The 138,737-nt window shown below is 39.1% G+C and overlaps 1 protein-coding gene across 1 annotated transcript; it reads right to left on the bottom strand.

Annotated features, from left to right (window-relative positions):
- Positions 1–18,798: 18,798 nt before the first annotated feature.
- C6 (complement C6) lies at positions 18,799–94,295 on the bottom strand. Its single transcript, XM_027401376.2, has 18 exons — positions 94,086–94,295; positions 89,186–89,348; positions 87,869–88,025; positions 86,451–86,595; positions 81,094–81,235; positions 71,032–71,170; positions 68,703–68,903; positions 63,671–63,911; positions 59,352–59,477; positions 46,077–46,243; positions 44,637–44,862; positions 42,112–42,283; positions 41,743–41,854; positions 36,779–36,911; positions 35,460–35,648; positions 29,367–29,460; positions 26,181–26,422; positions 18,799–19,209 (listed from the first exon to the last, which is right to left on the bottom strand). Exons 2-18 carry the CDS (start codon positions 89,326–89,328, stop codon positions 19,028–19,030), a joined length of 2,811 nt encoding a protein of 936 aa, XP_027257177.1. The 5' UTR covers positions 89,329–89,348; positions 94,086–94,295; the 3' UTR covers positions 18,799–19,027.
- Positions 94,296–138,737: the final 44,442 nt, after the last annotated feature.

The raw sequence follows: 138,737 nt of genomic DNA, 5'->3' as shown, positions 1-138,737 counted from the left end.
TCTTGTTATCTTCTATTCTTCGCCTTATGCAACCTTTCTGCTCTCTCATGTCCTCTGCATCCCTCCTCTTCTCCCCTTCTAATTTTCCTAGCTCTCTCCCCCCTCTTCCCATGCTCCCAATTTGCTCAGGGGATCTTGACCCTTTCCCCTTCGCCAGGGGACCATGTATGTCTCTCTTATGGTCCTCCTTGTTTACTAGCTTCTCTGGCAGTGTGGATTGAAGGCTGGTAATCCTTTACTCTATATCTAAATTCTGATTATGAGTGAGTGCATACCATGTTTGTCTTTTTGTGATTGGGTTACCTCGCTCAGAATGATTTCTTCTAGTTCCATCCATTTGCCTGCAAATTTCAATATTCCATTGGTTTTTTTTTCTGCTGAGTAGTACTTCATTGTGTAAATGTACCACATTTTCTCTACCCATTCTTCGGTAGAGGGCATCTAGGTTGCTTCCAGTTTCTGACTATTACAAATAGTGCTGCTATGAACATCGTTGAACAGATGTCTTTGTTGTATAAATGTCATTCTTTTGGATATATTACTAAGAGTGGAATTGCTGGATCTTGTGGTAGACTGATTCCCACTTTCTTGAGGAGTCGTCATACTGAATTCCAAAGTGGCTGTATGAGTTAGCACTCCCACAAGCAGTGGAGGAGTGTTCCCCTTTCTCTTTGTTGTGTATGTTTGGTGTTTTGATTATTATGTGGCAAGGATACCTTTTATTTTGGTTCAGTCTATTTGGTGTTCTGTAGGCTTTTTGTATTTTTGTTGGCATGTCTTTCTTCAGGTTGGGAAAGTTTTCTTCTACGATTTTGTTGAATATGTTTTCTGTGCCTTTGATTTGGATTTCTTCAGCTTCTTCTAAACCTATTATTCTTAGGTTTGGTCTTCTCACGATATCCCATAATTCCTGGATGTTTTATGTTAGGAATTTATTGGACTTAATATTTTCTTTGGTTGATGAGTCTATTTTTCCTAGTGTATCTTCAACTCCTGAGATTCTCTTTTCCATCTCTTTTATTCTGTTGGTTATGCTTGCGCCTGTAGTTCTTGATCATTTACCCAGCTTTTCTATTTCCAGCATTCCCTCAGATTGTGCTTTCTTTATTGTCTCTATTTCAGTTTTTAGGTCTTGAACTGTTTCCTTGAGAGATTTGTTGATACCTTGTGTTTTTTGGTTTGTTTTTTCTTCCATTTCTTTAAGGGATTTTTCTCATGTCCTCTTTGAGGTCCTCTATCATTTTCATTGGCATTGTGATGTTCAAGTCTTGCTGGTGTATGGTTCCTAGTCTCTGGTGGTGTCATATTGGGTTTTCTGTTGTTGAATGTGCTTTTACATTGACCTTTTCTCATCCTTTCTTCTGGTGGGTGTAGCAGGAGTCTCTTCCTCTCCTGGGAGGTATGGGACCAAAGTTCCCTTCTGGTAGATGCAAACAGTTCCAATACTCTGATGTCTGTCCTCTTGTCGTGGATGGAGGTGGGACTGTTTCTGGGGCCTTGGCAGTGTCCAGGTGTGTTGGATCTGGATGAACCTGAATTGGAGACAGCCCCTTGCCTACCTGGGCCGGTGGATGGAGGCAGAACTGCCACCAGGGCCTCGGCAGTGCCCGGGTGTGTCAGATCCTGCGGCCGATCTCAGATCCGGTGAGCAAACCCTTGGCGTCAGATGCCTCCGAGGCTAGTCTTTTTTTTTTTTTTTAATGATTGCTTCTGAAGTATTAATATAACTTGTCACGTGTAACTTGTATAATAGTTTAAGAACAAGGTATTGCTGTTAAGAACACGGTTACTTCTGAATTAAGATATCTTTGTGTATAAGTAGCAAGAAGGGGAATTTAATCAATAAAAACAATGAGAAAATTCCTCATGGATTATTTCTCTTCATCTGAGTCAGGGACCTGCATCCCACACACTTGTCTAAGCCATATGGACAGGGAGATGGGACCTTGTTGAAGGACTTGAACTGATTGAGACTAACTTATTGAGCCTAAGGCAGAGGTTAGGAATACTCTTTCCTAAAATTTTGGCTTCAGATGGGAGAATAAATGGGGACACAGGGAACTAGATACTGCCTGCTACTGCATATATATTAGATTTTAAGCTCTGCCATGCTTGTTAAAAATTGGAATAAAGACTCCATTTCTACATTATAGTAAAGGAGTTTCAGAGTTCTTTAGAATTCAGTTTGATGAGCAATCAGTAAAAATATGCATAGGGAATATTTTGGAAATCAAAAATATAAAATAGATCTAATTAACTCTGCAGTGCTTGCAAAAATAGTATTTCCAAGATTCTATAATAATGTTCAAATCTAATAATTTACAAAAAGTGTTTGACATTTTGGCATTTCTGTTTTTGTAGTCCTATTAGGTAAATTATTTATACAAGGATTTATTTAATAATTGCATCTTAATTATTCTAATCAATTTCTCTATGGATTGATGGATCCAATTCAACACGTGCTTAAAATGAGAAATCATCATTTCTTTATTCTACTTTGATTTCATTTTCCTATTTTCCCTCATGTATGCTAGTGCTTATAGGTTGTGTTAAAGAGTATTGGTACCCATTTTCAGCAAGGCCCAGAGAAGATAGGTATTCTGGAACACGATATAGGAAAGTGAAAGAGATTGTCTTTTCATGGCATCAGGCTATTTGATAAACTCGTCCTAAAGTCACATAGGTAGGCTGGGTGAAGATGTAACAAACCATCCTGTTGTTGGTTATTTTTTTCCTTTTTTTTCTTTCTTTTTGGTTTTTCGAGACAGGGTTTCTCTGTGGCTTTGGAGGCCATTCTGGAACTAGCTCTTGTAGACCAGGCTGGTCTCGAACTCACATAGATCCACCTGCCTCTGCCTCCTGAGTGCTGGGATTAAAGGCGTGTGCCACCATTGCCCGGCTGTTGTTGGTTATTGTAACTGTTTTTTGTTGTTGTTGTTGTTGTTTTGGGTTCTTTTCTTCTACTTATTCCACATACCCACAGAAATACATCAGAGGGCTGGAGCTTGGTTTACGTTAGTGGCCTAGGGACATAGAATGATGGAACATTTGTCATCTCAATGTGATATAGGGTTGGGGAACTATGGGTGAATCTTCTTGTAAACTCTGTCCAGAAGCTACATTACAAAACAGCAGCAGCAGCAGCAACAACAACACCAAAACACACACACACACACACACACACACACACACACACACACACACACACACACACACAACCACATTTCGGAAGAAATAGAGTGAGCTGCTCTTTTATGTTACTATTATTATTTTGTCTGTGGAAACTAGACTTCAGGAAGCTTTTATTAAGCTTAAATAGACACTCAGGAGTTGCTATCAACGTTGGGGTTCAGAATTGAGTTTTGTGTGTACATTTGTATGTGTGTATCTATGTATGTTTGGGGGCATGTGCATCTGTGTGAAAGCTGGAGGTGGACAGTAGATGTCTTCTTGTATTGCTCTCCATCAGGACATATCACCGAATTTGGAGCTCACTGATTCAGCCAGACTGTTTAGCTACCAAGCTCCAAAAAAAGAGTCCTTATGTCTGGATTACAAATGTGACTTCCACCACAATTGGCTGTTTTAAAAATTTTATTCTTTATTATTACTTTTTACATTCTAACTGCAGTTTCCCCTCCCTCCTCTCCACCTAGGCCCTCTCCCACACTGCCCCCTGCACCTCCCCTCATCGACTCCTCCTGTGTTTCTACTTAGAAAAGGCAGACCTCCCATGGATTGCAATCAAACATGGCATGTCAAGTTATAGTAAGACTAGGCACCTCCCCTTGTAGTAAGGCCGAGAAAGGCAGCCTAGTATGAGAAAAGGGTTCCAAGAGCCAGCAAAAGAGTCAGAAATGGCCCCTGCTCCCACTGTTAGGAGTTTCACAAGAAGATCAAGATATGCAACTGTAACATATATATAGAAGGCCTAGGTTGGTCCCATGCAGACTTCCTGGTTGTTGGTTCAGACTCTGTGAGCCCCTATGAACCCAGATTAGTTGATTCTGTGGGTATTTTTTTGTGATGTCCTTGACCCCTCTGGCTCCTACAATCCTTCCTCCCCCTCTTCTGCAGGACCCCCAAGCTCACCATAATGTTTGGCTGTGGGTTTCTGTATCTGTTTCTATCAGTTTCTGCATGAAACCTTTCTGATGACAGTTGGGGTAGGTACCAATCTATGAATATAGAAGAATATCCTTAGGCATTATTACATTGACTTTTTAAAAAATCCAATTGTGTTTAATTCTATCCTAAGTCTCTGGGCCATCTAGGCTCTGGGTCCTGGCACTCCAGGCAGTGTCAGGGGTGGGTTCACTCACTCTCGTGGCATGGGTCTCAGGCCGGACTAGTGGTTAGTTGGGCACTCCCACAATCTCTGGGCCACCCTTACCCTAGCACATCCCATAGGCATGACACACTATAGGTCAATGGTTATATGGCTGGGTTGCTGTCCCAATCCCTCCACTGGAATTCTTGTCTGGTCTCAGGAGATGACCAGTTCATGCTGTTAGACCCCCGGATAACTCAGGCCTCCGGGATCCCAGCCCAGGATTCGAAAACTTGCTGCAAACTGCATGCAGCTTTATTGTTTTTTTCACGAGCTAACCCCATGTTAGTTCGGGTCTTTCACCCACCTGCCATGGTGGATGGCTAGCCAAGACAGCAGGAACCGCTTGAGAGATCTTGTAGGGCAGCGTAAGGGGAGTGTCTAGGGATATGCACAGGCTCAGGATTGGTGTGCCTCCAGGCTTGGAGGACTTGCCCTGTGTTGATTGGCCAACTGGTTGTTATGGCCCATAGGCCCTCCCAGGGCGATTGCTATGCTCTGCGCATCATTGCTGTGTGCTTGTCCATAAAGCACACTCAGAGTCGTAAAGCATAGCGCCACCAGCTAACTTCTGATTGGTTCCTTGCCACGAGGCAGGCATCTGACCTTAGTGACTAGGACAAGGTCAGACAAGCACATGTTCAGCTGTTATGGCTGCCTAAATGTGGAGCTGGTCCCTTCAGTGGTATGTATCTATTAATGCTATGACTCTTAGCTGGGGTTATTTTTGTAGATTCCTGGGAGATTGCCTTGCACAAGGTGTCTACCTGTTCCCGAAATGTTTAAGAATACCATCTCTACATTAGCCTTAAGTTCATCCATAATATCTGCATGATTATAAACCTAACTCTTGTGACCTAGCAAGAGTTTAGGATATGCTTAGAAATGAATGAATGATATAAGTGAAGCTCACGAGTTTGGTTAAAAACTGCCAAACATCCCTCCTATTAGTAAGCCCAGAACAGTTAGGTCTGTACTATTCAAGCTATCAATATGTATACACAATAGAATTAACTATTTCTTTTCACAAGAAGAAGGCAAAAATGAGTTTTCATGTCCAGTTAAAAATGCATGAAGTTTGGATAAAATATAGAAAAAAATCTAGACCACAAAAAAAGAGGAAAATAAAATTTACTCCACATTTTTTCAATATATGTTTTTCCAGTCATTATTCTTCCTGGCATTATTTTATTTTATTTTTGCTTTGTTTGAGAAGAGGTCTTATGGGGTCTAGGTTGGTCTCAAAGTGACTATATAACTGAGGCTGACCTTGAACCTTCAATCCTCCCGTGTCCATCTCTCTTTTTTTTTTTCCTTTTTTTTTATTATTAATTCAAGTTAGGGAACAGGCTTGTTTCACATGTAAGTCCCCTCTCCCTCTCCCTCCTCTCATCCCCATCCCTCCTCCCCCACCTCCAACCTATCCCCCAGCCACCCACCACTCTCCAGGCAGGGTAGGGCCCCCAACAGGGGCTCCACAAAGTCCACCAAATCTTCCTGTGCTGGGCCTAGGCCCCTCCCCATGTGTCCAGAGACAGAGCGGATCCCTTCACATGGGATGGGCTCTCAAAGTCCCCACACACACACCAGGGAAAAACGCCAGTCCACCTCCGGAGGCTCCCCGAAGTGCAGGGGCCTCCCCATTGGCATCCCTGATCGGGGGCTGGATCAGTCCCCCCACTAGTCTCCCAGACAGCGTCTGGGGTCGATATGCTTTCCCTTTTTCAGGTCAACTATTTCTGTGGGTTTCTCCAACCTGGTACAGACCCCTTCAATCTTCATTCCTCCCTTTCTTCAACTAGGTTCCAGATTTCAGCTCAGTGTATTTGTGGATGTCTGTCTCTGCTTCCATCAGCCACTGGACGAGGGCTTTAGGATAGCATAGAGAGTAGTCACCAATCTCATTCTAGGGGAAGGGCTTCTAGGCCATCCTCTCCTCCTCCGGACTGTCAGATCAAGTCATCCTTGTAGGTCTCTGGAGATCTCCCTAGTTCCAGATCTCTTCTCGGACCTATAGTGGCTCCCTCTCTCATCCTGCCCTCTCTCTTCTATTCTTTCCCCTACTCAATATCTCTGCTCCTCTATTTCCTCTCCTCTACTCTTCTTCTTGTGCTCTTATTGTGGCAGCACCCTCTCCCCTACCCTCATGCTCTCAATTAGCTCGGGAGTTCATGCCACTTCCCATTCCTGGGGTCTATTTATCCCTTAGAGTCCTTCATGATTCCTAGTTTCTTTGGTGAAGAGGATTATAGGCTGGTAAACCTTTGCTCTATGTCTAAAAATCATATATGAGTGAGTACATACCATGTTTGTCTTTTTGTGATTGGGTTACCTCACTCAGGATGGTTTCTTCTAGTTCCATCCATTTGCCTGTGAATTTCAAGATTCCATTGCTTTTTTCTGCTGAGTAGTACTCCATTGTATAAATGTACCACATTTTCTCTTTCCATTCTTCAGTTGAGGGGCATCTAGGTTGCTTCCAGGTTCTGGCTATTACAAACAATGCTGCTATGAACATGGTTGAACATATGTCCTTGTTGTATGAACATGCACTATTTGGGTATATACCCAAGAGAGGAATGGCTGGATCTTGAGGTAGATTGATTCCCATTTTTCTGAGCAACCGCCATACTGATTTCCAGAATGGTCTTACAAGTTCACACTCCCACCAGCAATGGAGGAGTGTTCCTTCTTCTCCGCATCCTCTCCAACATGGATTGTCAGCCCTCTGTCAGATGTGGGGTTGGTGAAGATCTTTTCCCATTCTGTGGGTGGTCATTTTGTCTTACTGACTGTGTCCTTTGCCTTACAGAAGCTTCTCAGTTTCAGGAGGTCCCTTTTATTGATTGCAGACCTCAGTGTCTGTGCTCCTGGCATGATGTTCAGGAATCGGTCTCCTGTGCCAATTTGTTCAAGGGTAATTCCCACTTTCTCTTCTAGAAGGTTCAGTGTGGCTGGATTTATGGAGAGATCTTTGATCCATTTGCACTTAAGTTTCGTGCATGGCTACAGGTATGGATCAATCTGCAATCTTCTGCATGTCCAAATCCAATTGTGCCAGCACCATTTGTTGAAGATGCTATCTTTTTTCCATTGTATAGATTTAGCACCTTTGTCAAAAATAAGGTGTTCGTAGGTGCGTGGGTTAATATCTGGGTCTTCAATTCGATTCCATTGGTCTATCTGTCTATTCTTGTGCCAATACCAAGCTGTTTTCAGAACTATGGCTCTATAGTAGAGCTTGAAGTCAGGGATGGTGATGCCTCCAGAAGATCTTTTATTGTAAAGAGTTGTTTTGGCTATCCTGGGTTTTTTACTTTTCCATATAAAGTTGAATATTGTCCTTTCAATGTCTGTGAAAAACTGTGTTGGGATTTTGATGGGGATTGGGTTGAATCTGTAGATTGCTTTGGGTAGGATTGCCATTTTACTATGTTAATTCTACCTATCCAAGAGCATGGGAGATCTTTCCATTTTCTGGTATCTTCTTTAATTTCTTTCTTTAAAGTCTTGAAGTTCTTATTGTACAGGTCTTTCACTTTTTTGGTTAGTGTTACCCCCAGATATTTTATGTTGCTTGTGGATATTGTGAAAGGTGATGTTTCCATGATTTCTTTCTCATTGAGTTTATCATCTGTATACAGTAGGGCTACAGATTTTTTTGAGTTAATTTTGTATCCTGCTACCTTGCTGAAGGTGTTTATCAGCTGTAGGAGTTTCCTGGTAGAGTTTTTCGGGTCACTTATGTAGACTATCATGTCATCTGCAAATAGTGAAAGTTTGACTTCTTCCTTTCCAATTTGTATCCCTTTGATCCCCTGTTCTTGTCTTATTGCTCTAGCTAGAACTTCAAGTACAATATTGAAGAGGTATGGAGAGAGTGGACAGCCTTGTCTTGTTCCTGATTTTAGAGGAAATGCTTTGAGTTTCTCTCCATTTACTTTGATGTTGGCTATTGGTTTGGTGTATATTGCGTTTATCATGTTTAGATATGTTCCTGTTATTCCTGTTCTCTCCAAGATCTTTATCATGAAGGGATGTTGGATTTTGTCAAAGGCTTTTTCAGCATCTAGTGAGATGATCATGTGTTTTTTCATTTTCAGTTTGTTTATATGGTGGATTGCATTGATGGTTTTTCGTATGTTGAACCATCCTTGCAACCCTGGGATGAAGCCTACTTGATTGTGGTGGATGATTTTTCTGATATGTTCTTGGATTCGATTTGCCAATATTTTATTGAGTATTTTAGCATCGATGTTCATCAGGGATATTGGTCTGTAGTTCTCTTTCTTAGTCTTATCTTTGTGTGGCTTGGGTATCAAAGTGATTGTAGCCTCGTAGAAAGAGTTTGGCAATATCCCATCTGCTTCTATTGTGCGGAACTGTTTGAGGAGTACTGGTATCAGCTCTTGTTTGAATTTCTGGTAGAATTCTGCAGTGAAGCCATCTGGCCCTGGGCTTTTTTTGGTTGGGAGGCTTTTGATGACTGCTTCTATTTCATTAGGGGTTATGGGTCGATTTAAACTGTTTATCTGATCTTGGTTTAATTTTGGTAAGTGATATTTATCCAGAAAACTGTCCATTTCCATTAGATTTTCGAATTTTGTGGAGTACAGGTTTTCAAAATATGACCTGATGATTCTCTGGATTTCCATAGTGTCCGTTGTTATATCCCCCTTTTCATTTCTGATTTTTGTTAATTAGCATGCTCTCTCTCTGCCTTTTGGTTAGTTTGGCTAGAGGTTTGTCTATCTTGTTGATCTTCTCAAAGAACCAACTCTTTGTTTCATTGATTCTTTGTAATGTTTTCCTAGTTTCTACTTTATTGATTTCAGCTCTCAGGTTGATTATTTCCTGGCATCTACTCCTCCTTGGTGAGTTTGCTTCTTTTTGCTCTAAAGCTTTCAGTTGTTCTGTCAATTCTCTAATGTGACTTTTCTTCAGTTTCTTCATGTGGGCACTTAGTGCTATGAACTTCCCTCTTAGCACTGCTTTCAGAGTGTCCCATAAGTTTGGGTATGTTGTGTCTGCATTCTCATTAGATTCTAGGAAGTCTTTAATTTGTTTTTCTATTTCTTCCTCAACCCAGGAATGGTGCAATTGGGTGTTATTCATTTTCCAAGAGTTTACAGGTTTTCTGCCATTTGAATTGTTGCTGAATTCTAGCTTTAGTGCATGGTGGTCTGATAAGATACAGGCGGTTATTTCAATTCTTTTGTAACTATGGAGGTTTGCTTTGTTGCCTACTATGTGGTCAATTTTAGAGAAGGTGCCATGTGGTGCTGAGAAGAAGGTATATTCTTTTGAGTTTGGATGGAATGCTCTATAGATATCCGGTAACCCCAGTTGGGTCATAACTTCTTTCAGATCCTTCGTTTCTTTGTTCAGTTTCTGTCTGGTGGTCCTGTCTAGTGGTGTAAGGTGGGTGTTGAAGTCTCCTACTATAAGTGTGTGTGGTTTTATGTGTGGTTTGTGCTTTAGTAATGTTTCTTTCACAAATGTGGGTGCCTTCGTATTTGGGGCATAGATGTTCAGGATTGAGATTTCATCTTGATGGACTTTTCCTGTGATGAATATGAAATGCCCTTCTTCATCTCTTTTGGTTGATTTTAGTTTAAAGTCCAATTTGTTAGATATTAGGATTGCTACACCAGCTTGTTTCTTGAGCCCATTTGATTGGAAAATCTTTTCCCATCCTTTTACTCTGAGGTATCGCCTGTCTTTGAAGTTGAGGTGTGTTTCTTGTAAATAGCAGAAGGATGGATTCTGTCTTCGTATCCATTCTGTTAGCCTATATCTTTTTATGGGTAAGTTAAGACCATTGACATTTAGGGATGTTAATGTCCATTGTTCGTTGGTTCTTGTTTGTTTTGGATTTATTGTTGGTGGTGTCATTGTGTGTGGATTTAGCCCTCCTGCTTCTTTTTGTGTTTGGTAAAATTAGATTATCTATTGCCTGTGTTTTTGTGCATGTAGTTATGTTCCTTGGGTTGGAGTTTTCCTTCCAGAACCTTCTGTAGTGCTGGATTTGTGGATATGTATTGTTTAAATCTGTTTTTGTCATGGAATATCTTGTTTTCTCCATCTATAGTGATTGAAAGTTTTGCTGGGTACAGTAGTCTGGGTTGACATCCATGCTCCCTTAGTGCTTGTAAGGTATCTATCCAAGACCTTCTGGCTTTCAGAGTTTCCATTGAGAAGTCGGGTGTGATTCTAATTGGTTTGCCTTTGTATGTTACTTGGCCTTTTTCCTTTGCTGCTCTTAGTATTTTCTCTTTATTCTGTAGATTTGGAGTTTTGATTATTATGTGTTGGGGGGACTTCTTTTTGTGGTCCAGTCTGTTTGGCGTCCTGTACTTTCATAGGCATATCCTTCTGTAGGTTGGGGAAGTTTTCTTCTATGATTTTGTTGAATATGTTTTCTGTACCTTTGAGCAGTGTTTCTTCACCTTCTTCTACACCTATTATTCTTAGGTTTGGTCTTTTCACAGTGTCCCATATTTCCTGGATATTTTGTGTCAGGGATTTGTTGGACTTGAGGTTTTCTTTGGTTGATGAATGTATATCCTTTAGCGAGTCTTCAATAGCTCAGATTCTCTCTTCTGTCTCTTGGATTCTAGTTATACTCATGTCTTTAGTTCCTGATCGTTTATCCAGTCTTTCCATTTCCAGTACTGCATCATTCTGTGTTTTCGTTATTGTGTCTAATTCAGCTTTCATGCTTTGAACTGTTTCAAGAGCTTCCTTCACTTGTTTGGTTGTTTTATCTTGGGTTTCTTTAGATTATTTAAGAGATTTGTTTATTTCTTGATTTTTTTGGTTTGTCTTTTCCTCCATTTCGTGTAATTTTTTGCTTGCTTTTTCTTCTATTTCTTTAAGGGATTTTCTTGTTTTCTCTTTGAAGGTCTCTATTATCTTGCTGAGATAATTTTTGAGGTCCATCTTTTCTTCATGCACTGTGTTGGGATTTTCAGATCTTGCTGGAGTGGAGTCCCTAGATTATGGTGGTGTCATGTTGGTCTTTCTGTTGTTGAGCGAGTTCTTATTCTGTTTTCTTCCCATATCTTTTTCCAGTGAGTGCAGGTGGGGTCTCTCTATCTCCTCTTGTTATGCAGTAGTGTGTGTGGGCCAGGAATTCAATGTCTGAAGCTCTGGATGGTCTTGTCTCTCCTGGTAGTCTCCTCACTCTGAAGGAGTTAGGCCTCCATAAGGATTGGGTGTGTGAGGACGGGACAGGAAGTAAGAGTGGGGTGTTTCCAGGCTCTGGGCGTTCCTCACTGCCTGGGCAGGTCTACCCCAAGCAGGAGCAGGCCCGGGGAGATCAGGGTGGATGGGGCTTTGAAAGGGAGTTGGGTAAGAGCGGTGGATCACTCACCTCCTTACGGATCGGTCGGCAGGAAGGGAAGGAAGAGTGGCCTGTACCCAGATTCAGGGAGCTCCTCCCTGCCTGGGCGTGTCTACTCCAAGCATGCACAAGCCTGGGGAGATCTGGGTGAATGGTGCTTTGGACAGGAGTTGGGTAAAAGCAGGGGGTCACTCACCTAGTTGCTGATGGGTCGGGGGAAAGGGAAGGAAGCCCGTGTCCATCTCTTAAGTGATGGGATTACAGGTATGTAGCACAATGCCTGGCTGAGAGCCATTTATATACTTCCAGAAATTTTACAGTCTGGTTTTAAAGTTTTTACCATGCTCATTAAAGTCGTTAAAAAGGGTATCAGTGACCTCATACTTTGCTGTCATTTGCTGTGACCATAATTTATTATTGGATATTTAAGATGTGTCATTGTTTGATATTATAAACAGTGTTGTGATAAACAGCCTTCTATATAAATCTCTGTAAGTATGACTTTCAGTGTGCCATCTGTCCCCTGGAGCCCTTTGATTGGTGACATCTACCTTCGCTAACTGACAGTGGACATGTGGAACTAAAACTCTGCAGCCAGCCAGAACTTGTCAAGAAGACAAATAGGGAAGCAGTAGCCTGTCTCACATGCATAAACAGACTGGGCACAACTGTGATTTTGCAGGGCATTTGTTTGCTTAGAAGTAGGATGCCTCATTGATTCCACTGGCAATGTACTCCAAAAGAACAAAGGTGACCTTAGGGGACACCAGCCATTTGGAATCCAATTAATAGAGTTGTGGGGCAGTTTGGCACCCAAGGCCAATTAGAATCATCACACTCCATCAGCATCTCATTGAGGATTAGGATTTGTACAAGAATAGGGATGGAGTGTAGCTTGTGACTGACCTCTTGGAACCAACAGAGAAGGTCAGCCTTCAAAGGTAAGCAGCTCTGAGTATTGTGGAAGTCTTTTGTAGAAAGGGGGAAAACCCACCTAAGAATTTGAGATCTCTACTAAAGAGTGAAAGAGAAACCTTTCAGTTACACTGAAAGATCATGTCATTAGAGTACTGGAGTTTTAAGATCACATTCCTATAACATCTCAGGACCTTGGCAAATTCATACAATCCTTTAAATGGAAGAATTCAGTTATTTTGTCAGCATATTGCAGAATCAACAAAATCAAAATCTGTATAAAAAAAGACCTGTTTTAATTGTCAGCCACCCAGGCAATACACAGAGAGATGCTCACCACTCATCTCCATTAGCCTTGGAGGATAAACCTCTTACTTTGATATAGAATTTATTGAATCTTCTAGGACAGAGTTGGAGATTTCGAATCTAAATTCCAGGTATTTAATATGCTCTGGTGCTGCTCTCAGCTTCGTGATGATAATTTTATTACCAGCTCTTAACACCTATTGTACTAAATTGCTGTATTAATATTAATATCAGAGTGTGAAAAATTCAACTGGTAAATGGTATGCAAATTAGCTTAATGCAGACTTTAATGGGTTAGTGCACCAAAAAGTTCTTTGATACGAAAGTAACTGAAGAGGTAAAAGATCAACTAATCATCATTAAAAGGGAAGATTGTTATGAGGAAAAGAAAATAATTTCAAGCAAGTGACTTGTTTTCAGTTAAAAGAATGTTATTGCTGGTGTGACCTTTGATTATCCTATGAACAACAAACAGGAAACTTTGAAAAGATTTACCCTATTTTTTTTACTCTAATTTTTTAAGTAATTTTTAAATTTAAATTAGAAACAAGCTTGTTTTTACATGTCAATCCAAGTTCCCTCTCCCTCCCCTCTTCCCCTGCGCCCCGCCCACCCTCTTTCTGCTCCCCACGGAGGGTGAGGCCTTCCATGGGGGAATCTTCAAAGTTATTTTGAGCAGGGCCTAGACCCTTCCCTATGTATCTAGGCTGAGAGAGTATCCCTCTAGGTGGAATGGGCTCCAAAATTCCATTCCTGTACTAGGCATAAATACTGATCCACTACAGAGGCCCCATAGATTAATCTGACCTCCAAACTGATATCCTCGTTCAGGGGGTCTGGAACAGTCCTGTGCTGGTTTCCCAGCTATCAGTCTGGGGTCCATGAGCAACCCCTTGTTCAGGTCATCTGTTTCTATGGGTTTCTCCAGCCTGGTCTTCTGTATGCATGTGTGTTTGTATATGTGAATGAAGGTGCTCTAAGGAGTCTTAGGAGAGTAGGTTGGAGCCATGCATTTACCAGAAGAGATGGATAGGGTTATGTGGTGATGGAAGCAGTCATGCATTCTTAAACTCAAGAATGTCAAGGCCTGCCAGCAATTGTTGGTAGCTAGGAGGGCAAGCAAGGAAGGATATCAGGTTTTCAGAGTGAACTGTTTGTTCCTTAAGACGTTGCACTTCAGATTGCTAGCCTGTAGAACTGTCAGAGAATAGTTGCTTGTTGGTTCTGCCAACCAGTTTGCAGCCCTTGGTTATGACAGCTCCTGCTTTCACTATGTTCTGTCAAACTTATTTCTGCTCCCACTAATTAAGTCTGGAAAAGATCACATAGATTTCTAGTCAGTTTCTGTTTTTAAAAGTTGGTTTGGGTTTAATCTTCTGTCTCATAGCTGTTGTTCTTCATAACCTACCTTCATTTGTGGCCACAGCCTGTCTGTCCTCTTCTCCATGTTTCTTTTATCAGAGTCATGACATGTGCAGATTTTCCAGTTCTTCTCTGTGCCTTGGGACTGAGGTACAGAAGGGTGGTTTCTATCTTACCCCTAGACACATGACTTCACTATTCTCTTCCTCATTCTCTGAATGCTTGGACATTGTTTGTTTTTTCAGATTTTTAAAATTTAAATTAGAAACAAGCCTGTTTTACATGTCAATCCCAGTTCCCTCTTCTTCCCCTCCTTCCCCTGTCTTCCATTAACCCCCATCCCATGCCCTTTCTGCTCCCCAGGGAGGGTGAGGCCTTCAATGGGGATCTTTAAAGTCTGTCATATCTTTTGGAGCAGGGCCTAGGTCCTCCCCCATGTGTCTAGGCTGAGAGAATATCCCTCCTTGTGGAATGGGCTCCCAAAGTCCATTTGTAAACTAGGGATAAGTACTAATCCACTACTAGAGCCTCATAGATTACTGAGGCCTCCTGACTGACACCAACATTCAGGGGGGTCTGGATCAGTCCTATGCTGGTTTCCCAGGTATCAGTCTGTGGTCCATGAGCTCTCCCTTGTTCAGGTCAGCTGTTACTGGTTTTAACCCCTTTGCTCATCAATCCTCCCTCTCTGAAACTGGATTCTAGGAGTTTGGTTCAGTGTTTGGCTGTAGGTGTCTGCTTCTGCTTCCATCAGCTACTAGATGAAGGCTCTAGGGTGGCATATAAGGTAATCATCAATCTCATTATTGGGGAAGGGCATTTAAGGTAGCCTCTCCACTATTGCTTAGATTGTTAGTTGGTGTCATCCTTATAGATCTCTGGACATTTCCCTAATGACAGATTTCTCTTTAAACCTATAATGGCTCCCTCTATTATGTTATCACTTATCTTGCTCTCCTCTATTCTTCCCATGACTTAACCTTCCTGCTCCCCCATGTCCTCCTCTCCCCTCCTCTTCTTCCCTTCTCTTTCTCCTAACTCCCTCTCCCCTCCTCCATGCTCCCAATTTGCTCAGGAGATTTTGTCCCTTTCCCCTTCTCCTGGGATCATGTATGTCTCTCTTAGGGTCCTCCTAGCTTAAATCGGACCTCCTGAAATTGAGAAGCTTCTGTAATGCAAAGGACACAGTCAACAAGACAAAATGGCAGCCCAGAGAATGGGAAAAGATATTCACTAGTCCCACATCTGACAGAGGGCTGATCTCCAAAATTTACAAAGAACTCAAGAAGCTAGTTACCAAAACATTAAATAATCCAATTAATAAGTAGGGTGTACTTGAATGAAATGTTATTATGAGACCTATGATTAGATACAGAGTGTGCATTCATGAAATATTTAAGATAAAATGTTTTTCAAAGGGTAGAATAAACAGGAGAAACTAATATGGGGTCATTTCTCTCCAGTTGACTTGACACTGTCTTTTATCCAACTACATGAAAATGGTTCTGTTGCTGGTGTCCCACATAGCCACATATCTTCTCTGGGAGATCCAAGTTCTTGCTATTTTAGTCTGTGTTGTCACATTACCTATGTGCCTAGCAGAAGGTCACAGTATTGTCATGTGAATAGTTCTTATCATCTGTACCTGTCACTGTTCATGGTCCTACGGAAGGGTCCTTTACAATGCTCTCCAGTGCTATGTGCCATTACATATCCTTCTCCTCTGACATCACAGGTATCAACCCCACTTGAAAATTCTTAGTCTAGAATTAAGACTTTTAAAACATGTTTTGTTTCCTTGCCACCATATTGCATGCCAATATTTCTTTATTTAATTTCTTCCAATACAATAAGAAGCACATTTTCATTTGAAAACTTGAATCTTCTGATTTCTAGACATATTACAGTTTGAATGACTGTTGGAAAACTATGCACATTTCTTAGGATTTTGTGTTTTTACGGGATTCCTCTGTGTGCAAATGTGTGTGTCTCTGCATCTGTATGTGTTTCTTGTGCTTTTGAATTGACTCTTTTTTTTCCTTTTTGTTGGTTTTGTCCTACTCTGTTTTTTGTTTACTAATTTAGTTGACTGCTTTCTAGAAAGAGATAGAAATAGAAAAAGAAAGGGTGTGTTAAGAATGTGGGTGAAGACCTTGAAAGGGTTGGGGGATGTGAAACCACGATCAGAAAATATTATATGAAAAAAAACTATTTTCAATAAAAAGACAAAAAATTAAAAAGAGTGGGGTACATAAACAAATAGAGAATTCTCAATAGAGGAGTCTAAAATGGCTGATAGACACATAAGAAAGTGCTCAACAACCTTAGCAATCAGAGAAATGCAAATCAAAACAACTCTGATATACCATCTTACTCCTCTCAGAATGGTTAAAATCAAAAACACCAATGACAGTTTATGCTGGAGAGGATGTGGAGAAAGGGGATCACTCCTACAGTGTTGGTGGGAGTGCCATCTTGTACATCCACTTTGGAAATCAGTATGGCAGTTCCTCAGGAAAATGGAAATCAGTCTATCACAAGATCCAGCAATTCCACTCTTAGGAATATATATATACCCAAAAGATGCATCTTCATACAACAAGGTCATCTGTTCAACAATGTTCATAGCAACATTATTTGTAATAGCCAGAAACTGGAAGCGGCCTGTATGCCCCTCAACTGAAGAATGGATAGAGAACATGTGGTACATTTACACAATGGAGTACTACTCAGCAGAAAAAAACAATGGAATCTTGAAATTTGCAGGCACATAGATGGCACTAGAAGAAACCATCCTGAGTGAGGTAACCCAGTCACAAAAAGACAAACATGCTATATACTCAGCCATTCTTGTAAGCATCTTTCAACACTAGACAGGGAGTGCTCTCAGCTCATGGAAGGGGGAAGTGGTTCAGCATGGACCAGCACCTTTAGGACCCTCTTAGAAACCTCATCACCATTGGCAGTGCTGACATTCCATGGCAGGCAGCAGGTCCTTACTGTTAGGACACAGAGAAGTGGCATCCCAAAGTGGCAGTGCAGATGGCAATGACTCCACCCTACCTGAGCTTGGTTTTTCAAGGAACCAGAAACCCAAGTCTTTTTCAGAAGCTTTGGCTGAATGCTCCTGACCACAAAGCCTGTCAGTCAGCACTTGAATGCCTCTGATCACAAGGGCAGCATCTTGGCTGTCTGTGAATATAAGTCCCCTCCCACATAGAGTGTGCTCCTATATAACCCAATGCGAGTTTGCACCTGGCTGCTGTTTTCTACCTTCTAAGGCAGCTGGGCAGTTTTCTTTTTTATTAAAACTGTTCTATCCATGGAGAATGGCTGTGTTTGGTGTATTCTTACTGTACCTGGTCACACTTAACTGTAGATGGAGATGGTCCCTGCCTCACTAGTGACTCCATGGTGGCTTTGGTCATGTGGCTGGTGGTGGTGGTGGTATTTTTTAGCATCTTTTTCACTCAGGAGGGAGGAGAAAACTAGAACTCCCACTTTGCACACTTTGCACACATATGTCTGCAGGACCATTCCCTTCCCATGCTGGGTACCTTTTCCTTCTGAGGTCTGTTTCTTAGGGAACGGTTATGGGACTCACAGGAAAGCTGGGTGGAGCAAAGCTAGGTTGGCTTTGAAGAAAGTTTTTTGATTCTTGCTGGTGGCTTCTCTTTGGCATGCGGGCCTATTTAAGGCATCTTACTCTTCAGTTGTCCCAGGAATGCTGAAGGCAGGAGGTGCATACAGCCTTCACCACTGTCACTGCCAGAATCTGGTGGGTGGCTTGAGCAGAGGAGGGTAGGGAAGAGACCCGATCAACTCTAATGACACTAGAAATATATATTTTCTCAGGGCTTTTCCTTCCTCATTTATCTCATTTTATATCACAAGGTTTTTAGATGTTGTCAACATTTTATGATTCAAGAAAGGAGGAAGGTCTGAATTTAACATGCAAATCATGGGACAATTTCTACCAGATGCTTGCATCTTGTTGCCTCCATCCCTGAAGCAGGAGCCCCACTGAGTAGTGAAGCAGTGTCTACACATCCACTTGCAGTGTATGTAAGAAGTAAGAGACTAGGGTTTTGATGTCAACTATCAAATAAGGGTCAGCTGTGGGGTGATTCGCCTTAAAACTAGGTGTTCTTAAAATGTGATCCCCTGATGGTTGCCAGCAGTACCACCAAGGACATGGAACAGTACTTTCTACATTGTGGAAACTGAGAAATTTGGGAACTGAGTACATGAAGGTTGGGTGTTTATAATGTGTATTGTGGACTCCGAAGCTTTCTGTTTATTGGTCCATTGAAAAATGCTACAGGTTTCATTGTTTTTAATTTTGAGGATGATGTTTATCACAGGCTTCAAAGGCTCTCAGAAATCCCAGTGTATTTTGTGCTGTGTAAGATGATTTAGCAGATTGATATGGACATTTCAATTCAGAAATAAGACACAGAATAACACATACTAGAATTAGATAGGGGTGATCAAATGGCGAGTTGGTAGGAGGGTAATGATATAAAGACCACACAAAAGATCTTTTTCCAGTAATTTATGGTCATGCCAGTTTTCTCTTCATATAATGCTTTAAAAATTATTATTTAAGGTTATCATACAAAGTAATGGGTCTTATCATGGCAGCCCTGGACATATGTGTCATTGTACTATGTTTACATTCGTTCACTTTCCCCATTTCCTCTCCTTGTGCCCATCCTGCTTTTGGAGGCATTGTTTTTGAACAGTAAATTCATTTATCACTAACTATGCTAATCTAAGCACCTCCCGGGGTTCAGTATTTCCACCTTCCTGTTTGCACACCTCACGGCTCCCACTGTACAGATGTTTACTGTTTTTCCACGTGCTGAGGATCCCATTTTGACACAGTAGAGTTGGTTTCCATCCTTGGAGCACTGTGGGGGCAACAGGCAGACACATTTGGAAGTGTGGGCTGCAATGGAAGAGACAGTGTGAGTCATCTCAGTCCACTGTGGCTTGGTTTTACTCAGTACCATAGTACTGAGTTCCTTTCTGGCAATGAAGAGAAAGCTGAAACGAGGGTGATATTTCTAAGGACCCAACAGTGGCTGGATGGTGAGATGAGAATTTGAGACAGCAGAGTGCCCTCCTGCTAGTAAGATTCCAGAACTGGGCCCTTGCTGACCCCTTTTGTGCCTCATAGCCTATATCCAGTCATGTTGTTTCTCTTACTCACTCTATTAAGCCATTTATACAAGGTCTGTGATGTGTTCTGTCCTTTTCTCTGGGCACTTCTTATATTAACATTATGGTTATTACTTGTTGGACATGAACTCTGAAACAATACATTGTGCCAAACACTTTACACACTTTATTGAATCCTTACAACTCTATGACCATCCTGTACCACTTCTACAGATGAACAACCTGAACTCAGAGTTTGCCTCGGATCAAACAGTTAGTAAATGGGAGGGGCAGGTATTTTGATGAATGACCCCCATGCTCATCTTATATAACTCAATGTCATATTGCCTCATTTCATACTAGAACACTACTTGGTTATACCTGTATTTTTAATAAGCAGTTAATTTTGGTAATTCTCCTATGAAAGCCAGTTTTGGAGGTACCTAATCACTGCATAGTTCATACAAATTTTGTGTTCATGAAATTATCTTCCTTTATAATGTGCTTGAACGTGTGTGTGTGTGTGTGTGTGTGTGTGTGTGTGTGTGTGTGTGTGTGTGCGCGTGTGTGATAGCAATGACAGAGGTTGCTATCAGGTATCTTTCTGGATTGCTCTCTACCTTATCTTACAGAGGCAGAGTGTCTTGTTGAACTTGGAACTTGCCTAGTTTAGCTAGACTGCAGCCAACTGGAGAAGGTAAGGTTAGTGGGAAAATCGCCTTCATTGTTAGAAGGATGGAGTTGGAGAAAGCCAAGGGATTGTTCCACCTTGCCTAAGAAAACCAGTTCTCTCAGGTCTCAGAAAGGTGCCATCACCACTCTTTTTTTGTGTGTCATTGTGATTTGCATGCACCAAACCTATTTATTTTCAGCACCTAAGGGCCATTTTCATCACATCTAGCAAGGAATCTGTCAGCACTCAGTTCTCACACTTATGAAATCCAGGTCGGAAGACTTGTCTCTCTCCTACAGTTCTTATCACACTGCTTTGCGTTAAAATAAGTCAGACCAGAACTGTTTAATGTAAGTTCTCCAGGGATTGTGAATAGTTTGAGGAGAACAAAGAGTCCCTTATGTTCAGCCCCCTCACCAGACTGTTCAGGATCTTCCATAGGTGGGGTGCTAAATGGGTTTTGCTGAATGAATTTCCCCTTCCTGTTGGCTGGTTTGTTGGTAGTGGGTATTTTTGTAATTCAGAAAGAACATTTAATATCCATAAAAATAGGTCCCCTAAGGGAGCCATTTCTCTTCTAAGTTCTGAAAAGAGAACATCTTGCTTCTTTGATATTCCACTTTAAACTTTTTTTTTTATAATTTCATTTTAAATAGGGAAGGAAATGAGTAGCAAAGAGCCCAGTGCAAACATGAACATAGTTTAAGCAAGATGGACTTCAATTCAACTTAACAATACTAGAATTACAACTTTCAGTGAGTGGGTTGGGTATAAAACACATCTCTAAATTCTCTTTCTTTGTAAATGTATTAGCTCATACTATTTGATTGTGCTTCTCCCAATATTATTTATTCACTGTGATGCAGACATTGGATCATGAGTTAAAGACTGGCTGAGACAGAATCGGCTACTTTCTGATTGCATTTGAGGCCTAATCCATAGGAGGCATTTTATGCCTGGTACTCTAAGACTGGCTAAAAGTCCATAGCTAAGAAGGTCATAGGATCTAGGAGCAGTGTGTGTGTGTGTGTGTGTGTGTGTGTGCGCGCGCGCGCGCGCGTGCGTGTGCTCGTGCATGTGTGGGATGTCCCTGCTGTTGTTTTGTTAAGTGGATATATTGCCAAACTGCCTTCTAAATATTTACGTTTATATCCATAGATTAATGCTGCTCTCAGTCTTTCCCAGAAGCATCTTTTGCCATGGCCAGTCAGTTAATGTGGAGACTAGTAGCTGGTTAAAGTGCTGAGAATAAGAAACTGTTGTATTCTCAGCCTTAAATAGGGCATTTATATTGTCCCACCCCACCCAGAAGGCTCAGGGAACATCAAAGGAGAGAGGATGGAAAGGATGAGCTGGAGGATGGGAGGACTGCTGTGAAACGCTGCCTTCTGAAAACATTGTGGCCACTGTATTCATGAACCCAGGGCTGCTGTGGGTAACTGCATAAGACCTGTATGAAACAAGCCAGTGAAAAGGGAGAGGGGATCATGAGATAAGGAGCTATTGGTAATTGACGCCTGCTGGGGGAAAGGGAATAATTTTTCTTCTTGGGTGTGGTTGTTGCTGGGCTGCCATGCACAGGTGGATGGTCCCACAGTCATGCAGAGCCAGTAACTGTACTCAGGGGCTTTGGAGGGTGATGATGATGAGGAGAAGGAGATATGGAGGCAGGAGGGGGAAATACCCTGAGTTCGGCTAAGGGGAGTAAAAGAGGGAAGTTTGACTTGGATATAGTGAAGAGACATTGTACTCATGTACAAAGTTATCAAAAAATAAATAAAATTATAAAATAAAACTTTCTGAGGCTGATCATTTCTTGAGAAAAAGGTGCTTTTAGCTGGCTATGTAAGAACCTATTTTTTACCAATGACAACCTATGCTGGAGAGGTTGTGGAGAAGAAGGAACACTCCTCCATTGCTGGTGGGAGTGTGAACTTGTAAGACCACTTTGGAAATCAGTATGGCGGTTGCTCAGAAAAATGGGAATCAATCTACCTCAAGATCCAGCCATTCCTCTCTTGGGTATATACCCAAATACTGCTTGTCCATACAACAAGGACATATGTTCAACCATGTTCATAGCAGCATTGTTTGTAATAGCCAGAACCTGGAAACAACCTAGATGCCCCTCAACTGAAGAATGGAAAGAGAAAATGTGGTACATTTATACAATGGAGTACTACTCAGCAGAAAAAAGCAATGGAATCTTGAAATTCGCAGGCAAATGGATGGAACTAGAAGAAACCATCCTGAGTGAGGTAACCCAATCACAAAAAGACAAACATGGTATGTACTCACTCATATATGATTTTTAGACATAGAGCAAAGGTTTACCAGCCTATAATCCTCTACCCCAAGGAAACTAGAAATCATGAATGACTCTAAGGGATAAATGGACCCCAGGAATGGGAAATGGCATGAACTCCCGAGCTAATTGAGAGCATGAGGGTAGGGAAGTGGGTGCTGCCACAATAAGAGCACAAGATGAAGAGTAGAGGAGAAGAAATGGAGGAGCAGATATATTGAGTTGGGGGAAGAATAGAGGAGAGAGAGCAGGATGAGAGATACCATATCAGAGGGAGTCACTATAGGTCCGAGAAGAGATCTGGAACTAGGAAGATCTCCAGAGACCTATAAGGATGACATGATCTGACAGTCTGGGCAGTGGAGGAGAAGTTGGCCTAGAAACCCTTCCCCTAGAATGAGATTGATGAATACTCTCTATGCTATTCTAGAGTCCTCATCCAGTGGCTGATGAGAGCAGAGACAGACATCCACAGAAATACACTGAGCTGAAATCTGGAACTCAGTTGAAGAGAGGGAGGAATGAAGAACGAAGGGGTCTGTACCTGGTTGGAGAAACCCACAGAAACAGTTGGCCTGAAAAAGGGAAAGCATATCGACCCCAGATGCTCTTTGGGAGGACAGTACAGGACTAATCCAGCCCCCTGATCATGGATGCCAATGGGGAGGCCCCTGCACTCCTTGGAGCCTCTGGAGGTGGACTGGCGTTTTGTCCTGGTGGGTGGGAGGGACTTCGAGAGCCCATCCCACTTGAAGGGATTCGCTCTGTCTCTGAACACATGGGGAGGGGCCTAGGCCCAGCACAGGAAGATTTGGTGGACTTGGTGGAGCCCTGGTTGGGGGCCCTACCCTGCCTGGGGAGTGGCGGGTGGATGGGGTGGGGGGTAGGTTGGAGGTGGGGGAGAAGGAATGGGGGTGGGGGGAGGGAGAGGGAGAGGGAAAGTACATGTGAAAATATTAATAATTTAATAAAAAAAGAACCTATTTTTATTTTAATTGTATAAGCAAACCTTTTTTATTAAGAAATGCTTATATATTAGCTTTATTACCCCAAAAATATTCTATTAATTTGAATAATACTAATACACTAATCAAGGTTTTTGGTATTTCTTTTTAAAAATGAACTTGTGTTAGTAGAGTTGATAGGTAATATATAAAGCAGATATTTCGAAGGACATTAGTAAAGCTGATACTTCAAGGAAGTTGTATTGCAGCTATTATTTTCAAGTCACACAGATTTGAAAATAATGATTGATGGAAAAGTAGCAAAAAAATCTTTCTAAATGAAGAATTCTGCAAAGAATTTCCTCATTACAAGGAAGAAAGCAAGATAATGCTAAACATCTCCCCAAATCTCACCTTATCCAGTAAAGTCAGAGGCCATCTTAAAAATCATCATCCAGCTGTATGAATCCCTTTTATTTTTTTGTAGAAGGGATTTTGAGACAGAATTTCACACTTTAACCCAGTCTGGCCTGGAAATCACCTTGTAGCCCTACCTAGTCTTGAACTCATCAAATTCTCCTGCATCAGACTTTCAAGTCCTAGGATTTCAGGTTTGAGCTCCTATGCCTGGCTCTCTATATTTCTGATAATAATATCCATGTACTACAATACTCAGTGAAAATGGCTATATTTAAATATAGAAAGGATTCTGCATAATATTTGAAGTTCTTTTTACAACAAAATACTGTTTCTGAGGGCGATGTCAGATGGTTAACGTTGTTGGCCAAACAACTAAAACAGGGATCCTAGAGAGTTTATAGTGACTAGTGCTGGTAATGTGTGAAGCAGGCCCCTGTTTTCTCTCTCTTATGTGGAATTGCCCTGTGGCATGGAGGTTAAAGACTTGGGTATTTTATTCTCCTGAGTGAGGCCTAAACCAGATGGCCTGTGCTGTGTGAAGCCATGCCTTCCCTCTTTTATGGGCACATCTTGTGGCCTGCCAAAGAAGATGATTTTTATTAGTTTTAAACTGATCAGAAGGAGTGTGGACTTGAGTAGGACACTTTCTTCTTCTCTCAAATGAAGACCCTTCGTCTGGGACTGGAAACAGATGCTTAGGAACATGAGGTGGCTTTAGATGGAACAACTCCACAGGTTTCAACTGTGCACTTTATTTCCAAGTTTCAGAGACATTTCCTGAAAATGTGTCATAAGGGGAATCTAGATGCCCATTTGAGTTCTGTTAAATCCTATCTCTAACCATTTCTGTAAATTATATGAAACTGTCCATTTCAGGGGCAGGTGTTATCTTGGAAGTCTCTGCTTCCTCTCAGCTTACACAGTGATGCCAACAGCAATCTACTTAAGGGGAACAGGAAGGAAATGCCACACCTTAAGCATAAATTGGCAGGTTATAATGGATTAACAACCTCAAGTCTTGATGAGGGTATCAGCAGCTGAGTAGCATATGTGGTAAAATGGAACATATTATCATAAGAATATTTCCAGAAAGTAGGTTAATGCCTTGTATCAGTTAACATTTTATACTTTAAAATAATATTTAGGAAAATAATTTGGGAGGATTTTGGGGGAAGAATATGATAAAAGTATATTGTAAAGAATTGTCAATGTTTAAATAAAACCATTATTAAATATTATTTCCCCATAAGTTTCACTTTCTAAGGTACATCTTAGAGAAATAATTTTAGATTAACAGAACACTTTGTGATAAATTTATCTACCATAGCACTGTTTATAATGCCAACATATCAGGGAAAAGTTGAACTAATTAAACATTGGATAAATAAATCATAGTTAATATTTGCACAGACTTTTGTGGACATTAAAAATTATGTGACAATAATATTAGGGCATGGAAAAAGTTATATTTATATCATGTTATATTAAATGAACACATCAATTTATAAAATATCCTATATAATATATTCCCATTTTATCTTTTATGCATGTGTATTTATTGCATGTAGGGAAATACCTGGGATGTGTGAGGCACCAGGGACAATTTTTTAATGGATTTGGCTGTCTTTATAAATAGTGATCCAAATGAGAATGTCAGTACAATATTGGTAGTTCAATTTCAAGCAATTTTGAGCAAATAGTCCTTTCTGAATTATTTACTCCCTAGGCTGTGCTCTGAGAATTAGAAGGAACCGAAATGACACTGTACACATGGGTCATGGAGCTTTTTGTGGAGATCTGGTTGACCTTATAGGTCAGGTGAAGAAAAGAAGCAGCAGAAGATCAAAGATTGTTCCATGGGGGAAAAACAGTGTGGGAGTCCAGTGGGACTCTGTTGGGCTCAGAATGTCTGAACAACACTGCCTGTCCTGCACAGTCCCAGTCACTAGTAGAGGAATTAAAGAAATTTAAGGAAAAAGTTTCATCAACAGGTATCTATGTTGAAACACAATCTTATCTAGATAACACAGTTGGCTCAACTGAGTCTAAATCAACAAGGAAAAATTAGATAATTCTCATGAAGACTCTTCAACTGGGATATGGCAGGGGCTGCCTGAAGCTAGACAGCAGAAACGTATTCCTCTTGTTGGAATCTAAGGATAACACTGACTACCTGATCACAGGAAGACTGGAAAGATACACACCTAAATTAATAAGGTAGCTAATTTTAAATTGTGGTTAGTTACCTTTTGCCTTTCTGTTTAGATCACTAAAATTTCAATAAAAATAAATAAATTTTGATTAAAGTCAAGTTATTCTAGAAATACGATGCATAAGTGCGGAGGAAATAAACCATGCCATCTGAGTAGAAGTCTGAATAATCACATTTCTAGTAAATATTTACCACAGTAGCTTACCTGAACATTTTTCCCAGTCATAGCAGGTGTCATAGCCACAGGACACTCTCGTTGTGCTATTCAATGCGAGTTGTAGCCTCTCAAGACCCCATTCTAACTGTGGACCTTCTTGGCAAGAACCAGCATGTACAAAATGAAACTGGTTGTTGTTTAAACACTTTTCAGCCAAAAATTTGCAAGCAGATGAAGTGAAGTGTTGTCCGGATCCCACATCAAATATACAGAGATCTTCTGAATAACTTCTGTTCAAGGAAGGACACATAGCCAATTTAATGACTTGTCACTCAAGTTTTTGTCACTAGGTTTTTTTTTTATTTAACTGCCAACTTATTTCCTTCTAGCTTTGCTCCTCCCAATTTCATTTTTTATTATTTCTGAAACTCATCTCTTTGAATTTCTATCTTAATTTTGGCATTGCTTGCAACTGAATTCATGTTTAACTGAACAATTCAGTAACCAAGATTTCTTATGATTAACCCCAACCAACTGTCCTGTTTTATTTTTCCAACCCCAAGTCCCTCTTTAATATCTGGCAATTATATCAATCAAATCTCTAAGCGCTTAAGATTTTTTTTGTTTGTTTCTTTTGCTACTACCCATCAGCACTGCATTCTTTCTCTTTGTTGATATCAAATGTAGTTTTGCCTTACCCTGATCAATGTGTCCCAGGGTCTGTACCTCCTTGGAACTTTAAATAGCTAATCTACTGCTGCTGCACAGTCTCTCCATCACTATATAATGCTTTAAATGTGTTTGTTTTGTACTTCAGATCAGGAGGCTTTAAGTCATTCCTTGGCTCACTCACTTCATCTCCACAGATAAGAAAAAGGCACCCTGCTACTAGAATGGAATACGAGATCAGCTTTTCTCTTGGCTGAGAGCACAGATCTGTTTGATTATTTCAAATCTGAGTTCTTTTGGTGATGTCTGCTTCAGAGTTAACAGTCCTGCACCAGTATCCAAAGTTATTTCCAGAAAGGAGGCCTTATGCCCTAGAAGAAAAGGCTGCTTTCTCTGTTCAGAAGAACTAAGCCATGGGCTAGGCACTCTCAACACCTTCCCTCCTTACGAGGAGAAATGCTGGGTAGAGGGAGGACTGAAGGTGTAGCACAGGTGTGATGGGCTCTCCAGGGGCAGCATATATGCTTAAGATTTGCTGCCACACAGACACATCAAGAAACCTCCTCTGTAAAAGGACAATGTGGATGCTTCTGGTAGTTTCCAGAAGTTTTCATCTTTTGGTGACAGGACTCCAAAAGGAGGAAACCATTTGTGCAAAAAGCTGAGGTGAACAAGGCAAGCCACCTTTGGACTCAAGTACATTGGTGGGATTTAGAGAAAAAGGCCCACTGTGCTCTCCTAAATAAAGGGACTGAGAATTTACAAATGCATGTCCACATTTGTACAGGGGAATCTCGGAGCTAATGAGTGTTAAAGATATCACACCCACACTGGTGCCTAGTCTGTTGACTTCCTCTGTAACATGTGCTCTGTCGCTTTCTCAGGAACTGAATCTAATTTGACTCTGAGAAAGTAAGTAAGATGAAGCAAGAGACCATTCTTCAGAAAAAGAGAACCAAACAAAACAAGAATGTTTCCACTTGTATTCTTCCTTCTTGTTCTAACAGAGTAATCTCAGACCATGAAAGAATCTTAAAGGAGGAAAAAACATCAAAAGGGAGGAGCTTCTGTCTTCCCTGAAAAAACAGACCCATGCCTTAGTTACTTTTCTACTGCAATGATAAAACACCATGAGTAACAGTTTATAAATGAAGTGCTTAATTTGGGACTAACTCGTCCAGAGAGTTAGAGGCCATGACCACTGTGGTGAGGAGCACGACATCAGACAGGTAGACACGGTGCTGGAGCAGTAGGGGAGAGCTTACCCCTTGATCTACAAGCATGAAGCAGAGAGACAGCTAACTGGGAATGGTATGGGCTTTTGACTCCTCAAAGCCCAAAGGCAGTGACAAACCTCCTTCAGTAAGACCATATTGTTGCCAGACATTTGTTTGTGTTGTTTCTCCCAGACTGGCAAAGGAGTCAGACACTGGTTGGGAGGGTGGAGATCTGGAGGGTGAAGTCCACATTTAGCCGGTTCTAGTGGACCATAGAGTTTTCCGGCCGACTCAGAGACAGATAGAGGGACACACAGGAGGAATAAGGAGGGGCCTAAAGAGATGCACAGCCTGGTCTATCTGGGAAGGTGGAGAGAGGGTCAGGATGATTTCTCTGTCATTCAGTTTATCTCTCAGGTTTATTCCCTAATATTTAGCTCCTGAATTTTATTTTATAAAACCATAAAAGAAGTTGCACACCTCCTAACCTTTCCCAAACATTTCCAAAACCTGGGACCAAGTATTCAAATATATGAGCCATTCTCATTCAAACCACAACCCACCATGCTTTCCTCACCTTTTTTTTTTGTGAAATAGAGAAATAAAGCCTTATTAAGAAATTGATACTTGGGATTTCTCTTGCATTCAGCTGAGAGAGGTCCTTAAAAGTAATAAACATTGTTGACACCCTTGGATTTGTTCAGTAAAGAAAAGGCAGTTATAGCAACAAAGAGAAGACAGTAATCACCTGAGAACATCTAGTATTTCTTTCTTGCCAACATGAAAGAAATAACCAGCAAGTGTGTAGTGTGTGGTGTCTATGATGTGTGTGTGTGTGGTGTGTGATGTGTGGTATTGTATGGTGTGTATGGTGTGTGTGTGTGTGTGAGTGGTATAGTGTGTAGTTCATACTCAACACTTTCTTTACTCTAACTTAGTAGAGTTACTACCTTAAACTGTATTCAATAGAGAAGGGAAGGCTATGATGTAGTTGAGCTTGAGAGTTTTAAATGGACAAGAGTAATTTTTAACACAAAAATTAGACTGCTTAAATATATAAAAGCAACACAAACTTCAGTAGCCAGGCTGAGACATAATTTAAAAACCTTGCTCCCAGGAGGGGTATTGGAGTATGAAAATGAAGGGGGAAATGGTATAATTATATTTTAACCTCAAAAATAGAAGAACTAATTAAATAGATCTTGCTCCCCAATAGGAAAAATGAATTCAGCTGGACATAGGAGTTTCAGTTATGTGAAAATTAATGCTTTGTATTTGTGTGTCACAGTCGACTTCTTCATCAGACTGACTGGTCTCCTCTGCAGACACACCTCAGAGAGCTTCATACCTGCAGTCTTCTTCTGGAGACATACAAATACACTTGGATCCTGATTGTTTTTGTCCTGGCTGACAAAGGCCCTTTGATTTTGTCAGAGTGTTATCTGAAACAGAAGAGAAGAGAGAGAAGGGTGTCCTCAGGGTTTCAAGTGAGAAGCTTACATTCAGGAGAGCTGGCGGGGGTGAAGGGTTCTCATTTATCTCCTGGATTAGATCACTCATCAGTGGCTACTCTAAATAACTCATGAAATATTCCACCTGAAATGTGCTTTCCATCTCACCTCCTTTGTTATTTTCCAACCTAAAATTGCTGTTGAGCTCAGAAAAATAAAACAAAAAAAATAAGGAAAGGATGAGAGTTTTGCTCATCTGTCTTTCAGATACTTGTGGATCATTCATGATGCTCTCAGCACTCTGCTAGGGTCTGAGAATGGACTGAGCAAACTGTGCCTCACATCCTGTACCTTGTGGGGACTGACAGATGGTCATCAAACAAGCAGCGTTATGCATAGAGAATGGCTAACAATGTCAGTGATATTAAAGAGAAAGCATGCACTCAGAAATATTGATGTTACCAGAAAGGTTAAGAACAGAGAAGTGTGTGTGTGTGTGTGTAGGGGGGCGGTGGTGGTGTGGCAAGGATGTGGAGACTCTCAGAAGCAGAGGGAACATCATGCATGAAAATGTTCAGAACGAGACAGCATGTGACTTTCCTAGAACTGAGAGAAGGCCCGTGTGGCTGGGTGCAGGAAAACAAAAACACGAAATAATATGTAGCCCTCAAAGTGGTACGTGATGGAAATTAAGGTGTCTAATTAGGCTATTCCCCCTTTATTTTCTAAGCAGTACAACTTTGATGGCTTTTAAGCAAGGAAGCATGTGACAGCAGCAGGTTTGGATATTGAAAAAGAGATAGGCTCTGACTTTAGAGGAAAAATGGTTTTGGAGAGGTATAGGCCAAGAGAAGAGGGCTATGGTACAAAAATCTATGGTATTATTATAGTGATTCAGGTACAAAAAGGATGGCAATTTAGAACAAGGGTCTGGATGTGATAAAAGAGAGAAGTAGATGAATTATATGTGTGTATCCAGGCCCAGCTCTGGGAGTCCAGTCAAAGAGAGGGATTATATGAGGGGTGGGGGTGTCAAGACCGTGATGGGGAAATCTATAGAGACAGCTGAACCAAGCTCATGCGGACTCAAGAACTCTATCTAGACAACAGTTGTAGAGCTTGCATGGGACCAAGCTGGGCTCTCTGCATGTGGGCAACAGTAGTATGGCTTTGTCTGTTTGGAGGAGGGTCCTGGCAATGGGACCAGGATCTGTCCCTAGTGCATGAGCTGGCTTTTTGGAGCCCATTCCCTATAGTAGGATGCGATGCTCAGCCTTTATACAGAGATGGAGGGGCTTGCATCACCTTAATGTACCAGGCTTTGTTAACTCCCCAGGGAGGCCTTACCCTTTTGGAAGGGTGGGTGAGGGTGGGTTGGGGGAAGGTGTGTGTGTGGGAGGCAGGAGAAGTGTGGGAGGGAGAACGTGGTTGGTATATAAGAAAATAAAATAAATTTATATGTGTATGTGGCAAACCAGAATGAAGTAGGTAAACTATACGTGTGTGTGTGTGTGTGTGTGTGTGTGTGTGTGTGTGTGTGTGTGTGTGTGTGTGTTAAAATAAATTCTGTCTATAATAGGGTAAGTTATGATGACACTAAAGCTTAATTCTTACTGTCTAGTTTATGTAAGAGAAGAGGCACTGGGGTCTTTTCTGAAAGGGAAAGTATCTGAGGATGATTAATTTCAGGCATGGAAAGATGACAAATCAGAGCTCTTTCTGCCCATGTTAAGTTTGTGGTACCCTTAGCCTACCCAGATAAATAGACTTAGAGGGGTCTGGGTCCTGGGTTCAGAGCTCACAGAGAAATCTGTATTAAGGATTAAATTCATCAAGTATGTAAGGAAATTGTTAAGGCTGCAGGTATGACAAGGTTTCCCCAGTAAAAGAGTCCAGCATGAGGTGGTGGGCAAATCTTAGTCTAAGGAGACTAATGTTTAATGTTCTTGCAGGAACCTGTGAAAAACCAGGTAACATCCAGGGAGGCAGGAACTAAAGTGGAGAAAGTCAATACAATTGAAACCTGCTGGAAGTCCAAAGAAGACAAGAACAAACATAACACCTGTGAGATCTAGCATTATGGGTGTTAACTATGAGAATCTTGCAATTTGGTATGTGTGTGTAGAGGGGTAGTGAGGGTGTTAATAGCTTGAAAATCCAATTTCCATATAAGATGAATGTAACTGTTGATTCATTTATTTATTCTATATACTAGGATTCTATGATTAACTAAAAAGGAAAGAAAGAAGGGAAGTAGGAAAAGAGTGAGGGAGGAGGGGAGGAGAGTTATCAACGAAGATGGAGGGAGGAAACAACAGTGGTTCTTTAATTTAGAGAGCAGTTTGTTAGTAATTCAGGAGAAAGGTGACAGTAATTTGGACAAAGGTACCAGACACAGAACTGGAGAGAAGTAGATATGTTCAAGACTTTTTATCCCACGTACATAAAATGGTATAACAGTGGATTTGTAAATGAAAGGAGGGACAATTCTTTAATCCAGGCAACGTGGATTCAGGAGACTGTAAACCATACTGATCTCAGCTGGGGAAAGTAAGAAAAGATTCCAAAAGAAACATGCTTGAACTGCTGAAGAATTGAATAGAGTCTACATGAAGGAAGGGTACTAAAATGAGTAGTTTATAGGTGGGGTATACTCTCTGTAAGGAAAAACCTTGGTTACCTTCGTTTACAGAGAAGGCTACCCAGAGGGATGTTTGGAATAGCTGCATTAGACCTAAAGCCAACATCCCAACCATGTTGGATGAGCCAAACTTCCCTGAACTGGGTCTGATTCATCAGCATCCACAGGACAAGAATGCCTTTGTGAACAAGTTAATTGTTGAGAGAATAAGTAAACTGCCACATGCAGATATTCATTAAATTACATAGCAGAACACAGGATCTGGCTCACAGTTTCTTATTTAGCCTATTGTGCACAAGATTTGACGAAATGAAGTTTTTGTTAGAGACCCAACTGAGTACTGAAAACAATCGTGGGATTTTTTTTTTTTTGCTGCTAATTCTATTTTCTACCATTATCTTTTTTTTTGGAGCCTTCATTCCATCTGGTGAAATGTGGCCAAGAACCTAGACAAACTTGGAGGACTGTAGCTCTAATGTGACAAGTAGCATGGATGTCAGAGGAGAAGAGTGAGGTGGGCTGCAGCTATGCAGATTTGCACTGACATGGAGAAGTTACCATTGTTTCTTACAAAATTGTTCTTCTATGCCCTTGTTACATAGGCTGCAGGGAGGTCCAAGCCTCCGCTGCTTCCAGTGAGAAATCAACTTTCAAGTTGTGTGGAACACCATCTGGTCACTGACAGTATGAAGTGCTCAGTGACCACACACAAGATTTTATTGTCTCTGGTTTCTGATTCTTCACAAGGAAGCTGTTGCTGGAACTGAGCAGGACAGAAGCCACACTCAGGAGCAACATAAGGGAGATACTTCATCATGCTGAGAGATGGAGGACTGTCTGAGGCATTGTCTAAAGGGTTGGTCCTCAAAAGAAGGAAGAAAGCAACTATGGAGCAAAGTAGTAGCCATCGCCTTGTTTCTTCATGGTGAAAACTCCCTTTTACCTGGAAAGAGCCAAAAGTCGGTTTTGGACAAGTGGCAGCCTCAAAGTGTTTTTACCTCACTTTGACTATTTCATATTTTTTATTTTTTCCTTTGACTATGGTCTTTCTATTACTGCTATGGAAATCAAAGTATATAGGATATTTTATTTCCTTTATTTAGACATCTCATGTCTCTCTATCTGCTTATAATTCAAATTTCCAAAGACAGAGTAGAGTGTCTGCATATGTAAGTATGTATGTAAGTATGTATGTATGTATGTATGTATGTATGTATGTATGTATGTAGCATGCATGCATGCATGCATGAATACACATCTGCATCTTAACTTTGGAAGCCTGGAATGTTCCAGCCCATCTCTTCTTCTGATGCTCATATGTCTTATCACCGTTACACTCGGGAGCCTGTGATGACACAACATTCACCTAAAGTTCTCACCAGTTCCCACAGGATCTGTCAACTTCAGGTTAGTTGAAAGGTTAACTTTCTTCCCTTCCCTCAAGTATTGTGAAAGCTCAGAAGAGAACAAAAGAACAGGACAGAAGGCACACATGGAGTTAGGAGAGCCAATGCATAAGCTTAGTCTAATTTTCCCTCTGTGTGTTTCTGTTCTTTTCAAAAAGCAAAATTAGCTTAATATCTTATCTCAGATGCATCCTCAAGAATTCTGATTAAAAGTGAGACATTACTCAAAAGTACAAATATCACATACTTTCTCTCACAGGAAGAGATCTAAGAGGAAGATGGTGGGTACAAAAGAGGGTAAGGACCAGATGAAAAACAAATAATAATGTGTTTTTTCTCATGTTTAGATTTATCTACATCTACGAATATATATTACATATGCAACATGGAAGCAGACTGAGGAATAAAAGGGAGGGGGAAGGTGACCAACAAGAGGTAGAGAGGAGAGAGAGTATAGGGGTAGGGAAATGGGGACAAATAAGAGCCAGAAACAACAATGCATCTAAATGAAAAGATCGTAATGAAAGCCATTATTTTGGACATAAACTGAATAAGTCAATTTAAGGAACGCTTACAAGCTTAAGGCTAGGGACATGTTCAGTGGGCAGAGTGCTTTCTGCACAAACATGAGGACCTGAGTTTGGATTTCTGGCATGCCTATAAAGAGCAGAATGTGGCAGGGTCTTCTAAATTCACTGGGGAAGTGGAGATGGGCAGAATCCTGGAGCTATCTGGTCAGTGAGCCTAACCAAATAGTTGAGCTACATGTCTAGTGAGAGGCTCTTTTTTTTTTTTAAATAAAGTGGAAAGTGACCAAGGGAATCATGCATATCTACCTCTGACTTGCATATATGTTAGTACACGTGCATATACATCCACTCACAAACATGCATATATAAATATACTGCACAACTCTCTCTCTCCAAAAAGTAATTAGACATTTGAAAAAGCCAGCTATCTTTGTTATCATATAAATTGATTCAACATGTAAACTGTCTAAATAAAGAAAAATGGACTTATTTTTAAGACAAAGGCTTTAAATAGTTAAATAAAAGTGATTTTCAAAACCCATTTTAAGTAAGTTGTGGATAAGACCACTAAAAAGATTTGGGGAAATATGAAAATTCAGTTGTGTTCTCTAGTCAGTTGTTTCAAATATATTTCTATATATTTTTTCTCTTCAAAACAATTGTTCTCAGCTCCAGGGACACAGGATTCGACAGGGAGGATTATTAAATTTTTATATTGACTAAAACCTTTTAAAATTGATATATAAAATGTGTTAATAATCTTGGTGTTTCATGTGACATTTTGGTACATGCACAAATTAGTGTTCTATTCAAAGTTAACAGATCTATTTCTTCACAGTAAAAATATTCAAAATCCTCTCTAGCTGTGAGCATTTTAAACAAATACCAGTCACTGATTTCTTTCTGGTTCAGTAACATCAACATCAGGAAGATGGGGCTTGGGCAGTTAATTATAAAAGGATGTCACCCAGCACTGAAAGACATCGTTTAGAGAAGGTGACAGATATAGGGAGATTCAGATGATGGACTAGGAATGCCACTAGGAAATTTCAGATGTAGGTAATTAATACAGTGCCTAGTTAAATGTTCCCCACTTTTTATTGTCTCTATTTGAATAAAAACTTTCAGTAGTTATCAATTAATTCGGATCTTGTTAGATGACATATCGTACACTCCCTGGACTGTCTGTAAATGACAAAGTTTTCTATTGGAAAGGGAACTTGAACTCACTCTCTACGATGTAAAGAAATTCACTTGGCTAGTAAGGTGTTTTTTCATCATTGACCCGGGGTGAAATACATGTCCCCTTTCATCCTAACATCTACTTGCAAAGCAGCAATGTTGTGGATGCTGAATTTCTCATCCTGAGGAGCCAAACCTTATGAGAATCCCAAGTCCCGAGTCGCTGCTCACCTTTTTCACAGGTCAGTGAATCTGAAATGGGAGGTGTCCAGGAGTCTCCCTTACATGTGTACCTTGATGGCCCAGCAACAACAGAGCCTTTGGGGCATGTCAGCTCAATGGATTCGCCAATCTTATACACTCTCTGAAATGGGGAGATTGTCAGGACATCCTGAACAACCGGCTTGAGGCACTCGGTCCCTGCAGGGAGAGCAATATCTCAGATGTGTTCAGTGGAGCAGAAGAATCAACAAGTGTAGGCATATGATACATGACCAAAGAGGCAATGCTGTTGAGCTTTACTGTGTTTGTTCAGCTGTGGTACTTCCTTTTAATCAATGAAAATTTGACCCCAACTTCTCAGAAACGCCACTAAAAAACCCTTTGTTCTGACAGCTGAGCTCTATTTGTCGAGGAATTAGCCCCAGACACATCCGACTTCTGTTACAGCTTTTGGATATTTTTCTTCAAGAAATAATTCATTTTACTTTTATACTTGTGTTTTCCCGTTCTTTTTAAAGATTTATTTATTTTTATTTTATGTAGATAAGTTTGCATGCATGTGTGTGCCTAAGGAGTCAGAAGAGGGCGCCAGATCTCCTGGAACTGTATACACAGATGGTTGTGAGCAGCCCTGGGGTTCTTGGAATCAAACCTGCATCCTCTGCATGACTAGCAAGTGTTCTTATCTTCCAAACCACTCCACCATCTTCTTTTTGTGTTTTTCTTAAGGTGAGTTACAACACTGTTGAGTGACAGGTGCAGGACATTTTAATTGACTCTGATCTCTGTGTAAGTGGTCCCATAAGGTGTTTCAGGTCCGTTCTGAGTCTTGTTTGAATCTGAGTTTTTTTACCTTCCTACAGCATGGGTAGCCACAGGAAACATAAATTATTTAGCTTTTTCCAGTAAAGGATGTGGTTTGTAACCCCCCGCCACCACACACAAGAACAGTGGTTTGGAGATAATGGCAATTCATACAAAATCCCGAATCTGAGTATTACCTTTCTGGGATTTATCCATTTGTTTCAGTTTTTACATCACCCAAGGCAGATTCTTGTGGTTAGATAAGTTTTCTGGTTCCATGCATTTCTTTTTTAGAGGCATACTTCATAGTGCTATGTGCATGAGGCTAATATGCAAGGGCAGGAGAGCTGAAATCTGGTATTTTGAAATATGACTTTAGCAAATGAGCCCCATTTACTGCTTCACTAAGTCTTTTCAGCACAGTTACTAAAAGATATTAAAATGAACTGAACTGATTTTGCTCTATTTGTACTGGGCACTTTCATTCTGCAGGGGAGTCATGCAAATGCTTGCCCCGCTCTCACGTTGGCATACGACATCTCCTTGCCTCCAGGTTCTGTCTGGCAAGCATCTGAAGTACTGGTATCCAACAGCTTTAAATCCAGTAAGACACGAAATTTTAACTTCTTCCCCAACGGAGTACAGTTTCTTTTCATTCTAGAATTAAAACCGAAAGCAGAAATCAAGAGTGTAATCAATTATTATTTCTGAATATCTTAGGGTCTTTCTGGATTCTGCCCATTGCATACTCTTTGTATCTACTCATTTACATTGTCTTCTTAAAAGTCTACTCATAAACACAGCCCATACACTGTTTTTTCCATTCCTCCTGCTCAACCTCTTTGTTCATCGATAACCTTTTAGCTGTTCATTCTCTGAACTATTTTTCTGCTGTAAACAAATTATAATTTTTGTACTCTAAAAATCCTGCTCCTTTTGGGCATGATGGTACATGCCTTTAATCCTAGCAATTGACAGGTAGAGGTAGTAGATCTCTATGAGTTTAAGTCCAGCCGGGACTCTGCAATGGGGCTGGTGTGCAGGCCTTATAGGTTTATAGTTGGGTTGCACTTTCTGCCCAAGCTCCATGTACTAACTGGGTCTGTGGAGATGTGAGCAAGCCTCCTCATGCTCCTGCCACCATTGAAAAAAAAACAAAAACAAAAACAGATGGAAAATCTTGCTCCATGGGGCTTAGTTGGAAATGTGCTTGCTGCGTAAACATATGAACCTGAGTTTGGATCTTCAGCACTAGTGTAAAATCTAGATGTGGTGACCCATAGTAACTCTAGCATTGGTGGTGGGTAGAGGCAGGAGGGTCTCTGGAGCTTGCTGGTCACCAAGTCTGGCCAACTGATGAGCACCTGGTTGAGTGAGAGATCTTATCTCAAAAATAATAAAGTGGAAAGCAACAGAGGAGGCCATTTAAAGTTCACCTCTCGACCCTAAAAGAGACAAACTTTGTCCCCTAGAGAAGGGGAAAGGGACACGATCCCCTGAGCAAATTGAAAGCATGGGAAGGGGGGGAGGGAGCTACGAGAATGAGAAGGGAAGAAGAGGAAGGATACAGAGGTCATGAGGGAGCAGAAAGGTTGAGTTAGGGAAGAATAGAAGAAAGGATATGTGATAGGTAGGGTTTTAGTTGGGGGGGTGGTAGGGGAGGAGGGGAGGGAGAAGAGAACTGGGATTGTCATGTAATTCAATCGTGTTTGTAACTCAAATAAAAAAAAAGAGCTAGTGAAACAAGCATAAGACCAAACATTCATAAATAAAAAATAAAAATAAAAATAAAGTTGACCTCTCACCTCCATGCACATTCATACAGATACACACATGCACAAACATGCCCCCAGACATACAACACACTCAGCCAAATGAAACTGCACATGTGATGCCTTCTGTTGTGGTTTGGATATGAAATATTCTGCTCTCAGTGTTGTGGCTATACATTGCATGATCAGCCTATACTTATAAACATGTGCCATTGTTATTGAGATGAATGGACTGCAAATCAGTTAAAAACTGTTCATTTCCTAGTGACTGATTAGTCATTATATATCTTTCCAGATAATGCATAAAGCATTGCTTAATAAAAATTTCAAGATAAAATCAGGTCTTGCACTTCTTAAATTAAATTGTTCATTTAAACTAACCCATGTAACAGTCCTCACCTCCTGGCATTTCCTTCCATAAAAGTTGTATTCTAAAGAAACAAAACCACCTACCCTTCTTTGATCTTCATAGTTTCTTTTGTTGTCCATGTCCTAATGTCATCTTCCATTGGCTGTTCCATCTGTCCTGTCCACCTTCTGTCTGCCTTTCTCTCAAGATCCGGTTCATACAGAACACCTTCTATGCAAACTTGAGCTTCCAAAGGTGCTCTGAACTTTGAGCTCTGCAGCATCTTGAACAAGGCTTTCTCTAGCCTTTTTTGAATTTATCTTCTCTGATGATGAAACAAGTGGCAACTTCACAACCTCCCCCCTCTCTCTCACACACAGGCATGCACACATGCACACACATGGATGCACACACAGGCACACTTACACATAAACATGCACACAATACACACACATACACACACACACACACACACACACACACACACACACACACACACACACCCTTACAGAAACCTTAGTAGCCTTTGAAACCATGCAAAGCATCATCTTCCCCAGGGGAATGGTAAAGGAGTACTCTATTCCTTTACCAGGAGGGAAAATACTGAACTTGAGAATCTGACAGAAGGTGAAAGTTCAGCAATCATCCTTTTTCATGAGTTGTTCACATTATGTCATAGAAGAGTCTAAATGTCTTGGATACAAAAGGACTATTCTGTTGGTTGCCACTGATGTATCTTTGTTTCCAAGGGAGGTGAACTGTTAAAAAATATTGATGGTTTGGATTTTTTATTGACTGCACACTTTAAAAATTATTTTAGTTATTACTGGTGTATGTGTGTGAGAACCCGTGCGCATGTGATATGTGTATGCATGAGCATGCCACAGTTGCCATGTAGAAGTCAATGAATCACTTTTAGGAGTTGGTTCCATACTTCTACCATAGGTTTCAGGGACTGTACTTGGCTAGACTTGTACAGTTAGCACTTTTACCTGCTGAGCCATCTCACCAGCTGATGATTGCATACCTTTTTATTCATGCATTTCTCCTGAAATAAGTTATTGCTTTGAACTTCTGTCTCCATTTCTCTAATAAGCAACAACTTATATGTTGTAATCATTGAGCTTACTGCCCAAACTCCACAAATGTCTCTTAAATAACTGTTTTGTACTTGTTTGCTTGGTTTTGTTTTTTGAGACAGGATCTCACTCTGTAACCCTGACTGATCTGTAACTCATTATGTACACCAAGCTGGCTTTGAACTTATATAAATCTACTTGCCTGTGCCTCCTGAGTTGTGGGATTAAAGATGAGCTTTACCACACCAGGTTTAAATAACGTTTTTGAATACAAATACTGTTCTTGTCTGTGGGACTTGGTTACAGCAGCAGGGAATAGAGTAAGAGACATAATCTAATTTTATAAAAAGGATCCATAAGCATAATGAATTCCTCTTTAAAGCCTCAGTGGGTTTTTAAAATTAAATAACAAGAACTTTTTAATAGTTCTTGCATGCAGCTGGCATAAATATGTTAAACATTATTTAGGCAGCTACATCTGACAATACATAATTTTGACATCTATGTTCTGAAACAGGAACCAGAAAATATTTTTCTATAAAGGACCTGTATTAGTTAGTTGTTGGTCATAGGTCTTCTGTTACAGTTATTCATGTTTTCTAGTGCTTCCTGGAAGTAGTCAAAGGTAATATGTGAATAAATGAATGTGGCTGTGTTGTAAAATTTAATTTTTTAAAGTAACAAACTCAAGCCTCCAGGCTGTAGTTGCTCTAAAGGGTTGATCTCCACTCTTCTACTCCCAACCCAGAAGTACTAGCCCTGTGTGGGAGCTTGTGGATAGTGACTTTTGGGATCCTGTGGTGGTTTGAAAGAAAATGGCCCCCATAGGCTCACAGGGAGTGGCACTGTTAGGAGTATGGCACTGTTAGGAGGAAGTGTGTCACTAGGAACATGGGTTCTGAGGCCTCAGAAGTTCAGGCTAGGCATAGTAGCTCACAGTTCACTTCCTGCTGCCTACCAATCAGGATGTAGAACTATGAGCTCCTTCTCCAGCACCATGTCTGTCTGCATACTACCATGCTTCCAGCCATAATGATAATGGACTAAACCTCCGGAACCGTAATGTTTTCCTTTATCAGAGCTGCCATGGTCATGGTGTCTTTTCACAGCAATCGAAACCCTAATTAAGACAGGGCATCACTTAAGAACTAGTGAATCATAAACTGTGAGAGTAGAAGTGGCTGGTCTGTGTTTTAATATGCCCTCCATTGCATTGGTGAGACCGACACCTCTGTTCTGGAATAAGACTGGTTGAAATTATCTCCTTCCAAAAATGCCTTCTCTTAAGACCATTAGGCACAGTACATCAGAATATACAATACAAACTCTCCACCATGGATATCTGTGAGAGGGGATTTAGATATTTGTGTAACTGACTTTTGATAGTAAATATACTATTGGAAAAAGATTAATGTAAAGGTTTTATTCAGTTTAAAAATGTAAAATGGATGAGAGATGCCTTGTGTGATGAATTTTAACATTTTATATAAATACACACACACACATATGAAAGTTTTATATCTAAAGCCACAGACCTGTGTGACAGTGAGTGCTCAATTCTTATTAAAAGCATAGAAACATATTATGGTTTAATGAAAAGCATGATATTAAAAAGATATTAATTTGGCCGGGCAGTGGCAGCACACACCTTTAGTCCCAGAACTTGGGAGGCACAGGCATGTGGATCCACATGAGTTTGAGGCCATGAGTTTCAGGACAGTCAGGGCAACACAGAGAAACCTGACTTGGAAACCATTCCCTAACACACACACACACACACACACACACACACACACACACACACACACACACACACACACACGACTTGTATTGACTCTCCAGGGATCTACAGATTTATAATATAGGCTTAACACCTCCAATGGTTATATCCAAATCTCTTTTATCTCTTGGAGAATCAGCCTCAGATGATGGGCATTAGTTTTCTCAGACTCAGAAGTAAACAACCAGGTCTTAGTTGCAGACTGTTATGGCCATCCAAACCTACCTGTGCTGAAGCTCCATTCTCTACTCACACAGTCTGCTGCCTTCTATGACCTTAGTGGTACAAAGGAAAATGTCACCTGGCTCTTCCTTGACTAACAAGAAGGCATAGAGATATCCCCAGGGAATTCCCTATAAAAGGGTGTTGCAGTGTTTCTGGATATTCCTTTGTGCTTTTGAGACAACATATTATTGAAGTAGGAAAATAATTCAAATGAGAAGAAAACCCATACATTTCAAGTTCTCCTTTTTAACTTCAAGCCAAAAGTTATGGTCAGAATACGTACCCAGATAAATCCATTTTCTGGGAGAGCAGGTTGAGGACACCCTGAATCTGCTTCTCTCTCAACAATGTCTACCTCTTTCATGTCTTCATTGTCACTGATACATGGTTGTCCACTAAAAGGGAAAAATAAGTATGTGTGTGCACACATACAGACATGCATATATTAAAGCAACATACCCACTCTACATCTTTATAATGTACAGATACTGATGGATAGAGAGAACCCTCTGCTGAGTGAGCTAAGGGCAGCCACAGATTTGGTGCTTCATAGTACATTGTGTAGGTACATTAAAATTCTAAGTGGTTTTTTTTTTATTAACAATAGCAAATGCTAACCAGCGAACCTTGGTTCCCTGGCACCCAACCTTACACATTTTCCATTATTGAGAATGTACAGTCTTCCTCTTGCCGCTGCTGGCCCTCACAGCGTCGCCCTCCTCGCTGGGGAGCAGGGTTATTACACTCCCGAGTTCTTGATCTCCTATAAGCAGCATTGCATGTACTCCAGGAAGACCAGCAGCTCCAGTTTCCATCCACTGCATCTGGAACAGAGGAAGACCCATTGCCCTCCTGTTGCAAAAATAAAGTTTGGGCTTTGAAACAAGCATGACCTGGTTTTCTCACATTTGTTTGTGATGTGTTAACAGCTTTCCAGTGAGGGCTTCAAGAAGTTACTTATGGAAGGGGTCTGATAAATTCTTTGATAACCTTTCCTGTTCTCAAATTCATGAATTAAACAGCAACAGCTATGAATCACTTGAATCAATAAACATATCCATAATATATTATATGCACATGTGTGCAAAACACAGGTATGTGCATATATACACATATATGTACAAATACTAAAATTTTCTGAACAAAATTATGGTGGTTTGAATAAGAATAGCCTCCACAGGCTCATATATTTGAATGTTTGGTGATCAGGGAGTGGCACTGCCTAAGAGGGACTAGGGGTGTGGACTTGTTGGAGTCAGTGTGGCCTTACTGGAGGAAGTGTGTCACTGGGAGATGGGCTTTGAGGTTTCAAAATCCCAAGCCAAGCCCACTGTTTTTCCTGCTGTCTTCAGATTCAGATGTAGAACTCCCAGCTAAGCTGTTTGCCTACATGCTGCCAACTCTCTGCCATGCTGCTAATGGACTAAACACCGGAAACTGTAAACAAGCCCCAATTACATGCTTCCTTTCTAAGAGTTGCAATAGTAGCACCATGTATCTTCACAGCAATAGAACACTGAATAAGACAGAAGTATATATCAAATTACACTTGTATAGGTATTAGAACATATCCTCACTCCGAAGCCTTTCCCCTCCTCTAAAGAAGATCTGAGCTAATGTATTTAACCATGTATGAAAACTTTTCTTGTGGCTTAGTTTAATCCCTTTATGAACATCTTGTTTATACATTATAATACACATAGTAATATAAATCTCCAGTAGCAGTATGTGGTAGTTTGAATGATAAACGTGCCCCACAGTTTCTGACATTTGAATATTTGGTCCCTAGTTGCTATCCTTATTTTGAGGAGGCTTAGGAGTTGTGGTCTTGCTGGAGGAGGTGTGTTGCTAGGGTTGGACTTTATTTATTTATTTATTTATTTATTTATTTTTCGAGACAGGGTTTCTCTGTGTAGCTTTGGAGCCTATCCTGTAAATTGCTCTGGAGACTAGGCTGGCCTTGAACTCACGGAGATCTGCCTGCCTCTGCCTCCTGAGTGCTGGGATTAAAGGTGTGCGCCACCAACGCCCAGCTAGGGTTGAAAAGCTGTGTGCTGTTTTTCAGTGTTTTCTCTCTGTTTCCTGTTTGGGGTTCTAGATGTAAGGACTCAGCTGCTGGTCTAGATACCTGCCACCTGATACTCCAGTGCTCCACAGACTCTAGCCCTCTGGAGCTGTAAGCCCCAAATAAACCTATCTATCAGTTGGCAAGTTCATGGTGTTTTAGCACAACAGTAAAAAGAGTAACTAAGACATGAAGGGATCATCTCCCCATTTCGGCAGCCATAACAGCCAAACACTTGTCTGACCTTGCCTTGGTCACTAAGAGGTCAGATGCCTGCCTCGTGGCAAGGAACCAATCAGAAGTTAGCTGGTGGCACTATGCTTTATGGCTCTGGATGTGCTTTACGGACAAGTGCACAGCAATGATGCGCAGAGCATAGCAACCAGCCTGGGAGGGCCTATGGGCCATAACAACCAGTTGGCCAATCAACACAGGGCAAGCCCTCCAAGCCTGGAGGCACACCAATCCTGAGCCTGTTCGTACCCCTAGACACTCCCCTTACGCTGCCCTATAAGATCTCTATGCAGATGCTTCAAGCTGTCTTTTCTAGCCATCTGCCATGGCGGGTGGATGAAAGACCGGAGCTAACATGGGGTTAGCTCGTTAAACAACAATAAAGCCTCATGCAGTTTGCATCAAGCTTTCGAAACCAGCTGGTGATTGGGGTGACCTCAGTCCTGGGCTGAGATCCTGGAGGCCTGAGCTTCTGGAGGTCTTACAAGACACAGTATCATGTACTAATATTATGATGTCTAATATTATAGTAAGTATACTATGAATCCTTTATATGTGTCTTAAAATTGTTTAAACACACACACACACACACACACACACACACACACACACACTTCAAGCCTCAAGTAATAATAGAATTATCCTCATCCTATGGACAAGGATATTGTAATTTGGAGAGGTTAAATTATTTTTTCAGTGTCATGCAGTCTATAGGTTACAGCAGAACCAGGCATTGTTTGTCTTTGGAATCTAATTTTTGGAGGCTCTTTTACAAGGTGGAGGTGTCTAGTGAATTTTATTTTGCTTAAATTCATCAGCCTATCATATATTTCTGAGTAGGAAAGGCACAGACCTCATAACCAATCACTGACACTTACCAGACTTGTAATCCGGAGACCGCCTCTCACAGTTCTCACCGTAGGTGCCACTCTGGCACACACACAAACATTCTGTGCCTGAGAGTCTGGGACGGCCATTATTAGGACATGGAGCACACTGACAAGGGTCAAACTTGGCTGCATATTCTTGAAATGCTTTCCTGAGGTTGTTCCGTTTTGTCACTGCACACGGGATGTTTCTGACCAAGTCTGTGATTGGGGCAAGCTAAGAGCAGGCGACAGAGAGAGCTCTAGTCACTTCCATGTGGGCATTATTTTGCCACCACTTTGAATCAGTGCTTACCAGAAAAACCTCATACTTCCAAGGAATTTTTAGAGAATTTAGTATACTTATATGGCTAATGAGCCAAGAGAGGAAAGCCCAGTGCCCGAGGGCAGGTGCAAACTGTGGAGAATTAAACATCCCTGCAGGTATGAAGTGATAGAAACCACATGTTGCTTGTTTTGGCTTGTGTCCTGTTATTTATTAAGCATCAAACATAAGCAACTAAAGTGCTGGGATAGGTCACTAAGAATTACTAGTGCTCATTAGTGCTCTGTTGTAACCTCATTAACTTTGAGTCAGGCAGGGAGATTCAGAGAGATCCAGGTGAGGTTTCATTGCTTTCGGTCTAAGATGTATATTGACTTTTGTTGGAGCCAGTGGAGAAAATACACCATGGGAGGAAACAGAGAAGTGAGCCCGCCATTCATGTGAATGGGAAGATTGTACTAAGAAATAACACAGGTAATGGCAACAACAGTGGTTTCTCTGTCACCCTTTTAAAAAGCCCAAAGAAACCATCTAGTGTAGTCTTGGCTTTGTTCCTAGCATAATTTGTGGAGCTCTCGTCTTTTTCTGCTTCATGTAAATGTTCCCATGTTTATAACAGTTCAACTGTTTTATCTCTATTTAAATGAAGAAACATAATCGTTTTGGCGAGCCTTTAAAATGTAGTTATGCCATGGGCAAACTGACTCTAGGTGACATAATATTATACAAAGTATGCCACACACACTAAAACTCACCTTTCTGTCTAATTACAACAAACACAAAACTGGAAGATCAAAAGCATCTAAAGGTTTCTTAATGTGCTCACAAAGTGGAGTTGCACAACAATCACAAAATTGAATGCTACTGTTCCACAGGGAGATGAAGAGTGCTACTTGCAGGCAAGTGTGAGCAATCTTACTCACTGAATTCCCCTCCTCAGTATTTCACACAAGCAAGCGATTCTAAATACAGTACTAGAATGCACATTTAAAATTTAAAAGCAATAGATGTGCATTTTTAACATTTTTTAAAGAGCCATATCCTGCCTGTATATTAAAAGCAGACATTTCACTTATCATCTGAAAAGGAAATGGCATTGTGTGGTGTGCAGTCTGGACTGGTGGTGAACTGCTGTACCCTGCTTACCCTCAATACTCGAGTCTCACCTCAAAATCAATCACAGCAGGGTTTTCCTTCACTGATTCTACCCACTCAGAAAAGACTTTCTCCTCTGGGCCAGAGGTCCCCTTCTCCCATGCCAAGGCTGCTGCTTGGTAGCTTCTCCCACCCTGGACCAGGGATATGGCTTTCTCTGATCCCTGCAAGAAGGAACCTGCAAGAGATTCAAGAAAATGATTCTTCTAATTTATTGAAAATTCATACTTCAAAGGCAAGTTAATTTTCTCAGAGAGCAGTGGAGACAGCACTGTCAGGTAGTACCAGAAAGTAATATCAGAGAAAGAGTGAAAGAACACCCCTTGTCCCTACAGGAGGTTAATGATAGAGGTTGCAGTAACAGTGTCGATGGTGCCATTTAGTCAGCACAGGGCACACTCCAGGCTCATCACATTATCTGACACAATTCTCTCAACAATCTTAAGTGGATATTAGTATCACTGCAGATACTGAAGCCGAAAGCAATGTGTTTTGAAGCTTGTAGCTAGCAACAGGCAGCAGGGGGATGGAAATGCACTGTATTTCTGACTGCTTTGCTTGACTATTTGAAGCCAACTCCCCCGCTCTGGATTTCTATTCCCCTAAGTTTGGGGTCTGTGGAATGACACAAATCATGTACTTGCTGACTGCTACACTAGAACTTTCAATCCCAGGCAAAAAACAAGAACAAGAACAAAACAAAACACAAAACAACCCAAAAAACCTGATAGAATGTTTTTAAACTTACAACTTTAAGCATGGGTAGGTGGTGAGCAGAGAGAAACAGAACTGAATGAAATGATAGCCAGTGATAGGGTGAGAGCCTCATTGCTCTGGTACTGTAAGGGTTAGCCATGCCATTACTGTTCAGAAATTCTGAAGTGAGATGGTATAAAATAGGAGAAATGCTCTCTCATGAAGAAAGGACTCTCATCATTTCCAAAGGGAGGACATAATAAAAAAATTTTAGATGCTTTTATATTTATTTTGTAGAACATCACGGTGGGAGTGGGTAAATTAGTACCCGACCTTACATTGATTGACAGGACAGTGATTTATCATGTAGCTAGTATTTGGATTAGTACCATATATTTCACAAACAGTAAAAGTTATATATGCTTATATATGGGGTCTTAAGGAGTGAAAATCATTAATAGAATACTATTAACTAGTTTTTAACTAGTTTAGAATTCAACTTACATATACCCAGGGCCCTGCTTGCTAGGCACATTCTACCATGAAGTCATATCCATAGCAACCTTTTATTATATGACACATGGGTAACTACATAGTCAAACTAGCCGGTGCAAACTCAGTGTTGAATATAGGGCAGATTTTTACTCTTCTCACTTAATGAGGATTCTCTACATACACACATAAAGTAAATACTACCATCATTTCATTTTGTTTGTGAGAAACCCTACACAAGAAATGATGAAGCTCTTGATGTTGGTCACATATTGAATCAATGTTGGAGACAAAGTTTGAATTCAGGCAGTGGACCCTTCAAGGGTGATAATTATTCATTGTATTCAGGAGTCACAACTAGAAAATACCCTTTGACTTCTCTGATTTTACTGTTTAACCTCCCCACTCTTCTGTTTTCCTGCAGAATGTACTGCCCAATACTAAATCTGTAAAATCTGTAAATTACTTGATAATATTTTTTCTTTGGAGTGGGAGAAGAACTGAATACCATAAAAGATTACTGGAAATGTCAGAGTTTCTTTATAGTTTTAAGAACTCAGAAAAAATTCTTTAACCTTGTCACAGTTTTCAAGTTTAAAGACAGAACGTGCTTACCCCTATCACCTATAAACATCATCCTATTGTAAGTGGGATAGTGTGAGTCTTTAGTATGATTGAATCCAAATATTTTAGCTGGGCATGCAAATACTGTTTAATTGTGAGCAAAGCTGACTTCAAAAGTTAGCTTTATTTTACAAACTTATGCTTAAGTCAAATTGACATACTAATTCTTAGTTTGTGTATATTTGTTCTCTGTCTCTGTGCTTTCATTTCCTGATCTACAAACTGGCTGTCCTAATAGCTGTCTCACAGAGATGCCAAGGGGATTAAATATTATAAAAGAGTTCACACATACAACAAAAAAGTGCCTGGGATATATAGTAAGGAATTGAACAATGCTGGTTTCCCCCACCTCTCTCTCATCTTCTCTTCTTTCCTCCCTCAATTCTCTCTTTCTTTCTGCCCTTCATGTGATTACTAAAGTACTCTATTAAGCACTTAAGAGTATAGAGGAAAAGCACAACACAGAGGATGAAGAAGAGATGGACCTCAAAAATTATCTTAGGAAGATGATAGAGTCCTTTAAGGAGGAAACAAGAAAATCCCTTAAAGAAATAGAAGAAAAAACAAGCAAAAAATTACATGAGATGGAGGAAAAGACAAACCAAAAAATTCAAGAAGTAAACAAATCTCTTAAAGAATCTAAAGAAAGCCAAGAAAAAACAAACAAACAAGTGAAGGAAGCAGTCGAAACAGTTCAAGGCATGAAAGTTGAAATAGAAACAATAAAGAAAACTCAGAATGAGTCAATGCTGGAAATAGAAAGGCTGGATAAACGACCAGGAACTAAAGATGTGAGTATAACCAATAGAATTCAAGAGATGGAAGAGAGAATCTCAGTTGTTGAAGACTCTCTAGAGGATATACTGTCATCGACCAAAGATAATCTCAAGTTCAACAAATCCTTAACACAAAATATCCAGGAAATATAGGACACCATGAAAAGGCCGAACCTAAGAATAACAGGTATAGAAGAAGGCAAAGAAATACAGCTCAAAGGTACACAAAACATATTTAACAAAATCATAGAAGAAAACTTCCCTAACCCACAGAAGGATATGTCTATGAAAGTACAAGAAGCTTACAGAACACCAAACAGATTGGGCCACAAAAAAGTCCCCTTGACACATAATAATCAAAACACCAAACTTTCAGAATAAAGAGAAAATATTAAAAGCAGCAAAGGAAAAAGGCCAAGTAACATATAAAGGCTGACCTATCAGAATCACACCGACTTCTCAATGGAAACTTTAAAAGCCAGAAGGTCCTGGATAGATATCCTACAAACAGTGTGGGAGCACGGATGCCAACCCAGACTACTGTAACCAGCAAAACTTTCAATCACTATAGATGGAGAAAACAAGATATTACACGACAAAACCAGACTTAAATAATACATATCCACAAACTGAGCACTACAGAAAGTTCTAGAAGGAAAACTCCAACCCAACGAAAATAACCACACTTACAAAAACATAGGCAATAGATAATCCAACTATACCAAACATAAAAATAATCAAGAGGGCAAAATCCACACACAATGACACCACCGGCAATAAATCCAAAACAAACAAGAACATACAATCAATGGACATTAATATTCCTCAATGTCAATGGTCTTAACCTGCCTATAAAAAGATACAGGCTAACAGAATGGATACGAAGACAGAATCGATCCTTCTGCTGTATATAAGAAACACACCTCAACTTCAAAGACAGGCGTTACCTCAGAGTAAAGGGTTGGGAAAAGATTTTCCAATCAAATGGGCCCAAGAAATAAGCTGGTATAGTAATACTAATATCTAACAAATTAGACTTCAAACTAAAATCAATCAAAAGAGATGAAGAACGGCATTTCATAGTCACCAAAGGAAAAGTCCATCAAGATGAAGTCTCAATCCTGAACATCTATGCCCCAAACACTAAGGCACCCACATTAATAAAAGAAACATTAATAAAGCTCAAACCACACATAAAGCCACACACACTTATAGTAGGATACTTCAACACCCCACTTTCACCACTAGACAGGACCACCAGACAGAAACTTAATAAAGAAACAAAGGATCTAACAGAAGTTATGACCCAACTTGATTTAACAGATATCTATAGAACATTCCATCCAAACACAAGAGAATATACCTTCTTCTCAGCGCCACATGGCACCTTCTCTAAAATTGACCACATAGTTGGCAACAAAGCAAACCTCCACAGATACAAAAGAGTTTAAATAAACCCCTGTATCTTATCAGATCACCATGCTTTAAAGCTAGAATTCAACAGCAATACAAATTGCAGAAAATCTACAAACTCGTGGAAATTGCAGCATTCCTTGGTTGAGGAAGAAATAAAAAAGAAATTAAAGACTTCCTAGAATTTAATGAGAATGTAGATACAATATACCCAAACCTATGGAACACTCTGAAAGCAGTGCTAAGAACAAAGTTCATAGCACTGAGTGCCCACATGAAAAAACTGGAGGAAAGTCACATTAGAGAATTGACAGAACAACTGAAAGCTTTAGAGCAAAAAGAAGCAAACTCACCACGGAGGAGTAGATGCCAGGAAATAATCAAACTGAGAGCTGAAATCAATAAAATAGAATCTAGGAAAACATTACAAAGAATCAATGAAACAAGGAGTTGGTTCTTTGAGAAGATCAACAAGATAGACAAACCTCTATCCAAAGTAACCAAAAGGCAGAGAGAGCATGCTAATTAACAAAATCAGAAATGAAAAGGGGGATATAACAACAGACACTGAGGAAATCCAGAGAATCTTCAGGTCATACTTTGAAAACCTCTACTCCACAAAATTCAAAAATGTAAAGGAAATGGACAGTTTCCTGGATAGATATCACTTACCAAAATTAAACCAAGAATAGATAAGCAGTTTAAATTGACCAGTAACCCCTAATGAAATAGAAGCAGTCATCAAAATCCTTACAGCCAAAAAAAGCCCAGGGCTAGATGGCTTCACTGCAGAATTCTACCAGAAATTCAAACAAGAGCTAATACCAGTACTGCACAAGTTGTTCCACAAAATAGAAGCAGAAGGGATATTGCCAAACTATTTTTATGAAGCTACAATCACCTTGATATCCAAGCCACACAAAGATACAACTAAAAAAGAGAACCACAGACCAATATCCCTCTTGAACATCGGTGCAAAAATACTCAACAAAATATTGGCAAATCTAATCCAAGAACACATCATCAGAAAGATCATCCACTATGATCAAGTAGGCTTCATCCCAGGGATGCAAGGATGGTTCAACATACGAAAATCTATCAATGTAATCCACCATATAAACAAACTGAAAAAGAAAAAACACATGATCATCTCACTAGATGCTGAAAAAGCCTCTGACAAAATCCAACACCCCTTCATGATAAATATCTTGGAGAGAAACAGGAATAACAGGAACATATCGAAACATGATAGAAACAATATACACCAAACCAACAGTCAACATCAAAATAAATGGAGAGAAACTCAAAGCGATTCCTCTAAAATCAGGAACAAGACACGGCTGTCCACTCTCTCCATATCTCTTCAATATTGTACTTGAAGTTCTAGCTAGAGCAATAAGAAAGAAAAGGAGATCAAAGGGATACAAATTGGAAAGGAAGAAGTCAAACTTTCACTATTTGCAGATCATATGATAGGCTACATAAGTGATCCAAAAAACTCTACCAGGGGACTCCTACAGCTGATAAACACTTTCAGCAAAGTAGCAGGGTACAATTTTAACTCAAAAAATCAGTAGCCCTACTATATACAGATGATAAATCCAATGAGAAGGAAATCAGAGAAACATCACCCTTCATAATATCCACAAACAACATAAAATATCTTGGGGGTAACACTAACCAAAAAAGTGAAAGACCTGTACAGCAAGAACTTTGAATCTTTAAAGAAAGAAATTAAAGAAGATACCAGAAAATGGAAAGATCTCCCATGCTCTTGGATAGGTAGAATCAACACAGTAAAAATGGCAATCTTGCCAAAAGTAATCTATAGAGTCAACGCAATCCCCATCAAAATCCCAACACAGTTCTTCATAGTCCTTGAAAGAATAATATTCAACTTTATATGGAAAAACAAAAAATCCAGGATAGCCAAAACAACGCTGTACAATAAAGGATCTTCTGGAGGCATCACCATCCCTGACTTTAAGCTCTATTATAGAGCCATAGTTCTGAAAACAGCTTGGTATTGGCACAAAAATAGAGATAGATCAATGGAATCAAATTGAAAACCCTGATATTAACCCACACACCTATGAACACCTTATTTTTGACAAAGATGCTAAATCTATACAATGGAAGAAAAGATAGCATCTTCAACAAATGGTGCTGGCACAACTGGATTAAAACATGCAGAAATTGCAGATAGATCCATATCTGTCACCATGCACAAAACTTAAGTGCAAATGGATCAAAGATATCAATATAAATCCAGCTACTCTGAATCTTCTAGAAGAGAAAGTGGGAGATACCTTTGAACAAATTGGCACACGAGTCTGCTTCCTGAACATTACACCAGTAGCACAGACAATGAAATCAACAATTAATAAATGGGACCTCCTGAAACTGAGAAGCTTCTGTGAGGCAAAGTACACAGTCAGTATGACAAAACAACAGCCCACAGAATGGGAAAAGATCTTCACCAACTCCACATATGACAGAGGGCTGATCTACAAAATATACAATGAACTCAAGCAGCTAGCCACCAAAACACCAAGCAATGAAATTAAAAAGTGTGGTGCAGAGCTAAATAGAGAATTCTCAACAGAGGAGTCTGAAATGGCTGAAAGACACTTAAGAAAGTGTTCAAAATCCTTGGCCATCAGAGAAATGCAACTCAAAACAACTCTGAGATTCCCATCTTACACCAGCCAGAATGGCTAAAATAAAAAACACCAATGACATTCTATGCTGGAGAGGAGGTGGAGAAAAAGGAACACTCCTCCATTGCTGGTGGGAGTGAGAACTTGTAAGACCACTTTGGAAATCAGTATGGTGGTTGCTCAGAAAAATGGGAATCAGTCTACCTGATCCAGCAATTCCTCTCTTGGGCATATACCCAAATACTGCATGTTCTTACAACTAGGACATATGTTCAACCATGTTCATAACAGCATTGTTTGTAATAGCCAGAACCTGGAAGCAACCTAGATGCCCCTCAACTGAAGAATGGATAGAGAAAATGTGGTCCATTCATACAATTGAGTACTACTTAGCAGAAAAAAAAAAAACAATGGAATCTTGAAATTCAAAGGCAAATGGATGGAACTAGAAGAAACCAACCTGAGTGAGGTAACCCAGTCGCAAAAATACAAATATGGTATGTACTCACTCATATATGAATTTTAGACATAGAGCCACGATTTCCAGCCTACAATCCTCTTCACCAAAGGAACTAGGAAACATGAAGGACTCCAAGGGAAAAATGCATGGACCCCAGCAATGGGAAGGGTCAGGAACTCCTGGGCTAATTGAGAGCATGAGGGTAGGGGAGAGGGAGCTGCCAGAATGAGAGGAGGAAAAGAGGAGAGGAGAGAAGGGAATAGAGGAGCAGAAATATTGAGTTGGGGGAAGAATAGATGAGAGCAGGATGAGAGATAACATATTAGAGGAAGCCATTATAGGTCTAGGTAGATTTCCAGAGACCTACAAGGATGACACAAACTGACAATCTAGGCAATGGTGGAGAGGATAACCTACGCCCTTCCCCTAAAATGAGATTGATGATCACTTTTTATGCCATCCTAGAGCCCTCATCCAGTGGATGATGGATGCAGAGGCAGACATCCACAGATATACACTGAACTGAACTCTGGAACTTAGTTGCAGAGAGGTAGGAATGAAGATCAAAGGGGTAGGTACCAGGTTGGTGAAACCCACACAAACATCTGGCCTGAACAAGGGGAAGCACATGGACCCCAGAATGCTGTCTGGGAGGCCAGTACAGGAGTGATCCAAACCCATGAACATCGATGTCAACTAGGAGGCCTCCACACTCTAGGGGGGGCCTGGTAGTGGATTAGTATTTTTCCCTGGTGTCAGAAGGGACTTTGAGAGCCCATCCCACGTAAAGGGATGCACTCTTGGCCTGGACACATGGGGAAGGGCCTAGGCCTGGCCTTGGATGATGTGGTAGACTTTGGGGTGCCCCCATTGAGGGCCCTACCCTGCCTGGCGAGTGGAGGGTGTATAGGGTGGGGGGTAGGTCAGGGATGGGGGAGGAGAGGTGGGGGTGAGGGGAAGGAGAGGGAGAATGGATAGATATGTGAAACAAGCTTGTTCCTAATTTGAACTAATAAAAAAACCAAAACAAACAAACAAACAAAAGAGTATAGAGAACATAGAGACTATGACAACATCCTAGATTTTCTTAATAGTTGGTAAAAGAAAATAAGAAGTAAACACAATGCAGTATGATGATATCATGAATAGTTTGCTGTGTGAACCAATAGGAAGGCACCTGACCCTAATTATGATGATGGAGGTGGGAGTTGGGAAAGGCATCCTAGACCACCTTTCAAAAATTACAATTTCAAGTTTGGTGGCCTCAAAGTAAAAAGCACATTTAAATTCAGAAATACTGCCCTTTTGCTTTATTCAGTGCTTTTATGTCCTAAATAATTTTGTTCTCATATTCTCATTGGATCCACCATCTTCCCCCCTGTGTTCTATACTTACTTGCTGGGTTAAACTCTTGATATTAATAATTTTTCTTGTGTTCCTAAATTTCTTTCTTCCCATTCCTGTCCCCATTAAAGCTGCATCATGAGATTTGCATACTAACAGCCCTGGGTTAGAGAAGAGTTGAAAAAGAGGCAAGCTTTGTCTTTTGAACTCTCAAGTCCACTTTTGAAAATCCGGTACAGATCACAGATTGGAAGGCCATAATTTTTACTGTGTAGGATCATTCTCCTGAGAGAAAAAAATAATTGTCCAGCTCTTAATGTTTGAATTTAAATATCAAAAGCCAAACCTCCTATGACTCAGACGAGGAAATTAAAATATTAATTATAGAATGTTAAAAATACAAAATGACCTGGGCCATTTTCCTTTTCAAAAGGAGAAAAAAGTTTTGAGTAATAGGATGAATGTGGATTTAGATTTGATAAATACCACAGTGGAGAATGTGGGTTCTATTACTTTAAGTTGAATATTGGGCAGCTTGGTGGTATAAGAGAAATCTGATAGAAACAAATTTGTATCTAATTTGTCTCTCCTACTCGTATGTGAATGGATAGGTTTGTCTAACGTGGCACACAAGTTAGTGCTGATTAAAAAAACATCAATACTTCTCTGCTAAATGCATAAAATAGTCAGGACTTCCCCAGACCCAAAGGAAGGTGAGGAATTCTGGAGAAGCTGCATGGACATAGCCTGTCCTGATGCTCTTTGGGATGAGATCTGTTCTGAGGCTCTAGGCTTAGTAATCACAGGCCTAGGAAAGATAATCAACACTAGACTGGGTACCTGTGCATGGCAACACAGACCAGAGCAGGAAGATGGCACAAGAAAGGGAACCAGGATGTGGAAGGGCAACACAATATAAAGATCCAAATTGTTCTTTGATGCTAAGTGCTCCTGATGCTCCCACAACAAGTGTGCATGTGTACAGACAAATCCATGCTGAGATTAGCCCTGGGAGCCAACAAAGGAGAAGAATTGCAGTCCTATATCTGATTAAAAATTAAAAAGTTAAAACCCAGAATGACAGATTTATGTTACACTGGTAGTTTTATTTATTTTTGTACTATTTAGAAGGAATGGGCATTTGAGAGATATGTTGGGTTCTGTTTAGGAAACAGAAAACCCTATCTGTGAATGTGTGTATTTTCCTACTTTTTCTTCACTAGAAAAAAATGGTTGAGTCTTCTATACATTTACATAATAAGTTTTACCTCCCATTGCTCTCCTTCACACACTTCTCTGGACCACTGGTTCCTGATGGGAGATGTCATTCTGTAAATATGTTTCTCTTATTGGTTGATGAATGAAACACTGTGGCCTATAGGGCAGCAAGATAGGCGAGTCTAGGAGATGTGGAGGATTCTGGGAAGTATAGGCAGAGTGCAGTCCTCATGTGATTCCTGGGAAGAGAGGACACGAGTGAGGTGTTCTCCGGTAAGAGAAGACCATGTAGAAATATATAGATTAGTCGTTATAGGTTAATAATTAAGGCATAGATATTGAATACAAAGCCCTAGTCAGCAGCCAACAGGATTATAATTAATATAAGTCTCTGAGTGTTCATTTGGGGCTGACACAGTTGTGGGACCAGGCTGGAGAAAAGAGTTCCATGACATTTCCCTTCTCCTCAATGCATTGACCTCCTGCTTCCATGTCTTATTTTGTGTGTGGTTCACTAAGTTCATTAGAGTCAGTTTCTGAGAATGGCTGGGAAGTTGTTAAGTAGAGCCAATTAAGGAAAATAATTTCCAGGGTTGCCCACAGGCCAATCTGGTGGAGGAGTTTTCTCAATTGTGGTTCCCTATTTTAAATGACTCTAGTTTGTGTCAAGTTGACATAAAACTACCCATCATGGTATCCACTTTTAAAATTTATATTATGAAATTACTTGTCTGCTTTCCACATTATTTTTTATCTTTCAGCTTTTTTTTTTCGGGGGGTGGACTGTGGTATAAATGTAGTTGCCAAGTTTATTATTCTCAATTTTGTTTATGCTTAATATACAACATGTTCAAATACTACATTTAAATTGTCTATTACAATAAAAATATTTGTATTTGTTTCTCATCTGTATGGCTCATAAGACTTCAAATTTCAGATTTGGGAGTTTCTGTGATTGTACTTCTGTGTGTTTGGAGAAGAATGAACAGCAATCAATCAAGGAAGAGAAGAAGAATTTCATATAAAGTACAAGTTATTTATAGTTTTAAGGCATATGAGAGAGCATGAGTTGTTTAGATGATTGGAAAAGTTTAGTTCTGCAGAGAAAGAGGCAAGGTCTTCGCCTCAAGTCCAAGTGGGACCATGACTTGCTTGCTGCTGGTTTTAAATGCTTTCAGGACTATTTTGTTTCATTTTTTGGGGGGGTTTTAAGGCCTTTGTGGTCTCCTAAAGGTCCATTTCTGTTCAGCCAGTTAAGTTTGATTTATTTCAGAGCTATGACTGTTGAGATGTGGACACAGGCTTCATTTCTTGTGACAGTCTCTTGGGAGAATGTCCTGGAAAATTGGTCTAACTGTCCTTATGCCTTTATGGAAAACAAAAGCAGCCATTTGCTTTCTAGAGAGCAAATGCCCTTTGTATCTCAAACTTCAATGAAGGTTGATATATAAAGAATTTTGGCTTTCTCGGTATTTTCTGTATTTTCTCCCTCTTCCTTTTTCCCCATACAATATGGCTCACCATCAAAGGTCACTAGAGTCTCTGTTATCTTGAACAACTCTTATTAGAATGCAGGATTCTGTATAACTCTCAGACTTTTTGTGAGACAAAGGAACTAATATGTAAGAGCCTTTAAAAATACAGTAACCATAAAGTCTGCCTAAGTCCTACAGCAGCAACAACAACACTCTATTGTTTATATCCAGCCAAGCACCCTCTAAACAGATCTTGATATCCACAGAGAAACTTGGCCCTCATTCCACACCAAAGAAGCTTCCTTTTGCAACAGCTCTTATGTAGATCTACAATTGGACAAAAGGAAGAGACTAAGTGGTCCTAGGGGTCCAGCTAGTACATCTAATGCAATCCTACACTAGGGCTGAGGGAACACTGGGGATGAAGGGCCAGAAAGGTTGTAAAATCCAGAGAACTAGAATGTTCTATGTAACACCTCCTGGACATGTCAGGGAAGTTGAACCCATGAAATCTCAGTACGGTGGCTGAAACAAGACCTCATAATGACAACACCTGCCAACATGCCAGTTGGGTGGGGGGACTTCACAAGGCTCCACCTCTAGATTAAGAACTAGAGGCAATCAGTGGCTACTGAGAGGGGAGAATGTTTCTTTTAGGGATGAGTGTCATTCTATGTTATACTATCCCAAGTAGTTAGGACTAAAGATGTGTCCATATGAGCAACACTATATGGACTCAATAGGTTTTATACACACACACACACACACACACACACACACACACACACACACACACACTTATAACTTAATGTGAACAGTTTTTAAACACCTCTATGTCTGAAACAAATATAAACAGAATACAAATAGGAGCCAAGATTAGAAGGCATTCAGTTAGTGTCAGATAACCAAGTGTGAAAACTGTTTTCCTGCACAGCTATGCAGGAGAATTGCCTCACTGGTAAGGAGCTATGGGGACAATCAACCAGTTTGCATAGTGTCAGGATGCCATCCATTATACATTATGGATCTGATAAATATGAGATAATAGGAGTTAGTAAGGGAAAAGACCACAAAGGGAACTTTCATATTCTGTGTTATAAAGATGCTTCTGTAAGACACACAGAATATTATGAAAAGGAATCAACACACATTTGTTTTTAATATCACATTGTTAATGACTGGTGTGTTCTGAGTTAAGCTCCCCGTCCTATCTTTCAGCTCAGATACGCCTGCCTGAATCAGACAAGCACTAATTAAACTCGGTGTTCCAAGAAGTGCCTGCTTCCAGACAGTCAGTGAATAAGGGAATAGTGTAAAGAATGGTAACAGCAGACATGCACTACAAGTCTCAGAAATGTGAATGGCCATCTGACCAGAGGGGTGGGACTGAACTTTGGCATGATTGACAGCTTTTGTACTTGCCATACCCATTCCCCTCATCCTTACAAACTTTTCAGGTCAGAGACCTAAGACAGTTTCCAAAAGCATGCTCATCTTTTGCTGTCTCAGATCTCAGGTCTGAGTAAAGCAACACTTAAAGATTCAATTCCTGTCTCTGCACATGTGCCTTTGGGGTGACAGGTGGTATGAATTCCAGCACTCTGATTACAAGTCTATGTTTTCAATGGTTCGTTACCTTCATATCCTTGCTTTCTAAGTTTCTTAGGGGGGATGTTTGGTTTATGCTCATGTTTAGTTTTCAATTCCTGACAAGGAGTCTGATAAAGAGTTCTATCAATACATTGTTCACTGAATCGAACAGCTTAAGAATAAGGAAAAGAACACCTTAGCCATTTCTGTTCCAATTTTTTCAAGATAGGGTGCTCTGTGTGTAGTCCTGGATGTCCCAGAACTCACTCTGCAGACCAGGCTGACCTGGAACTCACAGAGATCCACCTGCCTCTGCCTTCTGAGTGCTGGGACTATAGTCGTGTGCCACCACCACCCAGCTTCCATTTCAATTTTTTAAGTAGTGCTAATGATATTTTATTTATACCTTCCCTCACAGCCCGCGGAACTTCAAGGCAGTCAAATAATATCAATGAAGACATAGCAGTCATGTGCAATATGGCTAAATGGCGGGCAGCCTCAGTACACACTGGACAAACTGCCAAGAAAGTGCTATTACCTTCATATTTTTCAGACAGCTTATTCGTGGTGCACCGTTCTTCTGTGTTTCTGTGTATTGTAAAAAAGAGGAAACGTGTCTTTGTTTCATACTGGACACAGTGTCGGGTTTCTTCTTCTGTTAAACCTGGAAAACGAAATACAAGTAAACTGCCCTGAGAATGCACCATTGAGAAGTCAAGAAAGAGAACACGTGACTCTGGACTGGATACTGCCATCAGCTTCTATCCCGCTCATAGACAGCTTTGCTTTGAGATTCAGCCCGACTCAGGCCCTGAGGAAATCCCAAATGGAAGAGGTTCTGTGAGTTCCCACCATCTTCACCCTTGATTCTGGTGCCGGGAAGCACTTGTGAGGCCACTGTAACCCATTTCTTGGGGCTCTGGCCTCTCTCAGCCACCCTTGTTGCCATAGTACACACGGGACCAAAAGGACTGTATTTTCTGCTGCGCGTGATGCTTCTAGGTAACCCTGCACTTTAAGTCTGTTTCTCAGCGTGACCCACATTGTGGACTCAGCTGTTTTTGTGGGTGTGAGTCACTTCACTGCACACCATTTCAAGGATGAATCTTTGCCCACTGTCCATCACTCATTGCTCATTTTCACGTTTATTTGGGGTTCCTTCCCATGACTCATTCCATCCCTCCTCCACAAACCCCTTTACTAGAACGGAAATTCTAAAGTGTTGACTGGTGAACTATTCCGGCTCTTTATTGGCTGTTTTGTCTCTTTATCTGAATTCAAATCTATATCTGATGCCATTTTTCTGTTGTCTCAAGGGAGGCAGTCCCTTCAGGTTTGGAGTTGGTATTAATTTCTTCCCAGATCCTCAGGACTGTTTTCATTGGGTGGCTCCATATTGTCTTATATATCATGTAAAAACTCTGATGATTGGAGGCTGAAACCAATCCATTAGAAGACCTTTACGGATGCCCACCCTTTGCCAATGTCTTACGATTGGTTGTTAAAGCTTTTTGACTCTTGAATACCAGATTCACTTCCATCACAATGCCTGCGATCATGCTCACTGATCTGCGAGGCCAGGACAGCACAGAGAGACAGATCTAGCATCCCTAAAGTAGAGGTGGCACTACTCATCTGGGATAACGTGAAGGCGATTGATACTTCCCATTTTCTTCCCAGTGTTCCTAGACATCTGACTGTGCACAGGAGACAGGCTGTGACACCAGCTTTTAACAACTAAAAACTTTTTCGGATTCTGGCACTTATGGTTACAGGTTACAATGCACAGGGACAAGTATTGTGAGAGCTTGAGGCATATATCGCGTCACGTCTGATGCCATAGTGAAGACACGAAGGCATGGATTTTTGAGAGGAGATGTAAATAGTTGTGAATTAGTTTGGCCTTCTTCAATTTTCTTTTACTTTTTAGGTTTTAAGTCTGGCTCATTTGAAGGTACATGTTATTTGTTAGGAGTAAAAAGAAACAGTTTGAAGCCTTTGCATTTTCATTCTCAACTCTAACACAGAAGATGATTATTTCATTCAGTCTTGAATAACTATGTGTAACTGGTAACACTTTTTTTAAAGTCAAAATTTGAAGAAAGGGTAGCACTTTCCTACATCTACAGTTTATAATTCTTTTTATTATTCCTTCATTTGCTTTTTAAAGTTTATAAATTAGAATTAAATTTTATGTGACTAATTAATAGCACAACAATTTACCTAAGGGCAAACTTTATTTCATACACCTGAGGACCACGTGTGGATCCTTAAAGAAATGAGAAATGAGTCTCTTTCATGGTGTTGACAATGCAGTGATTAAAGAATCAAGGTTTCATTGGTGATTTTCTGTGCATGCCTTATGGTCCTCATGAGTGGTACATTGCATGGTCTCTGTACATATTAACCGGGGGAGTCTCCCTGCTGTTGTAGTACCTGATCTGTCACACCTAACTGTCTCTATACTGTGACAAAGGGATGAATGTTCCTGTAGCAATTCAGTCTTTTCTAAATGAGCAAGTCAGCAGCAGGAGTCAAAATACTATGCTCAAATATTTGTTTTGTTAATATACAGTAAAGGATTAGAAGTAATTTAAGAAACATGCTGAGAAATACTGAGGTGGTTTTGTTTTTCATCTCAAATTCAGAGCAGAAGATGACTTCCTCACAAAAGGATCTAAAATTACCCTCTTTTTTAGAGTATCTCCACTATTTGCAGTTTACACCACATTAGTGAAATTCTTTGATCTTGTATGCTGAAGTCATGTCAACTTTTATACAAGTTCTTAGCATACTGATGGGGGCACTGACCAACAGAGGAATGAGACAGTGAAGGGATGCAAACAAAACAGTTCAATTTAATTGTATTCTCCTGGGAGGAAAAGTACTATGGAACACCCAAGCTATTAAAAAAAAAAGAATGAGAATAGGTGTGCTGCTATTAAATAAAGCCTAACAATGTCTTAAATCTAAATCTAGTTTTAATCTTACTCCTAGATAAAGAAAGTGAGAAAAAACAGAAGGTTCATTCAGAGGGAAATTTAGGAAAGCCCACATTTTGGAGAATCCCATTCTATTAGGATGTGTTCTGTCCCAGTGTGCTTCATTTAATCATAATTAAGATTGCAGAGCAATATTAGCTGTAGCTCAGAAAGTTTCTGAATATAAAAATATTCAGATTATAAGAATATTGAATACAGTGTTATTAGATTTATGGGATCTAGCCACATGTATCTGTATGGTGTAAATACTATATATATGGATATGTATATGAATATGTATGAGAGTTTATTTTTAGATTCCTCTCAATCTTAACCCTTAGTTTACTCTATGTGTCTTTGTCAATTTCTACCTCTGTTTATAGAGAAAGAGATTGAAGGTGAGAATGTTTTAGCAGAAAAGCAGAGCCTGTCACTCCTTTGTTTTGGTTACAGGCCTTCAACTACTGAAATATTGGGTGGTTGGTTAAAGATTCACACAGTTTTTTGATCTAGTCTCTAAGCATTAGGAAGCTTTGCTGTATACAAACAGGTAGACCAATGGAATTGAATTGAAGATCCTCACATTAATCTTCACACCCACGAACACTTGATTTTTGACAAAGAAGCCAAAAATGTACAATGGAAAAAGAAAGCATCTTCAACAAATGGTGCTGGTATAACTGGATGTCATAGAAGATTGTAAATAGATGCATATCTATCTCCATGCACAAAACTCATGTCCAAGTGGATCAAAGACCTCAACATGAATCTAGTTACACTGACCTTGATAGAAGAGATAGTGGGAAGTGGGAAGTAGCCTTGAACACATAGGCACAGTAGACCACTTCCTAAATATAACACAGTAACACAGATACTGAGAACAACAATCAATAAATGGACCTCCTGAAACTGAAAAGCTTCTGTAAGGAAAAGGACACAGTAAATAAGACAAACAGCAGCCTACAGAATGAGAAAAGATCTTCACCAACCCCACATGGGACAGAGGGTTGATCTCCAAAATATATAAAGAACTCAAGAAACTAGACATCAAAATAACAAATAATTTTTGACTTATTTGAGGTTATTCATGAGTTGTTTTCTGGTGACCATTATTTTCCAATTTTTATCTCAAGGGACACATGAGAGATCACTACAACAGCACTGTTTAATTTCACACAAGTGTCTGAAAATAAAGCAATCCAAAGATTGCTTTATATGCATAATAATAATTATTATTATAATGATAATTAGTATTTGAAACTTTAGATAAAACTCAAGAAACCAAGATGGTTGGTGTATATTGCAGTTTTCCATATAAACTAAAACATCTGCTCTGTTCCTTAGGACATAACATTTAAAGCTTTCTTAAAATAAATTGCTTTGTGCTTGCAAATTTCAACAGTAATGAATATTTGGCCTATATTAACTTAGTCTCTTGCAAGTCCCTAATTATTCTTTTGTCTTATACCATTGGTCTTTACTTAAAATCATTAAAAGAGAATAACTGCTATTGAATTTGCTGTAAATTGTTGTGATATGTTATTTGCTATAAAATGTTATAAGTAAATTATATAAATGTTTGAGGAACAATTTCGTGTTCTTGAGGTACTGACAATCATTTCCCTTAAGTGACCATGACTCATTGGGCCACAGATGTTAAACATATTTATTTCTTCTTCTTCTTTTTTGATCCTTATTTACTATTTTCATTTTATTTTGTTTTGTTTATTTCAGTTTGCTTTTGGTTATTCTTCATCACAATTTTTAGCAACAACAAAAAAGATCTAGATAAAATCAAAACAGAGTCACTAGAAGGAAGGAGTCGGAGAAAAGATGTGTCCCATGCTATTGTCAAGCCAAACCAAAGCCCACACACCTGAGTTCTGAAGCTCCTGATTGCTGAATTGGTAGAGAAGGTCATACTTGCCCCCCAGGGAGCCCGAGGTGAAGTAGTGGGTCCCAAAGTCATCAAATATCCGGCTGTACAAGGCTGAGTTGTACTCTAAAGGCAGATGGTGAAGGGCTTTGAGAAAGACATCTGACAACTGCAGGTCTGTTGTTTTCATGGTGAAATTGAAGACTTTTATTGCTTTGTGGATCCGAACAAAGCTGGATTCCTAAGTAAAAGGAGCAAAGAAAATGGAGACAAAGATAATGAAAACATGAGGAATCCATTCTTCAAATGTCATCATCTTCTCATTAGCCCATTCCTACCACAGGATGAAAATAATTCTACTCTAGTGCATGTGTTCACACACTAGCTGTAGCTGTAGTCTTCAGGGTGCACTCCAGGATCTTTTCCTGGAATGCTCAAAGTGCTAAACAGATGAGACTATCACAATATGGCTTTGGCATGGATTCTCTCCCAAGGAAGAGGTCAGTGTTCAGAAACATTAGTCTTTGCAACTGTCCGTGCATAGCTGTACCACCAGTGAGTTTTTATTTGAATGCCCCTAATGCTAATGGTTGAAAATAAAAAAGGATTACATAAAGATTCAACTTGAAGTGTTGTGGGTATCATTCACTAACCCACAAAGAAGCATTAAATTCTGTAGATGTTAGCTGTCGATTGCCAGATGAAGAAAATATTCACCAGATGACATTTCACATTCCCGGTGCCAAAGAACACCACATTTTCTGCCACTAAGTAATGTAATTGAACTAATTCTTCCTTTATATTCTATCTCTACCACCCATATGCAAAAGTGAAAAGGTTTTTTTTTTTTAAATTGTCTTTTTGCAAACGTATCTGCTTGTTTCTTCATTTCTTATCATGTAGGTTAATTTGAGGCTAAACAGTTGATACTGTGTTATGGTCTCATTCCTTTACATTCTCCCACATAACTACTGACATTTACAAGTATATTCAGGTACACTGTATTTACAAATTATGCATTTTATCTGATCTCTCAATGCCAACCAATCGTGTTATATAAGCAATGGTAACAGAATAACTACCATGTTTTAGCAAAAAGATTTTATTGTAACTGTTAATTATAAAACAGCCATTTTCCTGTGTTATAATTATGACATCAAAAACTGCTAATGCAAAAACCAAAAACATTGTAAGGATGAAAAGGAGCTATCATTTGCTCTTTCTTCCCACTCTTCAGTCTCTTCCCTTCATATGTTCTTGTCTTCAATTTAATTTTTGTTCAGTTATGCCAGATGCACTTGCTATAGAAGTGAGCAAAGCAGAGAAAGATTGTTCCTTTGCAGAGTTCATGTTTCAGAGTGTGCCCATTAACTCTATTTATAAACCTTTACACTTGAATTTTGTTAAACAACCCCAAAAGTTGGAGCATCTCCAAGGTTTTGTTAAGAGACAAGTATCTTTTTTTATTTTTTATTTTATTCTTTTATTAATTCAAATTAGGAACAAGCTTGCTTCACATGTCAATCCCTTCTCCCTCTCCCTCCCCTCCCCCCTCAACATCCCACCTGCCCCTAGCCATCCCCATTCCACTCCCCAGGCAGGGTAAGGCCCTCAAAAGTGGCTCCCCAAAGTCTACCACATCATCCTGGGCCAGGCCTAGGCCCTTCCCCATAAAGAGACACGTATCTTTAATGTAAGCTTTTCAAGGTTGAATATTTACAGTTTTCTTTACAGAATAAATCATGGGAAAACATCTGCTCAACTTTGATAGCTCAACATAGCAGAATCATAGTCTTCATGCATCACAAATGTATGTGGACTGGGACTGTCTAGTTTAGACCAAAAGTTACATTATACCAGGGTATTAAGAAATATAAACACATTTCATCAATTTGTGAGATCTTCCTGTGCTTGGATTGTATTTGTGGTTTCAGTTTTGTAAAGTAAATGAGATAATCACTAAGTGAAGACAAAAGCTTCTGTCCTACCAGGTCCTGCTGCCCCGAAAGCCCCAAATAAGCACAAGATGCTATATTAATAATAAAGCTGTTGGCTGATGGCTGGGGCTTCTTATTGGCTAACTCTGTCTTAATTATTAAGCCATAATTACTCATCTATGTATTTCTTCATGGCCTTATCTTACCAGAGATTATCTGGTGTGTCCATCTTCCCGGTATCTACATGGCATCTCTTGGTGGCCGTCTCTGCCTTCCTTTCCCTAGCCTTCTCCTGGTCTGGTAGCCCCATCTATGCTTTCTGCCTGGCTATTGGCAAACAGTGTTTTATTCATCAACTAGTAAGAGAAACATATATGCAGAAGGACATCCCCCATCAACCAAGCTTCACAAAATTGATGTTTTTTTGGCTCTGAAGTGATTCTTTGCCCAGTAAGTTTAGTCAGATCTGGAATGGACAAAACAAAACAACAGCATACACTGGGTTCAAAATAATATGACAGACTTTGAAGATCCCTCAATGGAAGTTCTCACCCTCCCTGAGGAGCAGAAAGGGGATGGGATAGGGGGTTAGTGGGGGGCAGGGGAGGAGGGGAGGGAGAGGGAATTGGTATTGACATGTAAAACAAGCTTGTTTCTAATTTAAATTTACAAAAGGGAAAAAAAAGAGTCAACAAAGGCAAAAAAGAAAAACAAAAAACAAAAAACAATGAAGGCCCTGGATCAATTCACAAGTTTCTGGTGTGTTTCAGTGTTTGCAGAAACTAAGAAAGGACACAGTAGCATTTTCTCCTACGGTACATTAGAATGAGGACATGTTCTATTCAGATGGACTCTATCTTCTATGTCCATCATAATATTGGGTTGAACCACGAGGGCAGACTGGCTGAAAAGTAACAAATTCATATGCTTTAGCCTATAAATAGCCCCAGATGTTTTGACTTTGGGGAAGACTATTAAGATAAAAACTAGCTCTTTACCCCAGAAAAGGATTTTTATGTGTGTTCTCTAGAATGTTTGGAACATATATATCCAACTATGTGAAGTCTATCTTAAGTTCTGTAGGTCCCCTACATTTCTTTAGTTCCCTCATGTCCTTCCCTCTCTATGCTATATTTTTAGATAATTATGTATAGCTATGGATGCTTTGTCAGGGGCATGTGAGGATTTGATCAAAGACCAGATCCCTAGATAGTATGAATCAATAGATTAAAAGAAGAGAATGTATGTGTCCATAGAAAGCCCAAAGCAGATTTCATATAAAAAGATAAAGTTATGATTTACAAGAAATGTATTCAGTTAGTTAAGGCAAGCCTGATGACCTGAGTCTGACCCCTGAGACTAAGTGATAGGAAGAGAGAATAAACTCCAACAAGTTATGCTCTGACCTCCACACACATACTGTGGGGTGTGTGCATTCACATGTGAAGACACACACACACACATACATACACATACACACACACACCATAAATGAATGCATAGTATTTTCAAAGGTATTTTCAACATAATAGGGAAGTTATAGTCCATGAGATCTCAACATTATGGTTACCAAAACAAGACTTGCATAATGACCACACCAATCAACATACCCAAGAGTAGATGGGGTAAATTTCACAAGGCCCTATCTCCTAGATTAAAATCTATAGGTAATCAATGGCTGCTGAGAGAATGGGAACCAGTTTTCTCCAGGGATAAATTGTCTACTAGGTTATAAAATCTCAAGGTATCAGCTCTGAATACATGTACATGTGAGCAACATTTAATGAACTCAGTAGGTTAAAGACTTGTGTACGTGCATATGCGCGCACACACATGAGCTCGAGTGTGCCTGTAACAATATTAATTAAGGAAGACAATGTCTTGAATTTGAGAGGGAGTGGAATAGCAGGGGGGAATTAGTCGGGGAAATGATAGAAATACAATGCTCATATATAAATGTCTCAAAAGATTTTTAAAAATGAAGAAAATACATCAAAATCACAGGCAGTCTAAAAAATAGCCCCATAATTGGCCACAACATACAGAAGCGAAATCTTTTACTTTGTATAATTTACAGATGCTTAAAAATAATAGCCCTCTCAGGGGCTAGAGAAATGTCTCAGCAGCTAAGAGAACTGGCTGTTTTTCTAGAGAACCTGAGTTTGGTTCCAGCACCCACATCCAGTAGCTCACAATTGTTTGTAACTCTAGTTCAAGAGATTCCCACACATACATACATGTAAATAAGACATAAATAAAAAGAGCCTTAAACTTTATTGACAACAATCCACATTGACCACAACATGGGAAAGAAGACTGAAATTAAAACAAACACAACTCCCACAACCCAGGTCATAGAAGGAGAAGATTTGTAGTGCAGCACCCCTCATCCCTTTAAGTTCTAAAGTGAGAGGTTTTTTTTTTGTTGTTGTTTTTGTTTTTGTTTTTTTTTTTTAAGTGAATCTACACAGCCAAACACTGGGCTAAGCTCCTGGAGTTCAGTTGAAGAGAGGGATGAGGGCTCATATGAACAAGGAGGGGGGGGTCAAGATTATGGTGGGGAAAACCACAGAAACAGCTGACCCAAGCTAGTGGCAGCTCACAAACTATGGACTGACAGTTGGGGAACCTGCATGGGACCGAACTAGACCCTCTGAATGTGGGTGACAGTTATGTGGTTTGATCTCTTGGGAGGGGTGGCAGTGGCATCAGGACCTAGCCCAGGTGCATGAACTGGCTTCTTGGAGCCCATTCCCCATTCCCTTGCTCAGTCTTGATACACGGGGGAGGGGCTTGGTCTTGCCTCGACTTGGTATGACAGACTTTGGACTCCCCAAGGAAGCCCTCACACTCTCTGAGGAGTGAAGTGGGTGAGAAGGGAAAGAGTAGAGGTGTGAGAGAAGGGGAGAGAGGGGCAACTGGAGTTGGTATTAAAATGACAAACACATTTTTAAAAATAAATAAAAAACACAAAAAGCAAGTCTATTTAAGCATCTCTTAGGAATCCCAAGCATACAGCAATGTTCAGGTTCTTGTTGCTTGGCTAGGCATTAATTCTGAAGAAACAATGAATGATGGGGAACTATTTTCCTTACCTTTTTGTGGGAGGCTTTAATGGCTTCCTTGATGGCCGAGTTATGTTGGGATCCTCTACTTGCTTTTAAGGAAAAAATTATTGAGAAATCAGAAGACCATTTCAGATCACGTGACAACAAAGCCGGTTCATTCTTATTACTTCCAATATTAATTAAATCTTTGTAGAAATCTGTCTTGAAGTCATCTTCTACAGTTTGTACCTGGCCAAGAGAATATATATTAAAATAAAACACTAGTTAGGGAGAGAATTCAGCGTTGTAGGTGCAATACTAATGGGATTCCATAGATAAACATAGATCTGGAGAGACAATATTCTGAGTAGCTTGATTAAGGAAAGAACACAGAACCTAGACTTGAAGACAATAAGCTTTCATATATATAATATTTTTATTGACTATTTGGGAGTTTCACATCATGAACCCTGATCACACTTGTTTCCCAGTCCTCCGTTCCACTCCTCCACCTTTGTTACCAAGAAGGAGGAGGAGAAAGAAAAAGAGGAGGAGGAGGAGGAGGAGGAGGAGGAGGAGGAGGAGGAGGAGGAGGAGGAGGAAGAAGTAGAAGACAAGAGTCCAATTTGTACTGTCCATATACTCACTAGAGGAGTGTGGTCAAATTCCTGGTGTCCATCCCCTTAAAGAAAACCACAGCCTGTCCAGAAGCCATCAATTGTAGAGAGCTACACTACAGTATCCTTATGATTTTAAGATTTCTCTTCTATGTCTTCCTGTCTAGGCTGTTACTTTGGTAGGGGTGGGTGTAGGGGTTGTCACAGAAGCCTTCTATGCCCCCTTTCTCAACTGAAGTCATCTATACCACTCCAACAGCAGCTTCCTTGTAAAGGTACAGTCAGCAGAAGCATGGATCATGGACTTCTAAATGGTGTCTGGTGACAGCACAGACCACAGACATCCTCATGATCTCTGGCAGCAGCATGTGCCATAACTTTATGTATATGAGTGTTTTGTTTGTTTGTATGTCTGTGCACTGCTTTCATGCCTGGTGCCTGCAGAAACTGGTCTCCCAAGCTATCATGTAGTTCTGGGAACCAAACTCAACTTCCCTGCAAGAGCAGCAAGTGCTCTTAACTACTGAGCCATCTCTTCAGCCCCCAAAGGGGATTTTTACAGGTCTTAATTATGCAGAGTAAAGTGTTTCATTCTGGTATTGCTGACGATGGGGCCAGGTTTTTAAGACTGATTGTGACTTTAGTGTGGGTATGGGATTTAATTTAAAGTACATTCCAGAGATCTCTATTGAGACAAAAGAGGGTGGGAGAGAGTCTGTATGACCCCATCTCTACTCTCTTTTGCCTGTGGCCATGTCAGAGGAACAGCAGGCAGCAAATGAGCTTCAGGAGTTTGGTTCACCACAATGCAATATACTGAAGGGTGAATCTTGGATAGGCAAGGCTCTGAGGGCTTTGGCTCAAGAATGTCTCTTGTTAGTACTGTGCTTTTACAAGTTTGCCACTGCTGTTTTTCCTTAGTATCTGACATGGGGTGAGTGGGTGTGGGGAGATCCCCACTGCTTTTAATGTAGTGTGATTATCTCATGGAAATGTCCTGTTCTACTGGGCATTTTGACTTGTGGATTATTATGAAGATGATTTCCTCTTAAACTGTACTGCTTAACCACAGTAATGATTTAATACAACAACAGTGTTAGTTTAAAAAGAATTCTGATGATTAAAGATTTTTAACAAATGTAGTAAGGGGTTATGATAGAGGTTAGTTTAGTGGGAAAACTAATACAGGTAAAGACAGGTATGGTGTTGCACCACAGCTTCTGATAACTAAGGACTGCAGAATAGAAAATAGAAGCAAGGAAATGTGATGCAGTTAGGACTTTTGAGTTTCTTTTGAGGAGCTGTATAGAGGAGTTGTATAGACTACTTTTGAGGAGTGGTTTAGGTTAATGATTAAGGAAAACAATTGAGTCTCAGGAGCTTAGGCTCTTTTTGATATTGGGAAATGAGTTTACGGGTTTTGTTGTGCATCATAGCTAAAACAAAGTTAAGCAGTTGACTTCATGTAACTAGGAAACAAAGAATTGGATGGTTAGTGAAGATACTTCAATAAGACTCTAAAATACAAAAAGTGAAACAAGTAACCTGTTTTTCTGGCAATTGGAAAAACTACTGTCTGTGTAAACAGTTTTGGCTGAAGGATTCCTGATCTCTGAGAAGCCTAAAAGGTAACTGTTTAACTGTATGTGGGTTCTTGGGGGATAATTTGTTTTTCATAAGTAATATGTAAAATCTCCTCTAGGAACTTAGCTTATAACCATAATCAGTGTTGGAGCAGCCACCACGCTACACTGCCATACCTCAAAGTTGACAGTTTCCAGATTGTCTGGAACACGGTATGGATTACTTGCTCGACTGCTTTTGACAGTTTTACATATTCCTCCAGTGAAAGAGTTATCAAGGACATCTCCTCTGGGCTCCCCTGCCAGAAAATGAAACCTGGAAACAAAGCAATTTTCAAGAATTCAATAGATGTAGAGCAATCTTCAAAATTTACCTTACTTATATGAAAGAAATTCTTTTTCCTAGACATTCTTGACTTCTGACAAATGACTCCAAGGGAAGGTTCCCTTCTTTTTCTCTATGATGAGCCATCTATAAAAAAGTGGATGTCCCCAACTCAGCCCTATTAACTCAGAAAGGGCTGGGATTTCAATATGAAATAAAATTTGAGCTTATAATCTTTATCATTTGTAAAGTTAATACAGACATTGGAGGCCAATTATGATATGGTATAAGATATTAGTAGAAAGTAAATTATGAAATAGTAATATGAAAATTTAATAGGGTTTTAATAATGGTTCTATATTGTGATATAATTACATTTAAAATGTCTTTTATTTATCAAATGCTTATATATCATTTATTAACCTCCTATAAACTAAGCAATAGTAAGTGCTTTACAAACATTAAGCAATTTAACACTTATGTTTTATAGATAGAATTTTATATTTTATAGATGAAATTTATATTTTATGGATAGAATTGTATTTTATAGATAGCATTATTTATACTTATTTCACAAATAAAGAAATTGAGGCGCATAGAGGTTAGCTGAGTTAAAATCATGTATTCAAGAAATTATTAGCAACTTGAGGAAATTTCTCATTCATCTCATACAGTCTTCCAGTTTCTTAGAGACTGTGATACATATTCTCTGAGAAAAGTGGTTTTTGATCAAAACTTTGGTAATGTTGCATTTATATAGATGATCAAAATTGTCTCTATAAAATCATGGTAGAGTCTTTAAAAATACAAATGGTCAATTTCCATATGTGCTTGATTAGGTAACATGGTGTTCCATAGGATACAAAGTATGTTTCTAGAAACTAACATTGGGAAATTCCATGTAGTAGAGGAAGTGCCCTCTACCCTGTCTCCCTCAGATCCACATGTCCATGTATCAGTTCTGATGGTGGTGTGTGCTCAAGTGGACACTGCATCCTCCAGAAGATCACGTGCCACTTACCTATGCTTCTGTTACACCTCTATGGTGCTAGCTTAAAAGACAAACAGTGTGTAAATCGCTTTACCTTTCTCAGAAGCTACATTATTAGCTTCCTGCTTATGCAAGAAAAGACAAATAGATTCATTTCTTTGGGAAGGCATCAAGAAGCAGTTCAGTATGTGGATTTGGGTACTCTGTTGTAAGGCATTTGGATTTGGATTATAGAATTAGTTATTCAGACATTTAACTCTAACCAGTTGGCACAATGTCCTCAGAGCAAGGTGAGTGATGGGAGGTGGAACTAAAGAGGGTAAACTGGGTGGGGTGGGGGTTGAGGAGGTGAATATAAGCACAGTATAATACAGCCATGTGAAAATGCCATTACAAGAATGACTAAGAAAGTTAAGAGAGGAACATAGAGAATTAGAAAGTTATAAAAGAAAGAACATTAAAAACAAATTATTGGCTAATACAAAAGTTGTGATTTTTCTACCAACATGAATATAGCCCACACACTTTAAAGCATCTGCATTTTTTCTTCCCTTAAAAAATGGAGGTAACAATTGCTACCTCCAGGTAGTTTGGGGAGTTAACAATGGTTAGCACATGATTGCTAGCCTGTCCTACAAGGTGTAACAGTATATTTTAGTTTCCCTAGTTTTCCTGTGGAGAAAGTGGACTTTAATTTGATTAAATGAGTTGCACATTGACTTCAAGAGTGATTGCTTGAAGTATTTAACACCAATGGACAAAAGTCAACTGTGTATCTAATGCAAACCCAAACCACAATAAGAAATTATCTTACTATAGTTAAAATGCCAAATACCCAAAAGATAAACAATAAGAGATGTAGGCAGAAAAACAAAGAAGGGAACATTGGGGGTGTTAACCAGTGCAGTCACTATGGAATACGGTATAGAGAATCCCGAAATACACTAGAACTGTGTCACAATACAGCATCCCTCCTATTGGATATGTATTCAAAGTCATTGTGCATGTCAAAGAAACATCTCTACTCACTTTACTGCAATGCTGTTTATAATAGTCAAAATATACAGTTAACCTAGATGTACAGTGAAAGCTGAGTATATAATGAAAATACATTACCCACATATATAGTGGAAGATATATAAAATGGAATAATCAGTAACAAAAAAACCAAATGCTACATGTTTTCACTTAGATGTGGAAGCTAAATTGATTTCAGAAAAATAAGAATCATGGCTAACAATGTCTGGGAATGGATGGTAAGAGGATAATTAATGGGTACACAGTCATAAAGAAGGAATAACTTCTATGTTTATAGTATGGCAGGGCTAGCAAACTTGGCAGTAATTAATTAAATTAATTGAATATTTAAAAATATCTAGTAGAAACTCTTTTAATTGTTCCCAATACAAATAAATGAAGTGTCTGGATAACAGATGTGTCGATTTCCCTGATCTGATAATTAGACACTGTACATATGTATTCAAATGCTACAGTGTACCTCATAGATATTCATGACTACCACATGCTGGTTAAAATGTATTTAAGATGTTGAATATTACAAATAAAATGCATTTATACTCCAAGAACAACATTTCAATTTATAATGGCACTTAAAAGAAATGTTTCAAAAATACTCTGAAAAAAAAATGAGTTCCCTAAGAGCTACAAAGCATAAAAATTGGTGCAGTCAACAAGGGCTCAATAAGTAGAAAGACACCCCACACTTGAGGACTGGAAGAACTTTTATTATCAAGATGTCAGTACTTCTCAAATTGATATGTGGATTTGGAACAATCCAATCTAGATCTGTTATAGTTTGCATAAGAAGTGTCCCCCTATAAGGTACATGTGTACTTAGGTGTATCACTGCTTTCAGAGGTTCCCTTAGGGGAAAGGGGCCATCAGGAGGAAGGTTAGTTGAGCATGTCCTTGTAGCTGAGTCTTGTCAGTGTCCCTCTTTCTCTGTCTCCCAGCAGACAGAGTGCCTTCTGTCATATGCCCAGAACAATATGATATTCTGTCTCATCATTGACTTGGGGTAAACAATCAATGACTATTGACTGAACATTCTGAGACTATGGGAAAGATCTGAAAACAAATCTTCCTTTAGTTGTTTCTAGGTTTTGTTATGACAATAAAAAGTGTAATATAAGATCTAAGCTGACTTTTCTTCATAGAAATTGGCAAACTGATTCTAAAGTTATCTGGAAATAGCCAAAAGAATCTTGAGAAACAAGAACAACATCAGAAGAATCACAGTTTCTATTATAAAGGATGCTTAAAGCGTCCGACTGATAAAGATAGTGTGATACAGGGAAAGACAGACACATAGATCAACGGGATAGAAATAGCCTCAACAATCTCTTGTTTCTTTCAGTTTCAAGTTCAAGGCATAATATTCATCACATATAAAATGATCCCACAGATTAGCAACTGCTCTGTTTACTGAACACAGAAGTTATGAAATGTAGCACGCTTCATGTTTCTGTAGAACTTTTCTAGTGGACCATAAAAATTGAAGTTTAAATGGGAAAAAACTAAATGATAGGAAAAAACCTTCCTTAATACAATAATCAGTATTTAATTTACTAATGACTAGCACTTATTGATGATAATTTATAAACATTTTCTAAGTGAATAACACAATAAACTTTGTAATAAAAAGAGATTGTCAATGAAGTAAAAAAGAATACAGAAATAAATTCATATATCTGTGGTCAGGTGATTTTTGGTAAGAATGACAAGACAATCAATCCCACAAGGGGAAATTAAAGTCTTTTTATTTATTTTTAACCAATGGTTATTTTTGTGATAATTTGATAGTCATGTGAAAGTGTGTGAATTTTGAACCATTTCTCATATGATTAAAAAAAATTAGCTCAAAGTGGATCACTGATTAAAATTCAAAAGTTAAAATTCTACAAAATTTCTAAGAAAAACTGTAAAACTAAATCTTTGTGATTTTGTATATAGGCAAAGTCTTCTTAGATGATATGCTAAAAGCATACATAACAGAATAAGTAGGTATATTAGAGTTTATCAGAATTAAAAATTTATACCTCAGGGCAGGAGACATAGCTTAGTCTTTAAGAGCACTTAGTGTTCTTGCAGAGGACCTAGATTTGATTCCCAGTAGTTACACATGGCATCTTACAGCCACCCATCAACTCCAGTTCTACAAGATGCAATACCCTTTTCTGGCCTCCATTGGCTTCCGCATACATGTAATGCACATAAACTCACGCAGGTGCGCTCACACACACAGTACTGACTTTTAAAAAGTTCACATTTAAAGGAATACCATCAAAATATCAAAAGCGACCCAACTGGAGAAAATATTTACAAATAAATTACCTGTCTGCTGAAGAACTTACATCCAGAATATACAAAGAATGCTTATAACCCAATGATATAAAGAACATATTAGTTCATGGTGTGCAAGGGATCAAAGCATCTGAATTTGTAGTTATTTAAAGAACAGATGGAAGCAGCTAACAAACACAGGAAAAGATGTTCACTATTGTGAACCATTCAGGAAATGAAAAACCACAATGAGTTGTCATTTCACACCCACCAGGATAGATAACTTTAATGAAAGGGGCAATAAAAAGAGGGAGATGAAAAAAAAGAAGAAGATGGAGATGGCTCAGTGGTTAAAAGTGCTTGCTGAGCAAGCCAGAAGACCTGGGGACCCCAGTTTGATCCCTGGAACTCATGTAAAAAGTCATATGAGGTGGTGCACATCTGCAATCCCAGTGCTTTTAAAGTGAGGTAGGAAATAAGGATAGGAGAGTTAGCATGAAGCTTGTGGGCCATATAGCCTGCCTGGAGTCTGCGGTGCAGCAGCAGAAACAATAAGCGAGACACTACTTCCAAAAAAGGTAAAGCAAGAGAACTAGCTCCAAGAAGGATGTGGCCTGTGGTTCATGGTTCATGGTACACACACACACACACACACACACACACACACACACACACACACACACACACACCTCCTAAATAAATACATACATAAATGATTTTTTAGAAACCAGAAAGTGCCACTAATGATTTGAAATAAATGAGTGTCATATTTATAATAGGATTTCCTCAGTAACAGTTTCCAATACTTGGCAGTAATTAAAGATTTGCTTCATTAAAAAATGTAGACAAACTGAAGAGAGACAGATGTTTCAATCACACAAAACAATAAAAACATAAAATGTTGCAGCCACTCTGAAAAAACCAATAAAAAAATGTCCTAAAATTATATCCAGGTGATGGCTATATAAATCTGTGACTATACTAAGAAACTATAGATTTGCAAACTGTTTTAACATAGGACCATGTTATGTAGTCCAGCCTGGCCTGGAACCCATAATTTTTTTGCTTAATTTCTAATATGTATGCTTCAAATGTTGAATTGTATGGAAAATCTGAATTATATCTTATATCATAAATGTTATTTTGGGAAGAAATAGTTTCTACGGGTTCTCTAAGATGCACACCACACAGCTCCAAGTACAACTTGAAATTTAAATTCATTCACATTTGAATTTATGTCAGTGGGTATTTGAATGAAGAATTACCAGAAGTTGATTTGGGAAGAGCTTTCTAAGCTACTCAACAGGACAAGCACAAGTGTCTGCAACTCATGTATTTGCATATTTTAAGTTAAGAGGGATTCATGAGGAGGAAAGAATGGTTCTCAGAGAACTGCCTTATGATATGAGCCTATATTTGTCACCAATGAGAAGGTACTCCAGAAAAGAAAACTAACTCCCTGGTCCCGAGGAATCTATGAAGCTGCTTGTGGAGTTTAAGGACAGGATTTTTATGAAGGCCACTCCATCAGAGCAGGCATAAGGAATCTTTTGGTGCTTGTCATGGTTAGATTCGACTGTCAAATTGACATAAACCTGGAGTCACCTGGAAAGGGGAAACCCGAACGGAAGAATTTCTCAGATCCGATTGGCTTGTGGCTATAGCTGGATGGCATTTTCTTAAATGCTATTTGATACAGGAGGGCACAGCCCACTGTGAGCAATGCAATGCTCAGGTAGGTGAGCCTGGGCTGTATAAGAAATGTAGCTGATCTCCCATCCCCTCCTCTTTACCACCTCCCCTTACCCCCAATTTACCCGGGAGATCTCATCTAATTTCTCTTAGGGCTACACAGTCAAACCCTGTCAACAACACACACACACACACACACACACACACACACACACACACACACACACACACACACACACACACACACACAAATCAAACAAACAAAGAAACCCGGATGGGGGGATTAGGAAGCGTCATTTTGATGCCCTAGTTCAGCTAAATTTCTGATTACTGTAAAACTTAAGTTTCTGGTTCTCAGGATAAGACTGTGCCCCACCCCATGACCACAGAATGTCCTATAATTCATGTTCCAGTACAATTTCCTTAGCTGCCTGGTCTTACTTCTGAAACCATGCTTGCTTGCAAAATCCCCCACCCACTCTATGATTTTGCCATATAAAAGAGATAGGAGAAATTGGCTTGGGGGCTGTTCTCTTGAACCCCATCTTAGGTGGAGCCTGGCTCAGGCATGCACCAAAAAATATCTTGCTTCTATTTGACAATTAAAAAAAAAAGAAATGTAGCTGAGTGAGCTGGAGGGAGCAAGGCAGCAAGCAGCAGCACTCTTCTGCGATTTCTGCTTCAGTTTCTGCCGTCAGGTTCTTGCCTGTAGCTCCTCTCCTGGATTCCCTCAGTGATGGACTATGACGTATAAACTAGATTAAACTCTTTCTTCTCAAAATTGCTTTTTGGTCAGAACTAAACCAACCATGCAGAAGTTTCTAGCTCCTATATTTTCAATCTCCTCTGAGATGTTTATATTGAACCCATGCCTTTGTGTTTTAAATACACACTGACAATCACTACTTTAGCTTTCTAAAGTGTTGTTTTTTTCATTTGCTTTATAGTTCTTCTTTTTTTTTTTCTGGGCTGGAGGAACTGGAGTCTCACACCTGTTGGCAAAGTGGCCTTGTATTAGTTAAAAACACAGAAATTAAAAGATAAGCATATGCATATATGTGCATATATACACTCGGCCAAATGTATTTGTATGTACACTTTGACTGAGCCTGATAAGAAAACAAGCCATGTGTTTGTAGTGTTTGATTCATGCTTTGGGTATGAGATTTAGTAATTGATGTTGGGGTTATAAGTGTTGTTAATTTTTTTTCTGGGAAGATGTAAAATTTAAAGACGCCTAAGAAGATATCTTTTGTTGGCAGAAAAAATATTGGAAGTCAAAGGGAGAGGAGAGGGCCAACTGATTAGAAATTGTTGTAAATCTCAAGACTCTCTCTCCCTGGGGATAAAAAGATAGGACTGGCTGTCCTCAAGTGTTCAGGCTTTGCTCATTTCTAAGAATCCTTGGGACAACAGCTCTGGTTGTCGGAAGGTTACACAGTGGGCCTGCCAAAGTACACATAGCACTCGGTTTTCCTTATCTGTAGCTCTGGAGATTGGACCCATAGAATAGGACATGATTTGTAATGTTCCCTTCATCAGTCAGAATGTTACAAACACTTGAAAACCAGAGCATTAGAAACACTGTGGTCATCAGTGGGCATTGGGGCTGTGAGTTTCTTGCATGAAAAGGATAACAGGGAAGCCATTTCAGCATGTTGATTAAAACATAAGATGTCAAAGCACTCTTATGGGATTGAGAAGCAATTAGAAAGTCTAAGGGCAGAACTGCAGATCAGTTTGTAGTCATGCAGGATACATATGGGGAAAACAAGGCCCATGATATTAAATAACTCGACTGTGATATCTAATATAGAAATATGTGTGGAACCCACCCGTCTTACTTCAGACTAATTAATCTCTTCTGTACTTTACAGTGTTATTGAGTCTGGTCCAGTTGTTACTGGCTTTTATTATAAACCAAATGAAGCTGCATTTGAATTGTTTTTCAGACTTCAAGATTCTATATTATGCAACTGTAGCAACAAAAATAATGTTGAAAACATCAGTGAAGAATCCATTTTTTAAAATTAAATTAAAAATTCAAAACTTTTGCATTAATGTGTATGTGGGGGGGCACATGAGTGCTACAAGTGCATGTTATGGCACACATGTCATGCTCAGAGGACAATATTTAAGAAATCATTCTGGCCTTCTACTTTTTTTTTTTTTTTGAGACAGGATATCTCTTGTTTCGGATTTTGCACTGTAGACTCTTAAGTATCTGGCATGTGAGCCTCCAGCAGTCTCCTGTCCCTGTCTCCACCACTGTAAAACAGAGGCACAAGGGAGGGCCTAGATTACAGATATGCACTACCACTCCTGGCTTCTTACATGCGTTCTGGGGAACCAAACCCAAGTGACCACGCTTGTGGAACAATTGCATCTTCCCACTGAGCCATCTCCCTCACCCAAAAGCTAAATGTTTTAAGATCCCAGTATGAAGTAACAGAACCTGATAACCAGTTGACTTCCTTCTGACCCCAAGTTAAAGGGTGGGTTTTTTATTTTTCATCATGGGAATGGAGGACATAGAGATTTATTATTATTATTATTATTATTATTATTATTATTATTATTATTATTATAATCAATTTTTGCTTATGTTTCAAACTGAGGTTTAGTTTCATTTTTGCTGACTACTTTTATATTCTCTAAATATTTTGAAAATATAGGCACAGAATAATGAATTTAGACCCCCTTGAAAAGTTGCCAGTATCCTCCTGAAATAGCAACATTAAGACTTTTGAGTCCTATTCAACAAGGGCTATGTGGTCTCTGGTATTTTTCAGTATTTTCTCTAAGAGGGTGCTGCTGTGGAGTTATATAAACAAATTTGGCTTTGAAATTTGGCCTTGAATTCTGATTCCACCATTCATGACTTGGCAGACCTAAATAAATCTTCTGAAGTTCAGTTTTAATTATTAAGGTGAGAGCAGGTGATAACACAAGGCTGCTCTTCTGCCTGTAAGCCACTGACCAACCCATAAATCACATTTCCTATTGGAGAGGATCCCTAGCCACACTGACACACATTTTACTCTATTTTTTCACTTGGTTGTAACCACTCTGTATTTTTTTATAACTGCTTAACTATTCTTCCTTTCTTCTTCCACCCCTTCCTTATTTCTTGCTTTTCATTTGAATACTTCAATATCAGAATTAAATAAACAAAACAATAAGGAGAGGAGGAGAAGGAGGGGGTTTTTAGGCCTTAAGACACAAGAAAAGGAAAGAAGGAAAAAGCCACTAGACTTCAGGAGGGAGGGAGGGAGAGAGAGAGAGAGAGAGAGAGAGAGAGAGAGAGAGAGAGAGAGAGAGAGAGAGAGAGAGAGTCAGGTGGGAGAGGGTCAGTCAAAGCTGATTATAAAACTACAGAGGGCACAGGCTTCCCAGTAGGAACTCTAACTCTTTGCCACATGGCAAAGCTAGGTAGGCCTGGGCACTGATGAAGTTGAAGATGATGAGACAGTGCGGCAACCCAGTTCTGATCCTAATTCGATTCTACCACTTGAAGGTGATGAGGAGCTCTCTCTCTCTCTCTCTCTCTCTCTCTCTCTCTCTCTCTGCCTCTCTCTCTCCCTCTCTCCCTCCCCCTCTCTCCCTCTCCCTCTCTCTCTCTCTCTCTCTCTCCCTTTCTCTCTCTCTCCCACTCCCCCCCCTCTCTCTCCATTATTTACTCTGTCTTACCCTCTCACACCAAAAATATTGATTTTCCTTCTGGGATTTTGACCCATAATACAGCCATAAATAATGTTCTCTTTTTTTCTCATCAATTTGTTCAGTCACTCATAGATTATTTAATGGTGTACTGCTTATTTTCCATGAGTTTTTGTTGTGTGTAGTGTCTGTCATTGTTGTACCTCTCATTATTTCCTTATTTCAGGAATACCTTCTTGTCCCCAAGTGAAAAAATGTTGTTACATACCCAGTGCCCATCAGCTGCACATTAGGAATTGGGTAGTATTTCTGTGGACATACTGCCTTTGTTCTCCCACAGTGCCTTTCATCTGAATTGTCTCCACAGTCATTTTCTCCATTGCATTCTAACTTGTGGGGAATGCAGCGTCCTGGTCAAGAAAGCACATCACAACATCACCAAAATGTTATCAGTTAGGAAAGCATTTATTAAGGTGAAGCACAAATGTTTTAATCATAAAGAGAAAGTTGAGGGTAAGGTATAGGAATATATGAAATGAAGTGATAAACTGATGTCACCACTAGGGCTTGAAAGTCTAAGGTTCACCATAGGATAATGAAGTTGTTATTGAGCTATTTTCAAGAATAGAATTTTCTTCCATTCCTCTTTTGGTTTGAAGAATAGAAAATTTAAATTATAGTGAGCCTTCTGTAGAGATATTTATTTGAGAAAAGTCTGTAGTTGGTTCAGAATTTTGTTTTGATTTCTATGGCAGAGTCTACAATATTTTTGTTTTAAAAATCTTATAATTATATTCTCACAAGCAATCTACTTGTATAAACAATAAATTCCCAAATCTCTAAAAGTTTATGTTGAGTGGAAGAAGCCAGATACTTAACAGTCATTGATGGGAAATGTATTGTGTATGTTCTTCTTCTTCTTCTTCTTCTTCTTCTTCTTCTTCTTCTTCTTCTTATTATTATTATTATTATTTGGTTTTTCGAGACAGGGTTTCTCTGTGGCTTTGGAGGCTGTCCTGAAACTAGCTCTTGTAGACCAGGCTGGTCTCGAACTCACAGAGATCCTCTGCCTCTGCCTCCTGAGTGCTGGGATTAAAGGGGTGCGCAACCAACGCCCGGGCATGTTCATCTTATTGATTATTGAATAAAGTACTTATTTGGACAATGAGACAGCAAGTTAGACAGGACTAGGATTCAAAGAGGATTCTGGGAAATGTAGTAGAGAAGTGGTGATCCAGGCAGGAAGTGACATAGGAAGGAGACTCATATTTAAGCAAGGAGAAACAGGAAGTGTCCCCTTTTCCCCTCTGCTCTTCCTCCAGTGGCACAATGTAACCACCGGCAAGGAGGGACGCCAATAAGGCATCAGATAAGATAAGTCTTATAGAATATATAGATTTATGATAATTGAGACTGAGCTAACAGATGAGAATCCTAGTCATTGGCCAAGCAGCATTGTACCTAATACAAGTCTCTCTCTGCATTAATTGGGGCCCTAACTCAGGTGGGCGGCTGGCATAAAGCACACACATGGCGATGGGGCTTGGTGGCTTATGGTGGAAAGACTTATCATAACAAGTTATTTCATATACTTCTTACTCCATATTACAAGCTTGACAAGTTTAAGTTGTGACCAGTGTCTCACAGCCATGTGTCACTAATTTTACTAAATAAATGCTTGAGGGGGGAACTTGAACATCTGCTAAATTAAAATTTTACTGCTACAAAAGACTCCTGAAAACACTTAATTTCACATCTTTTGGTTAATCATTTTCATTTAGAAGGTATAGTATATTCAAAATGACTCTTTAGATTATTCAAGATCTTGTCTTATGTTCAGACATCTGTTATTAACATGACTAGCATCATAATCATACAAAACTAAAAGATGGGGCTGGATTTCTGTCAATTTTAAGATATAGCTTAGAAGAGGTTACTTTTAGGAAACTATCTAGGGTTTTTTGTTTTGTGTATTTTTAATCTTGTTTTAATTTATTTAACTTGAAACAAAGAAGAATGCCGTTTTGACTCATGATATATTTTTTTAATTTCTGTTCTTGATCCCAACAGATTGAAAAAGTCCAGTTTGGGGTAGTGGTTTCTTTTAGAAGGGCTTTCTATTTTCCTAGATAGTGGTATAGATACTTTTGGAGCACACAGTTCTTATCTGGACGGGCCTGCCAATAAGTGCTGAGATGAAAGAAGACTCCTTTTGAGTGATGCAATTTGGTAGGCAAGCTGGGACACAGCCAGGAGTGACTATAAGCAACATGACTCAATGGAATAAAAAGTACAATTTATGTGACATGATAAGCCATTAATATAGCCTATATCAAAGCAGGAGTTGGGAAGCTGAAGTGCAGTGTGAATGTTGCAGAATTTATTGAGGTCAGTGCGTACACATGCAGTAGTTCTCTTTATCTGTGAGGAACAATTTTTAAGACCCTCCCATGCCTTAGACTGCAGGGAGCACTAAGCTTTGTAATTTGTATCTTGTCTATCTTAAGCACCTATCATACATTTTGTCCAAAACTCTGGTTGAGATATGATAGCAAAACTAGTGATAATTTACTTTCCCTTCTGTACAAGTTCATGGATAGTAGCTCCACTCCCACCCTATGTCTGAGCATCCTCACCATACAGTTTTCTTGATTTCTTTAAGTTGAGAAGTTTCACCTTGGTACTTTATGCTTCTCTGTGGCTCATATGAATCACCATTGCTATAATCTTTGCACTTTGTGGCCATTAATAAGTAAAATAAGGCCTCGTGAACAGGTGTACTGCTACATCTTACTGGTGTGTTGATCTTTTAACTGAGACAACGGACAGGCAATGTATGTTCTGTATATATTATGAAAAGAGGTGATCAATATCCTGGGAGAGACAGAGTAGGGTGACATATGGTTTCCTTATTCTACTCTGACATGGAATTAAAATGATAAAATTTTTATTTCCAGAAATTTTCATTAACATATCAGGCTGTGGTTGACCATGAGTGACTGCAATCACAAAGAGAAATTGTGGATAAGAGGACTGCTAGTTAGAGCCAAACAGTCATTCAGAAATTGTATACCTTCTTTTACTTGGGCTGAGTGTGTTATTGTGATTGTATATTATTTTTATAAACATCTGAATGACTAGCCAAATATGTTATTCAGTGCTTAAAATTAGATCTCCAAGAGATGAGTTGGCATAGTACATTGCAACTAATGCCAGGTAAGCCTGTCATGTAATGTCATGTAAGGTATCCTGTCTAATGAATCTAATTCTTTTTTAAGTAAGGGACTAAGTGTCATCTCAAATCAGACAAACAATGTCCATCCAACGTCTCTTACTCTTAGTAGGTGGTTTTTGGAGAGTACAGTAGCATATCATTTTCAGTGGAGCATAAAACAACTAAAAAGGCCATTGCATCACCCAATCAGAGAGGATGTTATCCATATTGTTACCAGGGATTTGTCAATTGACAGCTGGAATGTAGAGATGTTGAAGGCTCAGGATAATGTGGTTTGGGCAGCACAGAGCTCAGGGTCACAGTAGCTTAGAAACAATTACAGACATTCTAATAGTGGGAATTTTAACTATTAATTTTATTACATTTTACTTAATTCATTTTAATTGGAGTATGATGGCATATCAGCCACTGTGGGCACATGAGGTCAGGGCACAATTTGCAAGAATTGGTTCCACCATGTGATTCTCAGAGACTGAACTCTAGTCATCAGGCCACTGAACCATCTTGCCATTCGTTTTTTAAACAGTGGCTGTGGACATACTGCTGTTGACCTGGAAACCAGCAGCTGTGGTTGCTGACTTGTCTGAAATTACTTGTGTATTGTAATTAGTATGTGACTCTAAGGCTTTTGCAGGCTTGTGAACATTTTATCTGCACCAGCCTCTTCTGTAAAGAGTTTCATAGGGTTATCATCTGCTGAACAGAGTTTCTCTCAGTTGTTCACTATAATAACTACACTAAAAGCCTGAAATTGTTGCCCTTAAGTTGTAAATTTTTATTTTAGGATTTGGATGTAATATGCAAGTCTGGCTTACTCTCAGCCATTCCACCATGGTTTTTATTATCTTCCTGCTTACATTAATTTGTGATGTGACCTCATCTCTGGGGTACAAGGTAGATCTTCCTACCCAACACCTACTCTCATTTTCTGGGTCAGCATTTATCATATTTAGAAAAAGCTAGCGAAGATCAAGGTTGGGAACAGTGTGTAAGGAAGAAATAACTTCAGTTCTAAGGTCTTAAGCCAATTATCTATGAAATTTAAAATTGGCTAGTTACTTTTCTGTACACCCAGAGTGTACAGGAGCAATGTGGGGTTTATCCATCTGAAATTTCTTTCTGTTTTCTAAATGCAAGTTGGATATTTACATGGGAGTCCAATGAGCTATGGGTCATATGCTAAAATTGACCTGTATTCACTTTTGTAAATACAGATTTCCTGGAACATGCCTTCTCATATTTTGATAAGGAGGTTTGATGATACAGGCCAGGTGAGTGATAACGACAAGATAAATTAACAGACAAGTACCTATAAATAAAGTATTCAAGATTTTACTATATTCTAATATAACATAAATATCAGTTCTTAGAAATCTCAGCATGCACTATACTTGAATGTCACTAACATTTAAACCAATATGATATCTCATTATTGTGGGGTGGAGACAGCCTTGGGAGCCAATCATGAAAATTTATATTATTTCGGATTCACCTGACATAATATCTCAGTGGTCTTTTCCTAACAATTAAAAATGTACCTTAATCAGCCTCACCATCCAGGGGGGAGCAGAAAGGATATGTGATAGATAGGGTGTTAGTTGGCGGGGGTGGTAGGGGAGGACAGGAGGGAGAAGGGAACTGGGATTGTCATGTAAAACAATCTTGTTTCTAATTTATCAAATAAAAATATCTGTAAGAAAGTACCTTAATCTGTCACTTCTTATTTATTTATTTGTGTGTGTGTGTGTGTGTGTGTGTGTGTGTGTGTGTGTGTGTGTGTGTGTGTGTATGCATGCCATATGCACATGCAGAGGCCAGAGCAACTAACAGCAGTCAGTTTTCTCTCTCTTAGGGGTTCTAGGAATTGAACTCACATTGTCAGTCATGGTGACAAGAACATTTATCTACTGAGCTATCTTTATGGTCCCAGTTTGTCACTTGCTTTCAGTTATCCTCATTTTAGATTTGTGCTTATTAATACCCATTTGTTAAAATTCCTGCTTGTGTTTTTCCTTTGTCCTCCTCTTTCTCTCTCTACCCCTACGACAAAGTAGGGCTCTGAACACTATTACTTGAGCAAATGAGTCAGGTAACTGGTCAAGATGACACTATGTCTGGAAAGCTGTAATTTCACACATGAATGCCCTGGTAATGTGTAGCATAACAATAGTCCCTCTTGTGCTTACAGTGAGGAGGGACTTTTATTTTATTTTATTTTATTTTATTTTATTAGTTCAAATTAGGAACAAGCTTGCTTCACATGTCAATCCCTTCTCCCTCTCCCTCCCCTCCAACATCCCACCTGCCCCTAGAGGGACATTTTTTTTTCATGGCTTTTGTTGGCACTCAGTATTTTAGTGGAGACTGAATATTTTCGAAGAGTATATTACCACTGTCACAGAGGAATTTATTCTTGCAATCAGCCTCTTCAATTTTGCAGAGCTTGGATGGGACACATGGTTGAAAGGTCACCAAGGGCTCTGTGCATGGTTGTCCCCCAAACTGACCAGGACGCAGGATAGATCTAACTTTAACCTGAAAGAAAAGTATAGAGGGTGAATAATTTCAAAGCCAGGTCAAGGTCAAATTGAAAACTCATCCAAAATGGCTTTTCGAGTCACGGTTATAATCATCCCCATGGTGACAATTCCTGAATTGTACTAACACTTTCCCCCAGTTTTATTATATTGCATATATTGGTAAGTCACCACTTGGCATGCATTAGTTTCCCAATCTGCAAAATGAGAAACTGGGTCAAAAAGCTTCCAAAGCTTTTCCTCACTCTGAAATCACAGGAGTCTAAATTACACCAACAGCAAATGAAAAATATTTGCTGAAACTCCCCTATGTGCAGACAATAAAGTAGCCCTTTTATATCCCATACACTGTGAAGTGACAAATTGGAAAGGATTATGAGATCCCTTTGCATAAGAAAGTCACTATGGAAACTGGGTTGACATATTCTTCACACTTTGAGACATTTTGGTGAGGAGTAAGATGGAGAGAGACTAGAAATATGACAGGATTAACCAGTTCTGACTTAAGTTGCAGAAAACCTTGACTTCAAAATATAGTTCCATTATTAATTAGTGGTACATCCTTGTTCAAAAGGCTTAGCCCCTAAGGAACTGGAATACGTATGTACATCTGTAAACATATAGATGGACACTGAGATGTAAAATTTGTATGGTTTATAGAAGGGACTCAGTGCAGCTCTCAGAGTTTGTTCTCTACAAATGAGTTTTGTTTTCCTCTCTCATGTGTGGCTGTTGGGAACACAGGACCCTGGCTGAAGTTGACAAAGGTCATGTGATGTGGCTCTTACAGGAAAGACTATGAGACAGTAACTATTGCAGCTGGGAAAATAAACAAGTTGTGGACCTTTCTGGGGGTAGAGAGAGTTTAGAGGAAAATCAACGAGCCAGTTGATTTATTTCCCTATTTCTGTTTAGTTTTAAACCCTGGGTGAAAGCTGAATTTCTTAGCATTTACTTTTGCTTTTAGAAGTCTCAGGAGGCATAGGCAGTGGAATTCAAATATGGCTAAGTATGTATGGTCAGAGGTGGACTTTCCTTTTGGTGTTTATATGGCTGAAGATCACGTAAAATGAACACCACCACCACCACCACCACCACCACCACCACCACCACCCTTACACACAACTAAACACAAGTTTCCTCCAATGAAAACTAAGACAGTTTATTCTCAGAAATTAAAGAAATGTAGCATGTCTGATGTCGATTCGGCCATGGGATACTGGAACTCAAGTGTGATTCAGACTATCTGGGTATGCTTGTGGTTCCCATACCTGTTTTTCAATACAAGGGTCACAGTCTGACCATGGCCCATATTCTCCAAGGACACAGTTGATGGGGCATGTCTGTACATTGCACTCTCTAGTCTCCTGCTTGGTACAAAGCTGGTCACATGAGTTATGCCAGTAGTAATCATCCACTTCGATTTGTCTGTAACAGTGAGAAAAGCTACTCTGAATCTGTGTTTTCACAGTGCCTTCAAGTTGACAACAAAATTGATTTGATAACAAATTGATCATATAGCATTACCTACTGAGAGTAGAAGAAAAGAATGTTTTCATAGAGTAACCAGGAAGGTTGGATTACATATAAGATTGTACAACTTAACAGAGCTCAGGACCATGATAAAAATGGGAGTCCAATGTAGAGAATTTTGAGACAGTGATGTCAGATCATTAAGCCATGTGGCAAGCCCTGCCAAGTGTACAGGTCTGTGTGACTATGCAGGTTGTTCATGAGTTACCCCATGTTTGAAAGATGTCAACACATAAATACAATGATCGAATTGAGTTAGGATGTCGACGTAAGGGAGATAAATTTCCTAAATAGAAAAAGGAAGGACATAAGGAGGGACAGCAAAAATTAGAGGTTAAAGAGATCTTGAGATTAGGGGAAGAACTTGACTGTGTATGACTGAAAAGGATGGATTATATCATGCTCTCTTTGGTAGGCAGTTAAGAACTACAGAAGAACTCTAAAACAGTGGAGTCTCTTCTCATACATCCTGTACTGGTAAATTTAATGAGATTCACAAAAATACTTTTCTAAACCAATTCTCTAAAAGAGCTATAATAGTAAAAAATGTGAAATACATTTTTCTTGCTTAAGTCATATGAGCACTTCCACTGTACAGAACATTCACAGATGCATGCAAGGTATAGTATAGGTGAGTAGTCTGAATTATGGAAACACTAGATTATTAAATACTAGCAAGTAAGCACAGTTTCCTTGCCATCTTGATAATGCTAACGATGAAACAAATGTCTAGCATTGCTGCTCAACTGAGGTTCTGTTAGGTTCTGTTTAATGACTATAAAATTATCTATAATTAACTCATGAACTATAGGGAAGCAGAGTTATGTACTAACTGAAAAAAAAGTCAATCAAGTTTCTCTGGAAACCTTTAGTTTTTCATAAAGAACAAAAGTAGACTTCATTTTAACTTTATGTGGGACAGAACTGAAATTCTGTCTAAAGTCAGTTCTCACTTGAGATATAGTAGTCCTCATTGTGTAGTGGGATCTATTTGATGTTCCTTACTCCAACCTTGAGATCCCTCAGAACACAAAGGACTCATACCTCATACCTACCTCTGTCTGCTCTGGGTTCCAGAATTGCAGGATTTAGAACAGCTGGACCAGTGACTCCATGGGTAATGGTCACAAAAACAGGCTTCACTCTTGCCAACCAGTATGATTAGTAAAAGGAAGCACAAGGTGAGATGGCTGGTCATGCTTCCACAATTCCCAGGCCCTGAAATCGAAAGACATTATAGATATCCAGTGCTTTTAGGGGATAAAACTTTATAAGTAATGCTGAGTTACAGACTCATGTGATTATAGAAAACATTTCTCTTTCTCTACCTTTCATGGGGCAAGTTAACACATGAATTTATATGTGAATTCATATAAGTGTTATTTTGTAAAGATGTTAGGATAAAAATTAACAGAGTTATAGCCTCCATTATAGTCTGGAAACTAGTGATAATACACAAGGCAAATTATGTAGTAATATTACAAGACACTCAATTCATTAAAATATTGAAATGTTTATATTTCTCACTCATTTTATGTTGTGGCATCTTGGGTACATTTGTTGCTTCACACCTTTTTGGGACTGAGGGAAAAGTTTAGGTTATTACTCAGGGAGCTTTAAAGAGAGTTCCCTGCCTCACTCCTCTCAGATGATTCATAGAAAGTTAGAGATGGAACAGATCTTAGTGTCCTCCAGGTCAGAAAATTGAATAGATAGCTACGGATGGGTGAGGAGGGGAGACAGAAATGAAGGTCAAAATGAGAGGGGAACAGAAGAAGGTGAGGGAGGGATTATGGGGAGGGGATGCTAAGGGTCTTTTGAGGGGTTGTATACATATATGTGAGAAGGCCAGGGAGCCAGACCAGAGTCATGACAAGTTTCTAATGGCCCTGGCCAAGGACCAGGCCTTCGTTTCAGTTTACTGGAACTGGCTGGAGCTGAGCAAGCAGTTCTTGGGAAAGCTGCGACCCAGGGGCAACCAATCAGAGGGTGCCCCACAACATTGTTCAAGCTTAAGAGAGCTAAAGATAGCTTCTCCCACCCTATAGCTGAAAAGTGCCTATCCACTGAGCTGACAATCATTCCTATAGCAACCCATAAACTGTTTTATTTAAAACCACCAATCAGCCCCCAGACTAATCTCTTCTCCCTGGAATTCCCCTAACCCAGTTTAAAAAGAGTCTCTGGTCTTCTCTTGGGGTTGTTATATACTACCCCAACATGTTGGAATTAATAAAACACTCATGTTTATTGTATACATGACTGTTTATCTTTTCTTGGAGGCTTCTCTCAGACCCTAAGATATGAAGGTAATGTGGGAGATGGAGACCAAATTGGACTTTTCTTGACACCAAATGAAGCTTGTAGTACCCGCAATGGAGTCCCCAAACAACCTAGGCCTTTTGCCAAGGCTATTGATAGGTCTCTATAAACAGACAGTAAGACAACACCTACACACTCAATGAACATGTAGAAGTAGAGCTAGTACGTACCTAGATCCTTCACCTCTATGGACTAGTATTCATGGTACTGGAAGGTATTCTGCAGGCTACCAAAGGAGAAACATAAACACTGACCCAGCTATGAACCCTTTGTTGTACAAGACTGACCAGCCTGTAAGACACATCAGTGCAATAGTGACACTAAACTTTTTGGAGTAACCAACCAATATCTAATTGAGTTAAGGCCCACTCCATGTGATAGAACACATACCCAACACTGTTTGAGTGGTCAAGAACCTAAAACTAAATAAGACAAAGATCTAAGGGTAAAACCCAATACTAATGTCTGCTAAAGCAATGTAACAGTAAACTGAGTCCTAATAAAATTATGTTCAGCCATCATCTGAGAAGCTTCCTCCTGTAGCAGATGGGAGACCTAAGCCAGTTAATATTCAGAGGGTGAGAAACCTTGGAACACCAAACCCTAAATGGGGTACTACCATCAAATCCCTCCCCTTAGGGTTCAGAGAATTCTGTAGAACTCAGAGACCGAGGCAGCATATGCAGAGCCTCTATGGTCTGCACCATATGGGGTCCTAGAGCTGAAAGGAGATGAGGACACATGCCTCCATCACTAACCCAAAAGCTATCTCAAATTGATAACCATTTGCAAATGAAAATCTAGCTTTCCCCAAGGAAGTCTCAATAGGAGAACAAACAAACTTCTAAGGGCAGGTCCCATGCCCAGCAGTAGGTTGCCAACACAAAGTGAATTCAACAGCATATTTGGAGTTTATTGATCTTATAATGTTAAGTCAAATAATCTTTTCCTTTCTAACTTATAGGTCCTTCACATATATATTATGGCTCTGGTTTAGGGTTTTTATGGGATTTCTGACTGTGTGAACATGTGTGTATGTGTTGTGTCTTTTTGGGGGGGGCATTTTCCTTTTTTTGGTTGTTTTGTCATATTCTGATTTGTTTCTTTTAATCTATTCTATTTGATTTTATTCTGTAGGTGGCCATTTGTTTTCTGAGGAGAGACAGAAAGGGTGTGGATCTGAATAAGAGGAGAAGCAGGGAGAACTGGGATTAGTAGAGGAAGAGGAGACCATAATCAGAATATATTTTATGAAAACAATCTATTTTAAATTAAAGAAAAAATAGAAAAGAAGAGGAAGGAACCTCCAGGCCATACATCTCTGCATCACTGGCAGTGAAGTTCCAGGAGGTACAATGGATCCAGCATGACAAGAACTCCATTGAGCCTCTTGATTCTTGGATGAGGTGCATCCTTTTGCTGACTTTCTAGCAACACTGATTATCAAAACTCAGTTAAGTCATTTTTTAAAGATACAATTTTTAATCTTGCCCAATTAGCTTACTGAATTATAGTTCTTACTGAATTATAGTTCTTTTAACTGTCTCAGAGGGTTAGTTTCTGGTTACATTTTAATGTAATGAGCTTATATTTCTTAGTGATGATAAAAGGATATGTCAAGAATGATGCGACAGGACTACTTATTTAACAATAGCAGAATTGTTTTACCAGAAATGAGGACTTCCTGTTCAGAAGTTGCTAAACTCTTTTACCTTATCGTCCATATCAGAGGGAAGGGCTGTAGTCAGCAACTGGATCCCCTGGGCATGCTGACTATGTCCTTCAACATAAATGTTAATCGACCTGCATTTTGGTATCCAATGCTGCTAGGCAATGAGCATGATACAAATTAATAGAATCCATTGTCATTGTCTGCAGAGGGTAGGCAGATGTTGATGATCCTACCCATGATTTTGCCCAGATCCCTTTAATCCAACCCATAAACTCTAGCCCTAGCTTATTTCAATAAAACAGGTCTCCCTTAAAGACCACTCTTCTTGTCTACTCATAGTTACTGCTCCCCCACCCCAGCATTATAGAAGCACAGGATGACAGGCAACAGAGAGAATCTGGGTGGTTATCAGAGTAAATGCTGCAAATCTAAAATAGTCAGTCTTGGCAGGGACATACACTTTCTAAAATTTCCCAAAATATTTAAAAAGAAAACAAATTCTTGAATCTTCTGTATAATTAGCACACAAATGATTGAGATAAACAGAACTGCACAGCATTCTCAGATCTGCCCTCAGCAAATGCTATCTGCTTTAATTTATAGAAGTTGGAAATCATAGGTGGATTTTCCTCCCAATTATCATCAAAACTTCCAGGACAATGTTCATATTAAATATTCTGGCTTATTATTTGGTTATAATTCTTCTGGGGGCAATTTGGACAGCAATGAAAAAAGATGGTGACATCAAAACTTATTTGATGAGATGGTAGCAATAGCTGGCTGGAAAGAAATTGTTTTGATGAAAAATTATTGGGATTGGGATGTCAGTCAATGGCACAGCATTTGACTACTTGCCTGGCATGCATGTGCAAGACCCTGGGTATGACCCTCAAGCACTAAAGTAGATAAATTAGAAATAAAGGTGATTTTATGTTAAAAGGATAATTCTCATTCAAACATAGAGAACCATTTCTTCAATTTATTGCTATCATAGCTGCTGAACGTACATCATAGTTTCATGTTTGTTGATTCTTCATTCCTTTAAATACTTTATGGATAGCTAATAGTCAATGCAAATATTTGACTCACTGGCTCATATTTGTTATGGAAATATAAAGTGGCAAATGATCAGCAGGACTAGGAGAGAGGGAGAGAGGGAGGGAGGGAGGGAGGGAGGGAGAGAGAGAGAGAGAGAGAGAGAGAGAGAGAGAGAGAGAGAGAGAGAGAGAGAGAGAGAACTATTAAGAATAGTTGGGAAACTTCTCCCACTCCAGGGTCATAGTAGAAGAGCACCCTCTTTGCAGTTTCTGATAATTGCTAGCCCCTCTTGACCTCTCTGAAAGTCAACAATCTGGCTGAGCCATTGCAGATGGCTTTGTGAGCCTTAGAGAATCCTGGTTAAGAAGGGAGTTCATCATACCCTGTCACCTTTGCGCACACTTTACTCACATGAACAACATATCTGGAGGGCAGTTCAGTGACTCTGACCTTGCAAATCACAACAGATGCTATAATTTAACATCAACTGTGCTTCCTTCCCTTTTCATTTGCTTTCAGGCTTCTTGAATCTCTTATTTCTTGCATTTTTCCTGTCTGTGTCCCAGAGGCTCAAAAACAAAACAAAATAAAACAAAAAACAAAAAACCACTTACACTGTTCATTGTTTGCTGGGAGACCAGATACAGAGCTGACCTTGGCTGAAGAATGTATTTGCTCTACTTTTAATTGTGGTTTAACTCATAGAGTGACTTAATCTCAAATGTCCCCTTTCTTCAAAGTATATGAACCTTTGGTTCTATTGAGATTTAAGCAAAGTAGTTATTTCTTGGTTTAAAAGAAAGACAAAGAAATGGTGATAGTCTGAGGGATATACTTTCACTCTTGGCCTGGGGAGTTTCTTGGAAACCTGATTTATAATTTTGAAGTATTAATATTGAAATAGAAATGATTAGGTCACTTACCTCTAAATGGATTTGTCCTGTTCAGGACTTAAGCTGTTAATGGCAGCAGAAGCAAAAGGAGCACACGATGAGAAGGGGTTTGTGTGATGGTCCAGAAAGGCATTCTTTTATATTGCTGGGCAACACCAGACAGTGCAGTCCTAGAGTCCTAACATGACTTAGACCTTTGTGAAAATAAACATTGTGTCGAAACTCTGACTTTGAAAATAATTACTCCCATAGGCAGAAGCCCTGAAACTCCAAGCATAGCAGATTATACAAGGTCATGGATTTGTCAGTGATTTCCACATTCAGGTTGTTGCAACAGTTCTTGTTGCTGCAGAGAATTCTTTGGAAAATAGACATGGTCCTATTTGTCCTGTGGAGTGAGTGATTATTATAGTGATGGGGATCAAATGCTTGTCTGAAATGGGTATTTGATATGGAAAAACAAACACACCAGGAAGCTTGCTGGCTGAGCTCTTTCAGCCAGCTATAGGGTTTGAAGTGTCTACAGGATCCAAAGAATCCAGATCAGATAAAATGCTCTCTATTTTCATAATGTGAAAAGTTGTTGGCAACTAATTAGTAAGACAACTTGTAAATTTTAAAGGAAGAAAATGGTAGTGAAGGAGGTTAAGGGTTAAGATGAAATAATCACCCTTTTTATTTCCAGGAGAATGTGTTTCAGTTACAAACCATTATTTCTCTCCTAATGACAATAGATTCAGAGCCAAAGGATATTTTATGTCAAGAAAACCCCAAATATAAGGCAAGGAACAGTGGAAACTCTGAGTCTATCTACTAGGTTTTTCACCTATTGTGTATCCATGCGCCAACTGATAATTTATTGCAGACAAATACTGTAGGTTCTCATTAGAGATAATGCTAATCACCATTTCATAAGCCCAGTGAATGCACTTTGCTGATCAATATGAGAGTAGATAAAGGGAAGTGACGAATTGAACTATTTTGCTTAGATAGATCAAAACTCTCACACATGGAGGAAATAGAAGTGCCTCGGCAGTTATGTGCTTTCCCTTTTGAGTGTTACTTTAAAATGACCAGAAATCTAGTTTAAATTAATTGTCCTTAATGTCACCATGTAGCACTTGTACACTTTGCTCTAGGTTATTGACATGATTAACTGGCATGGCATTCTGTTAATGGCTTCCACAAACTTTAAATTGTTAGCCAAAGCACCCCCTTCTTAATCCACTGTGTTTCCTAGACATGACACAACATCTGCATTTCTTTGAACACTTGAGAAACTCCCTTTACCCACTCAGTTGATTCGTTTCCTCAACTACCTGTGATTTTTATCTTCACCCGACATACTCCTTCCTTCCTCCCCTCTTTTTATTTCTTTTTGAGATTTCACACATTTCTTAGATATACAAATCATTTTTTCTCTGTTGCTTCCTAATTGTCAGTCTCAGTAATCTAGTGCCCACTTATAATGTCAAAAGAAGACACCACATCACAGTCATTGCTTCCTCTCTAGCCCATCTCTCCTTTCACATGCTGGCTTTTGTAGTTCCCCTTTTGGATTCTCTGCACTTTCCCCATCTTTTCTAATTTACCTCTACATCTGTGGCTGCATCTTCACCTCCAGTTCCTTCGGACTCACACTTTGGAGTTCACATAATAGCTTAACTATTCTCCACATCTTAACACTCCTCCTTTAATTCTTAAAGTCTGCCAGATTGCTCATTTTATAGCTCATCTATAACTAGCTAGCCCTTTGCAAAATTTCAATGCACATCTTTAAAGGATTCAGTAGTAAGAGACTCATCATGAGTGATGGATCTTGAGCACTTTGGTCCTACATCAACTCTTTACTTTCTCTCCTTTGAACACTCATCCATCCAACCAAGTTGCTACAGTTTTTCTTGTCGTTGTGTTTCTTCCTTGAATATTTTTATTTTCTAATTCCATAATTTAAAATATTAATGTATTATGAATCTATTATTTTTAAAGTATTTTTATAAACTCTTTGAGAATTTCATATAATGTACTTTGAAAAATTTCACCTTCCCAGTTCCTCCCATAACATCCCTCCCATCCTTTCTCATGGAACTTTGAAGTTTCTTCAGCTGCTATTTATTTATTTATTTATGTTGAGTCCGGTTTGTGCCAACCAGCTAGTCTTCAGAGTGGGACCTGCAGAGTAGTTTACCTAGCAGGTGTCACATTGTTAAAGAAAGCTGACTCTCCCTCTCCCAGAAGCTATCAAGATGTATTTCCTGTCCTCCTTTCACTCTTTTTGCTTGTATTTGGTCTGGCTGAAGTTTGCACTGGTTTTGTGTATGCTCTCACAATCATTGTGAGTTCATATCTGCAACTGCCACTATGTGTCTGGAAAACACTGTTTTCTTTGCTATCCACCACCTTTTGTAAGATCCCGGAGCCCTGTGGGGACGAGTCTGACATGACTGTCCCATTTAGGGCTCTGAGTACTTCACAGCTTTTTCTTCTCTGCATATTGACCAATTGAAAGTCTCCGTGTTAATTGCAGTCTCTCTGCTAATTATAATCTGCTTCGAGAAGAAACCACTCTGATAAGGCTTGAAAGGTGCTTGGATGTATGGCTACAGCAATAAGTCATTAGGAGTCATTTTAATCATTTATCCATTTAGCAGATTAACAGTAGTAGGTTCCTTCATAGAGCCTATGACCTATTTAGCCATAGATTCTTGGTCCTTTCAACAGTACCAGGTATTTGTCCCATTTCATGGAACAAACCTTACACCCAACCAGAAAGTGGTTACTCCTATAGAATTCATACTATTATTGTGCCAGTAAGCATATCTTATCAGGCTAGTAGTGTATTTCTTCTTGGTAGAACATTCAAATGTGTTTCTTTCTTACACCATTTCTACATTTCATATTCACTGTTACTGTTTAGATCAAATACCACAAGTTTTTTTTTAATCTTTTAAACTTTTATGGCTTTCCAAAATGTTTCTTAAGAAAACAGTTAATTTTGCTAATTATTTATGACCACTGGAAAACTTTACTAGTTGCCACTTTCTTTCACTCCACTAAAATAGAGCTTAAGTCTCTTATAAAGACCAGGTCTAAATGGTAATCATATTTATGTTTCACTAACACAAAAACACAACAAATGTTGATTGAATTGAACACAACAAATTATGAGAAAATTTCTGTTTTGTGTTATATGTATACATATATGGCCTCTAAGTAGTTTTTCTTAACTTTGGTATATGATACAACAATCTTTCCTATAGAAAAATAGTACAAAATTATTTTTATTTGCATGGTTGTTGACATTCAAACAATCAATAATAATAATATTGGAATTAGTCAATGCTTTGGCAATTCTTTAAGATGAAAAGAAAATACTATCATGTAGGTTAATTTCTGCTTTAGCTAACCTTCCATTCCTGTAACAAATATCTGAAGCAAGTAATAATAAGAGCAAGCTTATTTGACCCTCTTGGGCATATGGTAAAGGTGTACATCCCAGTAGGAGCATATGTAGTGTAATAAAACCACTGATGTTACATGGGCCAGGAGTAAGGAGCAGAGAGATCTCAGTGTCCCAAATTAAAGTATCTTAAAAGCCTGGGTTCATTTTAAACTTCAAATAAGTTGTGAGTAAAACCATTGCTATTCTGATAGGCATAGTTAGAGTAAATAAGATAAAACCAATTACATAAAATAAGCACATGTAAAAAGTTTATGATAAATTTGACTTGTGTCATGAAATAATGGGATGATATAGACAGTGTACAGAATGGAATTAGAAAAGGTCAGGAAACACAGAGGACACTTTTACCTTAAGGATATGTTAGCTCTCCAGCTCTGTGCCAAAACTTAGCTCAAAGGGATCTTGATCATCTGTATCTTCCACAAAATATCACATTAGTCCACTCTATTGATAACATAATGATGACTGGATCAAGTGAGCAGGACATAGCAACCACTCCATTCTTGCTGGGAACACATATACACATCAGAGGATAGGAAAGAAATACAACCAGAACTCAAGGACCTTCGACCTTAGGGAAATTCTTAGGAGTCTAGTGTTGTGGGCCATGCAGAAATATTGATTCTAAGGTGAAGCATACGTTATTGCACCTTCCCCTTCTAGGACCAAGAAAGAAGCAGAACATTTAGTGGGCCTATTTAAATTCTGGAGACAGCTTACTTCTCATAAAGTGACTCAGACAGCTGCTAGCTTTGAGTGGGGCCTGGAACAGGAAAAGGCTTCTCAACAGGTCCAGGCTGCTGTGCAGGTTGTTCTACCACTTGGACCATATGACCCACTAGATCTGATGGTACTTAAGGTGTCCATCACAGATGGGGATGCTGTTTGGAATCTTTGGTAGCCTCCTGTTGGTGAATCATAGAAGGGGGTTGTTTTGGATTTTGGAGCAAGACTCTGCCATCATCTGCAAAAAGTTTTTTTCCCTTTAAGAGACAACCCTTGACCTGCTATTGGGCCTTAGTGGAAACTGAATGCTTGACAATGGACCACTAAGTTACTATGCAACCTGAACTACCAGTCATGAACTTGGTGTTATCTGATCCATCAAGTTATAAAGTAGTATGTGAATAACAGCATTCTATCATCAAATGGAAGTGGTATGTTTGTGATCAGGCTGAAACAGGTCCTGAAGGTACAAGCAAGTAAAGCATTTGTTCAAATGCTTATGGTTTCTACACCTGTTAAAATGCTGTCTGCTGCCAAGCATGTACCCATAGCCCCCTGGGGTGGTATCTATGACCAGCTGACTGAGCAAGAGATGACTCAGGACTGGTTTACTGATGGATGATTCTGCATGTTATTCAGGCACCAGCCAGAAATAGACAGCTGCATCATTACAACACCTTTTCAGCATAGCCCTGAAAGGCACTGGCAGAGGGAAATCTTTACAGTGGTCAGAACTTTGGACAGTATACATGATTATACATTTTATTTGGAAGGAGAAATGATCAGATGAGCAACCACTGATTCATGGACTGTAGCCAAAAGATTGGCTAGATGGTCAGGGACTTGGGAAGAACATGATTAGAAAATTGGGGAAGAAGTAGGTGGATAGATCTCTTTAAATGGGCCAAGGATGTGAAGATACTTGTGAGCCATTTAAATGCACATCTGCAGTGACTTCAGCTGAGGAGGAGTTAAATAATCAAGTGGATAGGATGATACCCATTCTCTGGGAAGCCAGTCTCTTTCCCCAGCCATTCCTGTCATTGCTCAGTGGGAAGATGGTGATTAGGGGGAAAGATAATTGCCAAGACTCCTCAGGTAAATAATGAAGGTTGAAAAGTCGATGTTAGCTATTTTTGTATTTGTTAAAAATTAACAAGAGCAATCATTTATTTTTATAGATTACCTTTCAAATTGTTTCTGGTGTTCTTCATTATGTGTGGGGAAGATCATCCTAGCATTTACTGCTGGAAGAAGATGGGAAGGAAATAGCCTGTTTGAGTCAGGTAACCCAGTCCTTTGTCAAAGCAACTAGAAGGTGAAAACTGACTGTTCCTTCAGCACTCACCTTTTAACATATACTTTCCCATACCTGAGGCACCACATAGAATTACCCACTTACTTTTCACCCTCTGAAGTTATAGGAATATGTCAATTGAGACTTCCTTTATTCTCTCTGTCTGTCCTTTGGGGTCTGTAGCACTTTTTTTTTCTGTTTTATGTAATGGGAGATTGATGAACATGAGCCCATGTGTTCAGTTACCATATCGACCAGAAATTCATGCAGCCTTTATATGGGGATGAATTTAATCTCTTAACTGTGTCCACTTAAGCAGATATGCCCCCTATCTCCCTCTTTTGTTCTAAGCTACTTACATTCACATGATCATATTATTTTGGCCCCCTATTGTGAAGTAAGTCTTCTAATCTATTTTGATCAAAGATATATAAAAAAGCATACTTTACACTACTGTGAGGGAAAGATACATATTTATCCTGAGGCTGAACTTACCTCAGGCACTACTGTAATAAACAAATGCTTTGGTTTCTATGGTTTCTCCTCTAGCTGACATTTAGCGATTAGCAGGTACTATTCCCACATTGGGCACTAGGGAGGTATATGTCAGAGGAGACAGGAAAGCAAAGAAAGCACAAGAGAATTAGAGTCTCAGAACTGTGGTTTCATTGTTCTACAAGGACTGGATGGTTGAGTGAAAATGTCCCTGAATAAAAATGTGTTTGCTGTATTGGGAATAATTCAAGAGAAAAGCAACAGGGAAAAACAATTATATAATAGACTGGGTGAGTGGGAAAGTTCAAGAGCCAACTCATCATGCAAAATTCACAAGATGGTTTGGACCTAGTATATTTCATAGCCCTGCCACATGGGAAGGGAGGTCTGGACATTCCTTTCCTTGGCAGTATGCAATGTACCTGACATGACCTCGAATGTGATTAGATTGGCTCACAATTTTCCAATTGGCAAGTTGAAGGTAGATGTCAATAGTCTACTTTAATATAATCAATGTGTTCTGTTAGGCTTGGAAGTCATAAGCAAACACTCCTGTTGGCCCCTGTTTTGGAAAGGGCCATACAAGGCCTCAACAGACAACACACAAAGCAGACCCTCAGACTTGTTAAATGTCAAATAATCAAACTGGAGCTTTATGGAAGCAGATGGATTCCAAAACAGAGAAACTCATCACTTGCCCCTTTCCTGAAAACAGGGGATTTCTCTCTCCCCATGCAGGTAACAAGGAAGTCCTTTCTTCTTGAGCCCTTACCAAAAAGTAACCTGGAGTGAGTTTTCACACCCTTATCCAATGCCTCCTCCCCTTGTTCTGCTGTTACCCAAGGGGTACTCACTCAATTTTATAGAATAGAGCTGGCTCCTTTCTTGAAGCACCAAGAAAAGTCCATTAGGCCCACAATTAAATCTGTAATTTTTCCTTTGATAGACTGTATCAAACCCAGCAAAGTTAAGCCATACTGTACGAACTTCACAGTTTACCAATCTAATCTTGACCAAATATAGTGAACAAATTCTGAAACAAGCAACATTCTCTTAGTGTTTAATTCATATTTTATTAGAACCTGTGATTGGAATAATGTCTTTTATTATTTTTTTTTGTCTGTCCTGTGCTGGGTTAGCTTAGGGTCACATGTTTCATTTCCTTGAAAGGTTGCTCAAAATGTAGAAGCATGTGCTAAATTTTTGTCTGCATTCAAGGCTCTATTATTTTGAAGAATAAGGTCAGATAGTTTTAACTAGCCTTTCCCTTTGGGTTTGTCTGAGAGTATCATATCACTTGAAGTTTGAATTTCAAACCATCATTACATTTTGGGAATGAGTACCGTTTGGTGCCATTTGTCTTTAATATCCTAGTATGTATTTAGGAATTCTGTATCTTTGTTCCATATGTTCTATTCTTGAATTATATTTGTCAGTATTTAATATAAGGTTATGGTGGTCTTATTTTAAAATTAAGTTTTTTGTTTTTAAATTTCCTTTTCTAGAATAGTTTTAAGACTCAGCCAAATGTAGGTTCTACCTAACAGAAACAATACCACACAGATAATCTATTTTGTGTGCAATTTTCAATAATCCACGTGCTTTTCAAGAATTTATATTTTCATCATATTTTGTTCACAACTATCCAAAATATTATCATATAAGTCTTTTTTATTTTAAATTGTTACTAATTGATCTCATTCTCAATTTTGTTAGTATTTTTAAATCTCTAACTTTGGGTTTTGTTGATTTTTTTTTCTTCAGCATTTTGTACTGCTTTTAAAATTTCTGTTCTTTTATTTCCTTTTAACTTATCCTAAAATTAATTTCCTTAAAATAGTATATACTCATGTCATTTGTTTTAGTCTTCTTTTTCATTAGCATATATATATTATATCTTAAGTTTTTTCTAACCACCTATTTACCTCTATTCTAAGATATGAAGTGTTGATTTATTATTTAAATTAAAATTTGTCCTAATTTCCATATCTGTTCCCTCATAGATTCATTCATAATTTTGAAGTTAAGTTTGCACACATGTGGAGATAAATACAGATGGCAAATCTCCCTGGCATTTGGGAATATGTATATATCCATATGCTGTGGGGATTTAAGCAGTGACACATTGCCTGGGCTCAGCATATGTGATGAATTCAGGCCACAGTCTCATATCGATTTTAGTTTCCCTAGAGGTTGTATAGTGTTATTTGAGTACCATACAGCATCTGTATGAATTAGGTTGCCTGATGGGAAAGGCCTGTGAGGAATCCATCAAAATCCTTCCTTGGTGTCTATCAGCTGCTCTCCTTTCGCTTTTGTCATTGGAGTCTTACAGTGTTTGCACACTTGGAGTCTGTTATGGAGAAACCTATGGTCTTCTATCACAAGCAAGCCAGAATATCTAGGAATCCCTTGCACATTCTTTAAGTAACTAGCATCTTCTCCCACCAGTTTAATCCATATCTTTTATTTTTGAGATTTTTTTCTATATCTTGAAAGCAGAATGAAGTTGTTCACTTTTATTCAAATGGGCCTTTCCATATAACTTACATCTAATTCAATAATTTTTCAACATAACATTTTTATTATTAATTCTCTAGATATTTCATATCATGCATTCCAATCACACTCATTTCCCAGATCTTCCATATTTTCCCCCAACACTTGTGACCCCCAAAATAAAAAAGAATAAAAAATATGGGAAAAGAAAAAAGTTCAATTTGTGTTGCCTATATACTCACTGGAGCGTAGTCAAGCTCTCAGTGGCCAGCCCCTTAAAAATCCCCTCCCTCACCCCTACCAGATATACTTTAGCATCGTCGTTACACATTTTTCATCATTTTTACTGAAGGTGTTTATCAGCTGTAGGAGCTCCCTGGTAAAATTTTTCAGGGCATTTATGTAAACTATCATATCATCTGCAAATAGTGAAAGTTTGGCTTCTTCCTTTCCAATTTGTATTCCCTGGATCTCCTTTTGTTGCCTTATTGCTGTAGTTAGAACCTCAAGTAGTATATTGAATAGGCATGGAGACAGTGGATAGCCATGTCTTTTTCCCTGAGTTTAGTTGAATTGATTTGAGTTTCTCTCCATTTAATTTGATGTTGGCTGTTCGCTTGCTATAAATTGCCTCTAATTATTTTTAGTTATGTTCCTTGTATCCCTGTTCTCTCCAGAACCTTTATCACGAAAGGGTGTTGGATTTTGTCAAAGGTCTGTTTAAATTTTTATCTGGTCTTGATTTAATTTTGGTATGTGGTACTTATCCAGAAAATTGTTCATTTCCTTTAAATTTTCTAATTTTGTGGAGTACAGGTTTTCAAAGCATGACCTGTTGATTCTCTTGATTTCCTCAATGTCTGTTATTATGTCTCCCTTTTCATTTCTGACTTTGTTAATTTGGATATTCTTTCTCTGCCTTTTGGTTGTTGAATTTCTCAAAGAACCAACTCGTTGCTTAATTGATTCTTGGTATTGTTGTTTCAATTTTATTGATTTCAGCACTGAGTTTGATTATTTCCTGGCATCTACTCTCCTGGGTGAGTTTGATTCTTTCTGTTTTAGAGCTTTCAGATGTGCTATTCAGTCGCTTGTACGAGATTTCTCCAAATTCTTTATGTAGGCACTTAGTGCTATGAACTTTCCTCTTAGCACTGCTTTCATTGTGTCCCATAAATTTGGATATGTTGTGCTGTAATTTTCATTGCATCTAGGAAGTCTTTAATTCCTTTCTTTATTTCTTCCTTAACCCAGTGGTTCAGTTGGGAATTATTCAGTTTCCATGATTTTGTAGGCTTTCTGTAGTTTGTTTTGTTGCTGAGCTCTAACTTTAACCAATGGTGGTTCAATGAGATACAAGGGGTTATCAATTTTCTGTATCTGTTGAGATTTGCTTTTGACCGAGTTTGTGGTCAATTTTAGAGTGGTGCTGAGAAGAAGGTATATTCTTTTTGTGTTTGGGTGGAATGGTCTGTGGATATCTATTAAGTCCATTTGAATCATAACTTCTGTTAATTCCCTTTAGAGGCATGTCCTTCTTTAGGTTGGGAAAGTTTTCTTCTATGATTTTGTTGAATGTTTTCTGTGCCTTTGAGCTGGGATTCTTCTCCTTGTATCCCAATTATTCTTAGGTTTGGTCTTTTCATGATCCCCCAGATTTCCTGGATGTTTTGTGTTAGGAATTTATTGGATTTAATGTTTTCTTTGACTGATGAATCTATTTCCTCTATTATATCTTCAACACCTGAGATTCTTTCTTCCATATCTTGTATTCTGTGGTTCCTGTTCACTTCCCCAGCCAGGTTTTCCATTTCTAGAATTCCCTTGGTTTGTGCTTTCTTTATTGTTTCTATTTTGGTTTTCAAGTCTTGAACCATTTTCTTCACCTGTTTGACTGTTTTTTTCTTGGCTTTCTTTAAGGAATTTTTTGATTTCTTTCAATTTTTTGTCTTTTCTTTGACTTCTTTAAGGGAGTTTTTCTTTTCCTCTTTAAGAACCTCTACCATCTTCATAAAATAATTTTTAAGTTCATTTCTTGTGTTTCAGCTGCATTGTAATGTTCAGGTTTTGCTGTTGTAGGATCACTGGGTTCTGGTGGTGCCATATTGTTCTTTCCATTGTTGAATGTTTATACAGGCATTTACTCATCTTTTCTTCCAACTGGTGTGGCTTGTGCCTGTGCCTGTTCTTACAACTGTTGTGGTTTGCACCTTCACCTATGTAGCCTGCTGTTTTTCCAATTGGTATGGTTTGCACCTGTGCTTATGAAGTCTGCTGGGGTTGCAGGGGAGGGCTGGCCACAGAGAGGTTGTTCAGGTGCATGGGGTTGGGTGTCAAGTGTGTCTTGGCAGGACAGAATCTAGTGGGTGGCAGGAGTTTGAGCTCATCCTGGAGGTAGGTCTAATCCTCATTACAATTTTTAGGACTACTCTTTTAAGGCTTCCTGTCTAGGATGTTAGGGTTTTATTTTGGGGGTAGGGTAATATAATTTTATTTTAGTTTCTATATACTATTTTACTTGTACACTGTTAAGATACATCTTTCCGCTAAGATATATCTTTCTGCCAAAGTCGCCCGAGCCCCACCGACACGTGTGCGCTTTACACCAGCCACCCACCCGAGTTAGGGCCCAAATTAATACACAGAAACTTGTATTAGGTTCAAAGCTGCTTGGCAAATGACTAGGATTTCTCATCTGCTAGCTCAGTCTTAATTATTATAAATCTATATATTTTATAAGACTTATAGAGGATGCCTTTCGCTGGCACCCTCTCTTGCCTGTGGCTCACATGGCGCCACTGGAGGAGGAAGGGGAAAAAGGGAATCCTTCCTGTTTCCTTTGCTTAAATATGAGTCTCCTTGCTATGTCACTTCCTGCCTGGATCACCACTTCTCTACTACGTTTCCCAGAATCCTCTTTGACTCCTAGTCCCATCTAACTTGCTGTCTCATTGGCCAAACAGTATTTTATTTAACAATCAATAAGGTAAACATACACAGAAGTACTTCTCCCATCAGTACACCTTTTTAAAAATATTCTTTTAGAAAACAGTTTGAAAAAATAGAGTATTTTTACTCTTCTATTTGGCTTGCAATTATTTTCTGTTAATCTTTTAATGGTCACTAAGAAATCATCACATACCCTCTTGTTTTCCTTAATTTAACATAAATTAGCATTTGTACTATGTTGTATTCCTCTGTCTAAACAAGCATTTTTAGTGGTTTATTTAATAATAGCCCATAGCCTGAAATTCAATTTTTCTTCATTTGAAAATACTCTTGGAGTGTATTTTAGAGTTTTACAAAATTCTTGCTTAGCAGTTCATCACTTTCGACATCTAAACCATCATGTCATTATTTCTGGTTTCTATAGCCTTAGTTGAAAATACAGCTGTATTTTGTTGTTGTCTTTTCTTTGGAAGCAAGGTGTCTTTTTCCTTATGTGCTTTAATATTTTCGTTTTTTCCCTAGGGTGTTTTCTTCTTGAGATTTAGAGCATATTGAATTTTGCCTAACTGATTTGATGTCTTTAATTCATTCAGTACATTCTTCAGAGGTAATCACTCCCAATACTTTGTCTCTTCCAATCATCCCTTCAACAATTGATTGCGTTTGTGTCAGCTGCTTTTAAACTGATGACAGCCCAATTTAAGTTGTACAAGTTCTCCTTATTTTGGTTTTGCCCGTTGTGATAGTGTTAATTGTTAACTTGTCAGAATCTAGAATCACCTGGGAGGTGGGACTTTGGGCATGTTCCCAATTATATTAATGGAGGAGGGGAGGCCTTCCCACTAGGCAAAACTAGTCAATGTGTGGGGTTGTATGTTTTCTCTCTTAGGTCAATTTTGTCAGCCTATTTTATCACATCAATGGGCAAAGAATCTATGACACATATAAGTAGAGTTATTTTATATAATCAGTAGGTATATGTCAGCTAATATACTGCTACTGTTAATTTTCTGTTTCAAATTTATTCATAAATTCTGCTATTTTGGTAAAATATATCTAGATTTTTGTATTGGGATATAAACACAATATCCCATACATACTCAGTGAGTAGTCTACCCTGACCTATGTCCCCAAGTCATTATTTAGTACAAACACACACCAACAATAGTTTTAAAGTTCATCTTGTTTGTGAGGACTCCAGACTCAATGGTGATCTTGTCATGTGTCCAGTCCTATTAGTGGAACTACAATATTTCTGGAAATTCTTAGTTGTTTGCTTTCTTTAACACTTATCATAAAACCCGTGGAGGAGACCTTTGGATAGGAAACACTGAGTGGAGTCTAGGCACACTCTGTCCCTGTGCTGTGTACTCTTCCAGCCTGAGTCCTCAGTGGTTCATCTCTATTCTTATCTTCCTGCCATTGTGGACACTGGAAGCCTGGGCCTGCTGCTTCCTGTATCCATGCTAACTAACATAGGCTAATGGCTACAAAGTTCTTTAAGAAGGGAAAATGTCAGGTATTATTTTTATTTATTTATTTTTATTTAATTTTTAAAAAATTATAATTTCACATGTCAATCACTTCTCCCTCCCCCGTCCCCCAGCCCGTCACGAAAACCTCCCCCCTCTGCTCCCCATAGATGGTAGGGCCCTCCATGGGGGCTCTCCAAATTCCACAACATCATCCTGGGCCGGGTTTAGGCCCTACTCCATGTGTCCAGGCCAATAGAGCATCCCTTCAAGTGGGATGGGCTCTCAAAGTCCCTTCTCTCACCAGGGAAAAATACTGATCCACTACCAGAGGCCCAATAGGGTGCTGAGGCCTCCTCATTGACATCCACTTTCAGGGGTCTGGATCAGTCCCGTGATGGCCTCCCAGATAGCAAACTAGGGGCCATGTGCTCCCCCAACAAGTCAGCTGTTTCTGTGGGATTCACCAGCCTGGTCCCGACCCTCTTGATCTTCATTTCTCCCTCTCTGCAACTGGGTTCCAGAGTTCAGTTCAGTGTATATCTGTGGATGTCTGCCTCTGTTTCCATCAGCTCTAGGATGGCATATAAAGTAGTCATCAATCTCTTCCCTTAGGGGAAGGGCATTTAGGTTATCCTCTCCACCATTGCCTAGATTGTCACTTGGTGTCTTCCTTGTAGATATCTGGAAATCTCCCTAGTGACAGATCTCTCCTCAGACCTATAATGGCTCCCTCTGTTATGATATCTCTCATCCTGCTCTCCTCTATTCTTTCCCCAACTCAACCTTTCTGATCCTCCATTTCCTCATGTCCCCTCCTCTTCTCCTTCTCCTCACATTCTGCCAGCTCCCTCTCCCCTACCCTTATGCTCCGAATTATCTTAGGAAATCCTGGCATTTCCCATTCTCTGGGGACCATGCACTGCTCTCTTAGAGTCCTTTTTGTTTCCTAGTTCCTTTGGTGAAGAGGATTGTAGGCTGGTAATCCTTTGTTCTATGTCTAAAATTCATATATGAGTGAGTACATGCCATGTTTGTCTTTTTGCGACTGGGTTACCTCACTCAGGATGGTTTCTTCTAGTTCCATCCATTTGCCTGCGAATTTCAAGATTCTGTTGCTTTTTTCTGCTGAGTAGTACTCTATTGTGTAAATATACCACTTTTTCTCTATCCATTCTTCAGTTGAGGGGCATCTAGGTTGCTTCCAGGTTCTGGCAATTATGAACAACGCTGCTATGAACATGGCTGAACATATGTCCTTGTTGTATGAACATGCATTATTTGGGTATATACCCAAAGGAGGAATTGTATGTAGATGGGTTCCCATTTTCCTGAGCAACTGCCATTCTGATTTCCAGAGTGTTCTTACAAGTTTGCACTCCCACCAGCAATGGAGGAGTGTTCCTTTTTCTCCACATCATCTCCAGCATAGATCGTCACTGTTTTTTTTTTTTTTTTTTTTTTTTTTTTTTTTTTTTTTTTTTTTTAGCCATTCTGGCAGGTGAAAGATGGTATCTCAGAATTGTTTTGAGTTGCATTTCTCTGATGACCAAGGATTTTGAGCACTTTCTTAAATATCTTTCAGCCATTTTAGATTCTTCTGTTGAGAATTCTCTATTTAGTTCTGTGCCCCACCTTTTAATTTCATTGTTTGGTGTTTTGGTGGCTAGCTTCTTGAGTTCATTGTATATTTTGTAGATCAACCCTCTGTCAGATGTGGGGTTGGTGAAGATCTTTTCCCATTCTGGGGGCTGTTGTTTTGTCTTACTGACGGTGTCCTTTGCCTTACAGAAGCTTCTCAGTTTCAGGAGGTCCCATTTATTAATTGTAGATCTCAATGTCTGTGCTACTGGTGTTATTTATGTTCAGGAAGCGGCCTCCTGTACCAATTTGTTCAAGGGTAATTCCCACTTTCTCTTCTAGAAGGTTCAGTGTGGCTGGACTTATGTTGAGATCTTTGATCCATTTGGTGTTAAATTTTGTGCATGATGACAGATATGGATCTATCTGCAGTCCTCTGCATGTCCAAATCCAGTTGTGCCAGCACCATTTGTTGAAGATGCTATCTTTTTTCCATTGCATAGATTTAGCATCTTTGTAGAAAATCAGGTTTTCATAGGTGTGTGGGTTAATATCAGGATTTTCAGTTTGATTCCATTGGTCTGTCTGTCTATTTTTGTGCCATTACCAAGCTGTTTTCAGAACTATGGCTCTATAATAGAGCTTGAAGTCAGGGATGGGTGATGCCTCCAGAAGTTCCTTTATCGTACAGGGTGGTTTTGGCTATCCTGGGTTTTTTGTTTTTCCATATAAAGGTGAGTATTGTTCTTTCAAGGTCTGTGAAGAACTGTGTTGGGATTTTGATGGGGATTGCATTGAAGCTATAGATTGCTTTTGGCAAGATTGCCATTTTTACTATGTTGATTCTACCTATCCAAGAGCATGGGAGATCTTTCCATTTTCTGGTATCTTCTTTAATTTCTTTCTTTAAAGACTCAAAGTTCTTGCTGTACAGGTCTTTCACTGTTTTGGTTAGTGTTACCCCAAGATATTTTATGTTGTTTGTGGATATTGTGAAGGGTGATGTTTCTCTGATTTCTTTCTCATTCTGTTTGTCATCTGTATATAGTAGGGCTACTGATTTTTTTTGAGTTAATTTTGTATACTCCTACTTTGCTGAAGGTGTTTATCAGCTGTAGGAGTTCCCTGGTAGAGTTTTTCAAGTCACTTATGTAGACTTCCATATCATCTGCAAATAGTGAGAGTTTGACTTCTTCCTTTCCAATTTGTATCCCTTTAATCTCTTTTTCTTGTCTTTTTGCTCTAGCTAGAACTTCAATTACAATATTGAAGAGATATAGAGAGAGTGGACAACCTTATCTTGTTCCTGATTTTAGAGGAATCGCTTTGAGATTCTCTTCACTTAGTTTTACGTTGGCTGTTGGTTTGGTGTATATTGCTTTTATTATGTTTAGGTATGTTCCTGTTATTCCTGTTCTCTCCAAGATCTTTATCATGAAGGGGTGTTGGATTTTGTCAAAGGCTTTTTCAGCACCTAGTGAGATGATCATGTGTTTTTTCATTTTCAGTTTTTTTATATGGTGGATTACATTGATGGATTTTCGTATGTTGAACCATCCTTGCATCCCTGGTATGAAGCCTACTTGATGATAGTGGATGATTTTTCAGATGTGTTCTTGGATTCAATTTGCCAATATTTTGTTGAGTATTTTTGCACCGATGTTCATGTGGGATATTGGTCTGTAATTCTCTTTTTTAGTTGTATCTTTGTGTGGCTTAGGTATAAAAGTAATTGCAACCTGTTAAAAAGATTTTGGCCATGTCCCTTCTGCTTCTATTTTGTGGAACAATTTGAGAAGTATTGGTATTACCTTTTGTTTGAATTTCTGGTAGAATTCTGCAATAAAGCCATCGTGCCCTGGGCTTTTTTTGGTTGGAAGGCTTTTGATGACTGCTTCTATTTCATTAGGGGTTATAGGTGGATTTAAACTGCTTATCTGTTCTTGGTTTAATTTTGGTAAGTGATATCTATCCAGGAAACTGTCCATTTCCTTTACATTTTTGAATTTTGTGGAGTACAGGTTTTCAAAGTATGACCTGATGATTCTCTGGATTTCCTCAGTGTCTGTTGTTATATCCCCCCTTTCATTTCTGATTTTGTTAATCAGCATGCTCTCTCTCTGCCTTTTGGTTAGTTTGGATAGAGGTTTGTCTATCTTGCTGATCTTCTCAAAGAACCAACTCCTTGTTTCATTGATTCTTTGTAATGGTTTCCTAGTTTCTACTTTATTAAATTCAGCTGTCAGTTTGATTATTTCCTGGTGTCTACTCCTCCATGGTGAGTTTGCTTCTTTTTGTTCTAAAGCTTTCAGTTGTTCTGTCAATTCTTTAGTGTGACTATTCTCCAGTTTCTTCATGTGGGCACTTAGTGCTATGAACTTTCCTCTTAGAACTGCTTTCAGAGTGTCCCATAAGTTTGGGTATGTTGTGCCTACACTCTCATTAAATTCTAGGAAGTCTTTAATTTCACTTTTATTTCTTCCTTGATCCAGGAATGGTGCAATTGTATGTTATTCAATTTCCATGAGTTTAGGTTTTCTGCAATTTGTATTTCTGTTGAATTCTAATCTTAAAGCATGGTGGTCTGATAAGATAAAGGGGGTTATTTCAATTCTTTTGTATCTGTGGAGGTTTGCTATGTTGACAAGCATGTGTTCAATTTTAGACAAGGTTCTAAGTGGCACTGAGAAGAAGGTATATTCTATTGAGTTTGGATGGAATGTTCTATAGATGTCTGTTAATCCCAGTTGGGTCATAGCTTTTGTTAGATCTTTTGTTTCTTTGTTAAGTTTCTGTCTGGTGGTCCTGTCTATTGGTGAAAGTGGGGTGTTGAAGTCTCCTACTATAAGTGTGTGTGGTTTTATGTGTGGTTTGAGTTTTAGTAATGTTTCTTTTACAAATGTGTGTGTCTTTGTATTTGGGGCATAGATGTTTAGGATTGAGCCTTCATCTTGATGGACTTTTCCTTTGATGAGTATGAAATGCCCTTCTTCATCTCTTTTGATTGATTGTTGGTTCTTGTTTTTTTTTTGGATTTATTGTTGGTGGTGTCATTGTGTGTGGATTTTGCCCTCCTGTTCCTTTTCATGTTTGGTAAAGTTGGATTATCTATTACCTATGTGTTTGTGAGTGTAGTTATCTTCGTTGGGTTGGAGTTTTCCCTCTAGGACTTTCTGTAATGATGATTTGTAGATATGTATTGTTTAAATCTGGTTTTGTCATGGAATATCTTGTTTTCTCCATCTATAGAGATTGAAAGCTTTGCTGGGTACAATAGTCTAGGTTGGTATCTATGTTCCCTTCGTGTTTGTAGGACATCTATCCAGGACCTTCTGGCTTTCAAAGTTTCCATTGAGAAGTCAGGTGTGATTCTGGTAGGTCTGCCTTTATATGTTAGTTGACCTTTTTCCTTTGCTGCTCTTAATATTTTCTCTTTATTCTGTAAGTTTGGTGTTTTGATTATTTTGTGGCAAAGGGAGTTCTTTTTGTGGTCCAGTCTTTTTGGTGGTCTGTAAACTTCTTGTACTTTCATAAGCATATCCTTCTGTAGGTTGGGAAGTTTTCTTCTATGATTCTGTTGAATATGTTTTCTGTACCTTTGAGCTGTATTTCTTCACCTTCTTCTATACCTATTATTCTTAGGTTTGGTCTTTTCATGGTGTCCCATATTTCCTGGATATTTTGTGTTAGAGATTTGTTGGACTTGAGATTTTCTTTGGTTGATGACTGTATATCCTCTAGCGAGTCTTCAATAGCTGAGATTCTCTCTTCCATCTCTTGCATTCTGATGGTTATACTCACATCCTTAGATCCTGATCATCTATCTATCCTTTCTATTTCCAGCATTGACTCATTCTGAGTTTTCTTTATTGTTTCTATTTCAGCTTTCATGCCTTTAACTGTCTCCAGTGCTTCCTTCACTTTTTTGGTTGTTTTTTTCTTTAGATTCTTTAAGAGAATTACTTATTTCTTGAATTTTTTTTGTTTTTTCTTCTATTTCTTTAAGAGATTTTCTTGTTTTCTCCTTAAGGGTCTTGAACATCTTCATGAAGTAGATTTTTAGGTCTGTCTCTTCTTCCTCTGTGTTGTGCTTTTCAGATCTTGCTGGTGTGGAGTCCCTAGATTCTGGTGGTGTCATATTGGTCTTGCTTTTGAGTGTGTTCTTATTCTGTCTTCTTCCCATTTCTTCTTCCAGTGGGTGCAGATGGGGTCTCTCTATCTCCTCTTTTCAGACGGTGGTGTGTGTGGGCCAAGACTTCAATATCTGCAGATATGGATGGTCTTGCCTCTCCTGATAATCTCCTCACTCAGGAGAGGTCAGGGTGGCCAAGTAGGAAGAAAGAGTGATGTGTTTCAAGACTCAGGGAGGTCCTTCCTGTCTGGGCTGGTACACTCTATATAGGTGGGTTTGCTCCCTGCTGCTGCAGGCCCAGAGAGATCCTGAGGTGATGGGGACCTTGGGCAGGAGTAGGGCTCAGGAAAGGTCAGGGTGGCCAAATGTCAAGTATTTTTATTTTGTTTTACTATAATGGATTTTTCCATCTTTCTATGTTTCTTCGTGGCTAAACTCTTCTTCCTCTTCTTCTTGGATATAGTCTTTTAAATGTCAGCTTGTAGGGTTATTTATGGTAAGACATTTCTTCTGTACAAAGTACTCAAACAAAATTAGGAATCAGACAAGGTTGTCTTACAAAGCAGCTACTTTACCTTGCTTCTAATTAGCAACATAACATGTATTTTGCAGAGTTTTGTTAAGTCAGAAAGGGAAAGAAAACATTTCAAAAAAACCATTCATGAGCTTCTTCTTCAACCAGGTTAATTTGTAGTAATGTTTTTTCAGCTCCAGTTAATTTGCACAAAGCCACATCAGCTGTCATTTGTACTAATTAGATGCTATTCATAGCAGCCTGTTTTTATTCACACTTTTCACAGTGTGTGGTTATGTATTTGCTTTGTGTTGGTTTGATTAGCATTTGTCTCTGTTACTAAATCATGAAGTCCTCTGTCAAGGTCCATGCCTGTTCATCTCAGTAAATCTAGTACATACCCAAGCTTAGGGTGCAGCACACCCTTGTCATTTGTGAAGTGTCTTTGACACCATTACGTCTGTGTTTTTATGCACATTTTCAGTTAAGAGTATCATTTCCACAATTGTTGCATGTAATTTTGTAGGTTTTGCATTTTAAGACATATAGCCATTTATCTGTATAATCTTTTGCTCACTTTTTTGGTTTTATTTTGTTGTTTTTAAAGACATGCTAACACTGTGTACCCAGCCTGCAAATTTGTAGTCCCACTAACTCGTGATCTTCCTATTGCTGCTTCCCAAATACTGTGATTACAGGTATGTACCACCATGCCTAGTCACATGGGGCTATCCAGTATTTTTTTTAACTGGCAGAAAGGTGCTGGGGACTAAACCCAGGACTTTGCGTTCTAGCTAAGTGCTACAGACTTAAGCTACATCTCCAGCACTGAGGTCTTGTTAATGAGATCAGCCTAGTCAGTAGGCTTGACCTTGAAAATATCAACTAGATGTCTTAGCAGTTAGTTTCCTCAATGGTAAAACAGGCCAAAGGACCCTTTTCTAAACACTCCTGACCACCTTCAAAGCAAATGATGAACTTTCAAGGGACTTGTGGTATAAATGCTGTTATAATAAAATGGGTTAACAATGGTGGCTTAAATTCCTGCTACTGTCATTGTATCAACAAAGGCTTGCTAGAAAGGAGAACTGGGCTATGTGATGAGAAATCCAGGCTCACATCTGATTTTAAACGGACTTGGAACTCTCATTTTCCACCAAAGATGCAGGGACTCTTTCCATGAAGGACATTAAACCCTGGTGGGAGGATGACTGAGCCACTGGGGGAGAAAAAGGAGAGAGAACTCAGACAAGATACTCCAATGCCTGATACAACAAAGCAGACTGTTGTGGTTTTAGAGCATTTTGGAAAGAGGTAAATGTATTGGCAAGGATGTAATGAAGAACTGCTTCTTGTTGATTGATTAAATAATTATAATCATTAGTTAAGGCCAGAAACTATAAAGAATAATCCTATCTTAGAAGACCTGTGGGAACACTGTAAGACAAACCACAAAGCACCTCCAGCTCCACTGACATGTACCAAGGCAGCCTCATCCATGTGAACACTCACATTTATTTAATCCTTTCATTTAATTATTCTATTATCTTTTGGCTATATTCAGCAAATGACAGCATTATCACATCAAAAGTCATTGCATTACTTTTTCCAAATATTTCTCTTTCGAAGAAAAAATTCCAAAGATTAAAATGAAAGCTTCCAAGTCCTGCTATGTGAGGATACCTAGGTAGAAAGACTTGACTTAACTGCCGGCAGGAAGGCTTTCGAAACTTGCACCAATGAAACCGGTTCCCTCATGGGTCATTTCCCCAGGTGACCTTCCTTTCCAAGAAGAAACAGAAATCCCTGTATCAATGATGAGTACTCTTTGATTAGATTTTTTTACTAAGAGAAACCCCACTAATAATGGAGAGAGAGAGAGAGAGAGAGAGAGAGAGAGAGAGAGAGAGAGAGAGAGACTTTTCCAATAAGGAAAACACCTAGAGAATTCTCTGCCTTTATATTTATGTATTGAAATGAGTCCAGTAACAGAAGATATCAATGGAACACAATGATACATGTTCACTAATTACCAATTAAAGCAAGACAGTTTATTACCTCTCAAACGAAGGTTATGATGAGTTGAGAGTAAATGCCAAGGAAGTAAAATATGGAGACACAGTTGCCATTGTGAATTATTCAGAGCTCAGGACCAACAAGTTATTGCTACTTGATGCTTTTGTAAATCCTTTCTAACACAACTCCATTAACTTGAAGTTTGGGGTGATTTGAAGTCTAGGTTATGATTTATTCTTCTATTCATTTTAAATATGAGGTTTAAAAGACACGTAAGTATTTGAACAATGAGAATAATTTAGAGACCCTGGGCTCTTTGCTGTACTCCTTTATTAATAAATAACAATTGGCATCATTGTCTTTTAAATCAAAGTAAAGAGGAAGATGGAGAAAAGTCTTTTCAAACATGAAGCAGAAAGAGAACAATGTTTAGAACACTGTGGAGAAAAAGAGAAGGGAGGAAGAACACAACAAGATCAAAGAAGTGGTCTTTGGTCACATGAGAGATGTGTTGGCACATGATTATAGATGTGCTGTAAATGTTTAACAATTACAGTGCTTGCTGATTTCTGTGCTGTAATTTCCTGTGCATTGGAAAATTTCAAGCTATCAGTTCAATGTTATTGAGTGGATAACACAAAAACTCAACACAGCACAAATAATCCCAATGGCGTAGGTCATACTATTCCATTAGTAAAATACCAAAAACCCAAAGATGAATGAAATATATTAGGATGTGGGTGAATTGAAACATTTTTTAATTCATCAAGTATTTATGACATTTAATCTAAGAAGTATAACTGTTTTGGGCCATTTTAAATTTTTTAAAAAATATAATAAGATTGTGCTTCAATTCACAGTGTGAATCTGAAGTCCAAACTATATCATAGTATAAAAGAGAAATTGACAAAACACACTACAATTTCTAATTCCTAGTCTTACCATTCTTGTTTTCTTTATGTGTTGTGCATGTAGGCTTAAGGTGTCATTTCAGGAGGTTTGACCCACCTCCCTGCACACAGGATCTCTCGTTGGTCTGGACCTCACCAGTGTGCTAGGATAGCTGGTCAGTGAAGCTCAGGAATTTGCCTATCTATGTCTTCCCAGAGCTGGTATTACAGGTGCATGTCACCATGACTGGCTCTTTATGTAGGTTCTAGGGATTGGATTCAGGATCCCCAGGCTTGTGGGGAAATCTGTATCCCCTCTTGCTTTATTAAGGAAATTGAGTGTCATATTAGAATTTCATATTTAATTATTACATCGTTTGAGCCAAATCTGAACCCAGAACCTAACATGGATGCTTTCTTTACCTTGTTCCTCCAGTGTCATGGAGCAAGCTTCTCACATGGAAGAACTGAACCCTCTGTGAATCTTACAAAAGCTTTAAAGAAGTCATTACCCACTAACACTTATTCCCACCCATGTTTGCTTTCTGGGGTCTGTTCTATTTGAAAAGCTAGTTCTGTTTATTTTGTGTTGTTAGTCCTTCCTATGTAAGCTTCATTCTCTGCATTAGTACTGTGTGCACCTCTCTTTCAGACTAAGTCAAACAAGAGTTGGTCTTCAGGATCTTGAATGAAAAGAAGAGGAATAAATGATAGCTGGGGTACCAAAGAGGTGCTCCACATGTATCGTTGGAAAAACTTGAAGGATATTAATGTGCTGAGAGCAAAGAACATGGAGATGGCTGGCTGTTTAGCTTGCAGTAGCCCCAGTCAGCTCATTGAAGTCTTTCTAATGGATATTGAAAGTCAAGATAAGGAGCAGATTTTGAAATTGATTTAGGTTCGTGGGGTCCTTTGTATAGCCCATGGGGCAGAAGAAAGGGTTGTGAGGAGGGTGGGGACTAATGACAGTGATGCAAATAATAGACCATAGGCATCTGGGCTCCATGTAAGACCAGCAAGAATGACTCACTAAAGGCCCTGGGGAAGAAAAGCAGTTGGGAATAAGTAAAGAAACACAGTGGATGCATGCGAGCAGGATGTTGCCAGAGAGTAGAGTTCTTAACATTTCTGAGGAATCCTGGTTACTGTCTTGATAATTGTTACCTAAAGTGGAATCAGGATGAACTTCAGGATGAAAGCGTTTGACTTCTGTGTCAGGGAGGTCATCTTCAGGATAAAGACAAAGAGAGTAGCACCCACTGAATAGGTTAGGTTTGCTGTGTTTCAACAGAAACCTAGATTAGACCCTGAATAAAATTTACCCACTCCAAGAATTCAGTTAAATAGAAGAGGATATTTTCTAGGAGACAGTCCATTTTTCTTAGGGATTTTTACCCACTTGCCATGGCATTTAAGAGAGTACATCAAGCAACTGTGGCTGCAGAGGCACCGGCATTAAGGAAGCATATCAGATGCTCCAAGACATACAGCATATGGAGGGCATCATCCTTGCTGTGCATGGATCCTTCCTTTAATGACTGTACAGCCAGGGAAATGACGTGTGTGTGTGTGTGTGTGTGTGTGTGTGTGTGTGTGTGTGTGTGTGTGTATTCTATGTACTTGTTCTTTGTGTATGTGTGCACACGCACATGTGTGTACACATCACTTGTATCTGTGTATGTCTGGAGGCTAAAGTTGACTTTGCGGTTTTTTTTTTTGTTGTTGTTGTTGTTGTTTTGTTTTGCTTTTGTGACAAGATCTCTAAATGATCCTGGAACTCATTAACTATGTTAAGTTCATTAGCCATTGAATTTAAAGATTTGTTTCATTTATCTCCACTACAATCCAGAGCTGGGACAGGCACAACTATGCCTAGGTTTTACATGGGTGCTGGTGATCCAGACTCAGGTCCTCATGGTTCACATAAAAGTTTTAATGTGTGTGAGTTGTGTAATGTGTGTATATGTGTAACTGTTTGTGCAGCTGTGAATGACTATTATGGGTCGAATGGGTAAGATGCTAATGCCAGGTGTCTTCCTCTATCATTTCCACCTTATCTTTGGAAACAGGGGACCTCACTGAATGAACCTCGAGCTGACCAATTTCACAAAACTATCTGGTCTCTGAGCACCAAGAATCCCCCTTTCTGCCTCTTCAGTGCTAGGATAACAGGGCTTTTTATGCAGCTGCAAAAAATTTGAATTCGGGTCCTTATGATGGTATGGCAAACACTTTAATGACTGAACCATTTACCCTAGCCCCAAGTTCCTTAATTTAAAACAGTGTGTTTCACAGATGCCTGATAAAATTACTCAAATTTTAGTAGTCAGCTTTTATGAGCTGGGAGGTCACTCACACCTCATTCCCATACCACTGGATCCTGGAATTATTCTTTTCCCAGAGTTTAACTTCTAGAAAAGAGCAAAGTATCCAACTAAGTTTGGAGGAATCAGAAAAACCCTCAAAAATTAATCTCCCATTATCTAGATACAAATCAAGATGATTATAGCCTTGCATAGGGAAACTCTGAATCCAGAATGACAACATAAAAGCAAGAAAGCAGCCATGCTAGAAGTAGTGAGAGTGGCTTTAACCACCACATGAGACTTCCTTGTCACATCCACAAGCTCTGTGTGACCATATGGGGTGAGGAGAAAATGTTGAGAAAGGGCCCAAACTCAATGTTGTGACAGGGAACCTGGCTTTCATCATGAGTGTTACTATAAAACCTACAAGACCAGATGGCAAGGCTCAGTTGCTTGTTAGGAATGTTTGCTGACTTGCTGGGACAAAGCATCCCACACAGCCCATGTAGTGTGAAGGGCCAGCCTGTAGGCCAGAAGTCCTGTCCCAATACTACCATGAATATTTAGATGAGCTTTGAAACACATAAAGTCAAACAGAAACACCATTAAGAGGATTCCAAGAATCTTGAGCAGGAATTGGACTTTCAAAATTGTTATTAAACAAATCTATTTTTGGCCTAAGTACCCCACCTCAGACATTTCATTATAGTAGCAGAAAATGATTGACAACAATGGGTAATTTTCTTAACCTTGCAAAGGTTGACTTTCTTCATTTGCAAACAGAATAAACTTGCTAATTAAATTTTGAGTTACTTGAAAAATACTAATTACTAGGTTTGAGATTTTCTTTTCTCTCTCAATAATTGGAATAGGGACAAGAAACCAAGAAAGGCTTATTAAAAAGAAGTTATGATTTCAGGCTCTTCTGATTCTTTTTTTTTCCTTTTGGTTTTTTGAGACATGGTTTCTCTGTGGCTTTGGAACCTGTCCTGGAACTTGCTTGTAGACCAGACTGGCCTTAAACTCCATCCTCTGATTCTTAACAGAATTCTTAATGATTACATTTATTCTGTTTGCAAATGAAGAATTCCACTTTTTCAAGGTTAAGAGTTACCAGTTGCGTTAAATCATTTTCTGCCACTATGATGAAATAATTGAGGCACCATACTTAGGGAGAAAAGAGATTTGTTTAGTTCATTGTTTTGAAGATTAAAAGTTCAAATATGTTACTGACTTCAGAAATAGGGTGCCTGTCCAAATCATTCCCTTGTGTGGTATCACTTCAGGAGAGAGACCACAAAGCAGAAGAGAGAGATAAAGTATAGGTACTGGCCAAACTTGCCATCTTCTGCTAGGTTCTTTCATCCCTTACCATCACTACACTGCCCCAAACTTCCAGCACATGAAGTCTTGGGACGAAATAACCTTACCAAGACAACGGAGATCCCCTGGGTTATTGTCACAACATCTGTTATTCCACTCTGAAACTCTACCTAATTATAGAATTTGCTGTCTTGTCTGAAGTGGCTGGCTGATTTCCTACATTATGATTTATTGCATTTTTATCTACAGTTTTCTTGCAAGATTATAAGCATTGAGAAAGAAGAGATCATATCTAAATTGTGATACAAGTAGCAGCAACAAGTCCTCTTAACTGCTGAGCCATCTTTCAAGCCCTGGCTTTTGCGTGCATTTTTATTTTCATTTATTCACTTATTTTCTTATATTGTCTTTTATTATGCTGTCTGTATAGTAAGGCTGACCTCATGGAATGAATTGGAAATGTAGCTGCCTTATCTAGTTTTATGAAAGACTTCTGTAATTTCAACACTAATTCTTCTTTAAAATTGTAATACAATATGCCAATACCACTATGTTGATCTTGAAATTATTTTTATTTGAGAATGTTTTTAGTTAAGAATTCAATTTTTTAGCCCTATTTCAAAATTTTGAAGATTTGTAAATAGTTAGGAATTTCTACCACATACCTTTCACCATCAGTTGTATCATCTAAATTACATTAGTTGATTTTTGTATCTCATGCCAAATTTTATTGTGTGTATTACCTTTTCCAACTATTACAAATTTGTTTGATAATGTCTTACTAAGGAGTTTGTATTTTGGTTCCTGAGAAAGAATAAGATAATTGTGGCAGAGTTAACAAAGTCTTGGACTTTTGAGAGGTAGGCACTCTGAAGCATAGACTAGTCTGACTGCTGTGATGTTTACTAAGAGTCTCCTTTGTGCCAAGCTCTGTATTTCTGCCTATTCCCACAGTTGAAAATGCCTCTGAGTGTCTCAGGTATTGGGTCTGCTTTCCTCTTGTTTTCTCGTTGCTTTGATGTGGTCTCAATCTCTGGGGTAATATTTACAAATCAAGAAAGCTTACTATTTAAGTGCCAGGTTGCAGGTGAAGTTCATTTCTGCATTTTGCTATCCCTGGGGTCTTGGTCTTTCACATCCTCACTGATGCTTTATGCATAATGTTCTTGAAGTGACATCAAGTGTTCTTGTTATTCTTGGTGAGGACATTAGTATAACAAACACCCACTGGTCACATGTGGGGTCAGTAGTGTCCAAAGTTTTCTTCATGAGGAAATAATTTAATCAGAACCTTAAAGCAACATATTCCATATCAGATTCACAAATCAGATTCACTAACTCTGTACAAGAATTCTTGAAGGAGTTGACATGCCATTTTGTGTGTGTGTGTGTGTGTGTGTGTGTGTGTGTGTGTGTGTGTGAGAGAGAGAGAGAGAGAGAGAGAGAGAGAGAGAGAGAGAGAGAGAGAGAAACAGAGAAAGAAGCAGAGAGAGAGAACCAGAGAGAGAATGTGTGTATGGGTGCAATGTACTATCACACATGTATAAAAATAATTATTAAAGAAGTGGTTGTTAAATTGAGAGGGAAATCTAGGGGAACATGGAAGAATTGGAGAAGGACAGTTTGGAAATCATGCATTCATGTATGACACTCTCAGGAAAAAAATAAAGACTTCTTGATGGAGTCTGGAGACAATTGTAGATACCTGAAACCATTGCTGAGAAACCTAACTCTAGGCTGATCTATTGGGGGAAAGAGCCCTTAAAGCAGTGATTCTCAACATGTGAGTCATGAACTCCCTGGGGGACTGCAAGTCATATATTTACATTACAACTCAGAACAGTCGTTATGAAGTAGCAAAGAAAATAATTTTATGATTTGGGATCTCCACAGCATGAGGAACTGTATTAAAGGGACACAGCCCTAGGAAGGCTGAGAACCACTGGCATAGAATATTTAACCCAATTTGGTTGGATTCTATTATCAGCAACCTTAGTGTGATTTCAAAGAGACAATCTTGTTGATCAGCACTAAAATCATGACAAGATGTTTGTGCTTCCAAAACAAAACAGAGGAGAAATCAAACTAATACATCTTTACATTCTAGAGACAAATAACAATGAAACAATTTACCAATAGACATAAGACAATAAACGTATAAGCAGACTCAAAATTGTTTAAGTCCATGCATCATGACAGATATCAGCCAAGGATTTGATGTTGATGAGATGCTATGCTCTAATTTTATTTAAATCAATTGTAAAAAACCTCGTTACTTCATTTGTGTTTCCAATAAAATACTGGGCTGTCTGAGCTGTGGATTGGATTGAGATTGATCCTTCTTTTCTAAAGGAGGAGATTGAAGATATGAAGAAAAACAGAGCAGCAATATCTGATTACTATTTTTCAACTGTAAAATGATTATTAAAATCAGATTTTTGAAAGCACTGAAGGTAGCAGAGCTACCCCCATCGCATTTGCTGTCACATATGAAACAGATGCATAGAGGTTACCCAATCTCTGCTTTTCATTGCTATCATATATCACTTTGCCTTATCAATCTCAGATATTGAGGACCAGAGGAGAAACCATTGTTATCCATAACCTCTCTGCTCTACCCTCCAACAAAGCATATGAGATGGTAACATTAGAGATTTAGCCAGATGTGCTTCATATCCCAGCTCAGCTATCTCCTGTGGCCGATCTATCATACCCTCTGTTTTATTCATTGCTAATGACCAGAGGTTTTGCATGTAAAGAAAAAAGTATATTTTGTTTGAGAACTAGGATTCATATAGAAGAAAGCCATGAATATTGTACATTTCAGTTACTTCAACTTCTACACAAATAGGCTGCTCTGAAATTCAGCTGATAATACGATGAACATACAAGAGTGCTCCTAAGAAAATTGGAGTCATATCTTTTTTGTCTTATGGGTGACACTTTTAAACAATGAGTTTCAAAGAAGAAATAATAAAAAGAAAGACCAGCACACTTTATATTAATGTCTTAAAAATGTTTGTGGGCTCTTGCTTTTGATAATTCTTTGTTAATTTCATGCATGCATATAATGTATTTAGATCACATTCACCCCATCCATTGCCCTCTTACAACTCCTCCTACACATCCTACATTGCCTTCCCAAGTTAATGTCTTTTTTTAACCTCTAAATATGTGGCTCAAATGTGCCAGGGTATAGAGCTATTAACTGGTTTAGAGCATGGGCAAACTACCATGGAGTCACACTCATGCAGAAAACTGACTTTCTCTCCCTTCCACAGCTATCAGCTGCAAATATCTATTTGACCATGGTGTGGCCTCATGAGTATTTCCTCCATCCAGATTGGAGTGTCTATCTTGTACATGGCTTGATTTTTGTGTGAGTCTTGTTCAGGCATCCACAGCTGCTGTGAGTTGATGAATTCAAAGGGCTCCGTGTTGTCCAGAGGCATTATTTCACAGCTGTCCTCTTCTGTTTCTGGCTCCTTCTCCTATGGTGTTCCACAAGCCTTGAGGGAAGGATTGTGGTATGGATGTCTCACTTAAGGTTGAACATTCCATGATCATTTGCCCTTCTCTAACACCTTGAACGACTGAGTATCTTCACGATAACTGTTATCCACTATAAAAGAATCTTCTCTGATGAGGGCTGAGAGCTGATCTAATCTGTAGGTATAGAGATGTGTATTTACAAGGCAGTTCAATACTATGTCCATTTAGCAAAACAACAGTAGTTTTAGGGCCTATGACTCTCCAACTCCCAGTCTAGGATTCATGATCAGGTTTATGTACCAGGCAAGAATTCACTCCTATGGAGTGGGCCTCAAAGTCAATCAGAAAGGTGTTGTTACTCTTTTACCATTGATGCAGTATTCCACTAATGGGCATATCTAGCTAAGCTCGTTGTTATTACAGCTTGCAAGGTTTACAGCTGGATAAGTATCCTGATGACTTTTCTCCCCAAGTGGCCTACATAGTCCCTCTAACAGCATGAAATCATGGATGAAGATTTCAGGTCAGTACCAGCTTGATTTCTTCAAGTTCTATGACCCAAGTGTGTGGTGTTTTCAGCAAGAGAATTTTACCATGATGCCCTTGGTTCTTTAAATGGGGGTGAAGTTACATTTACCCAACTATGTCTGTGTGGAGAGTCATGTCATTCTCATCTTATTAACACCACATTTTAACCAAGGAATGATTATGCATGGTGTATAGTAATGTGACAGTGGATTTGGGTTAATGATATCAGACATTATTTAGCTTAGACAAATATGCATTACAGAATGGATAATTTCTGCTTCAATCTATCTGCCACACTGGGAATACTGGTGGTAGGGGTAGAGGCTGAAGCCTTGCCACCTGATATTCCATCACCACCACAGACAGTTGTGACACTAGCTAAGAATTTGCATTTGTTACATAATCTCTTGAGACCAGATGGAATTGGTTGTGCTTGAGTAGTACACAGCCATAGGCCACATAATCTTGTAAGTCTCAGATATCAGGTTTAAAGAAGTTGGTTGGAAAAATGCTGTGAGTTCTGAAGAACTTTTCTGCAGTCATTGTCTATTCATGGGTCTGGAAATTGTGATTCTACTTAGAAAACATCCTTTAAATGTTTAACTTATGCTAATTTAAGATTGAGATGCTGAGGTGGAAAACAAAAGACAGCACCTTTGCCTTTCTATAGTATGCCAGACTGTGTTCCTGTTAAACTGATACTCACTTCTCCTGTGCCCATTCTGTGTATGGAGGAATGCACATGGTGCCTGATCAGTGAATTCTGACCATCACATCTGAGCAGGCTTTCAATGTCATGACATTTCCCTTGATTTCCTATAAACTTGCCATCTGCTATACAATGAATGCTTTGAGTGACCATGTCCCCCATAGGCTCAAATGTTTGAATGATTGGTGCCCAGTTGTTATTGGAGTTTGGGAAGGTTTGCAATGGTTCTCACTCTGTGTGTCATGACCCCTTTAGGTTTGACAGACTCTTTCACAGGGCTCACGTATCAAACATCCTGCATATCAGATATTTATATTACAACTCATAACAGTAGCAAAATTCCAGTTAGGAAATAGCAATGAAAATAATTTTATGGTTGGGCTCAGCACAACATGAGGAGCTGTATTAAAGGGTCACAGCATTAGGAAGGTTGAGAAACACTGGGTTAGGAGGTGTGGTCTTGTTGGAGGAATGTGTCACTGGAGATGGGCTTTGAGAGTGTCAAGACTCTGCACTACTTCCAGGTCAGTCTCTTTGCTTCATTCTTGCTGTTCTTCGAGCTCTCAGCTTTTTGTTCCTGCCACAATGGCCTCTTATTGCTATGTCTTTGTTCCACCATCACCATCACAGACTCTGATGCCTCTGGAACTGTAAGCTAAAGTAAATTCTCTCTTCCTTAACTTGCCTTTGGTCATGTGTTTTATCAGAGCAATAGAAAAGCAAACTAATACAATTAGCCCCTCTTTAAGGGCCATCAATCACTTAGCTGGCCCCACATGGACTCCATGTAGGTCATCTCTAATTCTACACCTTGGCTAGGCCATTATCAGACCTTAGTGCTGTAAGTGAGATGCTGTGTTTGAATTTTCTGTATAGAAGTTAATATAGTAGATTATATGACCTACGGGGCAAAAATATTATATTCCCAAAAATATTTTAATATAATATAAAAATATCATGTTTAAATATCTTTTTCACATGATAAAGATCTAGGTTAGACTAGTTGGACCTAAATTATTTTATTTATTTCCCTCAGTAACTTCATCATGCTATTTTCTCTGAATTATATCTGAAGAAATTAAGATTCAGAGAAGGTTTACTACTTTCCTGAAACCACCTCCGTAAAATAGGTAAAGCTATGGTTCAAATCTAGTAATTTTGAGTTTGAATTCAAACTCTGTGTTCATTTACCTATTATTCTCTTGTATGGCAAGCACAAGTATCTTAGTTATTAGGTGTTGAATTGAATTTTACATCCAAGCTCTTAGAGAAACTCAGCGAGGCCAAAGGGAATTTAAGAAAAGGGTAAGTCTCAGTTAAGTAATGGGTAGGCTGATAAATCAGATATTCAGTAACTGCAAACAGTATGCTAAATCTCTCCAAGTTTGTGTTTTGTTCCTCCTGTTTAAAAATTCAAATAAAAAGATTAATTTCAGAGCTCCATTTGTAAATACACAAAGACAAACAATGCAAATTTATATTATGCATGAGTACAATATTTTAACAAAATAACATTTTAAAAGGACATAGTTAATTTATCTCTTCTAAATATTTAACTGATTGAAAGTGAGAAAACAACCTTATTTTTATATTAAAGTTCTAACTGAAAAAATTTTATGAAAAGAGTCTGTTAACTAATACTTTATTCTGATGTTCTTAAAGTATGAAACACTCCAATGATGGCTAAGTCTTCCCTACTGTTCAGACAACAAAAAAACACCACTAACCACCTAACTCTGTTCATGATGCAGTAACTAGCCTCCTTGTCCAAAAAGAATTTTGATCAAGCTAGAGGTCATTGAGAACATTTTAGAAGATAACTTTTAAGGAAACTGAATGAGAGACAAGGAGATTTATTTATTTTCATTTTTTTGGAAACAAACTTCTTTTACATGTCAACCCCAGTTCCTTCTCCCTCCCCTCCTCCCCTGTCTCCTCCATCCCCTTCCCAATCCCTTTCTGCTCCCCAGGGAGGATGAGGCCTTCCATGGGGGATCCTGAAAGTCTGTCATATCATTAGGAGCAGGGCCTAGACCCTCCTTCTGTGTGTCTAGGCTGAGAGAGTATCCCTCTATGTGGAGAGGGCTCCCAAAGTCCATTCATATACCAGGGATAAATACTGATCCACTACCAGAGGCCCCATATATTGCCCGGGCCTCTAAACTAACATCCTTTTTCAGGGGGTCTGGAACAGTTCTATGCTGGTTGCCCAGCTATCAATATGGGGTCCATGAGCAACCTCTTTTTCAGGTCAGCTGTCCCTGTGGGTTTCTCCAGTCTGGTTCTGACCCTTTGCTCATCACTGCTCCGTTTCTGCAACTAGATTCCTGAGTTCAGCTCAGTGTTTAGCTGTGGGTGTCTGCATCTGCTTCCATCAGGTACTGGATGAAGGCTCTAGGATGGCATATAAGGTAGTCATCAATCTCATTATCAGAGAAGGGCATTTAAGGTAGCCTCTTAACCACTGCTTAGATTGTTAATTGGGGTCAAACTTGTAGATCTCTGTACATTTCCCTAGTGCCAGAATTCTCTTTAAACCTATAATGGCCCCCTCTATTGCGGTATCTCTTTTCTTGCTCTCCTCAATTCTTCCCCTGACTAAATCTTCCTGCTCTCTCATGTAACAATAACTCCTTCTACCAGCTGCCTGATTTCCGCTGCCATGTTAGGGCCCCCAAAATAACACACAGAGATTAATATTCATTACAATGCTTACAATGCTGTTGGCCAATTACCCCCCCCCCAAAAAAAAAGGAACTCAGGCAGCTGGCTGAAAGAGTTATCATTACAAAATGGTGTCCCATGTGGTTTTATGAACTTCCACATAAAACTTCACAAAAACTTTAAAAAAGGATTTTAGAAACAAAACAACAGAGATAAGCATGACTTCTTGTTAGCAGCATTTTCTTGGGTGGTCTCTGTTTTGCCAGAGACAGGCAGAGACTCGAGTGGCTCCCATAAGGGAGGTTCCTGACTTAGCATAAGCGGAAAAAACTGCAGGGCTCTTTTTAAGAGGCCCTGGTAACAATTAAATGGTGTGCACATGCCTCTGGCAGTGGCAGTGACCACATCTCCAAGCTGGCAGCATGTTCCTTGATGGCAGCATAGACCAAGGCAGTGAGGACAGCTCTTAGTCCTGGCGGTAAATGTACCCACTCCATCTTGGAAGGACAGCAGCTGAAACAGCCACAGCTTTAATTTTAGCAATGTTGTTTAGCAGATAAAAGACGGCATGGCCAGAAAAAGGTAAAGATTTACAGTAAAGACAGATTCAGATGAAGAAGAACCTCTAAAGATTTACAGTGTGTTTAAAAATATACATAGGCTTCTGAGAGAAAAAGAAACAGGATAAAGTGTTAAAAAAAAAACAAAAAACAAAAAAACAGAAGAAGAAATAGAACAGCCGGGCATTGGTGGCTCTCATCTTTAATCCCAGCATTCCAGAAGCAGAGGCAGGCAGATTTCCACAGAGAAACCCTGTCTCAGGAAAAAAGAAAAAAAAGAAGTAAAAGAAATAGAATAATAAAAAGGCAGGTAAAGTTGCAAAATACAGAGTCTGGATAGTGTATATTATACTATTATCTTTAAATTGTTTGATAGCTGAGGAAAGAACAACGGCTGCTAAAATACATTTGATTATAGGTGCTGCTAAATTAATCCAATTTACGTACTAAAAAATGCTTTGACTTCTAAATTTAAAAATAAGGACAGGTTACTTGGGAAACAGTTTTTGCTTATGCTTCCACAGAAAATGTAAAGCTATGGATTTCTTCAAGATTAATATGGTTTGATGAAGCAAGACCCCCCCTGAAACAGTGTCCCAGGTGATCCAACATCTAAAACAGCTGAGAAGATGCAGCCTTGCAGACTACAAAAACAAGGACCTGGCCAGGTTTCTGTGGTTTATCATGATCCCCATGGTACAGACATCACCCCCAGCCAGCAGGAAGCAGTTTGGAATGAACGACACCCAAATTCCCAAATGTTGTTTATAAATGTTTGTTTTCATTTAAATGGGGTTGGTTATAAATGGTAATGATCACAGTCAATCTCTTTTTAAAGGGAAAAAAGGGGTATAGGATATCGAGATGAATACTTTGCACTGGTATGGATTTTCATTTATTGATACAACTTTAAGTTCAATTTTGTGATATGTATATTTCTCCTCTTGTTTAGGCATTGTGTTTACACAGATCTTTCAAAATGTAATGCATAATTAAATACAGATTATATAGTCACCTATAGTAGTCACAACCTAGTTAGGTTAGTTAGGTTTTCTAGATATACAAAGATGTATTTGAGATGGATAGATATTCTTCAAACCTTTCAAATACCTACAGAATATATGGCATTTAAAATGGTTTAGGATTTTTTCATGACAGTGAGACACAACTGCTCCTGGCACACCAATTACGTCTGAGAGGATGATGGGCATTGAAGAAACTCAATATGGAGTTTGCCTTCAACCTGGCAAGATTAGCCATTTGGGCAAGAAACTGCTCTTGCCTGGACTGTTTGATAAACTGGACATGCAGGACCCACAGGAAAGTGACTGCTGAACTTGCAAAACAAGACAGTCCTGAAGGGTTCCTGCTTCATGGAGAAGTCTGCCAGCCTATAGGCTGAAGATGGATGCCCCAAAGTTACAGAGGAACTTTGGGTGGCTGTTCAGGTAGCAAGATGTCTCTGTTAGATCTAGAATTTATATATTATCCTTCTGTAGTCTTTGATGGAGTTGAAGATAGATATGGTTATAGTTTTCTTTAGTTATTATATAAGATAAGCTACATATAAACCATAGACTCACAAAGATAGGATAGATGATAGAATATTTTCTTTAAATCTTGCTAAATGTTAATGGGCCAAATATTGTAAGTATAGTTCTTACTTGCTAACCTTTTTGTTATATATTTTACTATGTTAATGTTATAACCCTTCTTTTTATTTAGACAGAAAAGAGGAGTTGATGGGGGAAGTCCTGTGTATATGTTTGTCTTATTGGTTGATAAATAAAGCACTGTTGACTGATAGGAAAGCAAGATAGGTGGGGCTAGTAGTCGAGGAGGATTCTGGGAAATGTAGTAAAGACAGGAGTTGCCACGTGATCCCAGGAAGATAGGATGCTATCTCCATAAGTCCTTATAAAATATATAGATTAGTAATTATGGTTGATAATTAAGACTGAGCTAGCAAATAAGAAATCCTAGGTATTGGGCAACAGTGCTTTATTTATCAACCAATAAGATAAACATACACACAGAAGGACTTCCTCCATCACTCTCATGTCCTCCTCTTCCCTCCGGTTCTTCCCCTCTCTTTCTTCTAGCTTCCTTTCCTCTCCTCCCATGCTCCCAGTTATCTCAGGAGATCTTGTCCATTTCCCCTTCTCCGGGGGACCGTGTCTCTCTTAGGGTCCTACTTGTTTCCTAGCTTCTCTGGAGGTGTGGATTTTAGGCTGGTACTCCTTTGCCCTATGTCTAAAATTCATATATGAGTGAGTACATACCACATTTGTCTTTTTGTGACTGGGTTACCTCACTCAGGATGATTTCTTTTAGATCCATCCATTTGCCTGGGAATTTCAAGATTCCATTTTTTCCGCCACTGAGTAGTACTCCATTGTGTAAATGTACCACATTTTCTCCTTCCATTCTTCAGTTGAGGGACATCTAGGTTGCTTCCAGGTTCTGGCTATTACAAATAATGCTGCTATGAACATGGTTGAGCAGATGTCAACAAGGAGATTTAATCAATAGATTATCTCTGTAAATGTGTCACATTAGGTTCTCTCTTAGTAATTAGCATAAATTTAAATTTTGGGTCAAGTTCTGAAGGAACTTATAATAGGAGTTAAGTGGTTATGTAAAGCCTAATGCAATAATTGAAATGACAAGGTTCTTATGAACAGATAACCAAAATTCTATGACATATCCATATTGGATTTTGTCTAGAAATGTCATGTTTCTGTTGTAGTGAATGCTTGTCTTCTAGAATATATTCCTTCTCAGTGTGCATCTCTCTGTGTGTGTCTATCTTTCTGTCTGCCTCCCTCCCCACATCCCTCTCTATGCACCCTCCATCCCCTTACCTTTCCTGAGGCCAGGCAATTATTCTATAGGTAAATTATCCTCCCCTCAGTCCTAGAATATTCTCTTTACCCCTCAACATAACTTAAAGCTCTCAGGCAGGATGGCTACCTCCTATTTATAAATATTTAGAAATTCAAATTGCCAATTAAACCAGCGTTTAAGCAAAACACAGCACCTGGTGTAGGGATGTTATGTAATTGAGTATAAAGCCTACAGAACAAAATTGTTTACATTTTCCCCACCATTTTACCAGAGCAGCTTACTAAGGTACAACTTTAAAAAAGGCTTTAAAGTTATTGATTAAAATAGACTCATCATGTGTAATAATAGGATAGTACCCCTTTACTGTCTTGATTGACCTTCCTCGGAAGGTCACATGGTGTTTCCTCAAACATGTGAGCTGATCAGCATCTAGCTGAAGATTTGCCCTTCATAGTTCTTTCTGTCTAGTGTGCAGTAATGTGAACTCCAGGCTGCTTGAGAGCTCCAACTTCCTACCTGTCTCCTTGGCTCTGGGAGACTCCCAGTTTGGATTTTTTATCTTCCTGAGTTCCGTAAAACTTTACCAAGGATATAAACCAAGGCAACTGTGAGAATCACCTAATTTGTTTTTCCTCTCCTGTGGATCACTGTCCTATGCAATCTCAGGTCCAATATCTAGTAAAAAAAATGGTTTAGTTTGTTTTTTAACTTATTTTGGGTGATATTTGTGGCCCCCCCACTTGGCCCTAAGCAATTAAATGAATAATTTGTGCTATTGTCCATAACAACACTGACAACAAAATATGTATTTTTTAAAACAAAGCATTTTTGTTGTTTCTCTGAAGCTGTAAGTAAACCAACAGTTCCTCCAGATGACACTTTAGAATTTCAAAAATACATTGTATAGAGCATGGAAAATGTATAATTGATATTTATACTCAAATGTAATGTGTAATTTAGAAGTTTTGTATTTTTAGCTCCCCTCAAACTTCAGAGTTGCAAAAAACAGGCAAATCTTAGACATTGGCTTTATTTAACACATGTTCCTAGAGAAACTTTCTGTATAAAAATGAGTCTTTGCCCATAATAAATGTAAACTATTACATAGGGGAGAAAGTATAATTTTTTTCCTCAGCCCATACAATGGAGTTTCTATAGGACTTACATCTATAGGAGCTTCTATAGGACTTACATCTACAGTATCATCTTCTTAAGGTTAATTAAGATGACACAGATTATATGTCCGGCTTTGTTGCTTCCTTGGAGAAGTAAACATAGCTTTGTCATCTCTGCCACTTGGAGGTTTAAACCACTATCCAGTGGACCAGAGCTTATCACTGTGTACATTTACTTACAATGAAAGTTAAGGACTCCCCTTTGGTAAAGAAATCACAAAATACTATTTTTATACATTTTAATCACTTTGGGAATATTTGTCTTTACAACTATTTGACTGAACAACAGCAGCAACCCAGAAAGCATGATTTGCAAAGAGCACACACTGCCAGTTCCATTATCACTGCGCTACTTCGTAGAGGGATTTTACAAACTAGCAGCCAAGTTTCAACTTTCAGAAGCCAGAAAATAGCAAGGGACAAGTGTGTGAGTGTGTGTGCATGGAGGGGGTGAATGATTCTAAGTTGTGAAGGGGGTTAGTAGAGCACAGTGACTATAAAATGGGGACTGATTAAGGGAGGTAGAAGGGATGGTAAAGCAGAGAAGGGAGTTGGAGGGAGACAACTAACACAAAGATGCTTAAAAATATAGAAACCTACCATATATATATATATATATATATATATATATATATTAAAATTTTTAAATGGAGGCATTGTCTAAGTTAGGTTTCTATTGCTATGTTGAAACACTATGACCAAAAAGCAAACTTGGGAGAAAAGAGTTCATTTGGCTTACATTCCCATATCACTATGCATCACTGAAGGAAGTCAGGGCAGGTATTCAAACACGACTGGAACCTGGAGGCAAGAGCTGATATACAGGCCATGGAGGAGTGTTGCTTACTGGCTTGTTGCTTAGGGCTTGATCAGCCTGCTTTCTTGTAGAACCCAGGACCCCCAGTCCAGGGATGTCACTGCTCACAATAAGCTGGGCCCTCTCCTGTTCATCACTAATTAAGAAAATGCCTTGCAGGAAGCTACAAGATGAACTTATGGAGGCATTTTCTTATTTGAGGTTTCCTTCTCTCGGATAACTTTAGCTTGTCTCCAGTTGACATAGAACCATCCAGCACAGGTATCCTACCCATATGGTTAATGTTCCTCCTAGAAGCCATAAATTATTAAACAAACATCCCAGTGCCTGTTACAGGATTGTTCATCGGGGGAGTCTGAGAGAACCTCAAAACAATACAGGTTCTTGGTTGCCAGTGGACCTTGAAGGTATGATCTTGTTGAGGAAGATACCACAAACTTTAGCTGGCAAACATGGAGAAATTTAGCTGGTGTTGAACTGGAAGTTTGTTTTCCTGTACCAGATGGGGATATGCAGGCTGCTGGGGATGAGAAGTTATTAGCACTCTTACTTAGATGTGAGCTACAATAATGACCAGCCAGGAAAGCTATGCTCATTGGTCCAATAATGGTATGAATATCATGTGGTTAACCAACAGTTTTAAAAAGTGGATTAAAGGTCTGCCTACTTCAGAGGAGGCAACTCATGGCCAGGAGTATGTGGCTAGTGAGGAGTTCATAAGCCCAAGGGGAGAACCTACTATTATTATTTAGTTAAATGAACACAGTATTGAAGTGTCTTCTAAATACTTATTTCTTCACCCATAGATTAGTTCAGCTTTCAGCCCTCATCAGAGAAGCATCTTTTTGTAGTAAGCAGCAGTTAATAAAGAGATTCAGAATTAGTCACAGGTGAGAGAATAAGTGACTGTGGAGTGATGGGGATGTCCTTTTGTATATATGTTCCTCTTATTGGTTGATGAATAAAACACTGATTAGCCAGTAGCCAGGGAGGAAGCATAGGCGGTGCTACCAGATTAGGAGAATTCTGGGGGAAGGGAGCAGAGAAGAGCAGTGTGAGAGAGATGCCATGTAGTCACTGAAGGAATAACATGCTGGAGCCTTTTCCAGTAAGATAAGGCCAAGTAAAAATACTTCGGTTAGTAGTTATGGGTTAATAATTAAGAGAGAGCTAGCCAGTAAGAAGCCTGAGCTATCAGCCAAACAGTTTCTAATTAATAAAAGTCTCTGTATATTTATTGGGGCCTGAAGGATGGCAGGACCAGGCAGAACAGAAAGTCATTTACAGTGGAGCACTCAACCTTAAGCAGGTATCTATTTAATTTCCATGCCAAGGTTCAGGGAATATCATAGAAGAGGTGGCAGAAAGTTTGTAAAACCTAGAGGTCACCAATACTGTTGCAAACCAAAACATCTGCACTCAGGAACTCACAGTAGCTGCTGCTTCATATACAGAATTGCACCTGATCAATCCAGTAAGCATTGAAGCATGGGAGAGGGACACACAGGGCCCATCTCTAGATGAGTAGTTATTGGTGGGTGCATACTGAGAAGGGGGTAGTGATTTTTCTTTACTGTGTAGTTTCTAGTAGGTTGCACACGTTCCAGTGGAAGATACCACATCCTTCTACATATGGACAGCATTAATAAGACGAAGTGGGTTAAACAGGTAGGACTCAAAATAGAGATTGAGAGATGCATTTGGGGAGGTGTTGAGGGACCCAACGTGATCACAATCCATTGTTTCTATCCATAAAATTTGAAATAACAAATATGAAATTAAATAAAAAAAACCACTGGAATACTCCAAGTCTTGTAGGAAGTGGAAGTTCAACCTGGAGTTCAAGACAGAGGTTCCATTCTTACTAATCCTCATTATCTCCCCAAGGGATGAATATGTTGAGCAGCCAACCAGGGATTTCTCTTTAAAACCATAAACCAATCCACTCTCACTATTTGATATTCTTTTTTAAATAAATTTTATTTAAATTAGAAACAATCTTATTTTATACATCAATACCAGTTCCCTCTCCCTCCCATCCTCCCATGCTCCCACGGACCTCTGATCCCATCCCCCCACCCATTCCCCAGGGAGGGAGACCTTCCATGAGGGGTCATCAAAGTCTGTCAAGTCCTTTGGGGCAGGGCCTAAGCCCTCCCCCATGTATCTAGGATAAGAGAATATCCCTCCATAGGGAATGGATTCTCAAAGTCCATTCATGCACTAGGGATAAATACTGGTTCCACTGCCAGAGGCCCTATAGACTGCCCAGGCCTCCTGGCTGACACCCACGTTCAGGGGGCCTAGATTTGTCCTATGTTGATTCCCCAGCTGTCAGATATTCTTGGTAAAAAATAAGTTGACCATCTTTGGCTGCAAGTGACAGAAACCATAGCTTACTTGAAGGAAATTGTATATAGTCATGGAATGCGTCATGACAAACCATGCCTAGGGAGGAGATTTCAACCAGGGAATAAGAAACCATGAAGGCTAACACTTCTGGACCCCCTTCTGCCTACCATAAACAGTCTTCATCTGTACTGACCCGCTTTCTGTCTGAGTAGTAATCAAGGGGAAATTGGCACTCCAAAACCCAATTTGCATATGATATATTGAATAAAGGTAAGTCCCCAAATCTAATTTTTAATTCCCAAAGGACAGAGGATGAGTAGCCAATTTGCTCTGTTCATTAATGGCTCAGAGGAAAGATGAAATTGATATGTAGAGTGTATCTCTGGGAATTAGTGTTTCACCCTGTTAAACCCACATCAACTACTCCAAATGTGGCTGAATGATGCTTGTGGGGATGCCAGGGAAAGAAGTACTGATACCACAAAGATCAAGTCAGAGGATTGACTAAGGGGATTTAGATATCCTTGTGGTATGCAGTGGGAGGAGAGGGTTGCTCCACTTGCTTCTATCTTGGGCAAGATAGTCAAGGAACAGGGTTTACAGGGTGCTTTAGGGGCTTTAATTCATGGCCAAGACTGGTTTCTTTCAGTATTTTCGGCAGAAACTAGGCACCTGTAGTGATGCTTGTGAATGATGAAGGCCATGGCTTGAGTTCAAGCCTGATGGGGGAAAACTGCAGATGGATGAATCGGAGAGTTGATCATGAAATTCTGTGCTTTTCAGTAAGGGTACAGAAGGTAGGTGGAGGAAACAAAGGCTCCCCACAGTCAGCATTTGTACGAGGAACAGTTTCCAGAGAAGAGAAAAATCATTGTGAAAATATATGTAGCTGTAAGTGGAGACATATTAATAGAAAGGGGAACTTGAATCAGCTTGAAATTTAAATCACAAGATTGCTGTGCAAACAGAACAAAGATTCTATTCAATGTGATTCAAGGGCTTGGGATCCCAGACTTGGCAGGCTTTAGACTGTATTTCATCCTCCAGAAGGCCCAGTCCACCTCACACTGGGCCCCACTGCAGAGGAAGTTTTGTGGTTTGGCATCAGCTGGTTCTTGCGTTTAACACTGGTTTCTCAATCCTGGATTTATTTCATGACACAAAGCTTTCCTTTCTTCCTTCCTTATATTAAGAATGTTTTGCTTTTGTGACAATAATCTTAATGGAGATTGCATATTTGTAACCAAACTTTGTTTTTTGAATGGCTGAACTTTCTACTCAGGATCAACTTGTTCATAGTGCTAAAGGACAACCTGTTCCTTGGTGAAGTTTTACAAGTGGGTAAAGGAACAATTGCCTCAATATTTAATAACAGTGGGAGGTTCTGGTACCAATCTCTCATCTCCAATTGTAACTCAGCTGCATTTTGTGTTCAAATGAGCTGGCCTTTCTTTCCTCCTTTTAAATGATGGCTTTCATTTTTTGTGATAACTCAACAGAGGTTAATACGTTAGTCTTTATTATTATTCCTTCCACTTGAATGTCAGAAAGCAAGATTTAAGTTTAAGGCAAAGCTTATATTAAGACTATAGATGCCAAAGCAGTGTCTTCAAGACACAACAACATTGATGCACATATGAACTCACAGGAAATGTGGCAGCACACACAAGACCCATAAAAGTTCAAACCAGATGGGGTTCTAGCACTGAGAGGGAAAAGTGGATACGAATTCCTACCTATAGCCAAGAGGCTATTTCCAACTGATACCCACTGGTAAAGGAAGAATCAGATTTCTCCAAATGGAGTGCCATTGGGTCTGTTAATCACATTTCAAGGTAGGCCCCACATCTAGAAATACCTGGCCAATATAAAGAGAACTCTGATATTTTTATAGACCTTTTTGGTTTGGACATTTTTGTGGTTTTTTTTTTTCTCCCACGCTCGGTTTTGGTTTCCGGTTTTGTGGGAGTGTTTTTGTTTGTTTTTGTTCTCTAATGTGTGTTTCTTTTTGTCTGTTTCTTTAAAGAGAAAGAGAAAAAGAACAGATTTGCATGGATAGGGATGGGGAAGATCTGGGAGCAATTGGAGGTGAAAAATACGGTCAAGATGTATTGTGTGGAAAAAACTGATAATCAAAAGAATATAGAGGCTATCAATACAGTACACCCTCAGACAACTACCAACAGGCAGCTGTGTGCCTTCATTATTTTCTTTCCTCTGTGGGTAGTATTAATTGAATGTGCCATCTCAGACCAACACACCTCTTCCTTTCTTGAGGAAGGGCTCTTTCTCTCCCCTCTCCTCCTCTCCCCCTTTCTCCCTTATCATTTTTTCCTACTTCTCCTTCTCTGCCTCCTTCTTTCCCCTCTTTACTCCTTTCCCTCTCTGTGTCTGTCTGTCTGTCTGTCTCTCTCTCTCTCTCTCTCTCTCTCTCTCTCTCTCTCTCTCTCTCTCTGAATAAACTTTAAATCTAAAGGCACGTTGAATGAATATAGCCACACCTGTACATATTCAGTAAAAATAAATGTTCATGGGGTTTAAGTTCAATAATAAAGGACTGGACTCTGGGCCACTCTTGCAGACAAGACATTATATTTTAAAAGCTTTAAAATATAAGAACATAATAAATTGATGTTGCCTTTAGGGGATTTTGCTCTAATGGACTTGAAAAAATAACTCTTCAATTTAAAAACCATTAAACAGTTGATGAGATTTAAAAATGATATTCAAGTAAGCATAGGCCTTAATGGAGAAGACAAATGCTAAAATATTTAGTTTGTTAAGAGTGAACTAAATATACAAGTTACTTTATTTTCCATTGCTTGGTATATTTATGCATTTATAGAGAGACTCATGTGTATAGAGAGACTCATCGACACAAATCATTGTGTTTGGGACTGTTGACATTCATCTTTACTTACATATTCTATTTTTTAGATCAGGTTCAATGTCATTAAAAAGTTTGTAGTTGTCCCAATTTTGAGCCCTCAAACTTGCAAGAAATCCTTTGTTTTATGAAATAATAACGCTGTTTTTCCATAGTAATGAAGGCAATTCTGACTTGTAACCAGTAGCAAACCCCTTGGTACACAGCCTGAGAATCTAAGGCACTGGTTGCTTATGCTATGTGCTAACTCTAATTTTAGAAAGGGGACGTTCCCATCTCCTAACTAGTTTACTTTCTTTTCCTGATATCTTCCATATGTAGTTCCTATTACAGGTGGGTACAACATCAGTTCTTCACAGGGTGGTATCGGCATCATGATCTGACAAGTTGTCATTAACCCATAATGCCTCCTAGGAATCGAAGTTTGTTTGGCATTTCTGCTTCAAACCAAATAAGAGCCTGCAGCTGTCCATAAATTTATGGCAATAAAAGCTTCCTGCACACATTTCCAAATGTTCTTTAGGGTGCAAGACACTCCCATATGGAGATGGAAGCCTCTAAGTAGGAAGAACTAATCTTTACAAATGTATTTGCTGGTTAACCACTTACAGGTAGATGGTTTCTAGGGCACTCATAAATTGTAGTCAGGTTTACTTTTTCCCCCAAAGTAATTAAGGCTTATTCTTCTACGTCAATCTTGCTATAACCTTTTAAATACAAGTGAAATTTCTGCAGAAAAAGGATACATTGCAAATAATTTTTGAGTTGCTGAGCTATAAATACATAATTTCAAAATTCTGAGGCTTCCTCATTCAGTAAACACAGAATTGTTCAAAGTAAAACAAAACATAAGAAAAATGAAACGTTCTACAACTTCTCTCATCGTAAGTGACAGTCCCATGTAGAAACCAATGAATTTGAAGACTAGGAAGAAAATAGAGCGGCTAAAGTAAAAATAAAGTAAGCTAGATCAACAAGGCTGGATTTC

Source organism: Cricetulus griseus, chromosome 2 (genome assembly GCF_003668045.3).
Source record: "Cricetulus griseus strain 17A/GY chromosome 2, alternate assembly CriGri-PICRH-1.0, whole genome shotgun sequence".
In the NCBI taxonomy this organism is placed as follows: Eukaryota; Metazoa; Chordata; class Mammalia; order Rodentia; family Cricetidae; genus Cricetulus; species Cricetulus griseus.
The sequence above is the reverse complement of the archived record's forward strand: the minus strand, read 5'-3'. Positions and strand labels throughout refer to the sequence as shown.

Excerpts from the sequence above, each read along its gene's own strand:
- C6 (XM_027401376.2), bottom strand. The coding sequence starts at position 89,328 with ATGACCAGCCATCTCACCTTGTGCTTCCTTTTACTAATCATACTGGTT. Across the intron at positions 46,244-59,351 it reads GCTGTCTGAAAAATATGAAG|GTTCCTTCTTGCAGGGATCA; the intron begins GTAATAGCACTT and ends AATCTCTTGCAG. Across the intron at positions 44,863-46,076 it reads CTGCTGTGATTGATTTTGAG|CTTGCCCCAATCACAGACTT; the intron begins GTGAGACTCGAG and ends GCCTGCTCTTAG.